Source organism: Suncus etruscus, chromosome 12 (genome assembly GCF_024139225.1).
Source record: "Suncus etruscus isolate mSunEtr1 chromosome 12, mSunEtr1.pri.cur, whole genome shotgun sequence".
Classification (NCBI taxonomy): domain Eukaryota; kingdom Metazoa; phylum Chordata; class Mammalia; order Eulipotyphla; family Soricidae; genus Suncus; species Suncus etruscus.
Window position 1 is genome coordinate 96,761,597 of NC_064859.1, and position 131,576 is coordinate 96,893,172.

At 39.5% G+C, this 131,576-nt stretch overlaps 1 protein-coding gene, 3 non-coding genes and 1 pseudogene across 4 annotated transcripts; 3 read left to right on the forward strand and 2 right to left on the reverse strand.

The window, feature by feature from the left end:
* The first annotated feature begins 4,977 nt into the window (after positions 1-4,977).
* Positions 4,978-5,084, forward strand: LOC126025158 (U6 spliceosomal RNA). The gene has a single exon (XR_007501202.1). It is a non-coding gene; the product is annotated as a U6 spliceosomal RNA (small nuclear RNA).
* A 6,034-nt stretch (positions 5,085-11,118) lies between these two features.
* LOC126025419 (small nucleolar RNA SNORA22) lies at positions 11,119-11,253 on the forward strand. Its single transcript, XR_007501426.1, has one exon. It is a non-coding gene; the product is annotated as a small nucleolar RNA SNORA22 (small nucleolar RNA).
* A 3,010-nt stretch (positions 11,254-14,263) lies between these two features.
* On the reverse strand, positions 14,264-115,844 carry LOC126024307 (phospholipase B1, membrane-associated-like). The gene is made up of 38 exons (XM_049784695.1): positions 115,832-115,844; positions 115,495-115,553; positions 108,341-108,427; positions 107,094-107,156; positions 106,369-106,451; positions 104,636-104,708; positions 103,663-103,767; positions 103,112-103,168; positions 99,624-99,704; positions 97,343-97,450; positions 94,573-94,717; positions 86,365-86,473; positions 83,336-83,387; positions 82,903-82,983; positions 81,469-81,534; positions 80,130-80,186; positions 77,989-78,093; positions 77,806-77,901; positions 74,947-75,093; positions 70,338-70,411; positions 69,575-69,618; positions 69,120-69,236; positions 65,428-65,533; positions 63,476-63,770; positions 62,068-62,163; positions 61,538-61,615; positions 57,444-57,504; positions 56,872-56,988; positions 56,150-56,273; positions 51,002-51,053; positions 49,552-49,632; positions 44,317-44,405; positions 42,742-42,814; positions 41,874-41,975; positions 40,334-40,456; positions 34,774-34,847; positions 15,556-15,697; positions 14,264-14,293 (listed from the first exon to the last, which is right to left on the reverse strand). Exons 1-38 carry the CDS (start codon positions 115,842-115,844, stop codon positions 14,264-14,266), a joined length of 3,465 nt encoding a protein of 1,154 aa, XP_049640652.1.
* On the reverse strand, positions 36,133-36,239 carry LOC126025182 (U6 spliceosomal RNA). Its single transcript, XR_007501226.1, has one exon. It is a non-coding gene; the product is annotated as a U6 spliceosomal RNA (small nuclear RNA).
* A 613-nt stretch (positions 115,845-116,457) lies between the features above and the next one.
* LOC126024308 (ubiquitin-conjugating enzyme E2 R2-like) lies at positions 116,458-117,639 on the forward strand (annotated as a pseudogene).
* The last annotated feature ends 13,937 nt before the right edge of the window (positions 117,640-131,576 follow it).

Sequence of the window (131,576 nt, forward strand, 5' to 3'; positions counted from 1 at the left end):
GTGTAGATGCTATTATTATAGTTTGGAAAGTTGGTTTTACAACTTTACACTCAAATCATGGTATTTTGCGTTAGGAGTCATTTTGGGGTCATTTCAAGGAAAAGTTTTGAATGTTAGGTGGTACATATGTATGTTCTAAACACAATCTCCCTGTTCCTTTTTTATATTTTCCTTTCTAGAGGGATTTTAACCTCTGAACTGATGCTAGAATCAGCTAAAATATATTCCTCCATTCTTGTATCTATAAGTTCTATCTAAAATGTATCCTTTTTTTTTGGTTATTTTGGAGTTTTTGAGACAATCTTCTCTCAGTCTTGCCATGGCTATATCCTATGACTCATTTCGAATCCTACAAATACTCATTCTTTCTGATTCATGGGAATAAAAGGGAGGAAATTAGCAGTGACCAGGCTTCTGAAAGTTTATGTGATCTTCTATATTGATTGTTTAAATTGACTAAAACCTCTCCTCTGATCCACTTTATGTGATCAGAGGTGACCAAATGTGATAAAAATAGCTAGGATTAGATATTTTGAGAAACCTAACAATTCCATTCTATCTAAATAAATTCCCAGGTGGCAAATTTATCCATCAACAAAATTATAGCAAAACACAAAGTATTCATTAGAAAATGCCTTAGAACCAGTAAGGTGATGAGAAGATCTTTTTTTTTTGGGGGGGGGAGATAATTTCTTATCCTTTTCTTGCAGAAAGAGTTCCGTTCCTACATAACTATGGATTGCAAATTCTTCTCATCCCTTATGCAGAATCAAATGGCCATTGCTCTCTGGAACAACATGGTGAGTGTGCAGATTGAGGAACTACCCACAGAGGTAGATGGAATTTACCCCCCAATGACCAATATTGCTGAGTGTCAAAGTCACAAAGTTAGTGATACACACCTTATCTTACCTGCTGGGGAATACCTGGGTCATAGTGCCATTTTTCCAATGTCTTGGGAGCCATCCTTGGCGAAATTCTCTTGCTTCCATAGCTACAATACTCTGTGAAGGCTGTTTGTTCCCAAGGATAAAGCTCGATCCAAACTCATATAGGGTCCACCAGTAGCTACTCTAGAGACTTGCCCAAAGTCTAAAAACATCACAGCACTAGGGATTACTTGTATTTTTTATTCTGATTTCTCCTTTGTTGTATGCCCTATCACTGTGGACACCCTCTGAAAACAATCTTTCTCTCCTCAGATATCAGGTGATTTTAGTTTGTTACTCAGTCATTTTAATTTATGATCATCACAGATAATATATCAAGTCTCAGTTTTGAGTTCACACTAACTTATTAGGGTTTTAAAAACAATTGGATAGAACAATAAATTTTTAAAGACTTTGAAATTCATGTCCAGCAATTTGTTTTCAGACAACTACTTATTTGTCTCCTGGTGATATCTTCAACACATATATACCTGAACTCAAAAACTGGAGCAGTGGCACTAGAGATAAGGCATCTGCCTTACAAGTGCTAGCCTAGGACGAACCGCGGTTCCATCCCCTGGCGTTCAATAGGATCCCCCCCAGGTCAGGAGCTATATCTGAGAGCATAGCCAGGAGTAATCCCTGAGCATCAATGGGTGTGTCCCGAAAACAACAACAACAAAGACATATACCTAATTCTTAAAGTATTTGCATGAAAACCGTTATGGCGGCATCGTCTGTATCCCTGCATTAAACTCCTTATCTATTTGCAAGAGATGGCTAGGTTCTGTGTACTTTTCTATTATAATGCCTAGAGCAATGCTAGTAAATAACACATTACCTATCGACATATATGGATGCATTTCAAACACATACAAATTTAGGCCAGGTAAGTATTACAGTAGGTAAGTGCATCTTTTGCATGGAGCTTACCTGGGTTTGATCGCCAGGATTACATATGTCAATCTTGACACTTTTCAGGCTTGATCTGTCATACAAGAGCCAGTCACAGTGACTCTAGCCTAAAAGTAAAAGAGAAGGGCATAGAAAATAAGGTTCCCTATATGGGTAGATCATACTGGAAGAAGTTGGGGGTGTTGGTGGAAGTAGCTGGAAAGTCAGGAATGATTCAGGCAAATGTCCCCAATGTTGTTTACATGGAAGTTAGTTCCTTTTCACAAAATGAAGTTAGTTTCACACCAGCACTTCATTATTATTATTTTGTTAATAATAATAACAATACAGTGTGCATTACTACATATGTGAGCTTTCACTGAAATAAAATAAACAACACCCACTAGTATCTGCTTATGGAGAAACTGTATAGGAAGTAAGACACTTGTATTACAGGAGGCCACATGGTCTGTCAATGACCCATTTCAAAGCAAGTTCCAGCAACTAGAAGGTTTATTGAGCATAGCCAAGGGTGTCTCCCAAGCATTTCAAGGCATGTCTTGAACACTTCTGAGTATGGTTCAAGCACAATGAGCCACCCACACAAACACATGCACATAAATACACGTTTCCTTAAAGTCACACACAATAGTAATGTCTCATCTCTATAGATTGGAAATTAATCATCTGGATTTGCTTCTGGATAACCACGACATAAAGTTTCCATGAGAGAGAGGTTTAGAAGACATGAAAACTATGTTCCAAACAACCACAAAGCTCAAAATAAAGGAAATCCAGACTAAGCTATCACTTTGTTTTACCAAGGTCAAACAGCCCTAATGAAGAAAGACCAGAAAATTTCACAGAACATACCCAGCCTCCTGGTATTTGACCTCATTAATGTAGGAGCCACCATAGACATGCAGTTGGAAACTCCTGGATAGGAAGAAAATCTTGTCAGTCTTTCTGCAGTGAGGTTTCCCCTATTTATCACTTACCTAGGAATTGCCTTTCCACCTTTGTAATGGATATTACACACATACCCCTGAGCACATACAATTTACACTCATACTGGGAGCAGCTCCAAACTGATAAGAATAATCAGACAAGGCTGCAAGGTGCCCCACTGCCTTTTCTAGCTCTAGCTAAATAGAAATAAAATGAAGGAAGTAAAAAAGATATCACTTAAAGAACCACCTTTTATTGAAAGACAGTATTATTAGATTGCATTTTTGATTAAATCATGATAAGATCCTAGTGAAAACAGGGATATTTGTGCCATATTGGATGGGGCATGGAGAGATAGAAAGTCACAAGTTTGTTGTGGAGCACTCTAAATAGGAGATGCCTTTAATACTTCTGCCATTGATTCAATTTCTCACACCAAGCACCATCTCTGAAACTAGGAAGCTATGGCCATTCATTTATGTGGAGAATAGACCATAGCTTTCATTATCCCACAGCACCCGTGAAAACATATAAAAGAATGCTGTCTGTTCAGATAGAACAGAAAGTTCTATTTAAACCTGAAGCTCAAAGAGAGGGTTGGTTTGGGACAGAAATTTAGAAAATGAAGAAGACAATTACAGATGTCTTATTCCAAATCATGAAGCCAACAGGGAATTCCCTGAAAGAACAGACAGAAAAGAATACAAATTAAAATTTTTCTTCATTTTTATGATAGTACCATGGTTTACAATAAGGTTGATACATTAATGCACATGATTTAAGCATCACACACACCACCAGAATGACCACATACTTTTAATATAGGATTAGGCCTCCTCTCATACTGCCCTACCCTCTGCCTGGTAATCTCTGATCTCTAAACCAATCCTCCAGTTCTGTTGCTTTTGGTCATTTGTTGTTTCACTCTATGTTTCTTAATAATACATAAATGACACAAGTCCTTCTAAATCCAATCTAGACCTGACTGTGAATCTTTACTCAAATGATTTCATCTAGTTCAACTCATTTAACAGCTCACAGCATGATAATTTTTTAATCTTTTAATACTGAATACTCTCTTGTTGTGTGTATATGTTTTTTTTTATCAGTTTCCTTATAGAGTTATCTTTTCTCTAATACCTGTTGGTTACATGTTTTGGATATCATTACACTGAGGATGGGCATAATGACTTTTAAAAATTATGATAGCTAACCATAGTTGGATTTATGAATTGTTCTGTCTGGAATGCAGAACACCTCAGAAGGGGGAAGTTGCCCACTCTTTTACACACTTGTTTTTGGCCTGGGCCCAAAATGTGCCTCCACATTTGACATTTGTTTTCATTTGAAATTTATGTATTATTCTTTATTGATGATCACTTAGCATTTGTGTCATTAATCATTTTCTAGCCTTGACTTTTGAACTTGCATTTACCCTGACTGTTAAGAAGCTAAACAGCAGAAAGTTGAGTTGACTTGTTTTATACATATTACCACTCAGTGTATCTTGGTTGGTTATTAAAGCACTGGATATTAGTAAGACTATGAGATTGATTATATCATTTGGTACCATAATATTGTTTTTATTTTGTACCGGCATTTTCAGCTCTCATTAAATTTTTAGATTACTTTCTCTGTAAGGCGAGCCCTGAATTATTCCAAGTAAGTTTTGGAATGCTTATTGTCACTTTTGCCATCAGTAGCAAATGAAGAACAAAGGCAAAATTGAGGGTATTTTTTCTTCAGAGCTGACAACACTACTTTTGAGAAAATAGACTTATGTATATGAGGCTGAAATGTTGGATGAGTTGAATACAGAAAGAGAAGTTATGACGTATGGCTGCCATTAGTGACATTTAGCTGAACTTGAGTCAAATGATGGAGACAAAAGTTGTATCAAAATGGGTATTAGAAGAAGTTGGGAAGTTTCCTGGGGACCAATAATAGCTCATGTTGGAATTGATAGCATTGATGAGAAAAATCCTGGAGAGAATATGAGAAGCCAAATAAATGACAGGAGATATCAGATAAGGTAGTTCCTGAGAACACAGAAAAAGAATACAGAGTTAGATGTTACCAGTTGTTTCCTGTTTGACCTCCTCAGCATATCCTGTGTTGTCTACCTGTTTTCTCACTATGAATGAAATGATTATAATATTATAATAAATGATTATAATATAATAATATAAAGCTTTAAGAAAATGGAGTTCTCGCTTCAGCAGCACATATACTGAAATTGGAACGATACAGAGAAGATTAGCATGGCCTCTGCGCAAGGATGACATGCAAATTGGTGAAGCGTTCCATACTTAAAGAAAAAAAGAAAATGAATGGAACTATTGTGAAGCTACTCTTGACTGATGCTTGACTTTCATCCTTTCCTTTATGCTCAAACAGTCCAAGGTGGCTTTGCCAACACACAGTATAGTGCTGCCCTTAATTTAGGTCAGTTCATTGTCTTGCCCCACTTTTACAGATCACATTAAGCAGATCTAATCTTTGAGCTGATGTGTCCACTTCACCCTGTTACTTCTCCCATAACATGACAAGCATTCCACTTTCATTGTGTCACAATGGGACACACAAAATGTGCTCTGCAATAAGAAAAGCAAAATCATGGGCTCAGAGTAGTCAGTACTAAGCAGATCACCTATCTCTGTCTTTTTTGTCATAACCTTGAGATCAGGAGCTGAAGAGTTCAAGATATGCATTGAAGCAAATCACAGAACGGACAGAAGCTCAATACTCACAGCAGTGCCCTGTGGTGTTACACCCTCTCAGAATGGGATACATGACAGGATCATCAAACAGAGCATATGCTGATTATGGAAGATAGGCAGGAGATTCTTGGCCTGGTTTTCATATCCAGTCATAATCGAAAACTTTCTTGATTCTTATTTCTCCTAAAATGTTTCAGAAAATACTTCCGTGTATTCCAAAGCCAGTGGGCCTAAATAATGTCATATTTTCATAGTCAATCCTCTCCCATGAGACTTAGGCTGCTTGACCTTGCATTACTAGAAGTGGCCACTTTTGGCCCCTAAAAAGTATTTAAACTGGGGCTAGAGAGAGAGCATGGAGGTAAGGCATTTGCCTTTTATGCAGAAGGACGGTGGTTCAAAACCCGGCATAGCATAGTGTCCCCCATGCCTGCCAGGGGTGATTTCTGAGAACTGACGGGTGTCACCAAAAAAATAGTATTTGAACTGTCCCCCAAATCTAAGAAAATCTTGAGAAAGCTTAGAGGAATGTAACAAATGGGTCATGGAAATAATAAATGCTCTCAGATTTTTCTACAAATACAATGATCAACCACATTATTCAATAACATACTACTGTGATTGCACACACATCCAATTTTGAAGATTCTGCATACTTCCTCTCCTAGAAATCTGAGTCTTCATGGGTAAATCCCTGGTACATATTCCATGTCTCAGTGGGTTCCTTTTTGCTTGCTGATCTAGTTGTATAATAAGAATTCTGTGATCACTATGGCAAATATAGTTTTATCCCAAGAGTCTGATATATTTGCACTAACCTTGCAAACACATGGGACAGAGTGAGCTCCATGACTCTGTCTTCTTTCGAGGAAATCATACTGCCTTGTTTCTCTCTCCAGCTGGAACCTGTTGGCTATAAGACCCCATACATTCATTTGAGATATAGTCGAGATAGACTCAAGTGCCCCAGTAAGGTGAGTATAAGTCCAACATAGCTAGTCTGGAAGAAGCTTGGAGTTTTTAGAGGGATGTTCCCCACCTCTTCTGGCACAAATCAAACACCAGGAGACTTTATCTTCAACTCTTCAATTACCACTTACCACCTGCTTTCTCCTCATTGTCAAAACAGTTGTCAATTTCTTATGGCTGTGTAGCAGGGTAAGGTGGGCTAGAGAACATATAATCTCAATGAGGGTGAAGAGAGCCTCTCAGAGAGGAAGAGGGTTCACACAGGCAAGTACAGCCAAAAGGCCATGTAGGGACCCAAGCATCCTCTGTCCTACACACAAGAAGAGGAGGTCTCTCAGGGAAAAGAGTATACTAAGTAATTGGAATAATCAAAGAAAGAATATATAGGCTAATATGCAGGCTTTCTTTCTTTTTCCTGGGTCCTCTTTCATCTTCTATTACTGACAGTCCCTGGTTCTTTTTGTCGTTGGAAGAACCATTGATAAAAACCCACATTAAAATTCCTTACTAGGAAGAATCTTAATAGAGTGCTTTCTGGACAAAACACTATCACGAGGTTTGAACTGCAAGGTTCTCTTCTATCTTCCTTCCATCTTATATCATTGCCAGAAGTGACTAACTCCAGTCTCCAAGGCTGCTTGAAAACATTCCTTGGTACCTACAGCCTTTTAGGGAGTCCTAAGGGAGGACAAAATTTATCCATAACTGGACAGACCCTATACTTTTTTGACTGGATCTGACCCCCACAGGAGCCCATGATTTTTCCTCTGTTTTGACTTTTCTCCTTCTCCAATTCTGAGCCCATTACCTGTCTCTATTTACTGCCTCGTAGTATGTTGTCTGCCTTACACGTCTAGTAGGATTTTCCATAGACAATTACACTTAGCACAGTCACACCTGATTGGAGTCTGCTGTCTGTTCTTTCCCTTCCTCAGCCCTGACCAATCTCCTACTCTGAAATATGCCTGTGTGCTAACATCGGTTCTCTGAGAGGGAGAGTAGAGTCAGCCCCTTTGTGCTTCTTGTTTGGGAATAATTTAACAGGATACCCAATATTACCAGGGAAAAGAAAGCACAGTAGTGAGGAGTAGGAAATGAATATATATGAAGAGAAAGTCCTACATGCCTCATCTTCCAGGCTTTTTGGTGTGCGGTGTGAGGTCTCTAATCTTAATCCCCCACAATGCTCCCTGGGATCCCATGATATGTAGAGTTGATGTGAGATTACACTCACTGAGCTGGGCAAGAGAGGTGCCCAGAAAAGTAGGTCTACAGAAAAGTACTCTTTCAGGTTGGGGACCAGGCAGCTGTAGGTGGGATGATGGATGGTTTGTAGTGGTCCTAATAACTGTCTTTTCTTCTTACACAGGACCAGCCCTACTTCTTCACTGCGAAGCACCAATCTAAAAAATGGATCCTTTGGGTCCTGACTATTTTTATATGTATATTGCTGTTCCTTTTAGTTATTTTATTTACTATTAGGGTTTGTACAGAGCTTCGTTCACGTTCACTAAATTAGACTAAGGTAGAGGATATGGGTCATCTAAAGAGGCCTAGAGATGGTGCATAATATAGTTTCACTATGTCTAGTTTTAATGAACCTGGGCCCTTTAGTTGAGGCCTTGTGTGAAGGTTCTCTGCCCTACCCCAGACTCATTTCTTGCCAGTTTTCACCTCAGTTGCCCCTGACAACCAGATTTCAAATTTCCAAATCCAATGACAACAGAATTCCAAGGACTATCGCAATGTTTGTGTTCCTGGACTCAACCCATTTTGGAATATTTACTTAAAATAAAACTCTATGCTTTTCTCATCTTGAGTGTTTTTTTTATTTTTTAATGAGTGATTTTGGTTGAAGCTCTAAAACACCCTCTCAGAATGGGATACATGACAGGATCATCAACTGTTGACTACCGTAACCTGACAGTGGCCACTTTTGCAAAAACCTCTCTGCCATTTTCCAGTTCTACGTGCTGTTTGCTACAAAGCCCCTGGGCCAGCAGGAAACTAAAGTAATAAATAATTTCTTAGCCCAGGGGAAAAGAACACAGCCTGGAATGAAGTTAGATTCCCCTAGCCCACATTCTTGAGATAACAAGGTACCTTTTATTGTTTTGTGCAACATTGGGTTTTTACAAAGTTATTCCTTAAGAACTTTGTCCCACCATAAATCTGTTAAGGGCTTAGAAATGTGGCCAAACAGACTCTACCCAGGATCTAGCATGACTGCCCCCTGCCCCACTACCCACTTTCCATATTTGGGGAATGATGTTATGTTCCTTGTTTCAACCTACCTGTCCTGTGTTTATACCTTATTTGGAATAATGAGATGGTCTGTGCACTAAAAAGAGTGATTGACACTGCCTTTTGCCTGCCCCCTGTACCTTCTCTATATAAGAAGGTGCTGAACCACATTAAAAGCCTTTGAACGGAAATCCTATCTAGGGCCTTATTATTATTAACCTCTCTTAGATTTTTTCAAGGTGTGGCTGTGTGATCTGAGCTTTGCAAAATAAAGGTGCGGTTGTTCGTGAGCCTATCGTCCACTCTCCGTTGGCCGGGCCCCTTCGGGGGTGCTTACAGGACACCCGCATTTTGGCGCCCAATGTGGGGCAGGACACGACCACACTTGGATGATTAGCAGGCGGCGAGTCCGGAGCCTCTTCGTAAATCGCAGGTACCCCATCAGGGTCGCATAGATTAAGTTAGCCTTATCAAACTGCAGTATATTTATCGTCCCTAACACCTCCCCTGATTGGCTTTTGGGGTATCCCCATTGGATTCACTACCATGGGTGCTACGTTGAGTTCTGAACTTAAATTCATTCGAGAAATTCAATCTGAATTGAAACGCAGACATATAGAGGTTACCAAAAAAGATATTTGTAATTTCTTGATGTTTGTTCATGATGCTTGCCCTTGGTTCGTTATAACCTGCCCAGAAATCTAGTGTTCCCGGGCTCCCTCTCGCTCTGACTCTGTCTCTCAATTTCCTCCTTCTTCTGACCCTTCATCTTCACTTCTGCTGCTGTGCCCTCTGTGCAAAATCCTAAAAAGCCCACCACTTCCCTAACTAATGCCTCCAGCTCTTCCTTCACTGCAAAACTAAAAACTGCCCTTAAAGATTTCCCTGGTGCTTCTCATACCCTGCCAATGTCTCAGCTCTGTCCCTGCTCCACCAAAATCTTTACTCCCCTCACTACCCTCCCCTCCTTAGCCAGCAATTGCAACAGTACAAGGCCTTTAATTGAAAAAGCCTCAAATAGCTGTTTCAAGCCATACCCTCCTATGGCCCCCAAGCCCCTTACATGCTCTCCTGCTTAGAATCTATTGGGGGGCGGCACTGTCTCCCCCACTGAATTGCACAATATTGTCTGCACGGCACTTAAAGCTGAACTCTTTGTCTCTTGGGAAGCTAACTTTTTCCCCGCTGCAAAGCCCTTGCAGGCAGGCAGAGATTCTGATCTCTACACTCCTATAGCTGGCCTCACCCCTTTTCATACTTTAAAGGCACAGCACACACTTTCCAAGTCCCAGCTTGCCAACACAGCTCTTGCTGCCCTCCGTGCCTAGAAGTTGCTCCCCAGAGCCCGTGTTCCAACAGCTCCCCCACACGTGGCAACAAACTGTTGCTACCCTCCCCTGCCCTCCTGGCCAGGCGGCCGCTTCAGCAATCGGCGAGCAGGAAGAACCCCCCCCCCCAATCCCTTAGGGTAGTAATGCAACCCTAACTTCCCTTAGGTTTTTATGGTTGTCTCTCTGTTGTTACAAATGTTCCTTTCTCCTGAGTTAGGATGCCTGAGTTAAAATGTTTTTCTAAGATAAAGACCACAGTTGGTAAAATTGTGATGTTTTAAAAGTGTTCAAAAATGTTATAATAAGCTTTAATTTATGCAGAGGTAGTGTATATGTATATATACTCTATACCTGTTTTTAACACAGTAAGTTTCTGTGTAGTCTAAGTGCAAACAAAAATTTTGAAGAAAAAATATCACTTCTTTCTTAAAGTTAGTAAAATTTGGCTTAAGTTCAGAAAAATAGTGCTAGCCTGTGTGTGTCTTAGTGGCTACAAGTTTGATTGCTGTACTAAATATGGCAGAAAGTGGCAGGGGTAGAAGTAAAAAGATTCAGAAACTGTTCAGGTGGAATTTATAGTAACAATTATTTTCAAAATTTTGTTGTGTCTCATAAGATGCCTCAAATAATTGTGAAGTTTGTGAATTAAATTATGCGGCATACGTGTGCCTTTTCAAAAAGCATTTGTGTAATTAAGTTTTGTGCATTGGGTGTTGTAAAGTAATTATTAAAACGTTGAAAATTAGAAAACTTTCTAAATTCAGGTCTGTAAAGGTTAAATTCAGGTCTGTAAGGGTTAAAAAATTCCAGGAAGAAAAAAGCAACAGAAAGATAAGCGCAATAAACCCCCTTTGTTCATGCCTCTCAGAAATTTTAGAGCAAGGTCATATTTCTGTTACTTGTAATAACAGATTATCAGTAAAAGAAAAACCTTTTGGTGTTTTAAAATTTAAACGAACACACAAGTATTAAAATTTGAGTCTTTTATATTTCTATTAGAAAATTTATTTTAATTTTTAAGGTATTTAAAAAATTATGTAAAAAATAATGTGGTTAGCCTTTTTAAACAATATAGTTAATTTAATGCACAGTGAACACCTAGGTTTGCCGTATAGTACCCTTGGTTTTAATTTTGTGCTACAGCAATGGTTATTCTTTACCTCTGCATTAAAAAAAAAAAACTATCCTTTTAAGTGTATTCAGAAAATCAGCACATTATACAAATCTGTATATTTGTGTCAAGGTAAAAAAATCTAGTATTAATGAAAAATATACATATTTAATTTTATAAGTAATATTATAAAAGCAAATTAACTAGCATCAAATATAATTTTGGTCTTAAGCTCTAGGTGTGAAAATGCATCAAATGTCTTTAACTATATTTTATAATGTCTAAACATTCTGTTGATTTGGTATATAATATTTTTTACAAATTATTCACTTAAAGTCTTTGAAGTAAAAACAGTTGTTTGTTTTTTAAAGTCAGTTTTTTATACCTTTAATAATCATAGTTCATGCTCTTGTGTTTGATCATAAAAATTTTAACACTTTAGTACAGCGGTCTTACTATTCTACTGTAAAACCAAGTTATAAAAAACCTGTTCATTTACAGCAAATAATATCATACTTCAAAGTGGAGACTCCTTCTACAGTGCTCATTAACCATTTTACTTAACAATTTTTTTTAACTGCTAACATTTTACTTCATGCTTTAAACTTCAAGTTAAAATTGTTTTAAAAATGTTTTGTGTTAAATCTAAACCTTAAAATTTATTTTCAGTAAAGTTCCACTCCAGCTACGTTAAAAAAATTTTTTTACAAACATGCCGGCTAAATATTTCAAAAGCGCTTGTCAATTTTTCTAATGCGAGTTTTGTTTCAATTCTTTTGTCTGTTCATGTTTGTGTTGTGCTGAATAAATATGGCCACAATGTTGTGTTTCGTGTTGTTTTGTTCTATTTATTTATTTTTGCATTTCATAATAAATACAATTTTTAAAGCCTTATCCATTTTTAAAAATTTCAATTAATTTTTTTAACCTGGCTCAGTCTGGTCATCATGTGTTAAGCTAGCTTGTCCTTCTAACAGCATGGCAAAAAGTGTAGGGGATGGTAAACCCCAAATTTCTCAATGGCCATCGGGAATAACTTTTCCCTGGAAAATTTCTGAACTTTGCAATCACCCAGCTTTCCTGCTATGTGTAAGTTAAGGCCTATAGAATATAAATTTGTGGCTAAAAAATAGCATCTAGCTTTAAAATAATAACTAATAAGTTTAAGAAAAATCATTTAGGTTCAGTTTAAAAGTTTTTAAAAAATTGGCGATTGTTAATTACAAAATTGTTTAAATGCTAAAGTCTAATAGAAGTCAGAAGGCATTCCCTTGGCATTCAAAAATAACCATTTTGCCTCCTGCCAAGCTGTTTTCTTATAAACCTCCTGCAGCCTCCCGCAGTCCTGTCTTCATCCACTTCAAAAAAGCCTGTCACCCCTCCTGTTAGCCTGCCATTCCTGCGAACCTGTTTCTAAATAACTCCACCTTTAACAATGCTGAATTTAACTCTGCCTGGCTGCCCTGAATGCCCACCACTGCCACTAACAACCTCCGTCCCAATTTCTTTGCTGCACTTGACTCTCCCTTGCAAAACGATAACAACACCTCTGGTTCCTTCCCTTCCCCCTTTGCCGGTAACATAGCCAACTCCCCTCCCACTCATCCCACTCCGCCCCCTAACCCATCCTGGAAGTAGCCCTTTGTGCCCTCGCCATGGGTGCTGAGAAAAAGTGAGCCACCCCCAATCAATTTCTGCCACGAGCTGGCCCATTCACACATTCCCCAGAACACACTGGCTATGTCACCTCAACCACTCCCATGCCCCAAGCTCTTCAAAACTCTGCCTGCTTCCCCACCCTTTCAGCCCACGCTGTCCTCCAGATCCCCCTCCTCTTCGCAGCTCATCCTCGTCATGGTCAAAGCCTCTGCCCAGGCGCCCTACAGTACCTGCTACTCACACATCCCACCGTTCTATAAATAAATTGCTGCCTTCAAACTGCTTCACTTCACCAACAATACCAACCTTCTGCAATGCAGTATAAAGCCACAACAACATGGCATAACTTTAAAACTAGTGGCAGAACTCAAACTTTGCCTTTTGGTACCCAATATGCTTCCCCCTAGTTCCCTTATTGAAAATTGTAATCAAATTCTTGTCATTAATTCCTCCTTTCAGTTCATAATTGCCCCCAATTTAACGTTTTTTGCCTGTTCTTCTGGTTTATCTCCCCACGTTGTTTCACATTTGTTTCTTCAGTCCAAGAACTACTGTGTTTTGGTTGTTTTAATGCCTAAATTAACTGTCAAACCAGTCACTGCTCTCACCCTAGCCTTATTGATAGGCCTGGGTGTTACTGGTGCGGGCACAGTAATTTATTCATTGGTTCATACTCTAAAACATGTTAATGCCTTAAGTATAACTGTTGTTAAAAATGTTTCCAAACTTAAAATATGTTTACACTACTTAAAGCACACTGTTAAATCCCTAGCAAACAGTGCAGCAAAACTGCCGTGGTTTAATTTGGTTTCTTTCTTTTTCTTTTTTTTTTTTTTTGAAGGAAGGGGGAATCTGTGTAGCCTTAAGGAACAATGTTATGTATTTAAAGACAAGACAGGGTTAGTTAGAGACAGTGTTCAGCGTATTGGTAACGGAATGAAGGAGTTCCAAAAACGTTTTGACCAAGAACAAGGTTGGTACCAGAGCTGGTTTTTCTCTTCCCCTTGGCTTCATACATTACTATCCACTATTTTGGGTCCTCTTATTAGCCTTATGCTGCTTCTTTCCTTTGGCCCATGGGCTTTCCGCAAACTCACTGCCTTTGTTAAAAATCAGGTAGATGAGACTGCAAAAAACCTTTGTTCAGGTTCACTGACAACAGCTTAATCAACGTGACCCCTGTGAAAACTTGGCTATCGTCACCAAGCCGCCCTTCCAGCCATTAAGTTTCCAAATGATAGAGCACATTGCTAACAAACAGAGCTCACTCCGGCCCTTGTGCTCTCGGCTGTGGAGATGCCTACTTCGGGATTAGCAGGATCCCAGTTAGGATATGGCTCCAAATGGCTATGGCAAACTATTCGGACCTCAGAGCTCACCCACTATGCCTATAGCGACTTTTAATTCGCGGCTTACTGCCATGTCTGACCTGGTCAAACCCTGTAGCCTAAGACATGGCTAATCCACCCACTCACGGCTTCCCTTCTTCTATTAGAGAAGAAAGGGGGAAAAATGTAGGCTACCATAAACTGACAGTGGCCACTTTTGCAAAAATCTCTCTGCCATTTTCCAGTCCTAAGTGCTGTTTGCTACAAAGCCCCTGGGCCAACAGGAAACAAAAAGTAATAAAAAATTTCTTAGCCCAGGGGAAAAGAACACAGCCTGGAATGAAGTTAGATTCCCCTAGCCCACATTCTTGAGATAACAAGGTACCTTTTATTGTTTTGTGCAACATTGGGTTTTTACAAAGTTATTCCTTAAGAACTTTATCCCACCATAAATTTGTTAAGAGCTTAGAAATGTGGCAAAACAGACTCTACCCAGGATCTAGCATGACTGCCCCCTGCCCCACTACCCAATTTCCATATTTGGGGAATGATGTTATGTTCCTTGTTTCAACATACCTGTCCTGTGTTTATAACTTATTTGAAATAATGAGATGGTCTGTGCACTAAAAAGAGTGATTGACACTGCCTTTTGCCTGCCCCCTGTACCTTCTCTATATAAAAAGGTGCTGAACCACATTAAAAGCCTTTGAACGGAAATCCTGTCTTGGGCCTTATTATTATTAACCTCTCTTAGATTTTTTCAAGGTGTGGCTGTGTGATCTGAGCTTTGCAAAATAAAGGTGCGGTTGTTCGTGAGCATATCGTCCACTCTCCGCTGGCCAGGCCCCTTCATGGGGCTTACAGGACACCCGCAATCATCCAGAGCATATGCTGATTAAGGAAGATAGGCAGAAGATTCTTGGCCTGGTTTTCATATCCAGTCATAATCAAAAGATTTCTTAATTCTTATTTCTCCTAAAATGTTACAGGAAATACTTCCATGTATTCCAAAGCCAGTGGGCCTAAATAATGCCATATTTCCATAGTCAATCCTCTCGCATGAGACTTAGGCTGCTTGACTTTATATTACTAGAATTGGTCACTTTTGGCCCCTACAAAAATATTTGAACTGGGGCTAGAGAGATAGCATGAAGGCAAGGCATTTGACTTTTATGCAGAAGGACGGTGGTTCATACCCGGCATACCATAGGGTCCCCCATGCTTGCCAGGGGTGATTTCTGAGAACTGACGGGTGTCACCAAAATAATACTATTTGAACTGTCCCCAAAATCTAAGAAAATTTTGAAAAAGCTTAGAGGAATGTAACAAATGGGTCATGGTAATAATAAATGATCTCAGATTTTTGGCAAATACAATGATCAACCATATTATTCAATAAAATACTACTGTGATTGCACTCACATCCAGTTTTGAAGATTCTGAATAAATACATCCTTTCCGAGAAATCCGAGTCTTCATGGGTGAATCCCTGGTACATATTCCAGGTCTCAGCGGGTTCCTTTTTGCTTGCTGATCTAGTTGTTGACTTAGAACTATGCGATATCTATGACAAATAGATTTTTATTTCAAGAGTCTGATAGATTTGCACTAACCTTGCAAACACATGGGCCAGAGTGAGCTCCATGGCTCTGTCTTCTTTCGAGGAAATCAAACTGCATTGTTTCTCTTTCCAGCTGGAACCTGTTGGCTATAAGACCACATTCATTCTTTGGAAAAATAGTCGAGATAGACTCAAGTGCCCCAGTAAGGTGAGTATAAGTCCAACATAGCTAGTCTGGAAGAAGCTTGGAGGTTTTAGAGGGATGTTCCCCACCTCTTCTGGCACAAATCAAACACCAGGAGACGTTATCTTCAACTCTTCAATTACCACTTACCATCTGCTTTCTCCTCATTGTCAAAACAGTTGTCAATTTCTTATGGCTGTGTAGCAGGGTACGTTGGGCGCGAGAACATATAATGTCAATGAGGGTGAAGAGAGTCTCTCAGAGAGGAAGAGGGTTCACACAGGCAAGTACAGCCAATAGGCCACGTAGGGACCCAAGCATACTCTGTCCTACACTCAGGAAGAGGAGGTCTCTCAGGGAAAAGAGTGTACAAAGGTAATTGGAATAATCAAGGAAAGAATATATAGGCTAATAAGCAGCCTTTCTTTCATTTTCCTGGGGCCTCTTTCATCTTCTATTACAGCCAGTCCCTGGTTCTTTTTGTCATTGAAAGAACCATTGATAAAAACCAACATTAAAATTACTTACTAGGCAGAATCTTAATAGAGTGCTTTCTGGACAAAACACTATCACGAGGTTTGAACTGCAAGGTTCTCTTCTATCTTCCTTCCATCTTATATCATTGCCAGAAGTGACTAACTCCAGTCTCCAAGGCTGCTTGAAAACATTCCTTGGTACCTACAGCCTTTTAGGGAGTCCTAAGGGAGGACAAAATTTATCCATAACTGGACAGACCCTATACTTTTTTGACTGGATCTGACCCCCACAGGAGCCCATGATTTTTCCTCTGTTTTGACTTTTCTCCATCTCCTATTCTGAGCCCATTACCTGACCCTATTTAATGCCTCGTAGTATGTTGTCTGCCTTACAAGTCCAGTATGATTTTCCATATACAACTACACTTAGCACAGTCACACCTGATTGGAGTCTGCTGTCTGTCCTTTCCCTTCCTCAGCCCTGACCAATCTTCTACTCTGAAATATGCCTGTGTGTTAACATCGCTTCTCTGAGAGGGAGAGTAGAGTCAGCCCCTTTGTGCTTCTTGTTTGGGAATAATTTAACAGGATACCCAATATTACCAGGGAAAAGAAAGCACAGTAGTGAGGAGTAGGAAAGAATATATATGAAGAGAAAGTCCTACATGCCTCATCTTCCAGGATTTTTGGTGTGAGGTGTGAGGTCTGTAATCTTAATCCCCCACAATGCTCCCTGGGATCCCATGATATGTAGAGTTGATGTGAGATTACACTCACTGAGCTGGGCAAAGATGTGCCCAGAAAAATAGGTCTACATAAAAGTACTCTTTTATGTTGGGGACCAGGCAGCTGTAGGTGGGATGATGGATGGTTTGTAGTGGTCCTAATAACTGTCTTTTCTTCTTACACAGGACCAGCCCTACTTCTTCACTGCGAAGCACCAATCTAAACAATGGATCCTATGGGTCCTGACTATTTTTATATGTATATTGCTGTTCCTTTTAGTTATTTTAATTACTATTAGGGTTTGTACTGAGCTTCGTTCACGTTCACTAAATTAGACTAAGTTAGAGGATATGGGTCATCTGAAGAGGCCTAGAGATGGTGCATAATTTAGTTTCACTATGTCTAGTTTTAATAAACCTGAGCCCTTTAGTGAGGCCCTTGATGTGAATGTTCTCTGCCCTACCACAGATTCATTTCTTGCCAGTTTTCACCTCAGTTGCCCCTGACAACCAGATTTCAAATTTCCAAATCCAATGACAACAGAATTCCAAGGACTATTGCAATGTTTGTGTTCCTGGACTCAACCCATTTTTGATCATTTACTTAAAATAAAACTCTATGCTTTTCTCATCTTGAGTGTTTTTTATTTTTTAATGTGTGATTTTGGTTGAAGCTCTAATACTCCAGGTGTTATGTTGTATTGGCATGAAAGCTAGAAGCTTTCCTGCCTTGTCCCAATCACAACTTGCTTAGAACATGCATGCCAGACTTCAGACTGTTGCTTACAGTTCCATTCTAGCAGAGAAAGTGGGAGGAATAATGGCCACCTGACAACAGGAATACAATTCTGATTGTCCTGATGTTACAACTAATTAACACCACATTAATAATTATTCAGGATTGTGATTATAATAGAAGAAAGTGCAGTTGTGATTCCAGGAGTAGACAGTGGAAAAGGTCTCCCTAGACAAAGATGAACACAAACTCCAAAACCAGTGAGGAGACAGTATATAACTTGGCCATTTGTCATGAGGGCATCCAATACTACCTTCTTAAAAACTGTCAGATAAATTTCAATTCTCAAACATTAAGGTATATATGTACTAATTTTACTTGTAAAATTCGAGAGCCCACTTTAGATCTCATCGAATTTGATGGTAACAGAATGTTTATATACCATGTCCTGCATTTGAGCATTTCGTCTGAGAACTAACTGTACAGAAAGAAGACCAAAGTTATACGAACACATTTTTTCAAAGGTTGTTCTTTTTTTATTCCTTTGGCTATTGTCTCTGAGTCTTAGAGGAAGGAACTTGAACTTGTTCAATGAGATCAAGCAGAAAGACTGCTCATGCTTTTGCTGGGACAAGTGGAATCAGACAAGGGGTGTGGTACAAAGCTATAGAATCTTCACGTTATCTCCTATCAGCCCCTCTGGGAATGCAAATGTGTAATGATGTTTGTCTGGTTTGAATTTCAGAGGTGCAAGTTTTGGAAGGTAACTAACACTCCTCAATAACAGCAGAATCACATGTCTTCTAGATTCCTGCTAGGAAACAAGTGTGAACTCTTGTTTGGGATTTTCCTTTTCTCCAAAGATTAATGATAGACTTCCATTTTGTTGTGGACTTTAGAGAATTAACTGTCTGGAATTCTACGAAATAGGCCTTGAAGCCTCAGCCAGTTAGGCTGATCCACAAAGAATGAGACGACAGTGGAGGACAAACACACACAGCTAATCTTGAGTTGGAATGACAGCCATGAGTGATCACCTAGTCCTGTTTCTTTTATATATATGTATATATTATAAATATTTATACTATATATTTACATTTATTATTTAAACACCTTAATTATATACATGATTGTGTTTGGGGTTTCAGTCATGTAAAGAACACCACCCATCACCAGTGCAACATTCCCATCACCAAAAGTCCCAAATCTCTCTCCTCCCACCCAACCCCCGCCTGTACTCCTAGACAGGCTGCCTCTTTCCCTCATACATTCAACTTTTTAGGAAAGTTCAAAATGTAGTTATTTCTCTAACTAAACTCATCCCTGTTTGTGGTGAGCTTCATGAGGTGAGCTGTAAATTCCAGCCCTTCTCTCTTACTGTCTGAAAGTTATTATTGCAAGAATGTCCTTCATTTTTCTTAAAACCCATAGATGAGTGCGAGGATTCTGCATTTTTCTTTATCTCTGACTTATTTTACTCAGCATAATTGATTCCATGTACATCCATGCATAGGAAAATTTCATTACTTCATCTCTCCTGACAGCTGCATAATATTCCATTGTGTATATGTACCACAGTTTCTTTAGCCATTTGTCTGTTGAAGGGCATCTTGGTTGTTTCCAGATTCTTGCTATGGTAAATAGTGCATTAACGAATATAGGTGTAAGGAAGGGATTTTTGTATTCTATTTTTGTGTTCCTAGGGTATATTCCTAGGAGTGGTATAGCTGGATCGTATGGGAGCTGATTTCTAGCTTTTGGAGGAATCTCCACATTGCTTTCCATAAATATTGGACTAAAGAGCATTCCCACCAGCAGTGAATAAGAGTTCCTTTCTCTCCACATCCCTGCCAGCACTTCTTGTTCTCATTCTTTGTGATGTGCGCCAATCTCTGTCGTTTTGATTTGCATCTCCCAAATAATTAGAGATGTGGAGCACTTTTAGTCATTTGTATTTCTTCTTTGTCAAAGTGCCTGTCCATTTCTTTTCCCATTTTTTGATGGGATTAGGTGTTCTTTTCTTGTAAAGCTCTGTCAGTGCCTTGTATATTTTGGAGATTAGCCCCTTATCTCATGGGTATTGGTTGAATATTTTCTGCCACTCAGTGGGTGGCTATTGTATCCTGGGCGCTATTTCCTTTGAGGTGCATAAGCTTCTCAGCTTAATATATTCCCATCTGTTAATCTCTGTTTTCACTTGCTTGCATAGTGCATGTTCCTCCTTGAATATGCCTGTAGTCTCAATGTCCTGGAGTATTTTGCCTACGTGTTGTTCTATATATCTTATGGTTTTGGGTCTGATATCAAGGTCTTTAATCCATTTGGATTTTACCTTCATACATGATGTTAACTGGGAGTCTACGTTCAATTTTTTGCAAGTGTCTAGCCAGTTTTGCCAACACCAATTGTTGAAGATGCTTTCTTTGCTTCATTTAGGATTTCTTTCTCCTTTATCAAAAATTAGGTGATTGTATGTCTGTGGAACATTCTCTGTGTATTTAAGCCATTCCACTGATCTGAGGGCCTGTCTTTATTCCAAAACTATGCTGTTTGGATATCTTTTTCTTTTTAGTAAACTTTAAAGATGGGGCAAGTAATTCCTCCCATATTCTTTTTACCAATGATTGCTTTAGCTATCTAGGGTGTTTATAGTTCCAAATGAATTTTAAAAGTGCCTGTTCCAATTCTTTGAAGAATGTCACGGGTATCTTTAGAGAAATCGCATTATATCTGTGCAATGCTTCGGGGAGTATTGCCATTTTGATTATGTTAATCCTGCCAATCCATGAGCAGGTTATGGGTTTCCATTTCTAAGTAGAGTATCTTGTCATCTGCAAATAGTGAGAGCTTGACTTCTTCCTTTCCTATATGTAATTTTAGAGCCTTGTTGTCAGTGAAGGTAGCCTGCAAAATTTCTATCCTCTTAATTTTATGGTGGTATGTTTTATGTGCCAGCATGTAGTCTATCCTGGAGAATGTCCCATATACATTGGAGAAAAATGTGTATCCAGGTTTCTGGGAATGGAGTCTTTTATATATATCTACTAGGCCTGTTTCTTCCATTTCTCTTCTCAGGTCTAATATATTCTTGATGGGTTTCAGTCTGGTAGTCCTATCCAGTTTTGACAAAGCCGTGTTGAGTTCCCCCACAATTATTGTGTTGTATCCGGTGCAAACCTTTGCAATTACTAAAGGAACAATACCTCTTTACCTCCGGAGACAAAAAGTTGCCCAAAAGCCAGGTCTCTGCCCAAAATGTAAAAAAGATCACCACTGGTTGAAAGATCTGGAAATCTCCCTAATAATAACATAGGGATAGGTTTTAACACAAACCCTACGAGAGAATTTGCCTGTTACCATTGTAGAAAATGGGAATATTAAAAGGAATTGTCGTCTTTTGTTAAATTTAGCTCCTCTGGGACCTACATTTATGAAACAGGGAAATGCCTAAAGGGCCAGTCCCCAGGCCCTTTCAGATCAGTGGCAAAGTCATCAAACTGTAATTCTTCCTGGCCCAGCCCAAGAAGATTAATCTCAATTAACGAATTAACACATGCCACGGCAGGCAGTGTGAGCTTGATATAACTTGATATAACATTACAATTTACCCAGGAGAATGCCCTTATATGTTACACACAGGCATATTTGGACCACCACCCCCCAGATTCTATGGGTTTGATTTTGGGCAGAAGTTTCCTTAACGCAAAAGGTATATCAGTAACCACAGGTGTCATTGATTCAAAGATTCAAAGGGAGAGATTATTGTTGTCATTAATGTGCCGGTTACTTGAACTTTCAAAAAGGGGAGACGATTGCCCAGATAGTAATAATACCTTATGTTAAATTTGGGATTTTATATAAGACAAGAATTGGATTTGGAAGCACAGATACGGGGGCTGCCAAAAATCCACTAGTGGCTCTGATTACTAAATTTAAAGATGAAAATCCAATGATAAAACTTAATTTAGAAGGGCAATTCCTTAATGGCATGATTGACACAGGTGCTCAGGTTACTGTAATTTCTGATAAAGAATGGCCAGAAAATGGGCCTCTTCAAGAAATTCCATATTCGCTAAAATAGTGGGAGGCTTGAGTTCTTGTTTGTTAAGCACAAGAACCATGGTATTTTATGGCCCAGAAAACCAAAAAGCTATAATCAGACCTCATGTGGGCCTATTCTCACCAAATCTCAGAATTTATTATCAAAGCAAGACTCAGGTCAATATCTTTGTTAGGTTTTGTTCCAGATGTAATAGTACTGCCTATACCAAAAATGGAAATTGAGTTAATATTGCGTCTTAATAAATTTCTACAAAGGGCCCTCTCAGATTTCACAGGAGAGATTTCTTCTCATTATCCAAAAGGAAAGACCTGGAATTTTTTGAAAAAGACTCAGTTTGTTATTTGTTCAGTTGTACGGGATTCTCCTATTCCCAATGCAAAAGATTTTATGTCAATGGATCAAATGGAGGAAGGGGAGAAATAACCTGAGAAAATATGAATATAATGAAAGATACCAAGTATAAGTCTGCACAGAAAGTTGAATTAGCAACATTAATTTACCTATTAGAAAATGTATCTGAAGCCATGAATGTCATTTCTGATTCTTTATATGTTGTAAATTTATGCCCAGTGATCGCTACTGCCTCCCTCAATTCTATTAGTCCAATTATACAGAACTTACTGAAAAAATTAAAACAACTTATTCAAAAACGAACTGAACCCATCTTCATCACACATATTAGAGCCTACTCAGGTCTTCCAGGGCCAATGGCTCAAGGAAATAAAACTGTTGACTTGTTGGCAATGCCTATATTTAAATCACCTGTAGAGGAACATTCAGCCTTACACAAAAATGCTTGCCATTTACATGTAAATTACCAAATTCCATGGAGGCAAGCTAGAGAAATTATGAAAGATGCAACATATGTGCCCCGTTAGCACAGAAGACTCATATAGCAGGAGCAAACCCAAGAGGCTTACAGTCTAACGAATTGTGACAAATGGACGTAACTCAAACAGACGTATTTTCAAAAAAATATCTTCATGTGATGGTGGATACATCTTCTCAATATATTTGGGCAATCCCTATGTCTTCCTAAAAATCTAAGGCGGCTTGCAGTTTTCTTTTACAATGTTTTTCTGTTATGGGTATTCCGTATTCCATTAAAATTGATAATGGATCCGCCTATATAAGCAAACTTTTGAATTTTTTGGTAAAGAATGGCAGATAAAACATCTTAAATGAATTTCTTATTATTTTTAAGCACAGGCCATTGTGGAAAGAGCCCACAGATCTCTAAAAACTCAATTGCAAAAGAATAGAAAGAGGTTTAACACCAACTGAGCTTTGACTCTTATCACACTAAATTACCTAAACTTACCACAAGGGGAGAGCCACACAGCAGTGGAAAGACATTTCAAAGAAGATATTCAGAGCAAGAAGCAACAAATATTCCAATTTAGATAAAAGAGGATAAAAAATGAATTGCTGGTTATCTCCTCTTGAGAAGGAGGCGTTATGCTTATGTTTCTACAAATGACAATCCTCCTAAGAAATTTTGGGTCCCTTTACACCTTGTTAGAAGTCGGACTAGCAGAAATGGTCAAAATCTGGTTGCTGAGACTATAAAGTCTCCCCCCACACATCAAATACAAAATGCTCAAAACACTGACAATTGTAATACTTCTGAGGTAACTGGGAAAGTAAATAAGGGATTAACTTTCATATCCCATATCCTCAGTGAGTGTGACAACAGTGAAAAACCCATACAGTCCTGAACACAAATAAAAAAACAGAAACCTGTTTTCACTGGATTACAAAATTTAGGTAACTCATGTTACATGAATTCAATATTGCAATGCTTGTATAATAATACAGACTTAACTCAGTATTTTTATCAAGATCATTATAAAAATATTAACAGAAAATCCAAAGTAAGGTAAGTTAGCAGATGAATTTGGTCATCTCATCAAAATTATGGGAAGTGAATGCAATAGGCATGTTAATCCTGAAAATTTCAAAATGACAATTGGTTTACTCAATGACCAATTTGCTGGACACAACCATCAGGATCCTCACGAATTATTAATGTTTCTTATAGATTAGAAGGACTACATGAGGATTTGCTTAAAAATTCAATAACAGATGAAACTATACAGTTATAGACAATAAAATATATGAACAATTTAGGGCTCACGAATCTATTATTTCTGATCTCTTTCAAGGACAGTTCAAATCTATACTACCGTGTCTTACATGTTACCAAAAGTCTGAGGTTTCTGAAACATTTGTTCAGTTGTTCCTGGCTTTCTGCAGATAAATGTCTTTACAGGAATGTAAAAGTCTGCTGATAAATGTACTTTACAGGAATGTCACATTGAATTTTTAAAGAAGATTATTTCAGAGATAACAATAAAAATTCACTGTAGTAATTTCAACACTAAAAGCAATTTTTCAAAGAAAACACATTTATGGAAAATACTCCTGTATTGATAATTCATTTGAAACGTTTTGCTTTTGATGGAAAACAAATTAAAAACTATACACTTATGTGGACTTTCCTTTAAAAGACCTCAATTTAGCAGAATTCACTCAGGAAGATAATAACAGGACTGAAAAGTACAATTTATCATCAGTATCAAATCATTTTGGTCAAGTTTACTATCGACATTGTACTTCATATTGTAAAATTACCACAGACTAATATTGGATCAATTCTGATGACAAGAAGATCAAGAAAATCTCTATTACATAGGTAAAATCCACAGCAGCATATATCCTGTTTTATACTTCTCAGAGATCTACTATCAATACCTAATAATCATTTACTTTATTTGTCAATTGTTATTAATGTTTTATATGTCATTTTTTAGGTATGATAGCTTAATAGGAGCGAATATGATGAATTCCCATTGTGGTTGCTTGCATGATGTATTTATGCCTTAATTTCAGTATTGTCTTAGATTATTATTAATTAGAAAATTTTGTTATATATTCGATTTTACTTGAGAGAAAGATACCTAATCATATTAATGTTGCTTTATGATTTTGTATTGAGATACATTTAATTGGCAACTTTTGACTTTTCATTGTAACATCATTGTTTTATTGCCCTCATTGTAGATTTTAGGATGGAGGTATAATCATAGTTTTGATATAACTATACTTTTGGGGTAGATTCTTTTCACAGTGCTCATTATTGTTGACTGTTTATGATAGATTTACTGTTTTATATTAGCATTATAGGACTTCATGGTCGTATTGCACATAAAATTCTTTTTCAGATTTACTCGATTCTGCTTTAAAAATAGTTTTTTTTTGTTATTGTGAATTTGAAGATATTCATCTAAACAGTTTGCCTGCTATTGTATTTTTAAAGCATTTATTGTTGATTCAGCTGAATTTTTCTTTTGGCTTTATTTTAATTCCTTCCCGATAGCTATTTTTGAAAATTATGACTGAGTGTTTTTTCCATAATTTTGTATAGTTTGTATTTCCATGTCTTATTGCGTGTCTTTTATCTTGTATGTTTTATATATGGCTCACTTTTCCTGACATTTTATCCCGAATTTATTATTCCTCATTATTCCCTCTTTCTTCCTAGTCCTTAATACGTTATTTGTAGGAATCCCATCACATGTGCAGATTGCCTCCTTCACCCACAATTGCAAGCTTCCTGATCTTGGACTGAAAAATACATCCTACCTGTTCCAGTGCTGTATTCTGTATCAAGTTACAACTTGTCTTCCCTGATGCACCAAATGCCTCTGGTTGGACTTTTAGGAGCTCTATACTCCCTATCTTTTTAGAGTAATCTTGGACTTGATAAAAATTTTTAGCTTATGTATTTCTATTTTTTATGATTAAATTATTTTGAAGTATATTTGATTCTATATTTTTATTATTGTAATTAATATTTTTATATTTTATTTTTTATCTTAAAAATTGATGTTGTATTTCATTAAAGTTTTGCTTTTGTAACTATGGGGTTGGGTTAGATATTGTTACATTATTATTATTATTATTGTTATTGTATTGTACATTATTATTGTTTGCTTACTAAAAAGGGGGAATTGTAGTGTATGCCAATTGCAGTATATGCTGTAGGAATGTTTTTTGCCTGTCGTTCCAGCTAGATCTTCCAGGTCCGGGCGATAAAAGAGGAAATAAATAGCTTGTTGGGGAGGCGTAAGGGGCTTTTATGGCAGAGCTGATGGCTGGTTCATTTGCTTTTTGAGGCTGGCTTCAAACTGACAAAAGACTCTCTTTGCCGAACCTTTGGTCCCCTAATATTTTGTCTGTGTGGATTATTTACTCCAGATATTATTACCAAGGTCTCCCCAAATGGGGGGAAGGAAGAATGGGATGTAATTTATCTTTCTGGGAACTATTTGTGGACTCAGAAACAATAAGGAGTTCAACATCCACCAACAAAAGCCTTCCCTCTAAGTTCTGGTACAAGACAAGGAAGTCCTCTCTCACAACTCCTCATAAACATAGTACTGGAAGTCCTTGCTATAGGGGTTAGGCAAGAAAAAGATAGCAAGGGAATCCAGATAGGAAAGGAAGAACTCAAGCTCTCACTGTTTGCAGATGACATGATACTTTACTTAGAAAACTCTAAAGACTCTACCAAAAAGCTTCTAGAAATAATAGATTCATATAGCAAAGTGGCAGGCTACAAAATTAACACACAAAAATCAATAGCTTTTTTTCTCTTTTTTTGGTTGTTTGTTTCTTAATTAAATATAATTTTTATTTTAATCATAGTGGCTTACATATCATTGACAATAATATTTTAGGTACATATTAACATAAAATCAGGGGAATTCCCATCACCGAATTGTCCTCTCTCCACCTCCGTTCCCATCTTTCCCATAACATCTTCCCTTACCCCCGGGGCTGCTAGAATAAGTGGTCCCCTCTGTGCCTAGCTTACTACTTACTGGTCTTAAACCTATTTGGTTTTGGTACCTCCCTTATTCCCCCACCCCAAATGGGAGGCGGGACTAGATAGTTCAAGTTATGCGGTTGTGTTTGAAGAAGAGAAAGGTAATAACCTGGAGAAAAAAAAGAAAAAGTTACTCCGGAAATGGCCCTCAGATCAGTGGAATGGCTCGAATACTCAGAGAATGTTCCACAGACATAAAATCACCTAATTTTTGATAAAGGAGCAAGAAATCCTAAATGGAGCAAAGAAAGTCTCTTTAACGAGTGGTGTTGGAAAAACTGGCTAGACACTTGCAAAAAATTGAACTTAGAATCCCAGTTAACATCATGTATGAAGGTAAAATTCAAATGGATTAAAGACCTCGATATCAGACCCCAAACCATAAGATATATAGAACAACTCGTAGGCAAAACACTGCAGGACATTGAGACTGCAGGCATATTCAAGGAGGAACATGCACTATGCAAGCAAGTAAAAGCAGAGATTAACAGATGGGAATATATTAAGCTGAGAAGATTCTGCACCTCAAAGGAAATAGCACCCAGGATACAAGAGCCACCCACTGAGTGGGAGAAAATATTCAACCAATACCCATGAGATAAGGGGCTAATCTCCAAAATATACAAGGCACTGACAGAGCTTTACAAGAAAAGAACACCTAATCCCATCAAAAAATGCGGAAAGAAATGGACAGGCACTTTGACAAAGAAGAAATACAAATGACTAAAAGTGCTCCACATCTCTAATCATTAGGGAGATGCAAATCAAAACAACAGAGATTGGCACACATCACAAAGAAAGAGAACAAGTGCTGGCAGGGATGTGGAGAGAAAGGAACTCTTATTCACTGCTGGTGGGAATGCTCTTTAGTCCAACATTTATGGAAAGCAATGTGGAGATTCCTCAAAAAGCTAGAAATCAGCTCCCATATGATCCAGCTATACCACTCCTAGGAATATACTCTAGGAACACAAAAATAGAATACAAAAATCCCTTCCTTACACCTATATTCGTTAATGCACTATTTACCATAGCAAGAATCTGGAAACAACCAAGATGCCATTCAACAGACAAATGGCTAAAGAAACTGTGGTACATATACACAATGGAATATTATGCAGCTGTCAGGAGAGATGAAGTAATGAATTTTTCCTATGCATGGATGTACATGGAATCAATTATGCTGAGTAAAATAATTCAGATATAAAGAAAAACGCACTCATCTATGGGTTTTAAGAAAATGAAGGACATTCTTGCAATAATAACTTTCAGACAGTAAGAGAGAAGGGCTGGAAATTACAGCTCACCTCATGAAGCTCACAACAAACAGGGATGAGTTTAGTTAGAGAAATAACTACATTTTGAACTATCCTAAAAATGTGCATGTATGAGGGAAATAGGCAGCCTGTCTAGAGTACAGGCGGGGGTTGGGTGGGGAGGAGAGAGATTTGGAACATTGGTGATGGGAATGTTGCACTGGTGATGGGTGGTGTTCTTTACATGACTGAAACCCAAACACAATCATGTATGTCATTAAGGTGTTTAAATAATAAATGTAATATATAATATAAATATTTATAATGTATACATATATATAAAAAAAACAGGACTAGGTGATCACTAATGGCTGTCATTCCAACTCAAGATTAGCTGTGTGTGTTTGTCCTCCACTGTCGGTCTCATTCTTTGTGATCAGCCTAACGGGCTGAGGCTTCAAGGCCTATTTCATAGAATTCCAGACAGTTAATTCTCTAAAGTCCACAACAAAATGGAAGTCTATCATTAATCTTTGGAGAAAAGGAAAATCCCAAACAAGAGTTCACACTTGTTTCCTAGCAGGAACCTAGAAGACATGTGATTCTGCTGTTATTGAGGAGTGTTAGTTACCTTCCAAAACTTGCACCTCTGAAATTCAAACCAGACAAACATCATTACACATTTGCATTCCCAGAGGGGCTGATAGGAGGTAACGTGAAGATTTTATAGCTTTGTACCACACCCCTTGTCTGATTCCACTTGTCCCAGCAAAAGCATGAGCAGTCTTTCTGCTTGATCTCATTGAACAAGTTCAAGTTCCTTCCTCTAAGACTCAGAGACAATAGCCAAAGGAATAAAAAAAGAACAACCTTTGAAAAAATGTGTTCGTATAACTTTGGTCTTCTTTCTGTACAGTTAGTTCTCAGACGAAATGCTCAAATGCAGGACATGGTATATAATTATTCTGTTACCATCAAATTCGATGAGATCTAAAGTGGGCTCTCGAATTTTACAAGTAAAATTAGTACATATATACCTCAATGTTTGAGAATTGAAATTTATCTGACAGTTTTTAAGAAGGTAGTATTGGATGCCCTCATGTCAGATGGCCAAGTTATATACTGTCTCCTCACTGGTTTTGGAGTTTGTGTTCATCTTTGGCTAGGGAGACCTTTTCCACAGTCTACTCCTGGAATCACAACTACACTTTCTTCTTCTATAATCACAATCCTGAATCATTATTAATGTGGTGTTAATTAGTTCTAATATCAGGACAATCAGAATTTTATTCCTGTTGTCAGGAGGACATTATTCCTCCCACTTTCAGTGCTGGAATGCAACCATAAGCAACAATCTGAAGTCTGCAATGCATGTTCTCAGCAAGTTGTGATTGGGACAAGGCAGGAAAGCTTCCAGCTTTCATGCCAATACAGCATAACACCTGGAGTATTAGAGCTTCAACCAAAATCACTCATAAAAAATAAAAAAACACTCAAGATGAGAAAAGCATAGAGTTTTATTTTAAGTAAATATTCCAAAATGGGTTGAGTCCAGGAACGCAATCATTGCGATAGTCCTTGGAATTCTGTTGTCATTGGATTTGGAAATTTGAAATCTGGTTGTCAGGGGCAACTGAGGTGAAAACTGGCAAGAAATGAGTCTGGGGTAGGGCAGAGAACCTTCACACAAGGCCTCAACTAAAGGGCCCAGGTTCATTAAAACTAGACATAGTGAAACTATATTATGCACCATCTCTAGGCCTCTTCAGATGACCCATATCCTCTACCTTAGTCTAATTTAGTGAACGTGAACGAAGCTCTGTACAAACCCTAATAGTAATTAAAATAACTAAAAGGAACAGCAATATACATATAAAAATAGTCAGGACCCAAAGGATCCATTTTTTAGGTTGGTGCTTCCCAGTGAAGAAGTAGGGCTGGTCCTGTGTAAGAAGAAAAGACAGTTATTAGGACCACTACAAACCATCCATCATCCCACCTACAGCTGCCTGGTCCCCAACCTGAAAGAGTACTTTTCTGTAGACCTACTTTTCTGGGCACCTCTCTTGCCCAGCTCAGTGAGTGTAATCTCACATCAACTCTACACATCATGGGATCCCAGGGAGCATTGTGGGGGATTAAGATTAGAGATCTCACACCTCACACCAAAAAGCCTGGAAGATGAGGCATGTAGGACTTTCTCTTCATATATATTCTTTCCTACTCCTCACTACTGTGCTTTCTTTTCCCTGGTAATATTGGGTATCCTGTTAAATTATTCCCAAACAAGAAGCACAAAGGGGCTGACTCTACTCTCCCTCTCAGAGAAGCGATGTTAGCACACAGGCATATTTCAGAGTAGGAGATTGGTCAGGGCTGAGGAAGGGAAAGGGCAGACAGCAGACTCCAATCAGGTGTGACTGTGCTAAGTGTAGTTGTCTATGGAAAATCACACTGGACGTGTAAGGCAGACAACATACTACGAGGCAGTAAATAGGGACAGGTAATGGGCTCAGAATAGGAGATGGAGAAAAGTCAAAACAGAGGAAAAATCATGGGCTCCTGTGGGGGTCAGATCCAGTCAAAAAAGTATAGGGTCTGTCCAGTTATGGATAAATTTTGTCCTCCCTTAGGACTCCCTAAAAGGCTGTAGGTACCAAGGAATGTTTTCAAGCAGCCTTGGAGACTGGAGTTAGTCACTTCTGGCAATGATATAAGATGGAAGGAAGATAAGAGAACCTTGCAGTTCAAACCTCGTGATAGTGTTTTGTCCAGAAAGCACTCTATTAAGATTCTGCCTAGTAAGGAATTTTAATGTGGGTTTTTATCAATGGTTCTTCCAACGACAAAAAGAACCAGGGACTGGCAGTAATAGAAGATGAAAGAGGCCCCAGGAAAATGAAAGAAAGCCTGCATATTAGCCTATATATTCTTTCCTTGATTATACCAATTACCTAGTAGACTCTTCCCTGAGAGAGCTCCTCTTCCTGAGTGTAGGACAGAGGATGCTTGGGTCCCTACATGGCCTTTTGGCTATACTTTCCTGTGTGAACCCACTACCTCTCTGAGAGACTCTCTTCACCCTCATTGAGATTATATGTTCTCTCGCCCACCTTACCCTGCTACACAGCCATAAGAAATTGACAACTGTTTTGACAATGAGGAGAAAGCAGGTGGTAAGTGGTAATTGAAGAGTTGAAGATAAAGTCTCCTGGTGTTTGATTTGTGCCAGAAGAGGTGGGGAACATCCCTCTAAAAACTCCAAGCTTCTTCCAGACTAGCTATGTTGGACTTATACTCACCTTACTGGGGCACTTGAGTTTATCTCGACTATATCTCCAATGAATGAGTGTGGTCTTATAGCCAACAGGTTCCAGCTGGAAAGAGAAACAAGGCAGTTTGATTCCCTCGAAAGAATACAGAGGCATGGAGCTCACTCTGTCCCATGTGTTTGCAAGCTTAGTGCATATATATCAGACTCTTAAAATAAAAATATATTTGCCATAGAGATCGCATAGTTCTAAATCAACAGCTAGATCAGCAAGCAAAAAGGAACCCGCTGAGACCTGGAATATGTACCAGGGATTCACCCATGAAGACTCAGATTTCCAGGAAAGGATGTATGTATGCAGAATCTTCAAAACTGGATGTGAGTGCAATCACAGTAGTATGTTATTGAATAATATGGTTGATCATTGTATTTGCAGAAAAATCTGAGATCATTTATTATTACCATGACCCATTTGTTATATTTCTCTAAGCTTTTTCAAAATTTTCTTAGATTTAGGGGACAGTTAAAATACTAATTTTTTGGTGACACCCGTCAGTTCTCAGAAATCACACCTGGCAAGCACTGAGGACCATATGGTATGCCGGGTATGAACCACCGTCCTTCTGCATAAAAGGCAAATGCCTTGCCTTCATGCTCTCTCTCTAGCCCCAGTTCAAATATTTTTGTAGGGGCCAAAAGTGGCCAATTCTAGTAATACAAAGTCAAGCAGCCTAAGTCTCATGGGAGAGGATTGACTATGGAAATATTGCATTATTTAGGCCCATTGGCTTTGGAATACATGGAAGTATTTCCTGTAACATTTTAGGAGAAATAAGAATCAAGAAATCTTTCGATTGTGACTGGATATGAAATCCAGGCCAAAAATCTTCTGCCTATCCATCTTAATCAGCATATGCTCCGGTTGATTGCGGGTGTCCTGTAAGCCCTCGAAGCGGCCCGGCCAACGGAGAGTGGACGATAGGCTCACGAACAACCGCACCTTTATTTTGCAAAGCTCAGATCACACAGCCACACCTTCAAAAAATCTAAGAGAGGTTAATATTAATAAGGCCCAAAACAGGATTTGTTCAAAGGCTTTTAATGTGGTTCAGCACCTTCTTATATAAGAGGTACAGGGGCAGGCAAAAGGCAGTGTCAATCACTCTTTTTAGTGCACAGACCATCTCATTATTCCAAATAAGGTATAAACACAGGACAGGTATGGTTGAAACAAGGAACATAACATCATTCCCCAAATATGGAAAGTGGGTAGTGGGGCAGGGGCATCATGCTAGATCCTGGTAGAGTCTGTTTGGCCACATTTCTAAGCCCTTAACAGATTTATGGTGGGACAAAGTTCTTAAGGAATAACTTTGTAAAATCCCAATGTTGCACAAAACAATAAAAGGTACCTTGTTAACTCAAGAATGTGGGCTAGGGGAATCTAACTTCATTCCAGGCTGTGTTTTTTCCCCTGGGCTAAGAAATTCTTTATTACTTTGTTTCCTGCTGCCCAGGGGCTTTGTAGCAAACAGCACGTAGAACTGGAAAATGGCAGAGAGGTTTTTGCAAAGTGGCCACTGTCAGGTTACGGTAGTCAACAGTTGATGATCCTGTCATGTATCCCATTCTGAGAGGGTGTTTTAGAGCTTCAACCAAAATCACTCATTAAAAAATAAAAAAACACTCAAGATGAGAAAAGCATAGAGTTTTATTTTAAGTAAATATTCCAAAATGGGTTGAGTCCAGGAACACAAACATTGCGATAGTCCTTGGAATTCTGTTGTCATTGGATTTGGAAATTTGAAATCTGGTTGTCAGGGGCAACTGAGGTGAAAACTGGCAAGAAATGAGTCTGGGGTAGGGCAGAGAACCTTCACACAAGGCCTCAACTAAAGGGCCCAGGTTCATTAAAACTAGACATAGTGAAACTATATTATGCACCATCTCTAGGCCTCTTTAGATGACCCATATCCTCTACCTTAGTCTAATTTAGTGAACGTGAACGAAGCTCTGTACAAACCCTAATAGTAATTAAAATAACTAAAAGGAACAGCAATATACATATAAAAATAGTCAGGACCCAAAGGATCCATTTTTTAGTTGGTGCTTCCAGTGAAGAAGTAGGGCTGGTCCTGTGTAAGAAGAAAAGACAGTTATTAGGACCACTACAAACCATCCATCATCCCACCTACAGCTGCCTGGTCCCCAACCTGAAAGAGTACTTTTCTGTAGACCTACTTTTCTGGGCACCTCTCTTGCCCAGCTCAGTGAGTGTAATCTCACATCAACTCTACACATCATGGGATCCCAGGGAGCATTGTGGGGGATTAAGATTAGAGACCTCACACCTCACACCAAAAAGCCTGGAAGATGAGGCATGTAGGACTTTCTCTTCATATATATTCTTTCCTACTCCTCACTACTGTGCTTTCTTTTCCCTGGTAATATTGGGTATCCTGTTAAATTATTCCCAAACAAGAAGCACAAAGGGGCTGACTCTACTCTCCCTCTCAGAGAAGCGATGTTAGCACACAGGCATATTTCAGAGTAGGAGATTGGTCAGGGCTGAGGAAGGGAAAGCAGACAGCAGACTCCAATCAGGTGTGACTGTGCTAAGTGTATTGTCTATGGAAAATCCTAGACGTGTAAGGCAGACAACATACTACGAGGCAGTAAATAGACAGGTAATGGGCTCAGAATTGGAGAAGGAGAAAAGTCAAAACAGAGGAAAAATCATGGGCTCCTGTGGGGGTCAGATCCAGTCAAAAAAGTATAGGGTCTGTCCAGTTATGGATAAATTTTGTCCTCCCTTAGGACTCCCTAAAAGGCTGTAGGTACCAAGGAATGTTTTCAAGCAGCCTTGGAGACTGGAGTTAGTCACTTCTGGCAATGATATAAGATGGAAGGAAGATAGAAGAGAACCTTGCAGTTCAAACCTCGTGATAGTGTTTTGTCCAGAAAGCACTCTATTAAGATTCTGCCTAGTAAGGAATTTTAATGTGGGTTTTTATCAATGGTTCTTCCAACGACAAAAAGAACCAGGGACTGCAGTAATAGAAGATGAAAGAGGCCCCAGGAAAAGAAAGAAAGCCTGCATATTAGCCTATATATTCTTTCTTGATTATCCAATTACTAGTATACTTTTCCCTGAGAGAGCTCCTCTTCTGTGTGTAGGACAGAGGATGCTTGGGTCCCTACATGGCCTTTTGGCTGTACTTGCCTGTGTGAACCCACTCCTCTCTGAGAGACTCTCTTCACCCTCATTGAGATTATATGTTCTCGCCCACCTTACCCTGCTACACAGCCATAAGAAATTGACAACTTTTGACAATGAGGAGAAAGCAGGTGGTAAGTGGTAATTGAAGAGTTGAAGATAAAGTCTCCTGGTGTTTGATTTGTGCCAGAAGAGGTGGGGAACATCCCTCTAAAAACTCCAAGCTTCTTCCAGACTAGCTATGTTGGACTTATACTCACCTTACTGGGGCACTTGAGTCTATCTCGACTATATCTCCAATGAATGTGTGGGTCTTATAGCCAACAGGTTCCAGCTAGAGAGAGAAACAAGGCAGTTGATTTCCTAAAAAGACAGAGCATGGAGCTCACTCTGTCCCATGTGTTTGCAAGGTTAGTGCAAATATATCAGACTCTTGGGATAAAATATATTTGCCATAGTGATCACAGGTTCTTATTAAACAACTAGATCAGCAAGCAAAAAGGAACCCACTGAGACTGGAATATGTACCAGGGATTACCCATGAAGACTCAGATTTCTAGGAGAGGAAGTATGCAGAATCTTCGAAATTGGATGTGAGTGCAATCACAGTTGTATTTTATTGAATAATGTGGTTTATCATTGTATTTGCAGAAAAATCTGAGATCATTTATTATTTCCATGACCCATTTGTTACATTCCTCTAAGCTTTCTCAAGATTTTCTTAGATTTGGGGGACAGTTCAAATACTATTTTTTTTGGTGACACCCTTCAGTTCTCAGAAATCACCCCTGGCAGGCATGGGGGACCCTATGCTACGCCGGGTTTTGAACCATCGTCCTTCTGCATAAAAGGCAAATGTCTTACCTCCATGCTCTCTCTCTAGCCCCAGTTTAAATACTTTTTAGGGGCAAAAAGTGGCCACTTCTAGTAATGCAAGGTCAAGCAGCCTAAGTCTCATGGGAGAGGATTGACTATGAAAATATGACATTATTTAGGCCCACTGGCTTTGGAATACACGTAAGTATTTCCTGAAACATTTTAGGAGAAATAAGAATCAAGAAAGTTTTCGATTATGACTGGATATGAAAACTAGGCCAAGAATCTTCTGCCTATCTTCCATAATCAGCATATGCACTGTTGATGATCCTGTCATGTATCCCATTCTGAGAGGGTGTAACACCACAGCACCTGAGTATTGAGTTTGTCCGTTCTGTGATTTGGTTCAATGCATATCTTGAACTCTTCAGCTCCTGATCTCAAGGTTATGACAAAAAAGAAGAGATAGGTGATCTGCTTAGTACTGACTACTCTGAGCCCATGATTTTGCTTTTCTTATTGCAGAGCACATTTTGTGTGTCCCATTGTGACACAATGAAAGTGGAATGCTTGTCATGTTATGGGAGAAGTAACAGGGTGAAGTGGACACATCAGCTCAAAGACTAGATCTGCTTAATGTGATCTGTAAAAGTGGGGCAAGACAATGAACTGACCTAAATTAAGGGCAGCACTATACTGTGTGTTGGCAAAGCCACCTTGGACTGTTTGAGCATAAAGGAAAGGATGAAAGTAAGCATCAGTCAAGAGTAGCTTCACAATATTCCATTCATTTTCTTTTTTTCTTTAATATGGAACGCTTCACCAATTTGCATGTCTTCCTTGCGCAGAGGCCATGCTAATCTTCTCTGTATCGTTCCAATTTCAGTATATGTGCTGCTGAAGCGAGAACTCCATTTTCTTAAAGCTATATTAAATCATTATTATAATCATTTCATTCATAGTGAGAAAACAGGTAGACAACACAGGATATGCTGAGGAGGTCAAAGGAAACAACTGGTAACATCTAACTCTGTATTCTTTTTCTGTGTTCTCAGGAACTACCTTATCTGATATCTCCTGTCATTTATTTGGCTTCTCATATTCTTCCAGGATTTTTCTCATCAATGCTATCAATTCCAACATGAGCTATTATTGGTCCCCAGGAAACTTCCCAACTCTTCTAATACCCATTTTGATACAACTTTGTCTCCATCATTTGACTCAAGTTCAGCTAAATGTCACTAATGGCAGCCATACGTCATAACTTCTCTTTCTGTATTCAACTCATCCAACATTTCAGCCTCATATACATAAGTCTTTTCTCAAAAGTAGTGTTGTCAGCTCTGAAGAAAAAATACCCTCAATTTTGCCTTTGTTCTTCATTTGCTACTGATGGCAAAAGTGACAATAAGCATTCCAAAACTTACTTGAATAATTCAGGGCTCGCCTTACAGAGAAAGTAATCTAAAAATTTAATGAGAGCTGAAAATGCCGTACAAAATAAAAACAATATAATCAATCTCATAGTTCACTAATATCCAGTGCTTAATAACCAACCAAGAGACACTGAGTGGTAAGTATGTATAAAACAAGTCAACTCAACTTTCTGCTGTTTAGCTTTTAACAGTCAGGGTAAATGCAAGTTCAAAAGTCAAGGCTAGAAAATGATTAATGACACAAATGCTAAGTGATCATCAATAAAGAATAATACATAAATTTCAAATGAAACAAATGTCAAATGTGGAACATTTTGGGCCCAGGCCAAAACAAGTGTGTAAAAGAGTGGGCAACTTCCCTCTTCTGAGGTGTTCTGCATTCCAGACAGAACAATTCATGAATCCAACTATGGTTACCTATCATAATTTTTAAAAGTCATTATGCCCATCCTCATGTAATGATATCCAAAACATGTAACCAACAGGTATTAAGAAAAGATAACTCTATAAGAAAACTGATAAAAAAAAACATATACACACAACAAGAGAGTATTCATATTAAAAGATTAAAAACTATCATGCTGTGAGCTGTTAAATGAGTTGAACTAGATGAAATCATTTGAGTAAAGATTCACAGTCAGGTCTAGAATGGATTTAGAAGGACTTGTGTCATTTATGTATTATTAGAAACATAGAGTGAAACAAAAATGACCAAAAGCAACAGAACTGGAGGATTGGTTTAGAGATCAGAGATTACCAGGCAGAGTAGGGCAGTATGAGAGGAGGCCTTAATCCTATATTAAAAGTATGTGGTCATTCTGGTGGTGTGTGTGATGCTTGAATCATGTGCATTAATGTATCAACCTTATTGTAAACCATGGTTTCATAAAAATGAGAAAAAATTTTAATTTGTATTCTTTTCTGTCTGTTCTTTCAGGGAATTCCCTGTTGGCTTCGTGATTTGGAATAAGACATCTGTAATTGACTTCTACATTTTCTAAATTTCCGTCCCAAACCAACCCCTCTTTGAGCTTCAGTTTGTATACTTGATTGTTTTCTGGAACAGGATTCCCTTCTATCTGAACAGACAGCATTCTTTATATGTTTTCACGGGTGCTGTGGGATAATGAAAGCTATGGTCTATTCTCCACATAAATGAATGGCCATAGCTTCCTAGTTTCAGAGATGGTGCGTGGTGTGAGAAATTGAACCATGGCAGAAGTATTAAAGGCATCTCCTATTTAGAGTGCTCCACAACAAACTTGTGACTTTCTATCTCTCCGTGCCCCATCCAATATGGCACAAATATCCCTGTTTTCACTAGGATCTTATCATGATTTAATCAAAAATGCAATCTAATACTATTGTCTTTCAATAAAAGGTGGTCCTGTAAGTGATATCTCTTTAGTTCCTTCATTTTATCTCTATTTAGCTAGAGCTAGAAAAGGCAGTGGGGCACCTTGCAGCCTTGTCTGATTATTCTTATCAGTTTGGAGCTGCCCCCAGTATGAGTGTCAATTGTATGTGCTCAGGGGTATGTGTGTAATATCCATTACAAAGTGGAAAGGCAATTCCTAGGTAAGTGATAAATAGGGGAAACCTCACTGCAGAAAGACTGACAGATTTTCTTCCTATCCAGGAGTTTCCAACTGCATGTCTAGTGGCTCCTAGGTTAATGAGGTCAAATACCAGGAGGCTGGGTATGTTATGTGAAATTTTCTGGCCTTTTATCATTAGGGCTGTTTGACCTTGGTAAAACAAAGTGATAGCTTAGTCTGGATTTCCTTTATTTTGAGCTTTGTGGTTGTTTGGAACATAGTTTTCATGTCTTCTAAACCTCTCTCTCATGGAAACTTTATGTCGTGCTTATCCAGAAGCAAATCCAGATGATTAATTTCCAATCTATAGAGATGAGACATTACTATTGTGTGTGACTTTAAGGAAACATGTGTTTATGTGTATGTGTTTGTGTGGGTGGGTCATTGTGCTTGAACCATACTCAGAAGTGTTCAGGACATGCCTTGAAATGCTTGGGAGACACCCTTGGCTATGCTCAATAAACCTTCTAGTTGCTGGAACTTGCTTTGAAATGGGTCATTGACAGACCATGTGGCCTCCTGTAATACAAGTATCTTACTTCCTATACAGTTTCTCCATAAGCAGATTCTAGTGGGTGTTGTTTATTTTATTTCAGTGAAAGCTAACATATGTAGTAATGCACACTGTATTGTTATTATTATTAACAAAATAATAATAATGAAGTGCTGGTGTGATACTAACTTCACTTTGTTAAAAGGAACTAACTTCCAAGTAAACAACATTGGGGACATTTGCCTGAATCATCCCTGACTTTCCAGCTACTTCCACCAACACCCCCAACTTCTTCCAGTATGATCTACCCACTTAGGGAACCTTATTTTCTATGCCCTTCTCTTTTACTTTTAGGCTAGAGTCACTGTGACTGGCTCTTGTATGACAGATCAAGCCTGAAAAGTGTCAAGATTGACATATGTAATCCTGGCGATCAAACCCAGGTAAGCTCCATGCAAAAGATGCACTTACCTACTGTAATACTTACCTGGCCTAAATTTGTATGTGTTTGAAATGCATCCATATATGTCGATACGTAATGTATCATTTATTAGCATTGCTCTAGGCATTATAATAGAAAAGTACACAGAACCTAGCCATCTCTTGCAAATAGATAAGGAGTTTAATGCAGGGGTACAGACGATGCTGCCATAACGGTTTTCATGCAAATACTTTAAGAATTAAGGTATATATCTTTGTTGTTGTTGTTGTTGTTTTCGGGACACACCCATTGATTCTCAGGGATTACTCCTGGCTATGCTCTCAGATATAGCTCCTGACTTGGGGGAGATCCTATTGGAACCAGGGGATGGAACCGCGGTTGTCCTAGGCTAGCACTTGTAAGGCAGATGCCTTATCTCTAGCGCCACTGCTCCAGTTTTTGAGTTCAGGTATATTTGTGTTGAAGATATCACCAAGAGAGAAATAAGTAGTTGTCTGAAAACAAATTGCTGGACATGATTTTCAAAGTCTTTAAAAATTTATTGTTCTATCCAATTGTTTTTAAAACCCTAATAAGTTAGTGTGAACTCAAAACTGAGACTTGATATATTATCTGTGATGATCATAAATTAAAATGACTGAGTAACAAACTAAAATCACCTGATATCTGAGGAGAGAAAGATTGTTTTCAGAGGGTGTCCATAGTGATAGGGCATACAACAAAGGAGAAATCAGAATAAAAAATACAAGTAATCCCTAGTGCTGTGATGTTTTTAGACTTTGGGCAAGTCTCTAGAGTAGCTACTGGTGGACCCTGTATGAGTTTGGATCTAGCTTTATCCTTGGGAACAAACAGCCTTTACAGAGTAATGTAGCTATGGAAGCAAGAGAATTTCGCCAAGGATGGCTCCCAAGACATTGGAAAAATAGCACTATGACCCAGGTATTCCCAGGCAGTTAAGATAAGGTGTGTATCACTAACTTTGTGACTTTGACACTCAGCAATATTGGTCATTGGGGGGGAAATTCCATCTACCTCTGTGGGTAGCTCCTCAATCTGCACACTCACCATGTTGTTCCAGAGAGCAATGGCCATTTGATTCTGCATAAGGGATGAGAAGAATTTGCAATCCATAGTTATGAGGGAACGGAACTCTTTCTGCAAGAAAGAATAAGAAATTATCTCCCAAAAAAAAAAGATCCTTCTCATCACCTTACTGGTTCTAAGGCATTTTCTAATGAATACTTTGTGTTTTGCTATAATTTTGTTGATGGATAAATTTGCCACCTGGGAATTTATTTAGATAGAATGGAATTGTTAGGTTTCTCAAAATATCTAATCCTAGCTATTTTTATCACCTTTGGTCACCTCTGATCACATAAAGTGGATCAGAGGAGAGGTTTTAGTCAATTTAAACAATCAATATAGAAAATCAGATAAACTTTCAGAAGCTTGGTCACTGCTAATTTCCTCCCTTTTATTCCCATGAAGCAGCAAGAATGAGTATTTGTAGGATTAGAAATGAGTCATAGGATATAGCCATGGCAAGACTGAGAGAAGATTGTCTCAAAAACTCCAAAATAACCAAAAAATGCATACATTTTAAATACAACTTATAGATACAAGAATGGAGGAATATATTTTAGCTGATTCTAGCATCAGTTCAGAGGTTAAAATCCCTCTAGAAAGGAAAATATAAAAAAGGAACAGGGAGATTGTGTTTAGAATATAAATATGTACCACCTAACATTCAAAACTTTTCCTTGAAATGACCCCAAAATGACTCCTAACGCAAAATACCATGATTTGAGTGTAAAGTTATAAAACCAACTTTCCAAACTATAATAATAGCATCTACACCCACCCCTCTAATTTTGCATCTGAAACATTTTTATTTTTTTATAAGTGACCTCATTTATCTCCCCTCTGGAGAAGTTCACATATTTCCCTGAACAAGTTACTTTCATTTCCTTTAGCATAAAATCTAAATAATACTGTTTTTATTTTTCTGCACTAAACCTGAAATTCTTTATAGACAGATAAACAGATGGAACTGTAAAGAACCTGGGCAAGGGTCAGCAATTATTTTCATTTGTCTTTAAAGAGAAACTCTTTCACACTTTAATTCCATAGCTCCTCAAGACATTTGGCATTGGTGATAAATTCCCATGAGATGTAGTTTAAAAGTTAGATTCACGTGAAATATGAACGTTGGCAAATGTAAGTACTAAGATGCAACTACTTATGTCTCACAGTGCTCCTGGAAGATTTAATCTCATCCTCCTAGGCACTTCTCTGAGTGACCATGTTAAGTATACAGGGAAGCTGTATATTCCACTCTCCATGTTATTACCTCTTTTCCCACCACTTCATATAAATCACCTGCAACACCAAAACATCAAAACTCCATAGATACCCAAAACAGAAAAAAGGAGGGAGAGCCAGAATAAAGAACCCTAGGAGGGATTCTCAAGAAAAAAAATTTTAAACCAGTCCCCATAATATTATGATGGAGAGCAAAGACATGGCCTGTAGAGGGGTCTACTCATGTGCTCTCAGAACCACCAAGACATACCCTATACATCAAAGAAGACCTTCTGAAGAATGGCTGTGACACCACCGCGAAGTCTTCACGTGATGCAAAGTCTGAACTGAAGGAAAGTTTGTAGGCAACTTCCTAGAAGTGGAGAAAAGGCAGTTTAAACACGCTGGCATGGCTGCATAAAAATCTTCAAATTCTGATCACTGGAATGGATGGAGACATGACAACCGCCATGTTAGCAAAGAGAATATATGGGTATCTCTATGGTTAAATAACCACAGAACCACCCAGTTAGGTTATCAGTCAAAAGCAATGCCAAATTCTCCCTTCTCAGGTAGCAAAGATGCCATCTAAAATATAGGGTTTTACAACATTGTGGGGTAAATCTCAACACCAGTGCCCCAGGCCCCATGATCTGTGGATGAATAAACTTGATCAGGTTACATCATAAGGACTAGATATGCTCATCTGAGACAGAGTGCATGTCTGAAACCAGGAGATCCACTTCACAGTTTCAGGTCAGTGCCTATAGATGAGGAGATATAGGTAGGGCTGTGGGAACAAAGTTGATCAGGACAACACCTTAGATGTAAGTGGAGGGAGACATTCAGAGAAATGGAGGCCATTGCTCCCACCTATAAAAAGGATCTTTTTTTTTTAATAAATTGACCAAAAATATGACCCATAAATTGACAAATGGGAATTCTACAAGTATATCTGCTGAGATTTCACTCCTTCTCTCTCCAGGCCTGGTGCTTTACTTCCTGGCAGAAATATGTCGGGAGCCTGTACTTGCCTTTAGAACTGCCTAGCTGTATGTAACTCACCCCATTTTCAGACTGTATTTAGGAAATTTTGTCAGAAGGTAATTAGGGAATACATAGAATCCCTCAGGGTTCACCTGAAAGTACATATTTATTTCCAACAATTCTTCATTTAATTCAGCTGCCATGCCGTGAAAACAAGGACAATTTCTGTGAAAGGAGAGAAATTCTTAAGAAAGATGTGCATACATGAATCACCACATCCAGCCTTGCTCAGTTATGAAGATATTTCACGTGAATAAAGTCAGGGCTACAATATCCAATGAGTACTTCTTCCTGTTGTAAGTGTTGGCACCTAATGCCAACCCTTCAAGAAGGATTCTCATGGAAGAGCTCATGTTGGGAAAGAGGTTTATAATGATTCATTCTATTGCTACATATTCCAGGCCTGATGAGTTCCACTTACTTTGGACTTTGTTAAAACATTGATTGTGGGGAATTTCTTGGGATTCATGAGACAATCAAACAGCCTGAGATACCTAATAAATCATGTACCTAGACTCACGGAGAGTGTAGAAGTCATGCATATTCTCTAGCTACTGGCATTGCCAAGGGAATGCTGAAGGGGCACTTCCTAGCAAGAATAAAAAATGTGTGACTATTTTCCCAACAAGTCCACTGGACACAGATGCAAATAAAATCTGAAACAGATCTTTTTCCCCAGAAGCTGACAGCTTCCTCCACAGATATGCCATGATATAAACTAAAGCCCCCAAAGGCCTTCTCATTCTTCCCTTCATGATCTTAGTTTTGAGTCAGAATCCAAGGACTGTCCTCCTCCCCAATATAAATACTTCTATTGACACTTATCCTTGTCTGATACATGGGCTTTCCTGACACCTTCCTTATGCCTTGATTCACAAGGGTTAACAGATATAAAAGCTTTATTTCTTGGTGTTAAGAATGAACTATTCCAAAAGTAGGAACCAGAATCCTGTTACAAAATCTTGTATCGACTATCCTTACTGTCTTCTTCTACTCAAATATTTTCCTTGCTATTGGATAATAATAAAGACTTGTCCCATGCACAATACTCTTTTCTGGAGCATTTGTTCTGGGACTCACTTTATTATAACTAAACTGGATCCAAAGAAATGAGAAGAATTGTAGTCAATAAAATGACAAAACAATGCCCAGGAAATTGGTCAATAACCAATCTGTGAAATAAGTCAGAGGGAGAGAGAGAGACGCAGAATAGTCTCACTCATCTATGGGTCTTAAGAAAAATAAAAGTCATTTTTGTAACAATCCTCAGAGACAATTAGAGGAGAGCTGGAACACCAGCTCACTCCATGAAGCTCACCACAAGAGTGATGAGCACAGTTATAGAAATAACTACACTGAGAACTACCATAATCAAGTGAATGAATGAGGGAACTGGAAAGCCTGTCTGGAGTACAGGTGGGGGTGGGGTGGGATGGAGGGAGATTTGGGACTTTGGTGGCGGGAATGTTGCACTGGTGAAGAGGGGTGATCTTTATAGGACTGAAACCTTATCACAATCATTTATGTAATCAAGATATCCAAATAAAGAGAAAAAAAATAATCTTAAAAAAAATAACCAATCTGGCAATCACTCCAGGATGAACTGCCCACATTTTTCTAATCTTTGGGGATTTAAGTTTTTTATGATTTAAGAGCTGTCTACTTACAGAGGTGTTTTGACACAGTGGTCTCCTCGTTGAGGGTAAAATGAAGTCACATCCATTACCTCCACCAAGTTGATGAAAACCTTTGGAAGCTGTGGGAACATAAGGGGACTTTCTGATTCCACACTGGTTGTGAAGAAAGCAGTGATGATGACTCAAAGGATCCTAAAGTTTATCGAAAACCCAAGTGCCACTTCCCAGACTTACCCTCATAAATATATCGAAGCTCAAATAAGGAAATTGTCTCCCATAGAGTTCCCATAGTTGTGAGTCTCTTGAAGCACCCAGGCCAACTGAGTTCAGACCACCAAAAACTTAGTCTGATTTACTTAAAATAATCTCACCTCCTCCAATTTAACTGGGGAGAACAGTGAAACACTGTAGTTGCATTCCCACATTCAAGTCAAGTAACTGTTGACAGTAGGATTTAAGCTCAGTTGGCCTCTCACTAACCTGCTGTCTTAGAGCATTCCAGAGATAGAGCCCATAGAGTGAAGCAAGTTTTGTGAAAGCATGGCCTTTAGATATAATTTTTTCATACCCTCATGTAAAAGATGTGAAGTGTTTGATTCATATATTTGATGAATTTCTCCTTTGCTTTTGGATCCTGTAAAGAAAAAAGAAGTTTCTCCTAAACTACTTTGTTCCCACGAGAGATGAGAAAAATAATGGTCCAGAGGCAAACTCAGAAGTAATTTAGAGGGCCAGAGATTAGTAAAGTTGTTATGGAGGTATTTCATACCAATGGGATACTAAGCTCTATTTTTGCTCTTTGTGGCACCAAGACTCTTCTATGAGTCAAACTGAACCATTCATAGACATCCTTGCTTTCTTGAATTTCATGACCAGTATCATTCTCAGACATTTCAGGAGTCCAGAATCATGAAATCTATCTATAATTGATGTTAGCCCTATTGAAAATAATGGAGCCCTAGTGACCATGTTCCAATTACTGTCAGCTTTGTCACATAGTGGCTCCTTTGTGGGACATTTGTTGCTCATCTATCCCCCTAAACTTCTGTCTGTTTTGATTCAGGCCTATAATCTACTCTTCTGATCCATTTTCAAGTGGAGATAAACTTTGACCTTTCTTTCTTTGCCCCTTTCTTTCTCTGCAAGAGTCATTCCTTAGCATAATCTTCATGGTCTTTTCATAAGGATAAACCTGTAGTGTACTTTGCATGTCATCCCATCTGAATCTTCCAGGTGGGGGCGATAAAGGAAAGAATAAAGTGCTTGTGGGTGAGGCGAGAAAAAAAACTTTTTGGCAGAACTGATGCCTGGCTTTTTTGTTATTTAGGAGTTGACACCAGAACTGTTAAAAGACTCGCCTCACCAACTTTTCTCTCCCAACCTTTGTGACCATCTGGATTATTTTGATGGAGAACTGTTATTTAGGCTTCCCAGAGGAGGGGGAATGGAAGAATGGGATATAGTCTCCCATTTTGGGAGATATTTCTGAATTTTCAAATCACCAACAAGGGGTTCAACATCCCCCAACAAATGGAGCCCGGAAGAGGTGAATCTGGACTGTCTGTTACTGTAAGTGACATGTCTTATTGGAAATTGCCTCTGGAGCTCCTTGACTGGTTTCTATGGATACTCACACTCATTATACCATCTGTTATTAAACATATCGGTTTGGCATTATTCAAGTGCATTATTCTGTTTGGATGTAAACCACTTGGTTTGGCACTAGCAAATATCATTGTCGTTGGATGGTTGCTGTTTACAATTCAATCGAAAATTTCTACTCCAATCTCTGCATCGCTTTAGTGGTCTCCATTAGTTATAGTTTGTGGAATTTCTGTTTTGGCTAATATGGCTATCGTATGCATAGGCATTGGCTGGTGGTTTGAAAATAGATAGTGTGGAAATTGTAAAGTGCTGACCAGTATGTACAATAAAAAATTTATCCTACGAAAATTCAGACTAAGGTACAGGCTGATAAATCTAGCACTGACATCAAGAGTATAGGCATTTGATGGTAAAAAATCAACCTGGACACGTAATTTAGACACGATCCAAATCAAAATTGACACTGATGACCAACCTTCAGTGCTAAGTTCACAAGGGAGTCCTGATTCTGTTCACAGTGTGGACTCACATGATAGTGTCAACTCAGACAATGAACCACATTCCAGTACTCCACACCACAGGCCTCAGAGCCCTGTGCAAGATACTTCTGTTAATCCAGCCTCAACTCCATTGCAGACAGTATATGTTTCAACTTATCAAACTCTCAAAATGGAGGATGTGGAACAGTTGAAAAAAGCATGTAAAGGTTTTGGGGCGACCTCTCCAAACTTCCTGGAGATACTAAGAATTTGGTGTCAAAAAACAATTTAGACTCTGTATGACTTTAAAAAACTTGCTAAAATATGCTTGCCATCTAAACAGCGAACCGAATGGGAAATGTTATATGCAGAGAGCATGAAATCCAAACTTTATAATCCAGATGGAAAAAAAAAGTGTGGCAGGAGTTAATCTCTCGTATGAATTATTAATGAAGAAAATCAATATTTAGATGTCCAGGCACAAGCAGCTTTACCTAAGGAAATCTCAAAAATAATTAAGCACATTGCATTGTCTTCATGGGAAAGAATTGATGCTAACAGTACTGGTGAGGGAACCTTTTTAAGGATCATCCAAGGCCCCCATGAGCCTTATGTAGAATTTGTGGCTAAGCTCAAAGATGCTTTGAAAATACAAATTAAAAATGATAAGGTGAGGAAAATTCTAGAAAAATATTTGGCTATTCATAATGCGAATTCGGCTTGCAAATTGGTATTGGCTCTGTTGCAGGAAAAAGCTGATTTTAAATTAATTTTTATATGCATGTAGGAATGTTTATGGTTTGCCCCATTCATTAGCAAACTTAGATCCGGTGCAAACCTTTGCAATTACTAAAGGAACAATACCTCTTTACCTCCAGGAACAAAAAGTAGCCCAAAAGCCATGTCTCTGCCCAAAATGTAAAAAAGGTCATCACTGGGCAAAAGACTGTATATCTGGAAATCTCCCTAATAATAACATAGGGAGAGGTTTTAACACAAACTCTAGGAGACAATTTGCCTGTTAGCATTGTGAAAAACAGGGGCATATTAAAAGGAATTGTCATCTTTTGTTAAATTCAGGTCCTCCAGGACATACAGTTAGGAAACAGGGAAATGCCTACAGGGCCAATCCCTAGGCCCTTTGAAATCAGGGGCAAAGTCATCAAACCATAATTCTTCCTGGCCCAGCCCAAGAAGATTTGGGCCACACCCTTTTGATGTTCAGGGGTTACTCCTGGCTAAGCGCTCACAAATCGCCCCTGGCTTGGGGGGAACATATGGGATGCCAGGGGAACGAAACCTTACCTCTAGCGCCACCTCTCCAGCTCCGAGAAAAAAATTCTTAATCATATAAATGTTGCTTTATGATTGTGTTTTGAGATATTTTCAATTGGCAACTTTTGACTTTTCATTTTAACATCATTGATTTATTGCCCTCAATGTAGATTTTAGGATGGAGGTATAATCATAGTTTTGAAATAACCATATTTTTTGAGTATATTCTTTTCACAGTGCTCGTTATCGATGACTAATTACGAAGGATTTACTGTTTCATATTTGCATTATAGGACTTTACGGTCATGAAGTTCTTTTTCAGATTTACTCGATTCTACTTTAAAATAGTTTTTTGTTATTGTGAATTTGAAGATATACATTTAAACAGTTTTTCTGCAATTGTATTTTCAAAGTGTTTTTCGTTGATTCAGCTGAATTTTTTCTTTAGCTCCATTTTAATTCCTTCCCAATAGATATTTTTGGTAATTATGAGTGAGTGCTATTCCCATAATTTTGTATAATATGTATTTACATGTCTTATTGCATGTCTGTCTGTATGGTTTGTATATGGCTCCCTTTTCCTGACATTTTATCCCTTAATTTATTATTCCTAGTCCTTAAGGTTTTATTTATAGGAATCCCATCACATGTGTGGATCGCCTCCTTCACCCACAATTACAAGTCTCCTGATTTTGGACTGAGAAATACATTGTTAACTGTTCCAGTGCTGTATCAAATATCAAGTTACAACTTGTCTTCCCTGATGCACCAAATGTCTTTGGTAGGAATTTTGGGAGTTCTACACTCCCTAACTTTTTAGAGTGATTTTTGGACTTGATAAAACATTTTAGCTTATGTATTTGTATTTTTTATGATTGGAATCCTTTGAAGTATACTTGATTCTATATTTTTGATTATTGTAATTAATGTTTTTATATTTTAGTTTTTAATCTTATAAATTGATGTTGTATTTCATTATAGTTTTGCTTTTGTAACTACGGGTTTGGAGTTAGATATTGTTAAATTATTATCGTTATTGTTATTGTATTATACATTATTATTATTTGATTACTAAAATGGGGGAATTGTAGTGTATTTTCATAAGATTGCTTTTGCCTTTTGTACCACCTTGATCTTCCAGGTGGGGGTGATTAAGGAAAGAATAAAGCTTGTGGGCGAGGTGAGAAAAAACTTTTTGGCAGAACTGACGGCTGGCTCGGTTGTTGTTTAGGAGTTGGCATCAGAACTGTTAAAAGACTCGCCTCATCAACTTTTGTCCCCCAACTTTGTATACGTCTAGATTATCTGCGGTGGAGAATTGTCACTTAGGATTCTCCCAGGAAGGGGAACTGAAGAATGGCATATAATCACTCATTTTGGGAGATATTTCTGGACTGTCAAATCACCAACAAGGGATACAACATCTCCCAACATATACCAAGTTTCTTAGCAGTTGTCTCAACAATTAGAGTAAGAAATAACTTTTCTTGAAGACTTATGCTAAGCATTCCACCTAGTCTTTTGAGTCAGGTCAGAATCCTTCTGATGAATAAAATACAAGCTTTTCAAATTACGACAATTCGTGGTGTGTCCCAAGTCACAAAATGCCATAGTCAGCAACTCTAAACATATTTCCTCGGAGAAGCACTATTAGAAACAGATTTCATAGGAAGGAGACCAAGGTGAGAAATAATGCATGCCCACTGATAGCAAAGACCAGCTTTTCTGTACATAAAGAACCACCCTCTCAGTAGAGTGGAAGACAAATATATCTGATATTCTAGAATGGAGTTTCATGGCTCTCTTGTCGCCAGTGAGACTACCAAGCTGGAGGACCTGGTATGGCTAATGAGAGGTATAAGCTAATTGCTTCTTAGCTGCCCATTGAAGTTGCTTAGGATCCTACCTGATTATTACAGTAATCACACAAGTCATTGATCCCAATGAAGATTGTGATCAGCTTCCAGTCGTTGTCCATGTCAATATTCTGAGAGAGATAGGAAACTAAATTTAGACTCAGTGATGAAAGCGTCATCAAACTCAGATCAGCTACTCCTCTTAGATCCCAACTCCTTTTATACAGACTTCCACAAGTCAGTTGCAAGTTGCCAGAGGAATGAACCAGCCATTCTGGGGCTCACTTATCCCAAGAGGTAATTGAGGCTAAAAAGACCTCATTTCAAATTACCAGAAAGATAAAATAAGACAAACCCTGGCACTCAGAACTATGTCAGAACGTAATGTAAGTGCTCAGTGAAAATGATTATTGGTATAAAATAGGAAGATTAAAATTGGCATGAAACATTTGTGAGGTGATGCTGAGATCATATAGTCATTTTCAGTACAGAAGCCAAGGTGGGAACCAGATTGAGAATTCAAAATTTAGTCACATGGTTTTCAAGCTCGTTTCAGAGGCACACCTGACCATGCTCAGGGGCTCTCCCTGGCCATGTTTGACTACCATCTGCAGTGCTGAGTATCAAAAAGAAAGATGCTCATAGGAACTCCCTCATCCTTGTGCTGGGAATGAGGAACAACACAAGAGAAGCTGTATAAATAGGTAGTTATGTGACTTCATGTGACTGTTCACTATGGATAAGGACATTATTTCCTTTGAAATTCAATAATAAAGTTCTTGCAGAGTCCTGCAACTTTGTATATGAGAACTATAAACCTATACAACAGACTTATAATAATCATATTGCTAAGCTAAAATTTTTAAGAAAATTTTAAAGAAAAGTTGGAGTGTGAAGAAGTAATGAGCTAACCTTCACCAAAACAGAACTAAACTTCTACTGAGTTCCAGATGCAAAGTCCCTGAGCTATTTCTGGAAAAAGTCTTTCACATATAAATCTAAGCAGAAGGAGACTCTGCCTCCATTGGGGTTTTTTATTGGGACCCTTCGATTAGCCTATTCCTGTCACCACCCAAACCAGAGTCCTTCCATGAGTTGGATGTGAAAACATGTACAAATGAGAAAGCTTGCAATGTGCTGCCATGAATGTCAGTCAGATTCAATGAGGGGGAAGGAGGAAAGTGACAGCAAAATGCTAGTTTGAGTGGCCAGGGCTGCCATGAGAGATCTCTGGGAAGTCAGCTATTGGAGAGAATGTGAAGATCATCTCTTTCCTCATTTCTTTGTTCCTTTCTCCTTCACATGGTAGGTTTTGCAGAGGCTAGCCAAGTACCATTCTATAACATTTTTGGTTACTAAGACCCACCTCTACCCAACAAACTCTTGGTATTTTTGGTATCAATTCTTGAAATCAGGGCCGAGAGAATGTGTTGGTAACTCTAGGAACCCAGTACTTAAAGGAATGTACTTTTTCAGAAGAAATGGTGGCTTGGTACTCACAGAATCTAATTCCATTTTTTGCAATAGCTTATTGGCTTGTTCTGGCATGTCCCTGGGAAGAGAAAGAGAGGGGAATATTAGTATTGGTTCAGAAAAAAGCATTCAAATGAAATGATTTCCACCTTCTTTTTTGTTCTCCCATTTCTCTTTTATTGCTTCACTTTTTAATATAATTTTTATTTTGATCACAGTGCCTTACATATTGTTTACAATAATATTTTAGGTACATATTAACATAAAATCGGGGGAATTACCATCATCGAATTGTCTTCCTTCCACCTCCGTTCCTGTCTTACCTCCCATATCCTCTCTTCCTTCACCCCCGAGGCTGCTAGAATTGGTGGTCCCCTATGTGCCTAGCTTACTACTTAGTGGTCTTACACCTGTTTGGTCTTGATACCTTCCATTATTTCCCCCTCTAACTGGGATGGCGAACTATATAGTTCAAGTTATGTGGTTTTGTTTGAAGAAACAAAAAATAATAAATTGGGGTAAAAATCAAATGTGCCAAAATGGGCGGAGTCCATCAAGAGGCTCTCATCATTGGTTTGAGAGATGAAGGGGACAAGGAAGGTGAAACACCCAACAGTACAAAAAGAAGTGTCAAATAAAATATCCAGTGAGCATTCCAACAATGAATATAAGCACCACATAAAAGCCATGATCCTGAGATAAAAAACATGGCAGAGCACATAAAGAAAGAAAAGCAGAAAAAATATAAATATAAATGGAGACAACTTCAATAACCACACCAAAACAAAGAAATCAACAAAAACTAGATAAATCAATATATAAATTGTTTTGCGCTTTTTGCCTTTTTTTTCCTCCTGCACAAGCAGAGTAAATATTGGGGTCATTAGAAAAGAAATTCCCTTGGCCTATAAGATACAGGGTTTCTATACCCTTGGAGTATATTGTCATGGGATTAACTATAAACTCCATACAGGTTCATTTACTCTCCCCTTGGAGCTTTCGTGTTGTTTGTAAGACTTCTGCTCTGTCCTGGGTGATAAAATCAGACCTCTGTATCTAGAGATCTCGGTATCTGCACAGGTCAGGGAGTGGAACTTATAATGAAGTCTTTCGTTGTGGTTCTAGAAGTTCTGTTCGCTCAGTGTCATTTTAATCCATCTTCTGTGGTTGGTGGTCTTGGTCTTTGTGCTGATCCTAGGTGAAGCCTAGGGTAGCGCCTTTCTTTATGTTTCCAGAGACCCATTCCATTGCAATTTTCTCAGAGAGGCCTTTGAAACTAGAGATCATGGTTGTTGTGTAGATCGTAGCTGGAACCCTAGATTAGTGCTTTTTAATTTGTCCCATGATACATACAGTCCGGTCATGGTTCTATCAGGCAGTAATATGTAAATTGTGATCTTGGCTTTTGGACAGACCAAAGAGTGACAAGTCTTCTTATTTTGTCTTATTGTTAGCTGGTGAGGTAAGATAACCTGCTCTTAGATCAAGTTGTTCCCATTTTTTTCATTGTCAGGATATTATATTAGAGCTGGCACTTGTTGGTGTCCAAGAAGTATTAAGGATTTCCCGGATGGAATTTCTTTCCTGTAGCTGTTGTGAAGGACTGTGTCGTTTCTATGTCTGGGACCTAGGGTTCAAAGCTGGACGGTTGGTACCTAATCACCTGGGGTCTAAGTTGGGTCCACGTGACATATTTTCAAGGTGGGAGATGTCTCTGTATTGTAAACAAGTATGAGTTCTTATCCCTAGTAGATAAGAGCTCATTTTTATATGTAAGATTTCCCCTTTCTTAGTGTGTCTTTACAGGGAGAAGTGGTGCTACATTATATTGCCAGTGCATTTGGGGGTGGAAAGAGAAGAAAACAGAGACAGGTCACACACCGAAAAAAGATAAAAATAGAAATAAAAATATATGTACTCATATATATGTATGATTTAAAAATGAAATAACAAAGTAATGAAAGAAACAAAATGATGCAAGGGATTATCTTACATTGGGGGAAAAAAGGTAAAGAGGTAGTGTAATCTCTGTCAATAATAATACCTAAATGTTAACAGACTAAACTCTCCCATTAAAAGGAACATAGTAGAGAACTGGATTAGAAAAATAACCAGACTTCTGCTGTCTGCAAGAAACACACCTACAACTACAGGACAAGCACAGGCTTAGAATAAAAGGATGGAAATTAATTATTCAGGCCAATGGAAAACAAAAAAAGAGCAGAAACAGCCATTCTTATATCAGACCAAAATGGATTCAACATCAAGAATGTGATCAGAGACAAAGATGGTCACTACTTACTGATCAGGGAACATTAGATCAAGAAGTACTAACCTTGGTCAATATCTATGGCAACTAATGTAGAGTCATCAAAATATGTGAGGCAACTGCTCACAAACCTGGAAAAACACATGAAGGGAAATGTGATAATAGTAGGAAACCTCAACACTCCACTATCACCACTGGAGAGATCCACCAAACAGAAAAACAGCAAAGAAGTAAGAGCTCTAAATGAAAAATTAGAAGTTCTAGGGCTAATAGAAAAATACCATCTGCGAGACTGGAAAAGGAAGACCTAGGAAGCCTAAACAGACCAATCACTTCAGAGGAAATTGAAGATGTAATTAAGAAACTCCCTAAGAACAAAAGTCTAGTCCCAGATGGATTTACAGATTTTTACTATCAAACATTCCAAGAAGATTTGCTACCACTTTTCCAGAGGTTCTTCCAAATCATCGAAAACACAGGAATCCTCCCCAACTCCTTTTATGAGGCTAATATCACATTCATTCCCAAAGATGGCAAAGACACCATGAAGAAAGAAAACTACAGACCAATCTCACTAATGAACATAGATAAAAAGATACTCAACAAAATCTTAGCAAACCGAATCCAGCACTTCATCAAAAAGATCATACATCATGACCAAATGGATTTTATACCAGGAATGCTAAGTTGGTTCAACATACACAAATCAATCAACTTTATACATCACATCAACAACAAGACAAAAACCACATGATTATATCAATCAATCAATCAATCAGAGAAGGTGTTTGACAAAATCCAACACCCTTTCATGTTGAAGACACTCAGCAAAATAGGGTTAGAAGGAACCGTCCTCAAGACAGTTACAGCTATCTATGAAAAGCCCACAGCAAACATTATCCTTAATGGCGAAAACCTAGAACTATTTCCACTAAGGTCAAGAACTAGGCAAGGCTTTTCACTCTCTCCACTCTTATTCAATATAACCTTAGAAGTCCTACCAATAGCAGTCTGACAAGAAAAGGGAATCAAAGGAATCCAAATTGGGAAAGAGGAACTCAAACTATATTTGCAGATGATATGATGATATACATCAAAACCCCTAAAGAGTTCACAGTAAAACTCTAGAAACAATTAACCAATACCGCAAAGTGGCTGGATACAAAGTCAATACACAAAAGACAGTAGCGTTTCTCTATACAAATAACAAAGAAGAGGAGAGAGATTAAAAATACAATTCCATTTAAAATAGTATCAAAAATATCAGATACCTAGGAATCAACCTACAAGGAAACTGAAGGACCTATACCAGGGAAACTTCAAAACACTTCAGAAAGAAATTGAAGAGGATCTAAAGAAATGGAAGAACATCCCATGCTCATGGGTAGGTAGAATTAACATAGTCAAAAGGACTATCCTACCCAAACTTCTATGTAGATTTAATGCAGTCCCTATCCAAATTCAGACATCATTCTTTAAAGAATTAGAACAATAAATCACACAATTCATCTGGAAACACAAAAGACCCAGGATAGCCAAACACATACTTAAAAACAAGAAGCTGCATAGCATCTCCTTACCTAACCTGAAACTATACTATAAAGCCATAGTGCTCAAAACAGCACAATACTGGAACAAAGAGAGGACCTCAGACCATGGGTCAGAACAGAATTCCCAGACATAAACCCCCAGATATACAGCCTACCAATTTTTAACAAAATAGCCAAGAACTTGAAATGTAACAAAGAAAGTGTCTTCAACAAATGGTGTTGGTACAACTGGAAAACAACATGGAAGAAATTGAAAATTGACCCAACCCTCACTCTTTATATAAAAGTCAACTAAAAATGGATCCTTGAAATCAGACCTGAATCTATAAATGTTATTGAGAATAAAATAGGCAGAACACTCGAAGACCTATATATCAAAAGGGTCTTTGAGGATGGATCACCAATAATAATGTTACCTAGATTGTGGATGAAAGTGGATGGAACACCATTTGATAAAATGAACATTCTAGGGGGCCAGAGCAACAGCACAGCTCTAGGGCATTTGCCTTGCATGTGCCCAACTTAGGATGGACCTGGGTTCGATTCCCCTCATCCTGTATGAGTCACTGATGTTGCCATGAGTGATTTCTGAGTGTAGAGCCAAAACTAACCCCTGACGGCAGCCGGTGGGGCGCCAAAACAAACAAAAAAATTACTCTAGTGTTAGATGTAGTGGTTGAAATGATGAAGTGCAAAATTAGTACTACTGTAAATTATGGTATCTCAAAAAATTGGTCACAAAAACTTTGTTCATTATTAGCTTTAACTTGAATATAATGCCCCAGGATGGGATACTAGCATTGGTTATCTATGATGACACAGAATCTTCCAAGAATAGAAATTAAAGATATGCTTTGTCAGGAAATAGATCAAAATCTTGCATAAAATCTCCCTGACTCTAAAGATTTCTAGTCACTTCTTAATAGATATCCACAAGAATGTGGATATGTGAGTCTGAATCAGGTGGCAACTTTAGACCTGGAACATAGCAGACACTATGCTTTTCCCATATAGTCCTCCAAGTGCCCCTTTCCCAAATCCTTTAAGTGGTCATAAGGACACAGGGTCAGAGTAAAGTGTTGAGCCTTGAGATACTGGATTCTTTGATATCTCGGGACAGTCAACACAATTTGAAATTCCTTATTCTTTTTGCTAGATTCTCTTCATGAAGTTGAGAGTTGGTATGAGCCAATATATAAAAGAGAAAAGCTCAGGAACAGTGAGTAATGCTGAAGTACTTTAGGACTGAGGCTTGTGTACCAGCGAGGGCACACTCCCGTATGCCTCCACATCTGTTATCAGTCTAGCTTCTCCTGCATTCTTCAAAACGACTAAGGGGTACTCATGTGGACTTACTGAACTCTGGCTTTCTCCTCTGCTACATTCAGTCCTGCCAACTCAGGCCATGACCCACGAGAGATACCATGGATGACGGAGGAGAACTTGAGCAGAATGTCTTTCAGGGAGAAACAGAGAACAACTGTGAGAGAAAAGTGAGTGAAGGCCAGAAGACACAGGCTATATGGGCTGGGAAATTTGGAGTTTCCTCAGGGCTAGTTAATCCCCTCCCAGCATGTGACTTCTACTGCCTCCCTGGGGAAGGTGTTGACTACAACCAGGGGTTGACAGAGCCCTAGGAATGGAGCTGAACTGTGTGCCTACTTACTTGGCAATGTGGTCTGCTTCTCTAGAACCTTATAACTTCCAATGCTAGGAACAAGAAAGTCCCTGTGTTAAAAATATTCCAACCTATGGCTTAATATCCTGCCACATCTTCAGAATCCAAACCAATCTGCCATAAGTCTCTGGATGTGTCTATCACTTTGAAAACAAACCTCACTCTCTGAAGCTCAGTTATTCATACTACAGTGAACACCGTCTTACCAGGAGAACCAACCACTTATGCTTATTTGGAGGGTTACCAATAATAGAAGTATATCTGAGATCCTCACCTAAAGGAAACAGATTTCCAGGCTTTCGATATATCGTAGGTAAAAGGACTGGCCCCCCATGCAGTCTGTAAAGGCAAAGAGAAGTTTCTAACTTGCCCTGCTGTAGCAGTCAGGGCCTAGATCTACCTTTTATTAAAAGGGCAAAGAATGCCAGGTAGAGACCCTTGGTGTGCCCATTACTCACTGTGACCCAGTCACCCATGGCAGCCACCACTTCAATGTCTGCTGGTTGCAGCTTGCTGGCTGAGAGAAATGCAAAAGAATGAGTTGTTGGGGCATCTATTTGGAATGACATGCCAAAAATCTGTGGTTGGACTTTAGTTCCATAGGGCCCTAGTGCAGATTTGTCCAGGTTCAATGTTAAAAACTCTCATGCATTTCTGTCCATTCACAGTAAACAAGACAAGGATGTTTGTGCTCTCCTGGCTAATGTCCCTCCTGAGAGGATCCCATTCCTAAACTACATCCTTCACCATATCTAATCATTGATTATATGAATGGTATCCACCCCTGAAACTCCTTAATGAAGAGAGCTCAGTCCCCACTGAGAACCCATCAAACTATATTTAGTTTTCTATAAGGAGTCCAGGTTTTATCTGCACCTTATCTCGGAATCAGACAGAGTCTGTGTTTTTAAGGTCTCCCCATCCCTTGATATTTCAGCATTCAATAGAAATAGGAGTTATGCATTCACTCACCTGAGGATGGGGAATGTGGAGAAACCTTCAAATTCTCACAAAAAAAGTCACTACCCCAGTCCTAAATGAACAGAAAAAAAGAGTGTCTATCAGACTCTATAAGAATATTAGCCAGCAACACCAAGAGACACTACTAGCATAAGGAATGTTCAGTGGAGGATACTCTACATCCATGAAGAGGGTCTGTGAGGGGGGCATCTATGGTAGATGAGCTTAAAGCAATCAAGAGAGGAAAAATGATAGCCATCTAGTCTGTATGCATGACGCACATCATATGTAGGGGGGCCCCTTGTGAACTCTATTGGCTTTCCTGGTGCAGTGAGCTGATGTCCCCTCAAGAAATATTTTGGCCAGCAGGGCTGTTGGTAGAATTAATCATAACCCCTGCGTGGATCACTGACTATATTTCTGTTATATATGACATGGTGGTGACATTATACATATCTTTTCTTATCATTTAGCTTTGTCTCCCTTGCAAAACTACATGCCAAATTATGGCCTCAGTCAATGTGTACTCAGTGAAATTTTCAGTACCAAAAACTGCTAAAATTTCCCGCTGAGTAAATATATTTGCAACTCAAAGATGAGTCCAGTCAGCTACCTACAACTTGTTTTTCTGGTCTCAACTTCTAGGTGGTAATCAATAGCTTCTGTCCTCCTTGCATTTTACTATTCCAGAAGGCTGCAAAACTGTAGCAAAACCAGTTTCACTTTCTTTGTTATAAGAAGATTCCTTTCTAACCTAGAACATCTCTATGTCCCTTCCTTACCTTGGGATTCTTTTCACCTGTATTGGCTGGTTTTTTGTTATGTGTATTCTAGGGCCCAGTACCATTGAGATGTTCCATCTAAAGATTCTCTGATCTTTGTTTTTTCTAAATACCTTGCATACAAGAGTTGTACTTATATGTATCAGCCTGAAAAGTAAAATAGTCTAATGTCTATTGCAGATGCAGGTCCTCATACAATGTATTTTGTGTGGTCTCATTATTTCATATTTCATATTCATCCATTTGTGTTCCTGCTTTCCTTTCATGAAGGACAATGTCCCCACTAGAAGATGCTGCGATGCAAGACACCTGAAGCATATCTCCTTATCAAAATGGGGTTCACATCATACTCAGCTCTGATTCTTTACCCCATCTTAATAGGCCACGTATTAGTACATGGTGGCAGTCAGAAAATACTCTCCCCATAGCATTCCCTGGAACTGGATGGTTAGACACCAGGGTCTCAGAGCAGTTCTAGAATGGATGGTTTCTGAAGGCAGCATTTGTACCACCACCCACCCCCAATTCTTTTTTAGGAAAGGTCTCATTTGCATATGTTAATACTCTTAAACCAAACACATAGACAAGTTTCTCCCTCACAGCCAGAGATGTCATGGTGTTACCTGTTCTACTATCTGTGAGGGGTATTCGTAGCCACTATTTTTCTTCGTTTTCAGGAATGGGGCAGACTAAAAAATGAAAGAGAAAAGAAAGGAAGGAAGGAAGGAAGGAAGGAAGGAAGGAGGAAGGAAGGAGGAAGGAAAAGAAAGAAGAAAGAAAGAAAGAAAGAAAGAAAGAAAGAAAGAAGAAAGAAAGAAAGAAAAGAAAGAAGAAAGAAGAAAGAAAGAAAGAAAGAAGAAAGAAAGGAAAGAAAGAGAAGAGAGAAAGAAAGAAAGAAAAGAGAAAAGAAAGAAAGGAAAGAAAAAGAGAGGAGTGGGAGAGAAAGAAGAAAGAAAGAAGAAGAAAGAAAAGAAAAGAAAGAAAGAAAGAAAGAAAAAAAGAAAGAAAGAAAGAAGAAAGAAAGAAAGAAAGAAGAAGAAGAAAGAAAGAAAAAAAAAAAAAAAAGAAAAAAAAAAAAAAAAAAAAAAAAAAAAAAAAAAAAAAAGAAAGAAGAGAGAGAAAGAAAGAAAGAAAGAAAGAGAGAGTGGAAGAAAGAGAGAAAGAGAGAGAAAGAAAAACAAAGAAAAAAGAAGGGAGACAGGAAGGGCAGGAGGGAAGTAAGAAAAAGAGAAAAAAGAAAGAAACAAGAGAAAGGAAGAAAATATAAAAGAATGAATAAAAAAGAAAAGAAAGAAAGAGATAGAAAGAAAGAAAGAAAGAAAGAAAGAAAGAAAGAAAGAAAGAAAGAAAGAAAGAAAGGAAAGAAGAAGAAAGAAAGAAAGAAAGAAAGGAAGGAAGGAAGGAAGGAAGGAAGGAAGGAAGGAAGGAAGGAAGGAAGAAATAAAAAGAAAGAATAGTAAGAAATAAAGGAAATAAGAGATAAAGATTAGGAAAGAAAAAAATGAAGAAAGAAAAAGTGATGAGTTAGATGAAACCATTATAATAAATTAAGTAAATTATTCTGAACTTTATAGATTTTAACATGTGTCTGATCCATTTGAAATATCATATATAGATTTTATTCATTTTATGAGGGTTCTTCTAATGGCAAGGAAAGGGCTACACAATAAAATAAGGGAAATTTTCTTCCATCTGTATACGTCAGCATCTTTTGTGCTCGAATTTTCCTTCTCTTGGCTCTTGAGCATCTATCTTCCTGATCCTGACAGTGTTGTCTTTATTTTCTTTATGTTTATTAGTTAATATTATTATTTTTTTTCATGTTTATTTTGTGGGGGAGCAACACAAACACTGCTCAGAGGATACTTCTGGCTCTGCACACAGATATTGCTCCTGAATGGCTCAGGGAACTATATGGGATGCTAGGAGTCAAACCCGGGTCTGTCTTGGGCCGGCAATTGCAAGGCAAATGCCCTACAATTGTGCTTTCTCTCTGTTTCCTGTCTTTCCTTTTGATGTGATTTTTCTAGCAATAGTTTTACTCAATCAGCTCTGAGATTATGAGAAATTGGTTGCTTGTATTAGGTATGTCGTGTTCTCAAGGACTATTACTAGCTCTGTGCCTGAGGGTCACTTAGAGTAGAATAATCATAGAGAGGAAGGAATCAGGCCTAGAGGTTCCTGGGACTGTGGTTCTATAGAGAAAGACATGGTGAAACACTTTGTGCAGTAGTGAACACTCGAGTGCCCCATCTACACTGAGTGCCTTGCCTGTCCATTCTGAGAGTCTAGCCATGAGACTATTAACAAGTAGAGAAAGCAAAGCCTCCAGGAAGTGACTCCAGCCCTTTCTGGCCCGCATTGGAGCTGGAGGCCTCCATGTGCTACTGCCCTTCTATATTTATTTCTTCTCTTACTCTTCCTCCTGATCTTGAACAGTTTCTGTGTTCACTGCCTCCCTTCTCACATCCCATGTTCCCAACACTATACCTCTTTCTCATGGGGCTGGTGCTTCTCAAGTTAGAGCCTGGGCCCCAGACTGGCATGAGAACCAGCAGGTAGGAGCACAGGCATATAAAGGGGGATGCACTTAGATAGATACACGAGAAGTGGCAGGTATGCTCAGTCCAACCCCAAAGGGAACCTAGACTTAGGGGAGGTATTTATTCTTGTACTGCCACAAAGACGTCACTGGCCTGGAACTGATTGGCTTAAAGTCAACACTAAGAGCCTAGTTGCTGACAGAATGGAGCTGGAATGAAAACCATTCCTGTGTTTCCAAGTTTCAGATTATGCTGAAAACTACTTACTTTTCTCTTCCTACAAGAAGCCTGGAGCATAGTCCTGGGATTACTTTCTCAGGGTTCCTAAATTCCCTCATCTAAACAGTGCTGGCTTACTGCTAGCACTTCATTTCTTGAAGCTACTCTTGAAAAGGTCTTTCAGGCCTGTGCTCTATCAGAAGTGCTCATATCAGAACCATGGGATTCTCATGGCTCTCCATTATAAATTCTTCCTATCAGCTCCTAATGTCATTGCTAAAATAAGCCCTCCAGAAATCCCTTCCTTTCTTCACTCAAGGCTCAGGCTTGACATCCCTCTGCCCCCAGCCTTCTACAGATGAATCCCAAGCTTTAACTCTAACCTCCTTCTCTCCTTTCAAAAAATATACCAGCCCATTAATAACCCTCTCTTTCTTTCACCTTATTCTTTTTAGTCTCAAAATCCAATGGTTCCCAGTGAAGGGGGACAAGAAGAGATGGTAGAGAAGGAAGCCCTAGTTTCTGGGTAAGAATCTGAGCAAAGCAAGAGCACACCTATTACCTGTTGCATTCCTGGGCACATTAGAGAGTTTTCCACAGAAAAGTCGAATACTCTGGTTTTATTGCCTAAGTCTTCAAGCTGATTGGGAAAGAAGAAAGAAACATTTGAGTATATATCCCTGAGACCATCTTGAATTGAGAAAGCTCAAAACTTGAATTCAGGGCCATTGGCTGCCTCTTCTATTCCTGCCGTTTGCTAGGTGATGAGCAAGGGAACATCCTTTGCACTTCTAGGGCTAAACTTTAACAAAAATAATCCTGGTGCATCTCTGTAGGTCTCTTGAGACACACGAGATAAACTTGCCTATTCTGCCTTGCATGATATTGGGACTAAATTGTCCTGCCCAAGCATCTGTTTGCACAAACTGGAAGATTCTGGAATCCAAACCAGAGCTTCACCTTTTGAGCCTCTACAAATGGGCTCTTTCCCCTCTGTTATAGCTTGCTTGTGTCTATGACTCTAGAGCATTGTGCTCTCCAGATATTCCAATTTTATAGAACAGCATTCCAGGGATATCCCACTGCTTTTACCATATTATTCCACAGGGCATAAGCGAGCTTGCCATGTCCTTTTTGACTGATGCTGTGGCAGTCGATGGAGAAGTATGAACTATCACTTTTCCCATCCTGCAGGAGAGAAAGAGATTTCCCCATGGGCCTGTTGGTTTCAACAGTGGAAGCGGAGTTAAGGCCTCATGAGGGAGTTGATTCCTAGAATCTTCCACTTTCTACAGACTCCTGGTTAAAGGCATATAAATATTGGCCCATTAGGGCCTGATCCCCTCACCTATGGGACCATATCAATCCTAGAGCATTAGACGTGAGTGGTCCCAAGGTCATAACTTCTGTTCTGGCTCCAATATTCTCTTTATTTTAAAAAAGCAGTTTTCAATGTAGTTGGTGAACCTCTCAAGCAGTGCTCCAAATGCTTGAGACATTCCTCCCAGTGGTGTATATTATTCAGTAGTATTGGGCTGATGTTTGTATGATGTTTAGACCAGATACCATGCTACTCAGGTCACCCCATTCTGCTAACACTCTGGCCATATTCAAGAATTCAGGCAGTGTAAGCAGAGAAAAGGTGTGAGGGTCAGACCTTCAACACACAGGGAGCCTCCTGTAGTTTAGGCCTGTGTGTGCTATATAGCAATATTAGTCTAAGTTTGTTGTGATGAGATCCTTGTCCAAAGGAAACCTTGGCCCGATGCAGGAACAAACAGATAACTGTCTCATGAGAGGCTGCTCTGGAGTAGCTTCTTGCTCCAAAGAAACGCTCTGGGCTTAGGCAGAGCCATAAAGGAGCATTGTGCTCCAAGGAAACAGCCATGCTCACAGGACTTGCCCAGGGGGAGGGCTGGGTTACAAACCTCTCCATTAATATTTCTCCACAAAACAAGGCCCCTGGTTTCAAGCTCAGGGAAACAGATTCAAATGAGCTTTGCAAAACACCCACAGTTGGGAGAGCCAACAAGGGTGTGTCTATTGAGTGAAATTGGATCTCCAATAACCCCCATTGCTTCCAAAAAAAGTGGTCTGTGAAGCAGAGTCATTGAGACAAACTTCGACCTTGTCTGTTTGTTTAAAACTTCTGTGATTTTAGGCAGGATAGGATTTTAGCCACAACCTCCTAGACCCTCCATGATGGAGATTATGATAGGCCCTCAGAAGGCAATCAGAATGGGTTGAGATAGGAGAAACTTATACCATATGCTTAGTAGATACCAGTCAAATATTGCTATGGTGAATAAGGGTGCAAACACCTACATAGGCCACCTCTGTGATCCCAGATGTTCCAGGACTTGTGATATAGACTAGCATCTGGGTTTCCTACTGGTATCATCTTCTCAAAGGTAAAGAAGAGTTTTCCCCTTGACTGTACCCCCTCCAAGGCATCCCTTGCTAACAGGCCTTGGAACCCATGAGCTCAACTGGCACATACCTGTAAGGCAGGATTGATGATAGTGTCTAAAAAAGGCTGCAGTACCACAGTGAAGTCACTTTTTGTGTCATAGCGGCCTGACCAAATCAGATTAGTCAATATGATCTGCAATATAGATATGAGCAAGTTCATCACAGGCTCCAGACGGGACTGAGCCCAGTGGGATGGGGAGGTCAGCCCCGTCCCCTTGAACAGTAGCACATCCCTGGAGAACAAGTCAATGTGCCCTGGCAGGTGTTTTCCCTGAGTCGTGGGCATAGGCTGCACCAAACAGTGGTTGGAATCACTGCTAGCACTGAAGGGCCAGACAGCAAGTTCCACAGGATCTAAAGTCTGAAGATAGTCTCAGGAGGCTTGACCTGTGTCACTACTCTGTGCTATATCGGGGCACTGCACATTCAGCATGAAGGGAAGGAAAGGCACTCCCTGGTGTGCTCAAGTTACTGCCCCCTCAAGCACTCAATGAAGTGACCCAGAGCTGTTTCCCTTATGTCTGTGTACCTGGGTTCTTTTGAGACATTCAAGCTGAAGTGGTTGAGCATCCAAGGAGAAAGAGAAAAAAGTGTCCATCTGGACTCTTGTGCCTGAAATCTTGGAGCACCTTTAATCTCAGAGTGTCTCTTCAAGAAAACCGTGAGCTGGTGTGTTAAGCAAGAAGCATCTGGGGATTACCCAGTGTGATGATTTTCTGGATCTTACCTTATAGTAGATGGTAAAGTTCTCCAAGAGGAAGATATCATGGTGGCCTTCCAGTGGATACAGAACACAAGTACATCGGCTTCTGAACACAGAGGACCAAGATGAAACATGAAAAGTCAGTTAGGGACTGGTTCTGCTGCTAGTGTATGGGAGAAAGGCGTCGGTGACTTCTTTTGGTCTTATCCAGGAGAACCATGAGTAAAAGTCTATGGCCTTTGATACAAGTGGACATGGTAGTGTCTAAGATGATATAATCAGATTCCAGAGTACAACAAGCTTCCCTCCATTTTACTGAGCAAATGATTTTGATGACAATAGTACAGAGCCCTGAGACAATCTCCAGTGAGCCAGTGAATTATTTGTTCCAGTATGGAAAATGTTCAGTTAATTACACCTTCAACTACATCCCTGATGTACAACAGGGCCCCCTGATCCTCTTTTGCTTTATAGCAGTGATTCAAATCCCAACAATGTACTTGATGTGACAGGAGGCACATGAATAGAAAGTTCTTGACAGAGGGTTGGCCAAGATGTATTTTTCTGTGAAAGCACTCAATGGACATAGAAGCAAGAAATAAATTCACACTGGCTTTCATGCCACAATGGTAAGGAGGTTTTTGTTTACAAAAGATCCCTGACCCTTCATAAGTTTCTTCCCATTCAAGCACTGTGGGTATGTCGACTGGGAATAATGTTCATTTTCAAGGTTGAATCACTCTATCTTTCCAACATCAGCCTTAGTCTCAGCCTTCGGTTCCACTTTGCTAATGGCTCTGTCCTATCACCAAGATACCCACTGGTCACTTCCATCAGAGACAAGGTGTCCTAGGCTCCCACCTCCCTGTAAGCAATGCTAACCTCCCTCATGCCTTCACAGACAAGTCCCATACAGAGTGTGAGCCCTGAAATTAATGAGGGTGAGACTGTAGAGTTAGTGAGAGTAGTTAGAATAGTGAGAGGTTGGGATTAGATTATGGAAGTGCAGGAACAAAGACAGTTTGGAGAGCAATTAAAGTTTATGACAAAGAATGGGTGAAAGCAGATTACTAGTAAAGGTGAAGGCAGTAGAGAGAAGGGAGAGACATAACGAGCACTTCCCCAGTCAGAAAAACTACCTACTTTCTAATAACGCATTTCTTTGGGTGAGTCAGGAACATCTGCCGGTGCAACATGGGGTCAATAATGTACATCAGGCTGACCAGGGTTTTGGGCACCTAAAGACAAAACTTTTAATGAGGCAAGCAAAGCGCTACCTTTGTCCTCTTGCCCCAGGTTGTGCAAAAAGCTTCTGGAATCTCCAGATTTCTAGGGAGACATCAGGTATTCTTATAAGCCCATGATCTTGGAATATTCTGGATGCTGCGTATGGCAACCAGGGTAGAAATGTGAGTGTTCATCATTTTTGACTTATGAAAGTATTCTTTGTGCTTCTGGGAACAGGGCTAAAAAGACTAACTCCAGGCTACCCTGCTCCAAGTAGTGTCTAGCCTCAGAGACATCTAACTGTCCCCAGCAGACTGTTGCCAGAAAAGAACAGTGAATGACTCCTGTTCACACTGCTTCTCTGCCCCAATCCTCTCTGTTTCTAGGGGGATTCTGGATGGGACCATTTTTCCTTAGAAATAGACTCCAATCATTTCAAAGAAGGATTCCAATTCCTTGGCTTTCTCCTTTGGGAAAAAGGACCAACATCATTCCTCCTCCCCATTGATGGTGAGCTGTATGCAGCTTTCAGGGGGCCCCACCTACATAGTACTGCAGATAGTCCAAGCCATTTCGAATATATGTAGCAAATCTCTCTGCAGTATAAAATTCCTAGAATTGAATTTAAAAAAGAGAGAGAAAATGGTCAGAGTTGAAATGGGGAGGGGACACTATCCTATCTGCCTCTTATGATAGGTCCTGACTCTAAGGACTTTTCTTCCTCTAGAATTCTACTATCGATAATTCATCATGTCAAATCTGAGAGGACAATTGATCACTGACTCTTCCAAAATGGAGCACCCCAGAGACTATAATCTTTTGCCAGAGCCTATTTCAGTGGCAGACAGCTGATGGGCTGTAGTGTCTTTTGGTTTTGCCATTCTCAGAGTTGTAAGAAAGGGGAATAGAATTCCCAGTTACCTGACACTGGCTCACTCATCCCACTTAAGACCTGAAGATAAAACCAAAAATCTAGGTGCTATAATATGACCATGCAACTTGTATGTATCTTGAATGTTCTCAAACAACAGCTTGGATTGATCTTAAGTATTGCAGTAAAAAGGAATCACTAAAACTAATCCCAATCAGGAGACTTAAGGAGAACTGGTTCTAATCTCATTACCTTCCTATCACAGAAGAAACAAAAATCCTGGTATCCCATCATCACAGTGATGAGTTTCCAGTCTTGCGCATAATTTATGTCCTAAAGAAGATAAAAGAAGGAATGATTTTCCCATAAGCATTTAATAAAATCACCACAGCTTCATAGAAGTAATTCAACTCTTGCCAACTGGTAGAATTAGATTTTGTGAGTTGAAAGAATAGAAGTTCATTTTGAGACTACAAAATTATTATTTTTTGTTTTGACTTAAAGTGGTATTAATAATGATGCTTTATTGTATTTATAGTTCCAACATCATACACATCTCTAGTTGAAATATGTCCATAAGTACCTTAACATTGCTCCATCTGTCTTGCCACCACACCTCAACTCAGTTGTATGTTTTAGTTTCCTCATTATGTTGCATTTGAATATTTGTTTCTACCTCCCTGTATATGTTTAAGTCCCATATATTAGAGAGATCATTCTGGACACCAAGATAGATTTCTAAGATGATTGTGAAGAAAATATATCTTCCTTGTTAATATTAATCTCACTTACATTCATAGCTTTCATTCTATTCACCAGCCTCACGCATTGAATATGAAATAGTCTGAGGAGACAAATCAGGGTTTTTGTAACAAGTGAATTTTTTTTCTTCCTACCATAATTAGAACTTTCAAGAACATTACCATAACTAGACCATTCAAGGACATTACACAACAACTATATGAGCTGGGAAACATCTTTAGATTCAGGGACAATTAGCTATTTCCCTCTTCTAGAGAGTTCATACAGTACATAATCTTTGGGAAAATCACTAGTGTTATCCCTAATAAGGTTAGATAAGTGTATTTCCACTTGTTTGTCACTTATGTTCTCTTTTGTAAGGTTCACATTCAAACTCTTTTTGATATAAAACCAATATCTCTAAGTAACAAAAATAGATATTGGACCAGAAAATATTTCGACATATTTAAATATTTAAATATTAAATAAATTAAATATAATATTTAAATAAATATTAAATTTAACATTAAATTAAATAAAATATTTAAAATTAAATAAAATATTAAAATATTAAATTAAATTAAAATATTTAAATCCTGGTCAGGAAAAATTAATTTTGATGCTCAAACACATTATCATGAAAATGCTCATAATGATATAATTTCTTTTCCTCTACCCTCACTGCCACATCACAGACCTAGATAACACGTAATGGCTTTGACCATTCACTTTGCTGCATAGTGTCTACTTATGCGTTAACAAATGTATTTAAATACTTCCTCAGTCATAATTGTACTCAGCATATGTGCCTCAGTTTGTAGGTCATGGAAGATTTGATGGACATACTCCAAGCTGTCTCCAAGTTCAGGCCCCAGGCACATATCTGGGTGAGATGGACTCAAAAATTTCAGTCTAACCACCCATGTTCGGTCACCAGAAAAAGGTTCTGTTCATTCTTGTTTGATTGTTTTTTTGTTTTTGGGTCACACTCGGTGATGTTCAGGGATTGCTTCTGGCTTCTGTGCTCAGAATTTGCTCCTGGCAGGTTTGGGGGACCATATGGGATGTTAGGGACTGGACCCGGCTTTGTCCCAAGTTGGTAGCATGCAAGGCAAATGTCCTGCTGCTGTGCTGTTGCTCTTTTCAAAAAAAAGTTTTTTTCGAATCTGAGCAAGATGATGTTGGTTGTGTCTATCCCAGATATCATGTTTCTAAACAAGAGGCATTTCTTTTTCTTTAAATTAATATTTATTTAAACATCTTGATTACAAACATGATTGTGGTTGGGTTTCAGTCATGTAAAGAACACCCCCCTTCACCAGAAAAACATTCCCATCACCAATGTCCCAAATCTCCCTCTCTCACCCCACCCCCGCCTATACTCTAGACAGACTTTCTACATCCCTCATTCATTCACATTGTTATGATAGTTCTCAATGAAGTTATTTCTCTAACTACACTCATCATTCTCTGTGGTGAGCTTCATGTTGTGAGCAGGAACTTCCAGCCCCCCATTCTTTTGTAAGAGGCATTTTCTAAAGCTGAGTAAGTAGCTGCATGCTTCAGCTTTATCAATAACTGAAGTAAGGAGCACCAGCATAAAGGGTTAAAAAGGATGTGAGAACCATAGGGTTGAACTCCTTAAAGGATCATCATGGGTGACTAACAGTTCTGTTTAGGACCTGCTGGTTTCTCAACTCCATGCTTTGTTAACTCCATCAAAAGCTAAGGAAAGGGTTATCTTGTTGCCCACAGAAACCTCTGCTAAGTCTTGGCTTGTTTATCTATTTGGTTTATGATTTCAGTTCTTCTGGTACTCACATCCTATGAGGCAGACAGAAGAGTGAATATTTTTAACACTTATGCTATTCTGGGTTTCAAAAAATGTACTCTAAATTAGAGTTGGGCCATTAAGTGGAATGATTTGAAATAGTCCTCATGAGATCACCAAATTTTCATTTCCTTAGTAAAGCACTTGTCCAAGCCCATTCCTCAGAAGCAACAGCTGTGGACCAGGTTCCAAGTCATTGCTACCAGTGGGAAAATATCCCCTTCAAACATAAAAGTTATGTGACAATCAGAACCTATTAATTTCCCATATTGTATTCCTTACATCCCACTCCTAAATACCATACTGGGTTATTGCTGGGGGAGTAGCGAGATTCAAATAGGCTGCATCTTGTCTGTAAGTCCTGGTAACAGTCACGGAAGGGCCTTTAATATTACTGTTGAACTTCCGAAGGATATCTGGAAGAAAATAGAAAGCTTTCATGATGAAAAGCTAGGATACTCTCTTCCTTCTTTCCTTCCTCCCAAAAGTACTGATATCCTCCCTCACCAGCAGCCCCTTGTAGAGAGGGGCCCAAGCTCCAGGAGCATGTGCCCAACAAGTTGGGATCTCTCTGAGTTTAGAGAACATGATGATAGGCTGGGCCTATACAGGAAGAACTCCTCAGTCTCTGACTCTGTCTCTAGCCCTGCCCGTTGCAGTTATCTATGCTCATGTCTGATAAAGCATTTACCCACACAGTCCCCAGAGGTAAGGGGGACAAGGAAACAGACAAACATCCCTGCTGTTCACTTACTTGGTAATGTTTTCACAGAGGGCAGCTCACCGTCACCTCCCATACTGTTGGGAATGAGCAAGCCATGGAAAAGCAGAGTCAGTGCCTAGGTATTCATTAGCAGCAGGTACCACAGCTTCCTCCATGTCCCACCATAGCTCAGTGCTTGAGGCATGATGAAATCATTTTATTTGCTAGGTTTGTAGATGGATAGTAGGGGAGCACCAGGAAGCAATGTGAGTACCTTGTATGTAAAAGCAGCAGCAAAACACAGGGGCCACACCACTTTCCATATTCTATCTTGGGTTTTCCTTAGAGCCCCAAAGAATAGAGCAGGGATTCCCAAAAATTATCCAGCCTGCCAGGTGATTTTGCCACAGATGCTGTCCTGTTTAGTGGCCAACTTGGACCAGGCCCACCGTGCTGTGGGTTGTGGGTTATACTCTGACTACCCCTCCTTCTTTCTGTCTCTTTTCTCCTCCTCTCAGTCTCAGGCAGGGTCAAACTATAGCCTGCCAAAAGCAGTTCCAGGATTCCCATTGAAACATTAGTGTTTGTTGACTTAAATTTACTTGTCCTTCATTTTAAACATTGTATTTGTTCACTTTCTGGTTTTTACTTCAAAATGAAATAATGCAGTGCACACAAGAATTTGTTCATAGCTTTGTTCTTTTAAAAAAATCACAGCCCATTCCTCCAATGGTCTGAGAGATAGTAAATTGACCCCTTGTTTAAAAAAATTTGTGGACCCCAGGTATAGAAGAAGACAAAGACAAACATTTACCTAAATGCCACTCCCCGAAATTCTAAAAGGTTAGAGTAATCATAGCGTTTAGTAGAGCCAGCTCCTCTTCCAGCCTTAAAGAAATATCAAAAGATACAGGTCAATCAGCAAATCTTAGAAATGAGAGACTGGCAATAGGCTCTGATCCTCTTGCCCTCTGTGAAGTTCTGTGAACTCTCAAGAGAGTATTGGACATGTGTTCAGAGTGTGGGGATTAGGTTGTCAAGCCTGTTCTATTTCCAGGAATTAGAAATGATTGAATAGTGACCATCACAGTGTTGGAGTACACTCCTTCACTGGAAAGACCAACCATTATTTGTTCTGAGAGTCTCAGAAATGATTTTTTTCTCAAGGGAAAAGGAAACAAAGGAAACTGGAATGTCTTAATATGTTTAGTATAGTTTCATATTCACTTGTATAGTTTAAAAGTGCCTTTTGGTGTCCAAACCGTCATCCTCTGAGGTATTTCAATACAATCCTGAACATGGTTTTTCTTGAGCAGATGGCTTCAGAATGCCATTGCGTTCATGTTCTCAGATGCTCTGACTAAAGGGACAGGACAACAAGGAGTTCAGAAGTGTGAGCTCTGCAATGACATGGTTACAGAACTGGGTATCTCCCTTCTAGTTTCCCCATCACACTTCTTGCCCCAGATACTTACAATTAAATAATCTCCCAAAGCAGCAATAACTTTGATGTCTCCTGGTTTCAAGTAATCCACTGGAAAGACAGAGAATGATATTTGAATCGGAGGGAGGCAGGCAATTTGCATTCAGAATCTAGTGCTTCCTGCATGTACACTGGGCCAGTAGGTCACTTAGGACCAAAATCCCATGGATCACGTATGAGTTTATATCAGGGTTCTTCAAACTACGGCCCGCGGGCCACATGCGGCCCGCAGAGGAATCTGCTCTGGCCCGCCAGCAGTGAGCGCTGTTTGATTGCCAAGATACCTGCCAGCATATATACTCAGTGTCACGGTTTCTCAGGAATGACGTCAACTGTCTCCGCCCACGGCATGTTGTGTGTTGGGAGGGTTGGCATGAGGGCGGTGTTGAGAGGGACACTGATGGATGCGCCCTTGCACCTGACATGCGTGTTGCTGATGACGTCACTGGAGGGTGCTGGACACCGCATGGTGAGGAGTACCACATGTGGTTGACTATATGATGTAAAAAGGCGCCTGCTCTACCCCCAGGCAACGTGGTGTCTGTGTGCTGTGCCTCCCTGTCAGTGAGGTTTTCCTCCACTCCTTCCACTGCCAAAGGTCAGTCAAAAGTGCCATAGAAATAAATTTTTGCCAGATGGGGGTTTCTGCCCGATTGGTTTGTGGGTGACTCAAAGGAAAATTTCCCTTTGAGGTGGTGAGGCGCTCAGTACTGAAATCAAAGTTAGGGGGTGGGCAGTGGTTGGGAGGTTAGGGGTTCGGTGCTGAATTGCTCATGTGGAAAATTAGGGGTTCAATGCTGAAGCATTTTAAAGGGGTTACATTGAAAATTTTATATGCATTTTGTAATTCCTTTTCAGTGATCACATGCTGATTCCGAACATATCAATTTGGGCATTATTAGGGGAGAGATAACTGAACTATCAGGGGACTGAGCTGGTCTGATTAGAAACGCCTGCAAGGGGTAAGTGTTCCACATCAGGGATTAATGAGTGGTTCATTACACTGTGTGTATATATACACACATATTTGTATTTCACTAATATCAGTTTGGAATCCCTAGGAAACAATGATGTCAAGAAAAAGAAAAATTGATGACGAGTGTAGGATATTCAAAGAACAGTGGACTTACAATTACTTTTTTCATATGGTACAAAGAAAAAGCTGTGTGTCTGATATGCCAGAATATAGTTGCTGTTCAAAGAATACAATTTGCGACACCACTATCAAACTCAACATAAAGATAAATATGATTGTTTGGTTGGAGAAGTGAGAAAAGATAAAATATTACAACTGAAACATACACTGACGACTCAGCAAAATACTTTTGTGAAGCAGAAGCAGTTAAATACTTCCTCACTGCGGGCAAGTTTTCAAGTTGCCAAGCTAATAGTGCACAATGGCAAACCACTTGTGGAGGGAGAATTTGTTAAAGAATGCCTTATTTCTGTTGCCAAAGAGATGTGTCCAGAGAAGGCCGATTTATTTAGTACAGTGAGCCTTTCAGGAGTTACAATGACACGAAGATTGAAGAAATGGGAGAAAATTTGCTGCAACCAGTTACAAAACTCTGCAAAGAAACTTTGCTATTTTTCCTTGGCACGCTGACGAAAGCAATGATGTTCGTGATTGTCTGCCCAACTTCTCATTTATATGTGTGGGACAAATGAGTATTTTGAAGTCACAGAAGAGGCTTGCTGCACTGCAAAGGTATCAAAGGTACAACCATAGGAGTGGATATATTTGAAAAGGTTTGCCAAACCGTGAATGGTTTGGAGTTGGACTGGGTTAAACTAGTCAGTGTAACAACTCATGGTGCTCCTAGCATGGTGGGGTCGTAAGAGAGATGAGTAATTGCTCACATTACACAAAAGATGGACAAAACAAACCATCCTCATCCAATTGCCATACACGCCTCTCCACCAACAAGCGCTGTGGTTGCAAATCACTGAAGTGGGACTCTGTTAAGAAAATTGTGGTATCTTGTGTTAATTACATTAGAACTCATGCACTAAACCACAGACAATTTCAGGAATTTCTATCTGAAGTAAATGTTTTCCCATGAAATGTTCTGTACCACACAAAAGTCTGTTGGCTGAGTAGAGGGAGAGTTTTGAAACATTTCTATGACTTACTTCTGCAGATTACTAGCATTGCTACTTTTAGAAAACCAAGAAGTACCAGAGCTCAATGATCAGAATGAAATGGGCAGCCTTGCCTTTCTGACAGATAGAACAGAAAGCTACTCAACAGTTTCAATCTGCAACTTCAAGGCAAGGGGAAGCTCATCTGTGATATGCATCACATGTGAAAGCATTGAAGTAAAATTAGGGCCTTCTCATCAAACAAGTACAGGAAGAAAACTTCAGTCATCTCCCAACAACTCAAAACCTGTCAGCAGACCAAACCACTATGGTTGCATTCAAAGGAAACATGTCTGCTTACTAGAATTTGTGCAAAAGGAGTTTCTAATTTATATTCAATAGAGCTTCATCTCCATGAACAGGACATACAGCATTTTTTGTAACCCATTTTCTGTTGAGATTGGAAAATGTCCTTACAATTTACCAACTGGAACCTGGCTGAACTGCAGAATTGCGACTCTCTGAAGACACCATTTAAGTCAAGTAACCTTTTGAATTTCTATGCATCTCTTCCTCTGAGACATATCCAAATATCAGGAACCATGCACTCAAAATGGTAACCATCTTTGGTACACTTATGGCCTGTGGAACAAGACTTTTTCAAGAATAAAACATCTGCAATCTCCAATAAGATCAAGATTAACTGATGCCCACTTGCATCACTTGTTACGGCTGGCAGTGACAAATATGGAACAGGACATTGACCATCTCATTAGCCAAAAGCAGGCCCACAGTTCCCATTGAAATACTGGTGTGTGATCTGTTTATATAAAAATGGTTTTCATTTTATTTATATAAGATGTGCAGTGTGAGTAGAAATTAGTAGCTCATATAGTCCGGCCTTCCAGCTATCTAAGGGACCGTAATCCGGCCCCACTTTAAAAAGTTTGAAGACCCCTGGTTTATATGGTCCACTTTTCCCTCTGAAAGACAGAGAGAGGACAGAAAAAAACTTGTCTAGTGGGCATGAAACTTGTCTCGACAAGACTGAACTTTGATCTTAAGCAACCCAGGTGGTTCTTGAGCACAACCAGGGAACACCTATGAGTGCAGAGCCAAAAGGAGTCCTGAGATCCACTTCCTGTGGCTGACAAAACAGAAAACATATAAAATAAAAATGAAACACAGGGAAAAAAACCCTAGATGCCTGAGAGGGCTGTGCCAAAGAGAGAGACAGACAAACAGAGACAGAGAATGACACAAAGAGAGAGTGAGGGAGGGAAGGTGTGAGAGATGTAGTGCAAGAGGGAGGGAGAGGGAAGAAGAAAGGGAGACATTGATGGATAAATTGGAGGGACAGATGTCATGTCAGCTAGGAGATGACAGCTTTCACCTGAGGGCAAATGTGAATGAGCCCCCATGAGGTGAAAGTCAGGAACAGACAGAAGAAAAGATAGTCGCCCATTTTCAGAGCATTTTGGGTTTTCACCAAAAATCTCCATTCCATGTCAATCCATCTTCTGAAGACTCCAAGGAACACTCACATCTAATCCACCTCAGGTATCACAGTTTCCCTTGCCTTGGCCATGAATATCAATCTGGGTGACTGGTTCCTGTGGGACTTCCCTGACTCTCACCAGACTTCTAGGCCTTAATAAGGTTATAGTCAGGTTGTGACCCAGACACACCTGAGTCTCTTAAGAATTGCAGAAAAGGAAGGACACCCAGAAAGAGCTTTGCTATTGTCCATAGCAACTGACGAGGATAAAGTCAGCTGGGAAGGAAGGAAATCACTACAGAAAAGTGTGGACAATGCAGTGAGTGACTCTTTCAGATGACCAGCAACAGGAGAGGCTACCAAGTCTCCCTTGGGTAAAACATGCCAAGACTTGTCACAGATTTCACTGGAATGGATTCCAATCTTGATAAGAATTGGAGGCTTACCTGAGATAGGGACGTTCTTAGATGGACTCATGTCTGGGCATTGGATAACATCCTGAGAAACCTAAGGATGGGGAAAAAATCAAAGCATCTCAGGTTTGAAAGGATTAGAAGCACCAGAGCGAGCTCTAGCCCAGATAACTGGGCCCACCTTGAGGATGAGCCTAAAGGAGCATTTGAGGATGGCTCCATCGTAATCTGAAACACCAGTCAGATTGTGATCTGTTACCTAGTTCAGGACCCTCTGTGAGAGTAATCAGATCCCATATTACTCAATTTATTCCTTGTTTCTAATTGGTTGGAAACATCTTTGAGTGTACAACCTTGAATTGGAGTATAGGCCATATAATCCAACTTCTGGATGTGGTCTGTTCCTTCCTAATAAATAGGTGTATTTTAGGAAAATGTCCTTTTTGCATTTCGGGACTTTCCACTGAGCTTGCTGCTTCTTAAGGGACAAAAGCTTACATGTTGGCATTCCTGAATCCATTTCTATTTGTGTGTGTGCACGGATTATTTTCTAGATCAATGTTTGCTTGGAGACCTATGACTCCCCAGTGTTCTGGCTTTAGAATCCAAGGATTAATTCTTTATAATCCTCCATGATCCAAAGAGAGAACTACCATAAGTTACTATCATGACTTACCACCCCAATGGGACTTTCTGCACCCCTGATGAGTTTCCCCAGTTTTGTAAGTACTGCTCCTCAATAGTGTTCAGCTGAGATGGGCAATTGATTGGCAATTCCAGGTTCATTCTGAGGGCACCTTGTGCCCCTTATTCTCTTTGATAAGTACATGTATGATCTTATTTGGGAGGGAGCAGTGTTAGCCACAGCAGGCAGGGTTATTGAGATCTATGAACTGAAATCTAGAGACACCTGGATTAAGTTAGAAATTGCTCTTGTCAGGATTGGGGGATCATATGGGATACCGGGTTTGAACCTATGTCAGTCCCTGGTTGGTTGCTTGCAAGGCACAGTTCCTACCCATTGTGCAATCACTCAGGCCCTGAGTGTGGGCACTGCCAAGAGTGGGGCATGCCAAGAGTGAGGCCATTGCCAAGGCAAAACCTAATGGAAACCCCTGACATGTTTCTCGTGCCCCCTATCCTGCAAAGTTGGCCACACAATGACTGTCACCCAAATGTAAAAATAAGCAGCTCCACGCACACTGTTCTTACTCGTCATCAGGTATGGTTGTGCCTGGAAGAAAGAAGAGGAAGCTGATACAGTTCTCTGCAGCGTGCTTTGTGTCACCAACCCTACCCTGAGCCCAAATTGAGAACTGATGACCTAGACATCTTCATTATCCTTCTCCCCTACTCTAAATTTCCTAGTCCCTACCCTATAGGCTGAGTATACTGGTTTTCTGCACTGGGACAACAGTTCAACTCACAAGAGCAACTAGAATAAAGTCTCATGACTCCCAAGAAGGCCAATCTGTTCTCTCCCTGCTACCATGAAAGCTATGGTGTGTATTCACTCTAGTTCGTAGTCTACTCAAAGTTTTTGGAAAAGCTAGTGTAGCCCCACATGAGGTCCTCAAGACACCCATGACACTCTCTCCTTCCATCACTGGGCTCCTTTCTACACAGGAAAAAAAAGTCAGACAAAAATTTTTAATTGGCCAGCTCATCTAGGGGTTTATATTCTTCAGCCAGAGTATCTCTGAAAATAAATTGAAAGATATTGTAAATATACCACAAAGCACCAAGCATCTTTCTGACAACTTGGGTCTATAAATGCAACCCAAGTTATCAAAAATGCATAGAATGACCTTTCTGCTGAGGTGCATGCCTCGTCTCATCTCTCAGAAAACTTGGAAAAAAACGTGGTGGAGCAAATAGGGTAAGGCGCAAAGTCCTTCGATTTACAGTTTCCTGGGATCTCTGTCACAAATATTTTTATCGTGGATGACATCTTATTTTGCCATGGGACCTTTTCTTGAGAATGTTATCACAACTATCGGGCCCTCCCTTCCTCTAACTTTCTGCCCTACTGCTCATATCAGAATGCCAGCTATAAATTGCTAACATTGCTCTCTTTCTGCTTAAAAGCTGCTTTGTGCAGCTCAGACTTTTGCAGGTTCACTGTGACACAAAGGCATCCCAGATGTTCTTAATCCTTACAGCAACTAGGAGTTAGCATCCCTCAAAATACAAGATATAAAACTTGATTCTGATTAACCAGAATCAGAATAAGACAGAAAAGTGAGTACTAAGGGGACTGCTGAGGACCTTGATGATAGGCTTTCAAAGACCAAATTATAAGCTTTCCCAAGAACCGGAGAAGAAATGGATTCACTCTACCTGTGTGGGACATGCAAAAACAATATTGCCTGTAAAATTATGCATCCTGGACTTCTGTCCCACAGGTTCTAGCTAAGAAAAGAAATGAGAAGGTTGGAATTTATGAAGAGGTATTATAAGGGAAAGGTTGGGGTGCAGGTGAGGACTAACTTATAGTAGGCACAAATAAGACATGGGGTTTCAGTACAGTGGAGAATATGCTGCTGTTGAAGGCTGATATAGGTTTGAGCCTGTCCAATAAATTGCTTCCTTGGGGCTTGCTGTAAGTTACCTATGAATGTAGAACTATAGGTAATGGCTGGACATATTAGTGTGTTTCCCAAAGAAAATGAAAAAGAAGACATGGGGCTTTTATTGTTGGGAAGAAATTCCAGCCTTAAAATGGATCTCTAAAGTTTCTGGCCATTTCCCCAAGTCTTTTCTGTACCAGAGGGAGAAATCTTCATCCCACACCCTGACACCTTACCATGCTGTTCCAGAGGGCACTGGCTACATGGCCAAGTGTCTTCTGACTGAAGTGGAAACAATCGGGGTCAAAGTAAGTCAGGTCAGGCAACCCCTCCTATTTACAGGGAGCAAGAGGGGCTATGCTGAGATGATGGAGGACACAAAGTACACTCAGAAATAATGAAACATTAGCTTTCTTTACCTCAGTCCTGGGCATTTCAAACCTTTCCAAGAAGGGCTGCAGGACCACGGTGAAGTCATGTCTTCTGTCATAGTGCCCGTTATAGATCAGATCCTCTACAAGCCTCTGCAGAAGGAGAAGAAATCACGTGAGGCCAAAAGAATTTACCTCGGCTTCTGTAGGATTAATCTCTTTCTCCGCATCATTCAACAGCTCACCTAGGAGAGAAATTTATCTGCAAATAATCTCAGCTCCTCAGGCTCTAGCTCCCTTTCAACCCAAACCCAGTCCCAGACACTTGACATAAGATATGGTAATTGAAGGAAAGGGGAAAGAGTGTCATGGTTTTCATATCCTTTAAATTGACTTTGATTAGGAATCTTGAAGGACCATAGCAGCACATGTCATTTTCCTTGGATAATTCTGTCATTGATGTATTTCCCCCTATTTGTTCAGATAATTAAAAGTGAGTTAATAATAACCTAGTACAATTGCTGCTTACTTTTTGATTGGTCACACCTGGCAGTTTCCAGGGGTTACTTCTGGCTCTATACTCCTGGCTGATTCAAGGGGACTATCTGGATGCATTGAAATGAACCTTATTCAGCTGAATTCAATGCAAGTGCTTTATCACTATCACTCTGAAGCCCACACTTGCTTCTACCACATGTGTAGCATGTAAGATGTATGCCTGGGTGGATACGTGTTCCTGAGTATGCCCACTCCATGGTGAAAGCTCAGAAAGTCTAGCATATATAATGTGATAGAGCCATGATTCCCACAGCTAATACTTAAGACTCAGTGGCATGAGAACCATTGCCCCAATTCTGACCCCCATGTGTCATACTCTGACAGTTCACCACTTGCCAGAGTGACACCATTTGGGGTTACAACCCTGGGCTGTAAAGGGATGCCAGGCTAATGTGCCAGGGAAACAGGATGTGAGAGGACCCAAGGCCAGCCTGAGAGAAAACTAGAATGCTGACTCCAACCCTGATCTCTAGGGAATCTTCTCTAGCCAGTGGCTCCATGAAGGGAAGAATGGGTCCAATTTCTTCTAGGGAAGATTTTTGCCAATTGAATATCTGTGGGAATTTTCACCAATCCTTTTTTATCTCTTGTGAGCCCTTCATCTGTATCTTCATCTAGTATAGAGGGTGTTCAACAAGACCTTCCTATCCCTTAAATCCCCTCTCAGTGCTACTGTTAATCTCAGTATTTGGCCCCAAGGAATCACAGAATTTACATTCTAAATAGCAGAGCAATGTTGTGAAGTGTGTCTTGCACACTAGGTATTTAGTATAAGCATCTTTTGTTGTTGTTGTTGTTGTTTTGGTATTTATTTTTGGGCCAAACCCGTTGATGCTCAGGGGTAACTCCTGGCTATGCGCTCAGAAATCACTCCTGGAGTGGGGAACCACATGGGATACTGTGGGATTGAACTGCGATCTTTCCTAGGTCAGTGCATGTAAGGCAAACACCTGACAGAATGTGCCACTGCCCTGGCCCAGTACGAGCATCTTTTAAAAGTATTATAACACCTGCATCTAAGCAGAAATTTGGAAATAAAAGGAAACCAGGAGAGGGCATGAGGTACATGTATCCTTTACGAGGTAATGACATTGCCCCTAGCAGTGTTCGACAACCTTTTTTTTCAACTGAGCCAAAATATCACCAAAACCACGATTGAAATTTTATTTTGAGAGCCACACAGGTGCGCGCACTGACAGAGGCTAGGAGCGGAGTCCTGACTCCTGGAGCGGCCCCCATGAACACAGAAGAACCAAATTAAAAGTGTAAAGAGCCACATGTGGCTTGTGAGCCGCAAGTTGCTGACCACTGCTAAGAGTTGCTAGGGAGTAGCTCTATTCCAGGAAGTTCATGAACACATCAGGAACCAAGCCCAAATAGTGCTTGTGTGTCATCCAGGAAGGATGAAAGTCTACTTTTGATGATGAAAGTTTCAAGGGACTACTTTGAGGACTTTTTTTGTGGTTTTTGGTTACTTCTGGCTATGTGCTCAGAAATTGCTCCTGGCTTGGAGGACCAGATGGATGCTGGGATCGAATCGAGGTTCGTACTGGGTCACCATGTGCAAGGCAAATGCCCTAACCACTGTGCTATCCCCTCCGGTCCCCCTTTGTGGACATTTTGCCATTTACCTGATACTTCTTATTGAAGTTAACAACTTGATCAAATTCTTGGGCACCTTCATTAAACTTCATGACACAGGGACATAATTTCCTGCAGGGAAAATCAAGGATCTGTTCTTATCTGACCAGCACTGATTGCAGGCATAAGAAACTCAGAATGCATCTAACCTGAGACTCAGAATATTTTTCATTTGGAAGTATAAGAAGTCAGGACAAAGAGGCTGGTCAGGACAAGGAGAGGGTATCAGGGCTGAGATCGATGCCCTGGAATAACATGCTAACAGAAATTCATCATTCTACAGCCATCTACCTACTCAGTATCTTCATGCCATCTTCATGGGAAATATGTGGTCTGCATCATGTGATATTTGGCATGGATCTTTAGGGAAATAGCTAAGATGCACTGTCCCTTCCAAGAGCTAATATAAACTTGCTGAATCATTCATCAGACCTGTAATTAACTTCTCTATATCCCATATTTTGCCTGCAGTGAATCAAGTGCAGTGACATCTGGGGAAGTGGTTCATGAATAATTTCCAGAAGATCTTCCAGGGCGGTGTGATGGAACTGAAGAAAGCTACAGGTTTAACATAACAGGGGCATTTCAGTGAACTTTTTAAATTGACCATACACAAGCTGACCTTTGGAGAAATTAGTCCTTCTTCCCCAGTGAACCAAATGATAATCTGCAACACCAGGACAGCAGCATAGTTGATTTGTTTATCCAGACATCAAGGACAGCTGAAGCCCATACTAGGGCCAGGGAAACAGGAGGATTCTCATCCTAGTTGTTTTAAATTTGAAATCAGATTGCCTTAGCATCCCTCACACTGTATTCCTTGGGTTTTGTAACTAGTAAAAATAGACGTCTGCTGAGGGGATCTTGGGGACTTTAGAAATATGGAAAGAAGCTTCCATCTCACATTAGTTTGATCTCGAGGACAAATGTTTTCTGTCTCCTTGTATATCGCCTTCAGGCTGGTAAGTCTCCAGTGGTGATACAACATTCACCACCATTCTGGGAACCTGAGCAAAGAGAAATTGATTTGCTGAAAGATCCCACGCTGGGTGTACCAGTCTCTCGATCTGCATCAGGATCATTCCTTTTTTCTGACTCTGAGGTCTATGGCTGACCCTGAGGTGTCTGAGGTCTATGGCTGACCGTCTCTCAGTTTTCTGGACTCATGCACTGACTGTCCTTCCATCTCTAGCTCCACTGCTTCTTGATGCTAACTCTTACTCTTGGTCTTCATGAAAGAAACTGGCATGTAGGAACCAACTGAAAAGCATGTCTGCCATCAAGCTCTTTTTTTTTGGAAGAAACATCAGTCAGGCCCAACCTTCATACCTCTCCCTGGAGAATGTCCAGAGCATGCTGAATGCCATTTTGAAGGATTTCAGGAGTAACATTGAACTACAAGAGAAAAAAAATATCTCCAGCACTAATTAATGATACTGAACATTTCAATTGAATAATATGTATTATAGGTATATCTATATATAAGCTTCCTTAAACACCATCGACTATGGGTGGGAGATCACTCACTATGTCTATGTCCTATTTCAATTCTCGGATTCTAGGGCTTCACAAAAAGTACAATAATCTTGGGACAAAAATGCTGTCTTAGGGGTATTCAGCAACCCAGTATCATCTGAGATTGCTACTATCCTAAAAGTATGCATGAGGAAGTCAAGGTCCATAGAAGTGGCAGGGCCAATGAGTAGGTGAGACATTTTAATATTTAGATTTAATGTCTAATAATTAGAATTAATCTAATAAAATTAGAATTGATTAGAATTAATTAATTATTTAAGCATTACTAATGTTTAAATTATTTAATAATAATGTGATATTATATTATTTATATCTAATATAAAATATCTAGTATTTATAAATTCAAAATAAATGTTGTTTATATAATGATCAATTTACTAATATCAAATTCATACGCATATCATATTAAAATATTAAGATAAAATTAATGTCTAAATAAAATAATTTATACTAGTATTTAATATACTTAAATTAATTGATTAATATTTAATCATTATTAATCATGTTTAATATTTAGTAATTAGAACAGGGATCTGTCTGCCTTTACCAATCTACAAAAATAGGTCGAGTTTCTCTAGGTCATTGGGAATTTTGGTTGGATCCAGATAGACATTCTCAGGTGGCCTTGATATAAAAATGATTCAAAATCCATTGCTTGTGTTATTGAATATCTTTATCTCAGAAGGAAGTATCCCTATCAGATATCAACACAGGTTTCATACTAGGTGATATATATATATCAAGCTATATCACAAGTGTGTAGCCATCATGCCAACCAAACAACCTACTGACTGATCAGGCTGCACTGCTCAAAAACACTTTCTGGAGAGCTACACTGTATTGAGGATCTGAAGACCTGTTGGCCCATTTGTGAGGTCTCGTTTACTCCTTTCTTGGTTCTTTGTGTATCTGCAAAGAGCTCCCAGAATGAGAAATTGATTCCCATCCCACTGTCTCCTTTTGGGGGAGATCTTGGTAATATTTATCCGCAGCAAATAATCCACAGAGACAGGAGGGTTAAGGGGTAAAAGATTGGGCAAAGAGAGTCTTTTGTCAGCCTGTGCTAGCTCCAAAACATACCTTGAGCCAGCCAGACAACTCTGGCAAAAGACCCTGAACACCTCGCTCCCAAACGATTTATTCGACTCCCCCACCAGGAAGGTCAAGTTGGGACAACAGGCAAAGAATAATCTTATGAAAATATTTTCTTATACAGCAAAGACCTACCTTTTCAATGCAGTAATAACAAAGATCTTGGCCTCCTATAAACATGGTGAGTAACTTCCAGTCATCATTATAATTTATTTTCTGAAATGAACAGAAAACAGACATATGAATGCCATGATTCAGAATCATGCTCAGTAGCATGTGCTGTAGCAATGGATACTATACTGGTTGATAGACACTTCACACACCAGAGATTTTAGTAAGCATTAATATCCTCTATTCTTTGGTTTGAAGATCATGAGTCATAGGGTCAGGGCCCTAGGTTCCAGACCTTTTTTGTAAAGATAGAATTTCTTAAATTGTATCATCCCTGTCTATTGAAGAATAATAGCTTTCCCCCTCAGTCTGATGGATTTTTCCTGCCCTCTTTCACTTCCAAGGTATTTTACATAGCATGGTCACATCTGGTACCATCCAGTTCCCATAGACTCACCTTGTCATTTTTCATCTTTCTTATCACCTCCGTGACTTGGTTAGACATGTCCCTGTCGACACACACAGAAGAATTGATATGAAGAGCAGAATTGCAGAAGGAGAATGTATCACAGCAAGCAGAAATTCAATAGCAACTTCTCCTGGTTTGTGGGAGGGTGGAATGAAGGCCTGCCCTGTCACAGAGCCAATTCCTCATTCAGGGTCCACCTGGTTATGAAGGCACAGTTCATTATAGGATGAATAGAGCAGTGATGGTTATGAGGGTGGGACCTACAGTCCGGATTCTTTCTGATTGGCTGATTCTTCCTCTCATTAGAGCCTATTCTTTCTAGACGAACATTGCTGGGGAGGCCTTCATTTCCAGGGATGTTCAGCTGCTCACTGTTAAACTCACATGGTGGGTCAGACATAACAGCTTTAGACTCTTCATTAGCTCTTGCAATCATGAATTCCTATTATTTATCCCAATAAATGGCACATGTGGTTATAAAATGCTTCTCTGAGAGGGTGAAAGTCACAGGGTAGTCAAGCCTTACTCAGTAAGTGAAAACCATGCTTGAGGTCCCTAACTTTCCAAGAGTCTCAGTTATATGGAAATTTTGGTTCATTAAAATAAAACTTTCTAATTACTTGGATGGAGAAATAATATAATGTAACAGTGCCTTCACTTGCCTTGCATGTAGGTAACCCAGGTTTGATCACTGGCACCCCATTTGCAGGAGTAATTTCTGAGCTCAGAGCAAGGACTGTGCCCTGAGATCTGCCAGGTATGTCCCCAAATCAAAAACAAAATCCAAAATTCCAAGGGAGCACTCTTTATGAATACTAAAAAAAATCAGTTTCAATAGTAGAAAAAAATCATGTTAGAAATAATTTAATTATTTTTGTAATCATGCAAACCACCACTATTGGTATCACCATGATCATCAGGAGCACAATCTTTGCCACTATGCCTAGCAGAATATAATAGTGACATGAGCTATTAGTGCAGTTGATTGGGTTTTAGTTGTAGTAAATTATTTACAGATACCTCGGTTAGACTTTGAATAAGCCACTTAACAATATGAAGATTTATTTTCTCACGTTAATCTGAAATTATTAGGGCACCTTTTATTTTCATGGACCAGCATTTTGAAATGTTAAAGTTTATGACCATTAATATCATCAGGATGAAAGCATGTATTTGACCCTCTGATCTGTATATTCACAGTAAATCAAGGAAAAACAAACATACAGTTTTAAATGGCATAATAGTAACAACATAGATGGAATTTTTACAGAACTCTCGTTAAAAACAGACAAAGCAGGAGAGCATAGAGTCAAAGAAATGCATTTCTTTATGCTACTTGGTGTGGCGGTTTCATCTGTGACATGGAGATAATAAATTATCCCAAACTTACTTTTGGGCCAGAATTGACTTAGTCAAAACTGACTAGCATAAAAGAGCTCATAACCCCTGGAAAGCAGGGGAATATACCCATAGTTTTTATGTAAAGTTTGAATAATTTAATTTTCTCTGCAAAGGTTTACGTCTTGGAAAACATACTGACTTATTTACGCTAAACCATGACCTCATGTTTTTTTTATTGTGAGTTGATTTATGCCTGAATCACATATTTTTTGCTAAAGTAAAAAAAAGTTACAATAGAAAAGGAGTTATTGTATAGGGATTAAAGCTCTGGACCCAAATACAATCAAGCGTGGTTTTTGTCCCTGGTTTCACAAAGAATATGCCATCAAGAATTATCTGTGAGTGCAGAACTAGGGTTTAAATCCCTAACACCTTTGAAAAGACCAATACCTCCCTATCTACTACCAAGCACTAAATCTGTAGACTTTTACTTTTTCTTTCCCCATAAAATCGAAAGTAAAAGACAGAATTTTATTACAAAATCTGTTAAGTTTGTAGAATCCAGCATTTAAATTATGTGTTCCCTTTTCAGTCATGACTTGAGTAAAAAAAAAAACATGCAATGGTAACAGACTCGGCAGGAAGCAGACATCAAAAATCGAATACCTCTAAGGTGTGAGATGTTAGAATGTTCTAAACGGCCAGAAATAATAGCGCAGTAGGAAGAGTGTGCTCACTAGGGGCGCTAGATAGCACATGGCTGACTCAGCTTTGGTTCTAGGCATCCATGTGGTCCCCTGAGCCCGCATGAAGTAATTAATTTCTGAGCACAGAGTCATAACCCATGAGCACTGCAAGATGTGCCTTCCTCAAAAAAATGAATTTTCTAGATGTAAGGTCATTCCATAGCTTTTCTTCCTTAGTCTGATCATGGGTTTCCTGACCAGATGGATCTCCCTAGGCTCTGAAATCATAAGAGGAATGAAACTGGAGGACCCAGCCATGCCAACCTTGCTATTAACTCTCCTTGAATTAGGATGTTCTGGTCCACTTATTCTTATTGTTTGGCACAAGTTTTCCTACAATCCTGACACTTGTTGCCACCTTCACCATCCTGCTAGCTTGTCTGCACTGTACAGCTCACTAGAAGGTTCACATTCATCAAGACCTTGAACCTCCTCTCCTTGTACCCCAGTAAGAAAATGTCTCATCCAGTATATCTCTCAGAAGAGGCAAAAACATCAGGAGCTCAGAATCGAGGTTCTTTCTCTACCTTATTCCATAATGGGCCTCTTCAAACACAGACAGTACAGGCAAGTTGATAATTCTGACCCTAAAATGTGTGTCCCAAGTGTGTGATCTCCACTAAGGAAGTCCTGAAATGTGCAGGGATCAGAGGTGAGGATTAAAATGAGCTGACTGTCAGACAGAGAAAAGCCAGAGCTGAGTCAGTCATCAATGAAAAACACAGAGCTGCCATCATTGTTTTATGTGACTCATTCTTTAGAAAGCTAAACAGAGCTAGCAGCTACCTGTGCCCCCAAGAAAAAGATATCACCGAAAGAGGCATCTCAATTAGTCAGGGACTAGCCTAGGTCTAAACAACTGTTTAGACCAACTCCCTCCACCAGGTTCACAAAGGTCATGTGTGATGCTTTGTAGGGTCCCTTGCTCACATTGAGATGTCTCCTGACATAGCCTGGTTGAGTCTGGCTCCAGCACTGTATTTCATTCCATGTCCAAGAGTGTAGCCTATCAGTTCAGAGTTGAATTTCCGGAGAATATCTGGAAGTACAAGAACGAAATGTGCTTAAATGCTCCCCCCCCCAAATCATGCATCATGACTTTTATGAGTACTTGTGAACAGATATTAGGACAGAGAAGACTCTAACTTATAACCTTAATCTTATTAGGTTTTGAAAGGGAAAGAAAAATCTATGTATAAAGAAGCAAAAACCCAATACACGGTGCACATAGGTGCTTGTTTTGGTGAGCAACTGTGAGTGGTTTGTTCTTTCATACACAATTTCAGTCTCAGAAATAACAAGCTGATGTATATCACAAATAATCTAGCCACTTAACACATTATGTAGCAATTATTATATATTCATGTATGCCTTCCAATATTATGACAATTTACATTAGATATTGAGACAACCCACCTACCATCCCCTCCTTTCATTTTCAGACATTATTTGTGTTTGCTAAAGGGTCTTTTCATTAAAACATTTCAAACAGAGAGGCTTGGCTGGGCTCAGAACACTCCGAATGCCAGGATTTCTTGGTGTGTTTTGCCTGGTATGTTGGGGGCTCTGGGCAGGACAGCTAGCCATAGGACCCCTGGGCTGACCACTTAGTCCAGGGGAACAAGATTCCCCCCCACACCAGCGGGTCTTCAGGGCCACGCCTGGTTAATCGGTGGCCCTGGGGGGAGGGGGTGAGAAATTCCTCCCTAGGCATCCAAGAACTACAGAGGCCTTGGCTGGGCTCAGAACACTCCACATGCCAGGATTTCGTGGGCTTTTGACTGGTATGTTGGGGGCTCTGGGCAGGACAGGCTACCATAGGACCCCTGGGCTGACCCACTTAGTCCAGGCGAGCATGATTTCCCCCACACCAGGCGGGTCTTCAGGGGGCCACGCCTGGGTAATCCGGCCCTGGGAGGAGGGGGTGAGAAATTCCTTCCTAGGCATCCAAAACCTACAGAGGCTTGGGCTGGGCTCAGAACACTCCCGAATGCCAGGATTTCTTGGTGTGTTTGCCTGGTAAGTTGGGGGGCTCTGGGCAGGACAGCTAGCCATAGGACCCCTGGGCTGACCACTTAGTCCAGGGGAACAAGATTCCCCCCACACCAGGCGGGTGTTCAGGGCCACGCCTGGTTAATCGGGCCCTGGGGGGGGAGGGGGTGAGAAATTCCTCCCTAGGCATCCAAGAACTACAGAACCGCGCGGGGGCTCACGCCCCTGCGCTTACTTAATGTACTTCATATAATCAGAATATTCCTTATTCTTATGTTATGTTTTCCGTATACAGAATGTTTATTTTGTATTCTCCCCTTTCCCACACCCCTACAAAGCTCTTTTTACTCCTTAACTCTCTAACCCCCTCATCAAACATCACTAACCTAGTTTACTCTTTTTGAACTTCAGTAGTGTTCAATCCTAATCACAGTCCAAAGCTGTGCATTGGTGTGTGGACAACCCCAAACTGTTTCAAGATACATAAAATGGACACGTATTCTTTAGAATATTTTGTGTTTTTTTCTCTGACAGCTATAATTCTTACTAAATGTTGTCTTATACAGTGTTGATTCTAACCACTTTTTATCTTCTCTTTTTGAGCTGTTTAACAAGGAATTTTGGTGGAAGAGTCCCCCAGTTAATGCTTATGAGTGAACCAGTCTTGGGAAATCATTGTAATTGTTCTTAATGCCCCCATATGCGCCAATAACACCATGTGGCATTGCTTCTTATTTGCATAGGCACATAAAAATGGGAAAATAGTAGAAATACAAATAAGATCCTATCTAATAGAGATTGGGAACACACAAATCTTGTAGTGCAAAGGGACCTTACACCCTGAACATTGACATAATGACCTGGCACAGACCTCAGAAGAAAGGGCATATTTCCATTCTCCCCTGAACCAGGAAAGCCATCCTCGAAACATCCAGGCTGGTCTATAACATCACCTGGAAGCAATCCTCTACCACGGAAGACCTACACTGCTCAGACCTCGACCTGCTCAAAAGAGACTTCCCTTAACACTGAGAAGACTTAACAACAACAACGACCTGCTTACAGGACAGGGCTCCCTGCATTGCCCTTGATTGTGAGGTGAAAGGAGAGGATGCTCACATCCTGACTTCAATGTAAGATATGCAGATTCCAGGATCTTTAATACAGAAACATGATACCAACAACAGAGACTGTGTGAAAAATAAAAGTGTGTTGGCACTACAGACAATGTATTGGGATTGGACGATCTAGCTTGCCTGGAGCCTAGACTTCGTCTTGTGCCAAGAAACTTCAGGGGTCTGGTCTCTTTGTACTTAGGCCAACATTATTTCTTTCCATGTCCCTCATATTTTGGTGGGCCTATGCAAACAACAATTGCCACTCTAACACCATTCTTACTGTGCTCCTTTGACTCTAATCCTTAAAAAGAACTCACTTAAAATTTGAGGTTAACTTAAGCTAATATGCATGTATATGGAAATGTAAGAAAATACTATGCCTGTAATGTTTAAGAGTTACGTAAGTTTTATGGCTTTAGATTGCCTTGTGTACTGTTAATAAATATTATAATGGGTTACAATCTGGGGACTTGAGGAACAAAGTAATTGTACATGGATTCTGTCTTATTTATCTTAATGTTCTTTGCTGAAATTTCAAAGTTAAGATATCAGCAAGGGGACTTCTGAGAATTATGGTTATGGGGTGATTGTCCTTCCACTGTAACTTTACCTTGTCCTCTTTCTTTGCACCCTTGTTCTCATAATTAAAAATAAAAATTAAAAAAAAAAAAACATTTCAAACATAATACTATTCCTTCTAACTTGTAGTTTCATTTGGATAAATCAGCATTTATCTAGTGTCTGTTTTTTAATTCTGCATAAAAGATTTTATCACTTTATCTGACTTTGACATTTTAATTATAATAAATTATTTTTCTAAGTATATTTTTTTGGATCTTGGGCCACACCGATGATGCTCAGGGGTTATTCCTGGCTATGTGCTCAGAAATCGCTCCTGGCTTAGGGGAATCATAAGGGAGTGCTGGATGATCAAAGTGCAGTTCGTTCTGGGTCAGCTGCATGCAAGGGAAGTGCCTTACCTCTGCACCATCACTCTGGCCACTCAAATCATTTTTATAAAAATATTCTAAAATTATTTTTATTTTATGTCCTAAAAGTGATCATCTGAAGCCCAAATATGAAAAGTTACACTTAAAGATACCAAAAAAGTACACCTACTAAGATGAGGAAATAGAAAAGAGATTTTAAAAAATGAAGCTTAAGAAGAAAAATTATTCAGTATATCAAGAGGAGTTCTTTTAGAGTTATCTCCCAGGTATCCATAGAAAGGTAATAACGATGAAAGAGAGAAGAAAAACTAGTGAAACAAAAAATAGGGGAAATTTTTTATATCTTTGCTCCCATATCAATCTTCAGGTTGGGAATTTTCCGCAAAACCAATATCACACTGATATCAAAAAAGAGACACTAGGAAAATAAAATAAAATTTGGACCAACAGCTATGAAAAAATCGTCAACAATGATCTACAGAACTAAATCAAGCAATATATTCAATGGATTACAGGACCTGATAGTGTGTGGTTCACCCCTGGGGATGCCAAGGATGACTTTATACATAACAATATACATATATAAAATGTAATAATACCATGTATAGTAGAAAAAGAGATATCCTAAGCAGATAAAGAAACCCTTATTCACTGTTGGTGGGACTATCAACTGGTTCTTCTTTTATGGAAAACAATAGGACAATCTGTCCAAAACTTTAAGAATGAAACTACCCTATGATCAACAATACTGCATCTTGGCATCCAACTCTCCTAAAAGAAATTCCCATTTATTTGAAAGGTTTATATGCACACCTATGAACATTGACACACTTACTACAATAATTAAGATATGTGAACAACCCCAAAGAGAAGACAGGATATTTTAAGATAGCAAGCCAGTATAAATTGTGATTGTTAGGGCTGAGGAAATAATGAAATGTTAAGAAGCAATTGTTGCATATGCCCACCCTGGAAAACATCCCAGCATTCTAATAATACATGGTTCCTCTAAATTACCAAGTGCAGCACCATAGCCAGTGGTGTGGGTCTCCAGAATCACAGGGCCAAAACGGTACACATTTTGGGGGCTCTAGCACTGACAAACCTACCTTATCAGCCAAATATAGCAGGCAATCTCCCCCGAGTTCCTGGACACCACTTGCGGCCCACAAACTAAACCATATAATAATGAAATGTTTGCATAAATATTAAAATGATATGTTAAATTTTATACTTAGTTATATGTGAAACGCACATAATAAAAATAATGTGATTTTTAGTAATGCAGCTAGTGATAAAAATTATCCTGAGGACTATATGAAGCTGAGAAGAGTTTTGTACCTCAAAGGAAATAATGAAGAGAATAAAAAATCCTCCCACAGAATGGAAAAAAACATTCACCCCATACCCATCAGGATAACAGGCTAATATCTGGAAAAGGAATATAGGTAGCATTACTTTCCCCAAGTTAAACTATATTACAAAGCAATAGTTATCAAAGCAACATGGTATTGGAATAAAGACAGACCCTCAGATCAGTGGAATAGTCTTGAGTACTCGGAGAATGTTCCCCAGACATACCGTCACCTAATTTTTGATAAAGGAGCAAGAAAGCCTCTTTAATAAGTGGTGTTGGCACAACTGTTAGCCACTTGCACAAAAGCGAACTCAGACCCCCAGCTAACACCATGTATGAAGGTAAAATCCAAATGTATTAAAGACCTTGATATCAGAACACGATACCATAAGGTATATAAACAACATGTAGGTAAAACACTTCATGACATTGAGAACACAGGCATATTTAAGAGGAAACATCACTCTCCAAAAAGTGGAAGTAGAAATAAACAGATGGGACTATATTAATCTGAGAAGCTTCTGCACCTCAAATGAAATAGTGCCCAGAATACAAGAGCCACCCACTGAGTGGAAGACACTATTCATCACCAATACCCATCAGATAAGGGGCCAATATCCAAAATATACAAGGCACAGTGACACAACTTTACAAAAAAAAATCATCAAAAATGGGGAGAAGGGGCCCGGAGAGATAGCACAGCAGCGTTTGCCTTGCAAGCAGCGGATCCAGGACCAAAGGTGGTTGGTTCGAATCCCGTGTCCCATATGGTCCCCCGTGCCTTCCAGGATCGATATTTCTGAGCAGGACAGCCAGGGAGTAACCCCTGAGCACCGCTGGGTGTGACCCAAAAAAAAAAAAACAAAAAAAATGGGGAGAAGAAATGAACAGACACTTTGACAAAGAAGAAATACAAATGGCTAAAAGGCACATGAAAAAATGCTCCACATCACTAATTCTTTAGGGAGATGCAAATCAAAACAACAATGAGGTACCATCTCACACCACAGAGATTGGGCACACAGCACAAAGGAATGAGAACAAGCAGTGCTGGCATGGATGTAGAGGGAAAGGTACTCTTATTCACTGCTGGTGGGAATGCCATCTAGTTCAACCTTTATGGAAAGCGATATGGAGATTCCTCAAAAGCTGGAAATCAGCTCCCATATGATCCAGTTATACACTACTCCTAGGAATATACCCTTGGAGCACAAAAATATAATACAAAAATCCCTCCTCACACTATCTTCATTGCAGCATTATTTACAATAGCCAGACACTGGAAACAGCCTAGATGCCCCTCAATAGATGAATAGCTAAAGGAAAGTCTGGTACCTTAAATAAAGATGGAATATTATACAGCCGTTAGAAGAGATGAAGTCATGAAATTTTCCTATACATGGATGTATACTATTATGGTGAGGGAAATAGTTTGGTGGGAGAATGATAGACACAGAATTATCTCACTCATTTATGGGTTTGAGGAAAAATAAAAGCATTTGTGCAATGATTCTCAGAGACAAAGGAGAGGAAGACTGGAAGGTTCAGCACAAGACATGAAGCTCACCACAGAGAGTGATCGGTACAGCTAGAGAAATAATTACACTGAGAACCATCATAAAAATGTGACTGAATGAGGTAAGTAGAAAGCCTGTCCAAAAGAACATGCTGGGGTGGGGGTGGGGGAGGAGGAACACTTGGGACAGTTGAGGATGGGAATGTTTCACTGTCAAGGTTTTTTTTATATAAGATATATATTAGATATGATTTATATCATGAATAAATAGCCTTTACGAAAAAAGGCTAAGTAGTCTAACATATTCAAAGGGTATTGACATATTAAACAAGAGAAAACCATCTGACCCCATCAAAAAATAAGAAGAAATGAACAGACAATTCCTCAAGGAAGAAATATAAATGACCAAAGACACATGAAAAAAGTGCTCCACATCACTAATCATCAGGGGGATACAAATCAAATCAACAATAAAGTACTATCTTCATGCCACATAGACTGGGACATATCACAAAGTAACAAGAACAATCTGTGCTTGGCAGGATATAAGGAGAAAGGAACTCATACACTGCTGGTGGGAATGCAGTCTAGTCCAGCCTTTATGGAAATATATATGGAGATTCTTCAAAAAAACTGAAATTGAGCTCTCATAAGATTCCAACTATACCACTTTTAAGGATATAACCCTAGGAACACAAAAAACACAATATAAAGATGCCTTCCGCACAACTATATTCAATTGCAGTACTATTTACAATAGCCAGAATCATGAAAACACCCAGAATGCCAGACAGCATATGAAATGGGTAGTATATTTACACATTGGAATACTATGCAGCCATCAGAAAAATGAAGTCACACATTTTCCTATATATGGATGAACATGAAAATATTATGCTGAGCGAAGTAATTCAGAGGAAGAGAGATAAACACAAAATATTTCACTCATCATTGGGGTTTCCAGAAAATAAAAGACATTATTGGGAGTAATACACAGAGACAATAGAGATGAGGGCTGAAAAGTTCGGGCCACAAAATGAAGCTTATCCACAAAGCGAGGTGAGTTTCAGTTGGAGAAATAACTACACAGACAACTATCATGATGATAAGAGTGAGGAGAAATAGATATCTGTCTTAAATACAGGCAGGCGGTAAGGGCAGGAGGAAATTGGGGGGCATCAGTGGTGGGAATGTTGCACTGGTGAAGAGAAAATTCTCTTTTTTGTAACTAAAACCCAACCACAAACATCTTTGTAATCATGGTGCTTAAATAAAGATATTTAAAATAATAAAAATTATCCTAAGGAAGTTGTGGACAAAATCCCTCAAGGTACATGTTGGGAGTAAATTTGATTGTTTGCAGAGTCTTACATCTTACTATGTCTAAGGCAGAGCATCCAAAGCATGGACTTGGCACATAACCTTTCAGATATGGAACTGTGCCATCTTGAGAGGAATATTGCTCCAAATAACACATAAGAGGGAGGCTAAGTTTATTGAATTATTATTTCGTAATTTGTACTAAGAAGTCTGTGTTTTGTTTCCGTCTCTCTCTCTTGTTTCCTTTATTGAATACCATTTTTCTTTTATTTAACAAAGAGAGCTTTATTGAAGTAGAATTAACCAATAATAAACCACATATAAAGTATTTAATAGGATATCTTTCATCCCTTTAAATGATCATATAGTTTATACATTTCAATATAATTATAGATCAAGATAATGAAGGACGCCATTTTCCCTAGAGAGTTTACATTGTTTGTATTGCAATCCTTGACCCTGGTCTTCCCATGTGTCTAGACAACCATTATTTTGCTTTCTGCTCTATGGCTCACTTGGTATTTCATAAATAGTACTTTATACTAAGAAACTGTAACTTTATATTAATGAATCTAAATACATGCATGTATTTTGTTGTCTTTCACTCTAATTTTTTGAGATTTATTTATTGAGTTATTTATTTGTAATTTGTACTAAGAACCTGACTATTTTGTTTCTCTCTCACTTGTTTCCTTTATTGAATACAATTTTTCTTTCATTGTCACCATGAATCTTAAATATAACTGATAGGCTTTTAATTCACTTTGGTCTCAATAAAAAAAAGTAACGATCTCTAGGGATTTCCTCAGACTGAAGAAGTGCCTACACACCATAAAGAACAACCACCACCATGGCAGCCACCGCCATCACCCACAACTACCTTACAATTCTTTCGAGGTTGTTTCTTATCTTCTAGTTTCCTACCAAACCCATGTTTACCACCAGAGAGACCCCGCTGAAACACACTGTAGTGGCTGATACTCACTGGGCAGGGTGAGAACATTGTCAGGGTCTCATTTCGGCACTGCTTCTGTGAGACCAAGAGGAAAAAAGAGAAACTTTGAAATGCCAGTAGTGCCAAGTAGCCCTGATCACAGATGAATTAGAAAAGTCTTTCTGGTGGGCTAGACATTTTCTCCTATCATTTTATTTGGGTGCCATAACTGAAAAATGACCCATCAGACAGCAAATCCTCTATCCTCAAACCCCCAAATCAGAAAAGCAAGTGAACTTAAAAAGTCACCCCAAATTCCTTTGTGTTTTGATCTGTGGAGCTTAGACATTTAAGCAGGGGGGCGACATTTAAGGAGGGTAACTCAGAGTCCTTTATTTGAAACTGAAATCTGTCATCACTCCCTAGCCCCAGAATAAAGAACCCAAGGTGATCTCCAAGACACTGAGACATTTAGGGCTGTGTTTTTGTTTACTGGGAACATAGGAAGAAAGGCTAGGTCCTACCTTTTCATCTCCAGAAATCCCGAAGAGGTAATACGGAGTAAAAATAATGCTTGCCATGGAGGTGACTGAACTATAGTTTATTCAAAGTGTGCCTGAGCTCTGGGCACCTCGGGCAGCTCATCACCTGAGATCTTGTTTCCTTCTGGAAATGGGAGTTTTTTTGCTGTATCTCGAGGGTCCCCAGGACTTTGGTCACACCCTCACTCACCGCCATGTGAGGCTGTGATGGTCACTCAAGGAACTGTTGAGTTCTGAAGTCTGAACTCTGGCCCCAGCAGCTGCCTAGAGGAAAGAAGGGAGTTCTGAGTGGACTTGCCAGCCATGGGTGTGTGTCCTGGTGCTGAGAATTCAGATCTGGATGTGTCATAGATTAAGAGTCTAGGCAACCTTTGCATTGCACTTTTCCTTTATAGAGATGACTCAGTGCCTACCTTGGGATCCTGGCGATCTATTGGCTCATCCCTATTTAGGAAACTCCTCCCAATTGGGAACAATAACAAGAAGCTCTAAAAGGACTCTATAGAAAGGTTGGGGTCAGTTTATGTAATATTCTTATATTTGGGCTCATTCTTAATATTGTCTTTTTAAACAATTATTGTTTTCTATACCATTATATTAATCATAACATATAATATGTATATATGTATATATGTTAATGTACATGCATACATATATCACATATTATAAATTAATTATATTTAATATTTATATTGTAATTATAATGATATGTTATAATAAAATTTGCTTATTATAATTATTATCATTATCATTTATTTCTTTATAATAGGTTATTATATTTATTCTTATTATGGAGTCTCTTGAGCCAACTGGTCACCAACTGTTCCTACTCTAAAGGTGTGTCTCAGGTCTTCTAAACAAAGTCATTCATGAGTAGTGTCCGTCCCAGAGCTCATGCTATATAGAATGTCCTTCCTAGGACTACATAGCATCTGGTACGCAACTCTTTTGCCACATACTTGGATACAATGTCGTTCTGGGCATCACTCTCAGGAAGTGGGTGCATGCTATGTGGCACCATTGATGGGGCCTAATTCAAAGAGCATACTAAAGATGACTGAGGGCCACATAATTTGCTGTTGGGTCATAAATAGAAGGAAGCCAGGGAATGCACTGTGCTAACCAGCCTACAGCTCCTCTCTGGGGAGGCTCTGGGCAGAAGGGCCAGTGCAGATTAAAGTAATTGAGATCCCCCACAGGTGGAGCTATGCATCTGGGATATGGTAAGTACGAGATCTGTCTAGTCCATCACCTATTGTCCAACACTTAGTAATTTGGGGTCTAGAGAACTCCCCCTCTTCTCATTCAACCTGTTTTTTATTTAAAAACATTAGATATGGGGACATGCTGCAGGACAGGTTGAGTATAGTCAATGAAATATCAAAGCAAATGGGATCACAGAGGGCAAAGGGTGTCAGCAAGGATTTGAGAAATATTCATTTGGGGGCCATGAAAGAAAGCTAATAGACCCACAGAACAGCGAGGTGAGAGCTCCCTGCATTGACAGTGTCCGAACAGAATTGCGTGCAACAACCTGGCTCCAGAACACCACATCACCAGACATTCTTCAAACTTAATTTTGTTTGGATTAGGTAGATGTTTTGCGAGTTCTGGACTGTCACCATGGAATGGGAGTGCAGGGGACTAGTTCAGATTAGTTTCACAACCTGTTTCTTGATGGACTCACTACTAAACATATAGAAGTTAGTCCTGCCTGCTTCAGGCCAGGCTTTTACAGGCTCTTGATACTCTCCCTTGACTCTCTTCCCTGACTTTCGGAAGACCCTGGCAGTGATGGGAAAAACTAGTAGGTAATTTCTTTCACACAACAAGGTCACTTCTACCACAAATGTCTGGCATACTTTGTAATCACTTTAAAGCCTAGTGCCACTATAACAACAAAAAAAAGTAACAATGGAGTCAGAGAAAAACTTGGAAGGGTAAAACTGCACTTAGGATTGGTTGGGGGATAAAGAGGGAGGGAGGGAAGAAGGGAGGGAGGGATGGAGGGATGGATGGATGGATGGATGGATGGATGGATGGATGGATGGATGGATGGATGTATGGATGGTAACCAAAATGGCACCATTCCAGAGGTGGGGTTGAGGTTGTCCCTGAATTCTTATAATCAGGCCACATTTCTACTGCTCCATTTCCTCTATAACTGGAACTAACTCACCAGTACAGAATCACCCACAGCTGCAACCACCTTGACGCAGCAGGCTTCAGTTTGTGAACTGAGAACAGAAGCAAAGCCAATGTGTGAGAGTTTAGGTTTCCTCTGTCCCTGCCAGTACAAAAATTCTTTACAACTCAAAACTCTGGTTATAGAGACAATCAACTAGAACAAGAATATTAAAAGGTGTGCCATGTTCCTGAGTTTACAAAATAGCTACTGCGTGTCTTACATCTGGTTTTCCCTCCGGGCATATGTGTATGTTGGGTGCACAAGAAATTAGATATCTAGAATATATGGCTATTATATAGGTTATACTGGCCTTGGGTAATATTTACAAATATGGTCAAAATATCCTTAGAGCGAATACAAGGAAAATGCTTTTCACTCATGACTTATGAGATTATCTTTCTAAGTGACTCTTTGTGACTAGATCTCAAAATGTAGGCCCAGCATTCCTGTAGGTGTCTGTCTCTGCCAGGTCTCATAAGTTCAAACCGGCCTGAATCTGTCTGTCTATTTACTTCTTCAAAAGCTCCAACCACCAAATTTTTTTTCACCATAGGCTTGTGGTGTTCTGATCTTAGTTAGACCTTCTAATGCTGAAAACAATAACCTGGAGTCAAATAATAAAAGAAGGCCTACATTTTACTTGGCTTTTTGATATTAAGATATGTTTTCTTTGATTTATTCTTTATGATAACCATAACAGAAACCATCTACGCATATTGCTGAGTGTTTTGTGGACCATCTTTTCAAAATAATAATTAATAGGGGATGTTTATTGCTTAACTAAATGGAATGTAGCTATTTAAATACACTAAAAGTTTCTCTCATCTCCACATACGTTACTTTATATATTAAGTATATTATAAATTACCTAACATATTAATCAATATATATACTTTATATATCTTAAATATACTTAAAAATTTGCACATAAATAGTTAAAATAAATACTTAAATTCCTATGTACAAAGGAATTTATTTTTTTGCTAGAGAAAGGCCAACATATGAAATCAAGTATTTGTTTCTACTGCTAGGTCAGTAGTTCAATTGAATGAGTATCTACCAAGTTGAGGGGCATCTGGAGTAAATATGTTTTTGAGATATGTGCCACCTCTCCTTTAAACTAGAAGTTAAAAAAAGAAGCCAATGTATGCAGTTTTGATGAGAATATTTTTTTCCATTTTCTATTATTATTTTTAATATAATTTTTATTTTATCATAGTGGCTTACATGTTGTTTACAATAATATTTTAGGTACATATTTACATAAAATCAGGGAGGTTCCCATCACTGATTTGTCCTCCCTACACCTCTGTTTTCATCCTACCTCCCATATCCTCCTCCCTCACCCCCAGTATTGCTAGAATATGTGGTCCCCTCTGTACCTAGCTTACTACTTAGTAGTCTTGGTCTTGGTGCCTCCCTTATTTCCCCCTCTAACTGGGAGGCAGGACTAGATAGTTCAAGTTATGTGGTTTTGTTTGAAGAAGAGAAAAGTAATAAACTGGGGTAAGAGGTCTAATGTGCCAAAAATGGGTGGAATCCTTCTAGAGGCCTCTTTGATGAGAATAGTTTTAACTTTCTGGCCATATTATTTGGCTTAATTTGAGATTTTGGGAGCTCAGAGTTACAGAAAGCACAAATAAACATCAAGAGGGGCATCTCTAAAATGATAAAGTCAATAATCATGTATGACACACTTCTCAGATTAAAAAAAGAAATGTTATACATTAACTGCAGAAATAAGTATTTCTTATTTTGATAGAGTATTAATAAGAATTTTTTATTAATAAACATTTCTTATTAATAAGGGAGGGGAAGATGCTGTGAGTTGCCTAGTCATCATGGCCATCCATCCTCTCTCTTTTCTGGTTCATGCATATAGCCATGTTTCTAGGTAGCTTGTCTAGGAGATAAGCTTCCACCCACGTAGGAATCACTTTGCTCTCAGGGAAGATATTGCCTTTAGCATTCTAGGCTCTCAGTTTCTTCGTCTAGTCACTGATGTTTTGGTCCACTCAGAAGCAGTGAACAATTAAGAAAATGTCTCACTTCCCTTGTTCTATGGATGTTATTTTTTATGTGATGTTATTTTTTATAGGTGTAAAAAAAAGTTTGTGCAACATGCTTAGAGTAAAATTAACTTAACAAATTCTACCTAAGAATCCCATGGGACACAGATTGGTTAGTTTTGCTTCTCTCTTAGGTTTTCTTTTTAATTTCTTTGTTTTTGTTTTTTGGGATACACCATTATATTTAGTGAAGAAAACCTTACTTGAATTAAAGGTTGTGTACCTGAATTGGGAATAGTCCAGGATGGATTCATGTCAGAGCACTTTAACTGCACATCATTGGGCTAAAATAAGGCAAGAAAACAATAACATGAAGACAGCCATAGAAGAGAGAGAGAGAGATAATGAGGCTGATTCTCGATTCTCCCACTTGACACAATAATGCGATGTTCATTCGTGACTTCTTTCTCTCTAATTTCCCTACCTGGGATTCCTCACTTTGCTTCCCAAAGAGTCTACTCAAGTGCTGTATCCTCCTCAGTTCTCTCTCACTTCACTTTTCTGAGTTCTAGCCAGTGTCCCTATCCTCACACTCAGTTTCTTGGGTTTTCTCCTAACCCTTCTGAGGGACCAATATTTCTACACATTTAAAAACATTTCCCTCACATTAAGGACTCAAATGATTTAAAAAGAATTTGTTGAAAACTTGGGAAGAGTCTTAAAAATTTTTTTTTTGTTTTTTTTTCGGGCCACACCTGTTTGATGCTCAGGGGTTATTCCTGGCTACACGCTCAGAAATTGCCCCTGGCTTGGGGGGACCATATGGGATGCCGGGGGATCGAACCGTGGTCCTTTCCTTGGCTAGTGCTTGCAAGGCAGACACCTTTCCTCTAGCGCCACCTCGCCAGCCTCAGAGTCTTAAAATTTTGTCTGAAAATAAATGGAAACTTAGGGCCAGAGAGATAGTAGAGTTGGTGGTATAATTGCCTTGTCAGGATTCGATCCCCAACCATCTCAGATGGCCTCCCAAGAATCACCAGCAGTAGTAGTTCATGAGTGCAGAGTTAGGAGTAATACCTGAGAAGTGCTAGTCATGTCCCCAAAACAACAGTTAATGTAAAGGGGAGAAGTCAGTATAAATAAGTCAGGGCTAATTTATCCATCAAGGAGCCATAGGATACTGGTTATTCAGCCGTTCTCTATATGAGATCATAGGGAGGAGAAAGAGCACAAAGGGGTAAGAGCTCCCTGCCTTATACATCCCCAGCCTAGGTTTGATCCCTGACACCACATATGTTCCCTGTCTTTTCAGAAGTGATACCTGAGGGACAGGAGCCATAGCAGAGAGATTATATGCGTTTGCCTTGCACATAGCCAACCCGAGATGTTCCCTGCTTCAATTCCCGGTAGTCCCAAATTGCATTTCTGGGCACAGAACCAGAAGCAACCCCTGAGCACCCCCAGGAGTGACCCAACAACCCCCAAAATAGAAGTGATACCTGGGTGCAGAAAAAGGAGCAAGTTCTAAAAACTCTTGTGTGCAGCCCCCAAAGTAAAAACCAAAAATATTTTAATGCAGCAATTATGCTCCTGGGAATTTACTCCCAAGGTCCCAAAAACACAAACGCAGAAAAGAAGTCTGCGTGCAAGTCTGCATTCAAGAAATTCTATATTCAAAGCAGAACGAGTCACAATAGCCTAATCTGAAAACAACCCAACTTCCCAAGACAAGGTGATTGAATAAAGAAGCTTTGATTAGGCATATGAAAATAGTATTTCTCTGCTCTAAGAAAAGATAAACTCATGGCAAATTTTGCTGAGACATGTGTGATATCTGGAGCATATATTGATAAGGATAAATGAGTCAGAGAGGACAGACAGAATTATATTACTAATATGTGGGATAAAGAGAAGCATACTAGGGGAGGTAGGTAATCCTCCAAAGGCAGGAGAATTAATGAGAAATTTTGAGACTGAGGAAGGGATTGAGTAGGCTAGAGATAGGATAACTAGAACAATGACAGAGAGGTCATCGAATGAGGACTGTTAATGAAAAGAGGGAAAGTAATATGCAAGACACTGATTCAATAACAAGGAAAAAAGTAGCTACCATAGAGGCAGTTTCTGGGTGAGAGAGAAATTTGACCCATTGGGTGGACAGATGTGGACATTGGTGAAAGGATTGATGTTGGAACATGGCACATCTGTAAACCCAATCATGAACAACTTTGTAACTTTTAAATTCACAGTGATTATGTTTGAAAACAATAATAAAGATGGCATCATGAGGCTATGACTGTGAGCTCCATGGAAGAGCCACATCATGGGTCTCTCATATCTTTACATCAGGAGTCAGGCAACATTCCCAAGATTCAGCAAGAATCATGGGCCCAGTATTATAAGGCATGTTTGTCAATCAAGGAAAAACACTTCCTACCTCAAATAGAGGTTTGCAGGAGGGAAGCCTGGGGCTGGAAGTTGCTGTTCTTGTAGGTGAACAGGATAGGGATGCCCTCTGCAGAGAAAAAGGAATAAGTTGGGCCCAGTGTCCTGGAGTTGTGTCATCATGAGTTTTAACCACCATTAGTAACATCAGCCAGTTTAGTCATCCTTCATATGATGCAAGAGATTATTCTCTGAGCATTCTCCTTTGTAGTGCCTGTGAATTTCCCAAAGGAAGTCCATAATGCTTTAAAAGAGCCTTTCCACATGAGGTAAGACTCCTTGATCTCTAACCAAAGATTCATATTTTCAGAGAAAACAACATTTTTATATGAAAACATACCTTAACTAGAATCCTCTAGATATCCAAAGTAGAGGGAGAAATAAAATGAGTTATATAGGTCTTATTACACAGCAAAATAGAATTCATCAAGAAAGCCAAATATTTGCTACAAAACGTATTTCTAAAATCCTACTGATTTATGATCAGTAACGTTTACATTTAATTCCTCAGCAGCATTAATTGCACACCTCGTACTTAACAGAAACATGCTTAAACATGCTTAGAGTCACATTTTGGGGCAGATGAAATGCAATATTGTTTCATTAGGATAGAAAGGATTTTAGTTCTTCCACAGAACTTACTTCCCCTGACCCCAAATGTAATCCTATAAAAGTTGGTACCCCGATTTCTCTGGAAATCAGAAGGTGACTCCATCCTCCACCAGCCCTGTTGTACCTTAGGGGGACAGGCCAACAGCCTCCTGTATCTTAGACTGTATGGCTTCACTTTCTGTCCTGCTGGCTCCATCTAGAAGAGAAGCTGAATTTAAGAATAGAAACGTCTTGGAGAGGAAGTTTTCTGGGTGATGCTGAGAAAGATACATTCCTAGAGTTCACTGAGCCCTACCTTGGGCCTCAGAATCACCTAGAAATGTATTAACTCAACAAACCAACATTGTCAGTGAGTTGAGTCACCAAGACAGGATTTCTAGGAAACTGCTTCCTGTCTCCAAATCCTCCTATGGGCTCCCACAAAGTAAGAAATACTACTTAACTGTGGGAGACACATGTCTGAGGCTCAGTTCAGCCCTGAAACAAGGCAATTAAACACTGGATCATCACTAGTATGGGACATATATGTGTGAAGCCTGGTGACCCAGAGCCCTCTGGACTGGGTTGTGCTGGCACCATGCAGTCAGGGAGTGACATAGACAGTGTGGTGGGGTACTAGTAATGTCCATTTCTAAAGTCAGACCTCACTCACCCTGAGCCAGTCTGGTTCTCTCCTAGAACCCCAAGGACTCACCATGAGGTTCCAAAGGTGCACCCCCAGGGAACTGGGATCCTTTAGCTGCAGATCCTCCTGAAACAGAATCAATAAGAAGTCTGTGTTCAACCTCCTGAAGACAGGTGCTTCCCCACATGTGGAAGTTCTCCCTGAAAACTGGGGCGGCCTTGATCCATCCTGATGCATTTTCTCTAGCCAGCACACCCCCAATACAGACTATACTCATAGAAACACCATCTAGTATTAAGCCTGGAGAAATATCCTGGGACTACTCCTTTTCATCATGGGGATCTCTGTAAGGGGATTAAATAGTAGAAGCAGACACAGGGTCATGTCTGAGCATGGCTGACAGCAGAGGAGGAAGGAACTAATACTTCTCCTCTACCTTTGCATTCAAGCTACAAATATCAGTAGTTCTGATAATTTATTTAGATTATATCTCCAGAATATTCCCAGCCCCTTGAGAAATTATACCAGACAGCTAAGATCTTCAACACCTTTCCCTTCACATGGTGACATTCTGTGATTTGTAGAAGACAGAATTTGCCAGGGAAGTGGTCCAGGCTCACCAAGAGATGGGACAAGTCTGGATCATAGAAGAAAGGCTGGAACACCAGAGCAAAGGACTCCTGCTGGTTGTACTTGCTGGTGGCCAGGACACTTTCCCATAGTTCCTGAAGGAGACACCAGAGGGACATGAATCCAAAATCCCTCAGGCGATTCTATTTATTGATCCTCAGAGCTAAGAAACACACACCTGCACCTTCAAATTCCTTACTATTCAGAAAGACCCTCTTATCTGATAATTCCAGATTTTTCCAGACACTAAATTGAGCTCCTTTTCTGCTAAAGCCTACCCTTCAGTTAACACCAAAGACAGACTTGAAATATTTTCTAGGGAATTTCAGGAGGGAAACAATAGTGCATCAATGGTCTCTCAGACTCTCTGTAAGGGCTAAGTTTTGTACAAGAAGTAGACACTTAACCACTCAGAAAGTAAGTGTCTTACCTGGAAAAAGAGGGGTCCTCTACAACTTCATTTATAAAGTTGTACTTAAAGCAGAATCATGTTAACATGCTCAGAGGAACAATAGTATGAACAGACTCTACACCCTGCTTGAGTCTAGTCCCTCAACTAGAAACAAAGTTCCAGGAGACCTAACTGGCCTGTGACCTGAAATCTAGAGTCTAAAGCCAATTAGGAAAAACATGCCAACTAGCCACAGATGACTAGATCTGTTGCAGAAAGCAAAATAGTTTCAGTAAAATTTTAAAGTTCTTCAACATCTTCCTTTTAATATTCTAATCTAAGAACCATTTCTGGCCCCCAATAATGGTTTTCCTATGCACTGACATATGCTTCAGCGGCAAGAAGAAAATTAAGAGCACCTCTCATTAGAGCCTGAGTCCTGCCCTGAATATAGCTGAAGAAATTCTAGGCAATTCCAGGCATCTATATCTCCATGGTTGCAACTACCTCTTGTCCTCCTCCTTGACATCAGCTCCTGGGAGAAAGCAGCCAGTGTCCTGGTGTAATCTCACCTGATAGGTCATTCGTGCATAGGCTTTATACAGGACTCTGTCCTCTGAACACTTGCAGAAGTTGGTGTTGTTGCTGCAGATAAAATCATGCATAAAGAGGCCAAAGAGTGAGAACATAAATGGTAAAGGTGCTTGCAGCAGACAGAACACAACCAGAATCACTGGAATTGGCCCTTGGCCTTTCTGAAAAACCCACACCACCCACAAAAACAAGAACAACTAATATATATAAATAGCCAGAATGGACTCTGAGAATGTTTGTAGAGTGTAGTGTAGTATAGTGACGAGTCAGCAGGGAGAAAGTGAAACCTGAAGAACTCTGAGGTTGACTTCAGCAGTCATGAAGGTGAAGGTAGAAATGTAGGAAGGTGCAGGAGAAGAAAGAAATAAATGGTGGAATTCTGAGTCATGTGAAAGTTCTCTTTAGGCTCCTGGTCGAACACCTCCTGATCTACATGCCCACTCCTGCAGATTGTGTCACCTTTCCCTCACTTTCAGAGTTCCTTCAACTTCCTTCCTCTTCAAAACTCCACTTCTTCCATTTAAGGGCCCCCAGCTCCAGATGTCTCTACCTCAACATTTGTTACAGGTCCCACTTCAGAGTTTGGCTTTAAGACATTTCAATTCTATTTTTCAAAAATCAGAAATACTTGGTATTCAAGTTCTGGAAAGAAAATCTTTCACATTGTACAAAATTTCCAGGTCAACATTTTCTGAGCTTATAGAGATTTTGTCAAAGTTCATTTATTTTTTGGCTAAAGTGAAGGGACATCTGACTTTTCTTAGGATCTCCACCCTGAGGGCCAGCGGGGTGGTGTTTCAACTTGCACGCACTAAGCTAAGACAGATCTCACTTCAATCTCCCAGCATAACATATGGTCTCCCAAGCCAGGGGCAATTTCTGAGCACAGAGCCAGACCCCCAAAAAAGGTTCTCTACCCTGGTCATTGCTCAGGGTTCATACACCCCGCAGGATGAGGACCATGAGGTGCCAGTGTTTGTGATTAAGACTCCTACATGCAAAAGCAGGACTGCCATCCCTTGGAGTCATCTGCAAACACCTCTCCTTTGGTGTTTTAAGCACCACAGCTGGGTTTTAGACTCTTAAGTCATTTTAACTTTGTGTGTGTGTGTGTGTGTGTGTGTGTGTGTGTGTGTGTGTGTGTGTGTGTGTGTGTGTATGTGTGTGATTCCTGAGCTCCAGCCAAGGACTTCAGATTTACAAAGTTGTTAATGTGCTACTGAGCTAAATCCTAGCCAAACTCACAAATAATTCAAGGTGGTGGGGGAGAGTGTTCTGGCATTAATCAAGCAGAGCAGATACGTTATTTCCTTGCTTTGCTTTTCTCAGTCTCTCCCTTTTCATCTTAGCAGCTCGTCCTCAGAATTTCTGACTCTCTTCCTTACTTCACCTTCAGTCCTCTCTTTCCCCCACTTTCAATGAATTAAATATAAAAAATTTACATGCGGGATATAAGTTAAAGTATCAAAAATGCTGTAACAGTACCATATCCCAGGTACTCATTGTCTTACTCCCCTTAATATATATTTGGGGGTCCTCTTCCTTTTTCTAAGTACAACTGATCAGAGACAGGGATCTGAATCTTCCCTCTCAGCTTCCAACATTTTGATGTCATAGAAGGATTAATGCGGATTAAGGGTCAATTCAGCAAGTGCCTTTTCTTTAAAACCATGTGAAAAAGCTGGCTGGTCCCACTCCATTGCTTTCTCACCTGTTCTGATTCTTCACCTCAGGCAAAGCAATGAAATCCAGGAGATCAGTGAGATCTACGAGGTTTACAAATAATCTAGGCACCTAAAAAGTAGACAAGAGCAAAGCGGGTCGTGTGAAAAGTCACTGGTCTTGACTAGTTGATGTCAGCAATTCTGGTTGGATGCCAGGTTTGGGACTGGCTCAACGTGACTGGCCCTTGAGGAGGTGGAGACTGGGGTAGGTCACAAGATCTGGAGCTGCAGTTGAGATGGCCAGAAATTCTCTAGTGGACAGCCCCTCCCCTTTGGCATCAGCAGGATGTCAATTTTCATGGAACTCTGGGATTTCTGGGACATGAGAACCATTAGGATTCACCATAGTGGAAGAATCTGCAGCACTCATCATGGTCATCATTCTTGAAAGGGAAGTTAGGAAGGAGTCAGGAGCCCTTCCAGGAAGGCACACACAGAGACCAATCTTAGGAAAAGGGGTAATCACTGAGACCCCAGAACTATGTCAATGACCTGAGATCTCATCCAAAAGGAGAAGGGTTTCGCCAGACTTGTCCGTTTCTCTTGATCTCCACATCCCTCCTAGATTTCAAGACCCTAGATTTCTCCCAGCTTAGTGGAAGAGCTGAGGGTACCACAGAAACTGAATCCACAACCCTCTTAGCTGGGGGGAGTGATCAGAATGTTTCAGGACTGAGACCAAGAGTGATGAGGAAGGGATCCTCAGCCTCACCTCTTGCTGCAGGTAGTCCAGGGTTTTAGTCAGTTTGTCCAAGGCACTCTTCACAAAGTTTCTCTGTGGAAGGAAAAAAAATGCTGAGCACAGAAGAGAACCAAGGATGTGGAAACTGAGATGTCCAGGATTACATCTGGCTGGTCCTGTTATCCCTCAACTCCTGACATGATAGTGGTGAAAGGGCATCTAGAACCTTTTCCCATATACAAGTGTTCACTTTTAACATCTTATCCAGTGTTTCAAAATTAACTCATGCATTTACCCAAACAGAGAAATAAGAAATTTATCCAATGGATACATTTTATGCCAAGAAAGGACAATTCTGAATCTCACACTAAAGGATTGGAGACCAGACTCACTCCCAAATCTGCTGGTGGGATTGTGTGTGTGTGAGTGTGTGTGTGTGTGTGTGTGTGTGTGTGTGTGTGAGTGTGATGACAATGATCAAAATCAGGCAATCATACATGGGCGTCCCAAACTTCTACATTAAGTTACATCCTAGCAGAGTTTATTTTGACTGCTAGAATAATTTTTAGTGTGAAATATTTGGTTCAAGGAGAAACACAACTGAGCCTGGAGTAAGTCTCTAGGGACATTTTGACCTTTGTATGAGGCCTATATAAGGAGATGGGTGACTAAGGTAGGTCAAAGATAAGGAGCTACAGTTTAGATGCTCCTTTGTATCCAACCTGGCCTGCTATTTTTACCAGAGCATGAGTGGCCCCTGTTCCTGACAGTGCTGAAAGACACTTCCTCATTACCCAAGACTCAGAGATAATCCGTGCAATTACATAAATTACATTAATTGCTATATTATAATTTATATATTATATATGTATATTAAAGTATAGCATATATAAACACTATAATAAATATATAATATATGGATATATTACATATATCCATTTATATATAAGTATAACATATTATAAACTATAGAATATATATTACATTATAGATTGTGTAATAATTAAATATAATTAAATCACCCTAAAATTGACCCAACCTTTTCACACTGGTACAGAAGCAAATGCAAATGAACTCAGTTGCAAACTTTCTAGCTGCCCACTGATGTCCCTGGAACTAACCTGGGCCAGATGTGAAGAACAGGGGAACTTGGCACTGGGATTTCTATAATTTTGGAAAATGCCACCAATCTGAATTTGGAAGTCAGCTGGTTTCGCACATTTACTCTGCTTCCAACCCCACGCTTGCATTCCTGCTCCTCTAATCCTGAAGCTTACCTGCCCCACAGCTGGACAGAGGTAACACTCATGGGCGTTACTGAGGAACAAATTGATTATCTTCCAGTCATTTTTAAAGTCAAGTTTCTAGAAAAGATGAGACAAGAAAACAATATCAAAATTGATGGAGGTGAAACCTGGGGCAAGGTCTTATTCTTTATTCTTTTATTTTTTTTCTGTTTCAAAATCTACCCAAATGAAATTGTGTGATTGGTTCTCTTTTCATGTACTTTGGTTTGTTTTAGGGTCACACCTGTCAATGCTCTTGAGTTACTCCTGCCTCTGCACTCAGGAATCACTTGTAGCCGCACTGGCTACATGCAAGGCTAGTGACCTACAAGTGAGAAACCAGCCTCACTCTTGATTTTTTTTAATTTGGTTTTTGGTCCCACACCAGGCAGCACTCAGGGTTTTATTTCTAGCTTTGCCCTCAGGAATTATTCCTGGCAGATTTGGGGAGATGACAATATGAAATACTGGGGATCCACTCCTGGTCAGCCACATAAAATATAAATGACTTTATAAATATAATTTATAAAATATAAATGACTTTGCTATCACTCTGGCCACCCATGATTGATTCTTTATGCAAAAATAGACGCATGTGAAGGAATTCTAAAATTCTATCTATATAACAATAAAGCAAGCAAAGAATCCCAGTCCCTAATCAGGGCTAATTCCTGGCATTACTTGAAGGATCCTATAAGATGCAGATCCAGTTTGAGTTGGCCACACAGAACCTGTCTATGTACATGTCACCAGGCCCTCCAAAATTTTTAAGGAACAAGGGCACAAGGAAATTTTGAGAATGGTGTTCATTAAGAACTGAAATTTCTCAGGAATAGTGAGATACAATAGTGGTAAGGCTCTTGCCTTGCAAAAAGATAAATCAGATAAATCCTTGGCAGCATTAATAAATTCCCTGAACCCTATAAGGAGTGATCACTGAGTATAAATCTAAAGGAAGAAGGAAAAAAGAAAGAAAAAAGGGAGAGGAGAAAAGAAGTAGGGGAAGGGAGAAAGGAAGAAGGAAAGGAAGAAAGAAAGGAAGGAAGGAAGGAAGGAAGGAAGGAAGGAAGGAAGGAAGGAAGGAAGGAAGGAAGGAAGGAAGGAGGGAGGAGGGAGGAAAGGGAGGGAGGGAGGGAGGGAGGGAGGGAGGAAGGGAGGAAGGAAGGAAGGAAGGTAGGAAGGAAGGAAGGAAGGAAGAAAGGGAAGGGAGGGAGGGAGGGAGGGAGGGAGGGAGGGAGGGAGGGAGGGAGGAAGGAAGGAAGGAAGGAAGGAAGGAAAAAGAAAGAAAGAAAGAAAGAAAGAAAGAAAGAAAAAAGAAAGAAAGAAAGAAAGAAAGAAGAAAGAAAGGAAAGAAATAAAGAAAGAAAGAAAAAAGAAAAAGAAAGAAAGAGAAAAAAAGAAAGAAAGAGAAAAAGAAAGAAAGAAAGAAAGAAAGAAAGAAAGAAAGAAAGAAAGAAAGAAAAGAAAGAAAGAAAGAAAAAAGAAAGAAAGAAAGAAAGAAAGAAAGAAAGAAAGAAAGAAAGAAAGAAAGAAAGAAAGAAAGAAAGAAAGAAAGAAAGAAAGAAAGAAAGAAAGAAAGAAAGAAAGAAAGAAGAGTGTGTGAGTGTTAAAAGACCCAGAATCATTGCTAGAGGCCTCTGACTCAGAATTTAAATGACAATGGAAATTATATCAATCCTCACTTAGTAGAAAATTGCCTCTGTACTAGGCTTATTGTCCATCTCACTTAATCGTACATATCCCTGATATGTGGACCACTTATTAACCCCATTTCTTGACACAGAAAAGAGAGCTAGAGATGCGAAATGCCATATCCAACATTATAGAGCAATTGGAAAGAGAGTTCAGGACCTTGGTCCAATTGCTATGTAATTTGAGAACAATATCTCCATGCAGTCCCTAAGATAATGAGGGCATTTGCTTCCTGCCAGTATAGGAAAGAACACTGTTCTGATGTCCAGACAAGAAAGAGGATGGGTTTTGGAGAACCAGGCCACTAACGGTTGAGCTTTTGCTATTAGAACCATGGAGCCTGGTGGGTTATGTCCACTTGATTCCAGCAGGCACAGGCTGCCTGAACATGGGGACCCGAGGTCTTCTTACCTCATTCTCTTTCATCCTCTTCACTAGCTCTGTTGCCTGAGTCCACAAGTAACTGTGCAGAGGAAAGGAAGGAAAGGGGGAAATCAGTTTAGTTTTGCTCCTGAGGGCCAGAAGGCTGTTCACCACTTGAGTCACAAGAATCTTTGAGACTGACATGGTATTACATCACTCTGGTTTCTGGGATAACAGCTCTCACATAATATTTTTATGATTTTTGTTGGCTCATTCTAGGGTTTAAAGTTTGGACAATACTAGGTGATCTCAGGGTTTGACTCCTGAGTCTTTCCCTCAGAGATCACTAATGGGGATGCTTGGTGGACGACATCATGCTAGAACACATGATCTAGCCAGGGTCAACTACATGCAAGATTCTGAACTATCAGCTTCCTTAATTCTAATTTGGGGCTTTTGTCTCCCCATCTTTATTAACCTTTCCGCATATACACTGTACACTTCACAGCCTCAGAGAAATCTAGAAAAGTAACTTACTCAGCATCAGTCCAAGATGACATTTCTCTTCGAAGGACACATACTGGTGTCAGAACAGTAGAATTGAATAATCTTATAATATCTGAAAGGACTAAAGAGAACTTTTTTGAGGCCATGGCCTTGAAATTGAGGATCATCTGAAGAAAATAACGTCCTCTAAGGAGGAGTACTTGTGTTAGTGTCCCTCTCCAAAGCTTTGTCCTCACAGCCACTCTGGACTCTGTCAAGTTTCCAGATGCCTATTGCAGTGAATGGAGCAAGACCTTGACCAGTGAAGCCAAGGCCTGTGCCACAGAGTCCGATTTTACTGAGCAGTCTGGCCAGCTGAATATTGTGTATGTGCATACGCATGTGTGTGCATGCCTGTATGTGTATGTGTGTGATTTGCGTGTGGGCACCCACACATGCAAACATGCAATCTTGCAATTATATACGCAAGGAAGTAGGAAAATGGAGTGGGAGAAGATATTTTGTCACAATAATCTTAAGGGCTAATTAAAAACATGATATCTAAGGTCAGATCCCTGAGGAAGAATGGGTTCCCATATATATTGCATTACTGCTTTGGAATCCAACATGACTATAGATACTTTTTCAATTATGTCTGTCCATTCTCTATGGTATTCTTGGAGATTCTATGGTGGTGTTTTTTAGAATAACTAGGATGGTATTTGGGGGATTGCGGGATGCAGGGATTTTAAGACAGAACTAATATTCAAAGCAGGGGTCTTTTGTGTCATCCCAAATAACTGCTTTTTAAATGTATATCTACTCTATTCCTTATTTCTTTTCGCAGCCTCTCAGCTATGCAGAACAAAGGATTTTGATCTAGAAACAAATGTAGGCAAGAAATGGCCTCCAAGTGGTTTCTACTTCAAGGAGAGTTGAAACCTCTTTTAGCACCATTAGGTCAGTTCTAATAAGACCCATTTCTAATAAGATCCCCATTTTTACCAGCATGCATAAACACTAAGAAGAGCTCAACTTTCAATGAGGCCCTGCCTGGTTTGATGGCAGGTTTCACCCTCCCAGGCTGAGTGGGTGGAGGCTAGAGCAGGCATGGAGATATTAACGTTCCTATTCTGACTTGAAGATCTTCACAGAATCTCTCCACCTTACTAGACAGACCCAGACCTACTCCCACAGGATTGGGTCCACTGGCGGACAAACTCAACAGAGCATCTTCTGCTGTGCTCTGATGCTTCTTACTAAATGATGATTGGAAACAGGCTGCCTGATTTCTGTCATGGCACATGAACCTGAGTGTGGGTTATTTGGCATCCCACCCAGTTAATCCATCTAACAAGTAGGAATGAAGGGGTTTTTCAGGATTACAGTTAAGTAAAATTTTAAAAAATCAAGGTTTCCCGAGATCACATTCCTATGTCTGAGCTGATCGAAATATTATAAATATTGAAATATTTTAAAGAAAATCCTTCATAGTAAAATCACAATTGGTTCCTATTTACTTTGTTTCCAGTTTCTTATAACCAACTGATTTTTTGTTTGTTTGTTTGTTTTGTTGTTGTTTTTTCTAGATTTGGCAGCCACACCCAATTGTGCTCAGGGTTATTCCTGGCTCTGCATTCAGAACTTATTATTGGCAGGCTCAGTGTACCATAGGGGATGTCAGGGATCGAACCTGTACTAATCCTTTAACACTGGATTTTGTTTTGGAAGGGAATTATTTCTTTGTAAAAAGTAAACTTAGATCTTCTCATTGCTGGATTTTGAGGGAAAGAAACCACAGCCAGAATTATTGGAAATGAATATCTCCAAGTGGGCCCTGCAATTCTGTGAGAGAAAGAGGTCTTAGAACTCTGACCAAAATGATCCAAAACTGTTTCCTGATGTCTCACTGTTCACCCAATCCCAGTTGATGTCTCTGTATTCAAAGATTTGAACAAATTCTCACACAAAAATTCTAGATAGCTTAATCCTTTCATTATACCCTATTCTCATAAGACATGTGACCCATGACTCTTCAGTGCCTATTCTGGTCATAGTCTGAAACAACCAAGAAGCCCTCAGCAGATGAATGGATAAAGAAACTGGTACATATTCACAAGAAGTATTATGCAGCTGTCAGGAGAGATGAAGTCATGAAATTTTCCTATACATGGATGGACATGGAAACTATTATTCTGAGAGAAATAAGTCAGAGGGAGATAGACACAGAATAGTATCACTCATTTATGGGTTTTAAGTAAAATAAAGGATATTATTATTATAATGCCCAGAGGCAATAAAGATGAGGGCCAGAAGGACCGGCTCATGATATGAAATCACCACAAAGTGTGGTGAAAGAAGTTAGAGAAATAACTACACTAAAAATTATCATAACAATTTTAATAAGTGAGAGAAGTAGAATGCCTGTTTCAAATACAGGCAGAGGGGAGGGGAGAAGGGAGATGGGAGACATTGGTGGGGGGAATGTTGTACTGGTGAGGGGGGTGTTCATTTTATGACTGAAACCAACTATGATCATGTTTGTATTCATAGTGCTTAATTAAAGACATTATTTAAAAAGAAAATATATAAATAAGTAAAAGTTTAAAAAAGGAACACAGAACTCTATTGTGTCCAGTGAGACCAAAATATAAGGGAATTCTAAAAATGTAAAGTTCACCTTTCGCCATTCCCAAGCATACGTCCTGGGATGTTTCTTCTGTCCTGCAAGTAGAGGCAAACACAAAAGCATCAGACAGTGCTCGACTCACTGCCAACACCTAAACCCTTGGTCTCTGTGCTCTGCTCCCTTAGAAGCCTTGACTCCCTCTAGCTCTGGCCCTGTGTTTATCCTTCAAAGAATGAAATACACATTGAAAATGACAAACAAGATGCCAAATGAGGTTGATATGTTGAGATTCCCCTTGAGTATAGCCTTAAATGCCTGCAATTTGATCCTCAATTGAAAGAGATGCTGGCCTGGATGTGGCATGGAATTAGCCTGGTCTCACCCTGATTTGGAGGAAACAGACTTCAAGAGTAATATCCATGCCACATTTACTCCTTTATTCACCTAGAGGAGTCAGGGAGATTCCATGATGCCCCAAGTGTTAAACAAGAGTGCATGTGACTGGTTTCTGTGTTGCCGATTCTCCCTAGAGAGTATGGAGCAAAGAATCTCCCTTTAATTTAAGTTATTTCATCAGAAAATCCAGAGAGCATGGTTTTAAGGGCACCTCATCTGATTATTCTGGGTCCAGCCAACTCACCTATTCTGTTTCTCCATTATACCAACAGAATTTAGTAATATCAACTGGAAAAGAGAAAAAACTTGAATCAACATTCCTGGAAAGACTGTAGATCAGCTTCTAGAGACAAAGATGCCTGTTGGAAAGCCCACTCCCACCAACAGGGATATATGATTCAGAGAACTGTTGAGACCTTTATTCTGCTTTACATGGTGGGATAATTTGCTTTCCTGAAGCCTGGTGTTCAAAACTCAGAGCCATAATTGGTGAGAATGTTTACATCAGCACAGAAATCTATGTCTGGATGATTTATATTCAAATGTATCATTAAACCTGATGGAAATTCCACAGGGAAACACATCAAAATATGCATAATGCATAATCTCAAATTGAATTTGCTTCCTGTCTTTCCACAATGACTAGAATATAAGCAGAAATGGCAGGATTGTGTGAACCTCCTTCCTGACTACATATCTGGATCCTAGAACTGTGTCTGTGCTACCAAAATTCAACAACAAATAATTTTCTCTAAATATTACTTTAGTGACTAAATAGATTCCAATTGTCCTCTTGCTTAAATGTTCCATGGAGACGACACACAGGAACAGAGAATGTCACTGTACAGTGGAGGTAAGGCCATACATAATTGAGTAGAAATTCTACAATTTGAAATGTTCAAGAGATGCTTGGAATCATAATCAATAGATACAAAATCCTACGATCATATTACCTATAATGTAGTCTATTATTTTCAAAATTTCTGACATGAAAGATCTTTGTAAAGACTCTGGAAGTTGCAATATCCAGCTATGAGTTGACAGCTGAGTCTAAAGGCAATATAATGAGAGAACTGGTCCACACAATTGGGGTTAGGTGGATGAGGATGAGGAGGACAAGGAGAAGGAGGAGGAAGAGGAGGAAGAGGAAGAAAAGGAGTGGGGTCCTAGGGAAAAGGAGGTGTGTTAACTTATGATGCATGCTGTGTTGGAGTAGTGTACATAAAATCATTATTAGAGTATTTTTACTTTTTTGTAGTCTTTGACATAACAACATAGCAAAGGATACATTTAATCATATAAATATGTTTTAATGAATATGAATTAATGTTTTTACTATTTGTAATCTTTGACATAGTCAAGAACACATTTAATAACAGAAATTTAAATATATTGATCAGCTGTAAATAAGTCAAATAAATGTTATTGAAAATCATACTCCACAACCCCTTAAATGCTTTTTTTCCAACTGAGAATGTTGTTCTTTCTGCCAAATGAAGTATTGAATGTTCCAAAGAACTCATTCAAAGGGCTTCCAGTTCAAAAATGTCCCTCACCTCCTTATTACAAAAATACTCACAGTTTCCTTAATGCCAATAGAAGCCACAAATTTCACATCTAACGGATTCAGTGTATTGACTGTAAAGATAAGAAGCCATTAAGGAGATCTCAGGTCTTCATTCCCCACAACTTGCTCCATATACCCCATCTCGGAGCAGCTGCTGCTGATCCTATGGAGTATGGGATGGAATAACTGATGTACAGGTAGTCCCTGGCAGTCCTGAAACCCGGCTCCAAATTGGTCAAGTCTCCTCTAGGGACCACAACTTCAATGGAACTAGGGTAGTTCTCCACAGTAGGTCACCAATGACCCTCTAGCCTGGACCTCTTTTGCCTATTATAGCTCCCTTCCATACCCTGTCTTTGCATTTCGAAGGCCCTATAAATCAGTGAGAGCAACAAACTTAAAGGAATCCATCAGGGAAAAAGAAGGATTATGACAGCTTTATAGATGAACAGCGATAAGAGTCAATGAGCACTAAAGCACCACAGGCAAGGCACATGCCAATGGATCACCAAGGACCATGGCAGCCCTACTGGGAATTCAGAATTATATTTCTGGAAACCATTACCTGCTGTCTGGTTTTGTGATAGAGCCCTAAAGCTAAACATTTAACGACAAATTTTAACTAGAAATGTATATAATTATCAAATGTGAAACTATAGTATAAAGCTAGTGATCAAAACTGCAGGGTACTCAAATAAAGATAGGCTCTCTGATCAATGGGTCAAAATCAAGTGCCCAAAGAGAAAGCCCAGGGATGTGGATGTGAGCAGGGAACTTGGGGATAAAGGAGCTGAGACATCAAAATGCATGAAAATAACTTTTCTTCCTCAAAGGGTGCTGGAAAAACATGGAAGAAAAAAAAAATCTTGATCTACTATCTCACACCTTCCACAAAGGTCAATGAAAAGGGTTTCCAAGGCGGTGTGAGGCCGTCCTCATCCCTTCCCTCCATCCCCTTGCCTCCCTCCCTCCCTCATGGCCACCCTCCTCCTCTGGGCCGGTGCGCGGCGCTCTAGCCCTCGCTTTCGCTCGCCTTCGCCTCAGCCTACGCCGCCTCGAGACTCTGGCCCCGCCCTCCGACCATCGGAGGAGCAAGAGGACACCGAGAGCGAGAGAGGGACAGAGCGGTGCTCCCGGATTCCTCCCCCACCCCCCCCCCGTGTCTCTCTAACCGCCGTCCTCGCCTCCACTCCTCTCCTCTCCTCCCGGCCCCTCTAGCCCTCGCTCTCGCTCGCCTTCGCCTCAGCCGCCGCCCTCGCCTCGAGACCCCGGCCCCGCCCTCCGGTCCTCGGAGGACCTGGAGGACACCGAGAGCGAGAGAGGGACAGAGCGGCGCTCCCGGATTTCCCCCACCCCGGCGTCTCTCTAGCCGTCGTCCTCACCTCCACTCCTCTCCTCTCCTCCCAGCCCCTCTAGTCCTTGCACCGATGGCCCAGCAGCAGATGACCAGCTCGCAGAAGGCTTCCGGATCACGCTGGTGGACAACTGGGAGGTGGCCATCTTCGCGCCCCCCCCCCCAACACCCTCTACTTCAAGGCACATAGGAAATCTCCTACTGACTACCCATATTCACCATCTGCCTTCAGATGCTTGCCCAAAATATGGCACCCCAATGTTGATGACAATGGACGTGCATGCATTTCACTTCTTCCCCACAGAGTGGAGAGCTGCCCTCTGAAAGGTGCAGTCCTACTCAGAATGTCAGCCAGGGCTTCCTTCTGGCTCTACGCCCAGAAACCGATCCTGGCAGGCTCGGGGGACCCTATGGGATGCCGGGATTCGAAGCCCCATCATGACAGGACACCCTCTTCAGGGTAATCTCGTTGCTCAATGAACCCAACACCTTCTCCCCAGCCAACGTGTATGCTTCGGTTGTGTTCAGGAAATGGAGGGACAGTAAAGGAAAAGACAAAGAATATGCTGAAATCATTAGGAAACAGGCGCCGGCCACTCAAGGGGAAGCAGAAAAAGATGGAGTGAATGAAGGTCCCCACAACCCTGGCGAAATACTGCATCAAAACGAAAGTGCCTTCCAATGACACCAGTTCACATTTGCTTTAGGACGACTTGAAGGACGACGACATTGATGATGAAGAGGAGGGGGAGGAAGATGCCGATTGTTATGATGATGATGATTCTGGGAATGAGGAGTTGTGACCTGTTCGTTCAAGGCCCCTGCACTGCCCTGCCATCTCAAGCCAACGGGAGGGGAACAAGTGGGGACCTAGAAGTGGCCCCTCAGCAGAAACAGGGGGTGGAGAAAACCAACAGGGCTCCTGCTGACTCCCCTCAGGGATCTCAGTTTGCTCCTTTTATGGACCCCTCCATAGAGAGAGAGCATCCTCCAAAGAATGTCTGAATTCTTACATTTTTTACCCTTCCATCACTGCATTGTTTGTTTTTTTTTTTTTCCTTCTCCTTTAAACTCAAACTTGCTCTTCACTTCATCTCTGCAGTGTTCACAGCAAAACATTTTTGGTCTGTTTTTAGATTCTTGAAGAATTAAATAGTCTTTCATCAAGATGTTCAATGCGTGCAAGGCTGGGAACCCCTTAAGAGATCTCAAGTGCTGCAAATGTTGGTAGTAAAATAAAATGGGGGTGGGGTGGGACTCCACATAAAAACCCAACGAAACAAAGTTTAAAAATTATTATTATTTTTTTTTGCCAAGCTTTAGATGCTCATTAACATTAGTGTGTGTGCATTTGTTCAGCTCCATGGTGGTGAATTTTCTTTCTTTCCCTTCTTAAGGCTGGGGTATAGTGGGCTTCAGGGACTTTGTGCTAAGTCTGATGAAATTTTCCTAAAGTGACAGAATTCAGCTTCCAGGACTTCATCCTTACATGGAGGCTTCAGCTTCTCTGAGAATAATAATTAGATTTTTTAATTGATTGAGATCTAAAGCCTGAATAAATATTCATACTTAAAAAATGGTTCAAAGAAATTGAGATATTAATCCTGCCAATCCATGAGCAGGGTATGTGTTTCCATTTACGTGTGTCCTCTCGTATTTCTTGGAGCAGGGTTTTATCGTTTTCTTTGTATAGGTCCTTCAGATCTTTAGTCAAGTTGACTCCAAGATATTTGAGTTTGTGTGACACTAATTTGAATGGGGTTGCTTTCTTAATGTCCATTTCTTCTCTAGCATTATTGGTAAATAAAAAGGCCATTGATTTTTGTGTGTTAATTTTGTAACCTGTCACATTGCTATATGATATATGAGTCTATTGTTTCTTGAAGCTTTTTGTAGAGTATGTAGGATTTTCTAAATATAGTATCATGTCATCTGCAAACAGTGAGAGCTTGAATTCTTCCTTTCCTATCTAGATGTCCTTGATATATTTTTTGCCTAATCACTATAGCAAGGACTTCCAGTTCTATAATGAATAGTAGTGGTGAGAGAGGACAGCCTTGTCTTGTACCAGAATTTAGAGGAAAGGCTTATAAAGCCTTCAGGAGAGATGAAGTCATGAAATTTTCCTATACTTGGATGCACATGGAATCTATTATGCTGGGTGAAATAATTCAGAGGGAGAGAGATAGACACAGAATAGTCTCACTCATCTATGGGTTTTAAGAAATATGAAAGACATTTTTTGTAATAATTCTCAGAGACAATAGAGATGAAGGCTGGAAGGCTCAGCTCACGTTATGAAGCTCACCACAAAGAGTGGTGAGTGAAGTTAGAGAAATAACTACACTGACAACTAACATAACAATGTGAATGAATGAGGGAAATAGAAAGCCTGTCTCAAATATGGCAGTGGGAGGTGGGTATTTGGGGCATTGGTGATAAGAATGTTGCACTGGTGACCGGGGTATTTTTATATGACTGAAACCCAACTACAATCATGTTTGTAATCAAATTGAATGAGTAAAGATATTTATAAAAGACTTTGAGATGGGGCCGGGAAGGTGGCGCTAGAGGTAAGGTGTCTGTCTTACAAGTGCTAGCGTAGGACGGACCACGGTTCGATCCCCCGGCGTCCCATATGGTCCCCCCAAGCCAGGGGCGATTTCTAAGCGCATAGCCAGGAGTAACCCCTGAGCGTCAAATGGGTGTGCCTCCCCCCCCCCAAAAAAAAAAAACAAAGCAAAAGACTTTGAGATACAACTAGAAGCTATAAAGTACATTGAGGAAAATATAGGCAGAAAGTTCCAAGATTTGGACCTCAAAGACATCATCAGTGATCTGATACCACCAGCAAAAGAGAAAAAATCACAAATAAACAAATGGGAATGTATCAAATTAAAAAGTCTCTGCCTGACCAAAAAAAGGGGGAAATATTTGCTGACAACACATCAGGTTGAGAAACCCTGGGTAGTCGAAGCAACATGAAATACAGCCATTGAGCAAAATTTATGGTACAGCTCTTTCTATGGGTAAAAATTCATAGAAACTGACAAGTTAGAGTACCATTATCAAAAGTCTTTGGGTGCATAAAGTATACACTTGATCACTTTGGATGTATAAAGTACCCTCAAAGATTAACAAGAATATTCAGAAAACAATAATGGAGAGAGAAAATGGACAGAACTCAGAAGACGACAAGCAGATCACCAATAAGCACATGAAAAAGTGCTCAGTATTACTTATCATTAGGGAAAGACAAATACTGCAATATGGTATCTCACACCAGTGAGAATGGCAAATATGAAAATTGTAGGAACAATCTGTTAGGGTGGGTGTGGAGAGCAAAAGACTCTTATCCATGTCTGTGGAATGTTGTCTGGTTCAACAACTAAGGAAAACTGTATGAAAGTCCCCAAAAAAATTAGGTCTGCCATATGACCTAGCAATTCCACTTTTGGGTATCTACCCTCAGAACTTAAGAACATTTATTCAAAAAGGATATGCACACTATTATTCATTGCTGCACTTAACATAAAAGTTAAAATATAGAATCAACTTAGATGCTCAATGACAGATGAGTGGATTATGACAAAGTGATGTATATATATACACACACAATACTCTGTCTTTAAAATGAATGGTGCAATCATGCAGTTTACTACCATCTGTTTGGAAATGGAAGATGTCATATTGAATGAAGTATAGAAGAAAGACAAACATAAGATGATCTCACTTAACTATAATATATAGAATAACTGAATGAGGAAATGCTATGTTCTGAAGGAGAGTTACCTAGATCACACTTGATCTAAGAGCTTATAGAGGTGAGGGACAGGTAAGAAAAGAAATAACAGTTGAAAGAAAGAAGATAAGAAAGGGAAATAAGGGACAAGCTTCAGTATTGGTCATGTGGGAAGCACAGACTCAACAATGCTGGAAAGTATGAGATCTCAGCTGTAACCACTGAACTTTGTAATGTGCCTGCTTTTCAGTGATAATGGTAGGCAAATATTGTAAATTAGGGGTGGAAGGGGGAATGATGGAATATGAGATCATTGGTGGAGGGAGAGGTGTTACAATATATCAATAACTTTGTAAATCACAGTTCTTTAATAAAATAAGAATTTTTTAATTTAAACACTGTAGTTGTCCATACTGTTAATGGTAATATTCCATGCATAACACTTTCTAGGGCCACATCCTTCAGAGTTTCCACTTACACCACCATTGTCACAGTATCCTTCCCATCATATTATCCCCCATAATTTATTAACAATAATATCCCTTGATTTTTTTCTAACTATATAAAGAATAGTGAGGAAGTATCCTTCACGAGAAAACCTGCACAGTCAAAGCAACATGAAATACAGCCATTGAGAAAAGTTTCTGGTACAGCTATTTCTATGGGTAAAAATCATAGAAGGTGACAAGTTAGAGTACCATATCCACAGTCTTTGGGTGTTACAACCAATGTCAGCCATGTAGGTAGCCAATATATAGAGAAGTCACAGGGGCTACCTTACAAAGAAGGAGAAAACACACAGTAGCCAAGACAAAACCCACAGCTTCCACGACATAGGTTCCCCACAATGAGGAAGTATAGGCAGTGGCCCCCAACCAGACAAGTCTCCCCAGAGACATGTTGGTTTCATTTCTGAAGCCTTTGATGCTCTTTGACCCTCCACAGAAATAACTGAGGGACAAGAGAAAAAAAACAGGGGAAGTGGGAGGTACTAAGCATAATATAGTGCTTGCATCCTCTTGATCATTCAGGAGGCAGGGCCAAGCTCAGCCCATACACACAGAGACATACCTGATACAGAGTATATGTTGGACTTTAAAATCTTCGGGTCACAAGACAATGGCAAATGCTTCACTATCTCCAACTATAACAAAACATAAGGCACATTATTTTTTTTGTTGTTGAAACCAGAAAGCACTGTTTTTAGATAAAACACCTCCATTTTTTATTTTATTATGTTCTAGGTAGGCTCAAAATAAAGAAGAAATAATTGCTGGTGGCCATGATCTTCTAACTCTTACTCATTTTGCCAACAAATAATGTGGCCAGTGAAACCAGCCACAATGACCTTGCAATGTGGCCATTAAAGAAGAAAACACCAGAATTCTCAGTTGAGAGTGAAGGAGATTAGATAAAGGAAAATGAATATAAGATCTTATCATGGAAAACAAATAACAAGAGAATTTTTCTAGTAATGTTATTGTACTTGATATATTTAAAACACTCAAAAATGAGGAACATGATTAATTTCAGGTTATACATATTTTATGACAATTGGAAAATAAATCTTTAAGGAGAAACCCAATATATTAGATTGAGAATAAGCTTCATTCTATTTTATCACATTTATTCCTATCCTTCCTCTTTTCATCTATTTTACACAACGTAAGCATATGATGTACTAAGTGCATCAGTTACTGAAAACAGAAGATGAAAACTAAGAAACATTCAACACTCCAGATAACTGTGTCTAAGTACATGTAGAATTTTAGCAGAAGAGGAACTCAAAACTAGGAGGGCCTCCTCAATACACAGATTCTTTTATTTTCTGGATTCCTTGACAGCGAAGTCAGACTTTTTCTCCCTGGAATTTAGACTGATTTATAAATCAAATAGGTAACTTCACAGTAATAAAGTCTGCGATTTCCTCTCACCATCACAAGAAGAAAATTAGTTTTCCAGAATTACTGATGGTAGAAAGAGAGGAAACGCTGTAAGCTCTGATCTTGCCCATATTTTGGGATAACTTTGCCCAGATGCTGCTACAGAGTTCACAGAAACTTTTTTAAGATCCAATGACTTTTATAAAAGTCCTTTAATAAATTTTCTGGAACTTCCTGGTCTACCCAGTCAGCAAAAAGGAATAACTAGCACCAGATCTCAGGAAAAGTTGGGGGCCAAAGCAATAATACAGCATGTAGGGTGTTTGCTTTGCACATATCAACATGATTTCTATCCCAGGCATCCTCTATGATCACCAGTCTCTCTCCAGAAGTTAATCCTGAGAGCACAACTACAAATAAGCATTGGGTACTGCCTGGTGTGGCCCCAAAACAAATTTAAGACAGATGGTTCTGCTGCCATTGTTAGGCCAAGATATGTGACTATTCCTAAGAAAAGCAGCTCTTCCGAGTTCATCCTAAGAGTATTTAGGGAAGGACCTGACCACTTGCAGAATCTAATCAACTAGGAATGACCCCCCACACACAGATGTCCCATCAGAACCAAGCCTTACCTTCGGCCACTCCTCCTCTCCTGTTGAGTTCTCAGAAAAAGCTGGGTCCTGGGTAGCCCCTAAAAGAAAGAAAAACATTTCTCATCATTTAGTCAGAATTAACTACCACCCATATTTTCAAGCTTATGCCTTGCTTCTCAACTCTCCCTGGATTCCATAAGCAACCTTTATGTTGAGGAAACCCCACAATATGTCCCCCAATATTATCTCCATTATTGGACACATAAATTTCTCTTACTGTCTCCTATTGATGAAGAATATTCAGGTTGAAAATTGAAAGTGCTATCTCAGCAAATTGGAACAATAGCTCTCTACCATATATGGGCAGTTGATGTCAGATTCCTCAGCAAATGAATGGAGCAGTAAAGTAATAGCAATTCAAAGGAGATCTAGTACAATGTGGAAAAAGCAGAGAACATTCTGGAGTATCTGATGGGTGATGTGAGTTTTACAGGAAACCTCACCATAGATATTCAGCAGCTGTGACTACACTCAGAGCTGGATGAATACTGTTTTAGGATCTTACTGAATGTAAGGTGCAGAGTAAGAAAGGGATATGGGAAGGCCACATGCAGATTCATGTCTCAGCCCACTTCACATGGGGCTTAAAAGGAATAATATACATTTCTATCCCACACTCAATGTGAGACATGGCATGTACTTCTTTGTTGGAACATGAGAATGATTGCTGCAATGAACCCCAAGTCTCAGTGTCCCCTTAAACTTCCCAGATTAAAAAAAACTGTTTAGAAAAAGATTGTGTAATTGAAGTATTTAAAGTTAACAAAATCTTTGTAAGTAAAGAAAAGGTGACACAGTGGTGAAAATTTATTTCACAAGTGGCATTGGACCTGTTTCTTTTGTGTCATGGCTATTTGTATAAGTAGTTCTAGAATATGTATACATCACAAAAATGTACACACGTGAGAGCCACTCTAATGTGGGATGGCATAGAACACAGATGAGATGATGATTGCAGCATAATTGGAGTCACATTTTCCCAACACAATGATCACATTCGTGTTTCAACTGATGTTGAAATGAGGTTTTCAGGTAAAAAGAGAGGGTGGATCAGCAATAACACTTGGCCTTGGCTTACTCATGGGAGCCTGTATTTCTATTTCCACCACCAAGCTTGTTGCTGCTCCAGGGCCTTACTGGTCCTTTCTAGAACTTTCCAGAGAGAAATCCAACTTCTCAAAGTGAACTAAACTCTCATCCTGGATTCCCATTCAGTCCAATTTCTTATATTCTAAGCTCTATGACTATGACTGGGTGAAATAAAAAGTTACAAATGAGGTCATTAGAGGATTTAATGATATTTAAATTTTATTATAAAATATTTAATGAAAGAAAGTTTAGTCATTACTCTACATTGTTTAGATAATCTAACAAATCCACTATAATATGATCAATTCTGCTCCTTGCTCAAGTGCTCAGTAAGATTTGTTGATTATGTAAAGGGGGCATATATTTCTTTTCATACAATCTGGGGGAATTAAATGTCATTACTTTGCATACTATCCTCACAGTCAAATTAAAATATTTGTCAGAGAGCTGGTGCCAGCTGAAGAAGTCCTGTTGCAGACTCTCATCCTAAAAGGTCTTCAATGTGAGCTCTTCAAAGGCTGATTTTTAAAGCCAAAAAACAATATCCAGACCCTCCTTTTATAAACTGTCATGACATCTTTCAACCTGGTTTTGTTCCTCTGCAGATAATTGTATTCATTTCTACATTCAGTGAGTTTCTATGTTCATGTGTCAATGTATGCCTATTAACATTCATACCTGCATCAAGAATCTGAGGGTTGGGCCCAAGAGATAGCACAGAGATAGAGCATTTGCCTTGCACGTAGCCAACCCAGGACCAAAGGTGGTTAGATAACTGGCATTCCATATAGTCCCCTGAGCCTGGCAGGGGCAAATTCTGAGCGAAGAGCCAGGAGTAATCCCTGAGCTTTGCCAGGTGTGACCCAAAAACCAAAAGAATCTGAGGGTTCAAGAACCCAGCTACAAGGTAAATGAGGAAACTGAGCATATACATTGGTGTTTTGAGGAGAAAGAAACTCTCATTCATTGCTGTTGGGAATGTCATCTAGTGTAGCCTTTATGGAAAACAATATGGAGATGCCTCAAAAAACTGAAAATTGAGCTTCCATATGATAGCACTCCTAGGAATATACCTTAAGAACATAAAAACACAATACAAAAATGCCGTCAGCATGCCTATGTTCATTGCAACTCTATTTACGATAGCCAGAATCTGGAAACAACCCAGATGCCCAGCAACAGATGAGTGGCTAAAGATACTGTGATACTTATACACAATGAAATAATATGTTGCTATCAGGAAAAAATGAAGTCATAAAATTTTCCTATACATGGGTGGGCATGGACATTATTATACTGAATGAAATGAGTCAGAGGGAGAAAGACAGACAGAGAATAGTCTTACTTATCTATGGGTTTTAAGAAAAATATAGGACATTATTGTATAATATATAGAGACAATAGAGATGAGGCCTGGAAGGCTCTGCCCACATTATGAAGCTTACCAAAAGAGATTGGTGAGTGCAGTTAGAGAAATAACTACATAAACAGCTATCATGATAATAAGACTGAGTAAGAGAAATAAAATGCCTGTCTCAAAGACATGTGGGGGTGGGGGAAGAGCGAGGTTGGGGGCATTGGTGGTGTGATGGTTTTATTGGTAAAGTGGGCATGTACATTTTAATGACTGAAACCCATCTACAAATATGTTTGTAATCATGGTACTTAAATAAGCATATTAATAAATACAAAAATTAGGTGTCGTTTGAACACTGAACTATTATTTTTCAAATCAGTCAGTCAACAACTTAGCAAATCCAATCCAATATTATGGTCAGAACTCCATGTCATTTTACCGAGCCAATGTGAGGTGCTGCTCAGTATCCAAAAGGGGGTTCCTGACAGGTAGAAAAAGTTTTTAATTGGCACTTTTCAAAGCTCTACCCTTGAGTATTATATAAGTAAAAATACTATAATGCAAAAAAAACCCCACATACCAGATAAAGCAATGTATTAATGGTGAATCCCAAGATCACCTTTGACCCAAGTGTCTAGGAAAGAGCAGGACAGAGAAAGAAAAATAATCAAGGCAGGAAATAAGAAGAAACAGATGAGATGAGAAGCAACAGGAGACAGGGATCATGTGATCTCTGGTACATACATGGTGTACATCAATTCTCTATCCAAACTGCAGAGTTAACAACACTCAAAACCTAAATCCAAACGTGAACAACCAAACATAAAAAATTGCCTGTTAGGGTGGAAGAAACCTGGGAACAATGATGTGGAAACTTGATACTGGTGTCGGATGATTGTTTGCCTAAAACTCAATTATAAATAACTTTATTAAGAATGGTGATTTAATAAAATAGAAGGGAAAAGAAAGTAGGCCTAGGAGCAATAGTATAGAGGTAAGATGCTTGCCTTCAATGCAGCAAATCTGGGCTCAATTCCTGGCATCCCATATGATAAACCAAGAACTACCAGGAGTAATCCCTGAGTGCAGAGCCAGGATTAACACCTTAAGATAACTGGGTGTTACTAAAAACATTAATTTAATAATTGCACAATTTACTTGCTGCTTAAGTTAAAGAAAATCATAGAACCAGCTGTGAATCCTTTTATTTCTGATTTTAGTGTTCTGCTACTACCTAAATGCATTTAAAAGAAAAATGAAATATTTTACCATGCAGAATACAAAACTAGAAAAATTCTGACACATTGCCTAATCTTCAATGAAAAATTACCAAGAGACAACATCAATATTTAAATAGAACAGAGGATGTAAGAGAGAAACAAACCAGACCCCCCCAAAAATCAGTGAAAATAGTGTCTAATGTGGAACAAAATTGAAAAAAAAATTGACATCTCTTGTAGTCTCATTCAATTGAGGAGAGAAGTTGATTATATATTTATTGGATCAATGTAAGATATTAGAAAGGCTAATATATCATTATAAAATTATGACTCACTGAAAAACCTATGTAATTATTTAGAAAACATGAAAAAACTACAAGTAAGTTTAAGAGAATGGCGGAAATAGTTGGCAAGTTTGTATTTATTCCCCAATCTAAAGACAGATTAATCAATAATCTTAAAACCAAATCACTGTGGAAATCATTGAGCCCTAAAACAACCAGGCCTATGGATGTTTTCTAAAAGATAATGTTAAAACCATCAGTAGAAGGAATTAAAAACTGAGTAAAGACTCTCAATCAGATGCTGGGTTTTGTAATGAAAATCTCTACATCTTCAGTAATAAATATGTTCAAGAAAAAAATTAAACCAAAATTAAGAAAAAAGGAAACCAATGGTAACTGAACAAGGTTCAATTCCTAGCACCTGTATAGTAGGTACCTATGACACTTTAAGGAGGGATCCCTCTGTGCATTTTAAAGAGTAAGTCCTGATTGCGTTTGAATGTGTCACACAAAAACAAAGTACACATAGAATAAGTAGGATGAATAGGCAAATGGAAAATTATGACATAAAATAGCAAGATCAAAATGCAATGTGAGAAATAAGTAAAAAATGTCAAATCAAAAAAATAATTTTATAGAAAACTGGCAAAAATTAATTCACATCAATACCACATTAAAATATCAATGGACTGAACAGTCTTTCAAGAAACACAGAAGCCATTATGTGTAACAAAGCAAATTCAACCTTCAAGATAATAAACAAACCTGAGTTCTCATGATAAAAGCAGTCCAAGCCCCAATAGACCTGAGGAGGAGATTACATGCATGGCAACACAAGATTAGGGATAGCCTAATTGGACTAATGGAACTTTAAACTGATGGAACTTCAGTAAGGAAACAGAGGCCCAAAATAAAAAATTGAAAGAAGTGCAGAATTGCTAGATAGATTCAAGACCCTCAACCCCCAAATAACAAATACATATAAGAAATCAAGAAAAAGCTCCAACATTTGGAATAAACAACATTACTAGATCAAAGATGAAACCTCAAAATAAAAATTCCTAGACATTAATGAAAGGGAGACATAAGCATCAGAATCGATGGTACACAGCAAAAGGAAGATTAAGAGTAAACTTCATAGCGTACTGAATGACATCGGGAAACAAGATAAAGATAAACTAAATAACCAACCCACACAATTTAAGATAGCATAATAACAAATGAACTATGAAGTAATTTAAAGAAGGAATTCATAAAAATATAAGCATAAATAATATAAGTCAAGAAATGCATATAAAATGTAAATCAATCTGTGATTTTTTTTTCATTTTTGGTGCATTGCCACTGGTGCTCCTGAGTTACTCTTTGATTTGTATTCAGGATCACTCCACCTGGGTTAGAGGTACACTTTAAAGAAGCCTATAATCATTCTTGAAAATGTTACTCTCAAATTAATTATTCTTTTTATTGTTTTGTTTTGGTTTTGGTTTTTGGTTTTTGGGCCACACACATTTGACGCTCAGGGGTTACTCCTAGCTATGCGCTCAGAAATCAGCCCCTGGTTTGGGGGGACCATATGGGATGCCAGGGGATCAAACCGCAGTCTGTCCTAGGCTAGCGCTGGCAAGGCAGACAGACACCTTACCCGTAGCGCCACCTTCCTGGCCCCAAATTAATTATTCTTAAACTATTTATTAAATGGTTTTTAATTGACTATTCATCTCCTGAAAGACTTTTCAGGGAATCAAGGTAATACACTCAGAAAGTCTGAGAAGAAATTTAGCACTGACTTTCACTTCCTGCAAAGAACACTTCTTGAACTCTGCAGACTGGGTTCCAAGGTCCCTCAAGAAATCTATGATAGGAATAATTTCTCATGCTGGGCAGAATATAGATTCTGTCTGTGGGGCTGGTGAGACATGAGGCCTGTGCCATAACAGTGATTTTCACAGACTTTCATCAGTCCCAGATTTTATCAGGCACTTCTCCAACTGAAGCTGGTAAGTAAAGAGAAAAGCAGTAGATTCTATTCTCAAGGCTACCAGTTCTAGTCTCGTTTCTACTAATAAATCAACTGTAGCACAACCAAGATGCCTCTCAGATAATTAGATATAGCAACTCTGTAGTGCAAAAGGAGATAGATTGGAAGTGTAGAGTTCATGGTTTTACTGCACAAGGTCCAGAGTTGAATCTCGGGTGTTCTCTGCCTCCCCAAGTGAGTTATGACCCTGTGGACCTAGTAGCACCGAAGTCAAGCAACACTATATCAAGGATCCAAGCATCAAATTGCTCAGATGGGAGAGTAACATTTTGAGTAGCCCCAGAGAACCCTGGTAAAGTTTGAGATGCAAGAAACCAATGTAAATAAATGCTCTCATGACTCTACTCAATAGAACTCTACCATTAAAAAGAAATTAAAGTCCTAAGTGGGGACAACAATTGAATGGAACTTAAGGCAATCATATTAAACATAAGTGAAAGACAATTACCAGATGGATTCACTCAGTGAAATATAAACTACCGAAAAATCCATCATTCTGAAAATGACAACCTTTGAGAGCAAAAGCCAAAGAAATTGACCACCCTCTTACTGATCCAGATACACTTCAGAGCAGTAGCAATCATAGAATTAGCAGTAGTTATAATTGAAGTAATGTTGGATTTTGCTTTACTTTGTTCTGCGTTTTGCTTTTTGGGCCACACTCGGTGACATTCAGGGGTTACTCTTGGCTATCCTCTCAGAAGTCGCTTCTGGCTTGGGTGACCATATAGGACTCCAGGGGATCAAAGCGTGGTCCATCCTAAGATAGCATGTGAAAGGCAAACATCTTACTGCTTACAAAGCTCCAGCCCCAGTAATGTTATATTTTCTCTTTTCTTTTCTTTCTTTTTCTTGGGGGGGGGGGTGTTTGGGTCGCACCCAGCAACTCTCAGGGGTTTCTCCTGGCTCTATGCTCAGAAATCGCTCCTGGCAGGCTCGGGGGACCATATGGGATGCCGGGATTCGAACCACTGACCTTCTGCATGCAAGGCAAACACTTTACCTCCATGCTATCTCCGGCACATTTTTTTTCTTTTCTTTCTTTCTTTTTTTTTTTTTTTTTTGATCACACCCGGCAGTGCTCAGGGGTTACTCCTGACTCTAGGCCTCAGACATTGCTCCTGGCAGGCTCAGCGGACCATATTGAATACCAGCATTGGAACCACCATCCTTCTGCATGCAAGACAAAAAACCCTACCTCAAGCTATCTCTCCAGCCCCAGTATTGTTATTTTTAAAGAAATTCAACATAAATTGACCGGGACTACTCAGCAATAGTGAAACCATTATTTTTGCCCCTACTCCACTCGTACGGTTGCCTCTGTTCTATGCACTCAGGTCAACACCCTCTGTACTCAGTAAGTAGCATTCCTGTCTTCCTAGGACTCAACGGAGCATGTTGCCTTATCTTGACCGCAAAACACCTTTCTCTACAGGGCTCCACCTAGGCCATCCTGGCCACCAGCAGGAATGGCTTTTTTCAGCCTCTCAAGGACACTTACCCCAGCCCAGCAGCAGCATCAACCCCAGGCACAGTTGCAGCTCCAATGACCTCCAGAAAACTTGTCCACAAGTCAGAGAGTGTTCTTCTTCCTTTCTCTTCAGCTTCTTGTGTTCCCAAAATGCACCTGTCATGTCTTACTGTATTCACTTTTTGCAGCACCCAACTGAGATAAAAATAGATCATATAGCTAGATATGGCACAGCTGGAGAAATGAAGGGTTCTAGACGATAAGTCCAGCACCAAGGCCAGAGAAATTAATACAGAAATTAAACTAAATTAAATTAGTACAAAAATAAGCTTCTTACTTGAATGTTGCCAACATGCAAGCGTTGGCTATGGCCATGGCACCAAAATAAAACAAACATATAACCCAACGCCTCGCCTCTTCATACCACCTTCCAGATTGATGTATGCACAGAGATTGCTAGACAGAGGTCAGGATACTAGGAACAGTATGGAACTGAGAACCTTAGGGACTGAGCAGGAAAGCCATTCTGACTAGAGCAGAGAGAAGGTTTTTTTTTTTTTTTTTTTTTTTTTTTTTTTTTTTTTTTTACTGGGTTTCAGTATTCTCATCTATACAAGCTAGAGAAATACTATCACAGATAGAGTGAAGGTGCCCTATGGTAGGAGAAAAAAAGTAACCTCCTCTGCAATCTCAGGAAGAGCTGGCATCCCTTTTTGCACATGGAGAGAGTTGTCTGTCTCTCCAATTGTGTCTCCCAACCCCTATGTGTAATAGATGCCCATAGTAGTATTGGAGCGATAGGATGTTGTATGTATACCTCACAGGTGTCCTCTGACTCTTGAATTGAGACTAACATGCCAGAGCTGAGAACCTTGGTGTTAAAAATCAGCAGCTTTTTTGGGCAAATGAAATCAGAAATTTGGGTCCTGGGTCAAATTGGGCGGAGAGAGCTAAAATTCAAACCTAGGGTTTCCAAATATCTGGAGCATAAAATTAAAAC

What these genes read in the sequence shown, in the direction of transcription:
- LOC126024307 (XM_049784695.1), bottom strand. An exon ending in TGGACTACCTGCAGCAAGAG is followed by an intron (nt 106,452 to 107,093) that starts GTGAGGCTGAGG and finishes TCTACTTTTTAG; the next exon opens with GTGCCTAGATTATTTGTAAA. An exon ending in TTGAGGAGCTACCCACAGAG is followed by an intron (nt 34,848 to 40,333) that starts GTAGATGGAATT and finishes TTCTCTCTCTAG; the next exon opens with CTGGAACCTGTTGGCTATAA.